The sequence below is a fragment of the Heloderma suspectum genome, chromosome 5 (assembly GCF_057233095.1).
Source record: "Heloderma suspectum isolate Gila_16-S chromosome 5, 16-S_ref, whole genome shotgun sequence".
Taxonomy (NCBI): Eukaryota; Metazoa; Chordata; class Lepidosauria; order Squamata; family Helodermatidae; genus Heloderma; species Heloderma suspectum.
In genome coordinates, this window is record NC_139462.1 from 51,034,133 (window position 1) to 51,144,456 (window position 110,324).

Here is a 110,324-nt window from a genome sequence, read left to right on the forward strand (position 1 = left end):
ATGGGTTCCCAGTCTTGCTAATGTAGGCTTTAGTGTAATGAATGACCTAGTCAATATGTTCTCAGTTCACTTTAGAATGGATCATATAGGAATATGAAATAATGTAGTTTCCATGGACATGTTAAGTAAATAGAATTCTTAAAACCTGGGTCAAAATAAAGTAGGTCCTAGATCTTCATATAAGGTTATTCTGTGCTTATGAAGAGTATCTTAATATGTATTTAAACATTTGTACTGATTATTAGAATGTCTGAGTGACATTTAATTACATAGTCATTTTATAATACTTTATTTGCTTTGAAAGCATACCTCTATACATTTTTTTTGTAAATTCTCATTAGGCATAGAAGATGTACCATTTATAATGTATCAGTGGAAAAATTGCTCCTAACAACCAGGTTGTAATCCTGCTTTTTGGAAGCAATTTCTGGAAGCTTCTCAGTCTAATTCACTTTTAATAGATAAGTCCTATTAATATCAGCCTCTTATAATGTGATCTGCATGACAAACTAGTAAAAGCACCTGAATGTGATGGGTGAAGCTTGGAGCTAGTGGGTGTGGGGCTCTGTATCCCCACCAGAAGAGTCTTCAAAAGGGTACTAGATTCCTAGAGCAGAGGTGGGCAGAAAGTAGATCTCTAGATGTTTTGAATTTCTACTCCCAGCATTCTTGACCATTGGCCATGCTGGCAGGGATTTCTGGGAGTTGAAGTCCAAAACATCTAGAGATCTACTTTCTGCCAACCCCTCTTCTAGAGTACCTAGATTTGATAGTGCTTCAGAGAGACCAAGGGCCCCTGGGCAGCAAAGGCAGTCACAGAAGCAAGCAGGATGCTTGCTTTTTGTACAGTAGAGGAGATATCCTATGGGTTGCTTCTCCCACTTGCACCAAGAGGCAGGAATCGCTTGTATACTCCAGTGTGGGGAAAGACCCTCCTAATTCTGGTCCTGTCTAGCTTCAAGAATTTTCAAGTGTTGCTGGATAAAGCTGGCAAGATTCTAGAATTTAGCAAGGGATGGTAGATATAGGGATGCTAGAGAAATTCGAGACAGACCAATTAAGAATCCGACCTGAGGAATTTGCTGCGGAGCGACCCCCTCAGGCCACGCAGAGTCTACTTTTGGATTTTTTTTGTTTTCCTGAAATTTATGCATATTTATTCATAGAAAAATACACATGCTGAGGAAAAGTTGAATGGAATGGGGGACAATATTATTTACTGCATGTTATTTACTACGATAAACTGTAAATTGCTACAAAACTTCTTACGTAATGATGTGCGTATTTTTCCGCATGATGAAAACATTTGCATCCGGCTGTGAGCAGATGATGCAACAAAAGGCGTCTGACAATCTGCGATACACAGATGGAGTGGATTTAACACAGTCCATACATCCCTAGTTAGAGAAGTGGGTGAACCAGAGGCTTTGAGGAAGTGGTGGAGGGAGAATGGAAGGGCCCTATGTCAGCTAAGCCTGTGACTGCTCTGATCAAAAGAATTTAGGCCCTGGGGTGATGAATTTCCAAGGAGATGACAGATGCCACTGGTTCATGCGCCTGTGTAGCAGCTTTGGAATCGGCTATGGCAGCATGAGATAGTGAGGACTCTTAAAAGCCTAGATGATAGAAAGAGCAGGCCAATTTTAAGAACATCTCATGAAACTTCAGCTCTTCCAATCATGGGCACCTCAGTTACATACATTTTTTCTAGATCATCCATCTTGAGGCTAAAAGATCAAGGAAATGTCCGAAGATGATAATCAGTTTGGGCAAGGGATTAATAAGTTGGCTATGGCTGTAGCCTTTATGGCAGACGCTAGTGTCAATACTATTTGACCAGGATTCCAGTGGTGGGCTTGGTAGTTGGTAGAAACCTCTGGCTGAACAACTGGAATGTAGACTTCAAGCCTAAAGTTAATTTGACATCAACTCCCTTCAAGGGAGGTAAGCTATTAGAGGAAACTTTAAATAAAATACTGGTGGAGCCAAGACAACAAAACGGCATTGCCCTTGGCTCTCAAGGAGGAAAGACGAAGCAGTTGCTTCAGGACTGCTTTGAATAGGCCAGGCCAGTTTTCTGGAGACAACACCTCAAATGCACAGAGAGGTGCTAGTAGGCAGCAGTCACTGGGAGTCCTTGAACCATCCCAGGGGAGTGGAGGCTGCAGCAATTTGTCTGGAGTTGGGCTGCCTCCAACACTGACCAGTGGGTCCTAGGTACAGTGGTGACTCTTTTCTGGACTGTACATGCTTTCCCATAATTTCATTATGTCCAGCAAGGAGGTGAAACACCAGCCGGAGATGCAAGCTATTGACCACTGGTTGGAGATGGGGCTTGCTTGATTGCTTTTATCATCTTAGCACTCCTGCAGCACCTACTCTATATCATTCATGGACTCCCCTACAAGCAGAGATTAGGGGCAGGTTTTCCAGCTCTCTAAGTTTGAGTTAGAATAGTTGAGTCCTTGGGATGTCTCTTTTCTGTCCTCTCATTTTTTTCTGTTTTCTGGCCGTATGTAGTTGCATTATTGAGCAACAATTCTTGAGCTTGTTTGTGATGAACTGGGTGTTTTCCAAGCCTGTTTTTTTTTTTTTTTTTTTACCATGTTACGTCCTGAAACTGGGAGAGGCTCTCTCCCATGCGGGATAGAATATACAGAGCTGTTTCGCATAGCCCTGCCTATTGGACTAAGTGGGAGGAGCAACCTATATGAAGATACCTTTCATCCACTGTAGAAAAGGAGTGTATCATGGTGAGTCCAACAATCAAATTAATTCATGTGATGGGATTAGAATATTAACATGTATAATCTTGAGCTTCAAGCCACAAATGAACTTTGTATAATATTGAATTGATTTTGCAGGGAATGAATGTTTATGAACATCTGTGCCTTTTTGACAACTGCTGAAACTTTACATGTGGCCATTTCATCTTTAATTTAGGGACACAATCCTCTTTTCAAATAAGATCAATTGAATGTAATATTTCTCTTAAATTTTGTTCCTATTCTCACTGGAGTTTGTATACCTACTTAGGAAACACTTGGTTTCTTTCTAGTTTGAAATTTGGGGGCTTGTATTTACCATCTTGTATTTACTAGTTTTTGTTAGGGCATCATCATCTTCAATGTTACTTTTTTCCTCTCTGCCACTTTGCTTTGTTTGCTATCTCACCCAATAAATAGTTCTGGAAAACATGGAAGCTTGTACAGTATTTTGTGACCCTTGAGTTGGCCTAATACAGTTATTACAGTGATATGGATTTTGGATGATTTCTTTCAGAAACTTCAAGATGGCTGCAACTTAGAAGAAACAAAAACTGATCTATGCACCAGAGTTGATAAATTTAAATGGCTTACTTAAATCCATTTTCCCCTTTTGTAATTCATGCTTTCCCTAAGGAATAAAATAAAATAATAATTGGCAGCTATAACAATTAAAATATTTTGGTTTGCAACTAAATGAAGCCTTTATGAACTTCCCTAATACAACCTAAAACTTTTGGTCATGTAGCATGACCTACATGCCTCTTGCATTACACAACTATTTTACTGGAGGGAAAGCATGTTACTGTGAAAATATTTTAACATTTTTACCTCACTCTTCAAAAAAGTATAAGTGGTAGAAAAAAACAATAATTAAACAAAACTAATGAAAAAAACATATACAGTCAGGGCCAGAAATATTGGAACAAGGATAACTGTTTTGGCAGTTGGCCTCTGTTACAACACCACATTGAAGTTGAAAGGAAACACACTCAGATGGGAGTGAAGTCAGGACTTCCAGCTGTAATTCAAGGGGTTTGACAAAAGTGGGGCACTGACCATTCAGGAAGTACAGCCAGTGGCATATACACACACACCCATCGTTGGCAGCTCATAAGTAATGGAACAAACCAACATCATTTCAAACTTAAGGATCGCCTCTAATACCTGGATGAAAATCCTTTGCAGTCAATGACTGCCTGAAGTCAGGAACCCATGGACATGACCAAATGCTGAGTTTCCTCCCTCAAGGTGCTTTGCCAGGCCTTTACTGCAGCCGCCCTCATCTGCTGCTTGTTTGTGGGTCTTTCTGCCTTCAGTCTTGTCTTCAGTATGTGAAAAGCATGCTCTATTGGGTTGAGATCAGGTGACTGACTTGGCCATTGAAGAACTTCCCACTTCTTTGCCTTCAGAAACTCTTGGGTAGCTTTTGCTGTATGTTTTGGGTCATTATCCATCTGCAATATAAAGAGGCATCCTATCAGTTTGGTAGCATTCAGCTGAATCTGAGCAGAAAGTACAGCCCTATACACTTCAGAATTCATCCTGCTGCTTTTATCAGCAGTCAGGTCATCAATAAACACCAGTGACCTGGCTCCACTGGCAGCCATACATGCCCATGCCATCACACTGCCTCCACCATGTTTGACAGATGATGTGGTATGCTTTGGATCATGAGCTGTTCCTTTCCTTCTCCATACTTTTCTCTTCCCATCATTCTGGTACAAGTTAATCTTGGTTTCATCAGTCCAAAGAATCTTATTTGAGGACTGGGCAGGCTTTTTTAGGTGTTTGCTGGCAAAGGCTAGTCTGGCCTGTCTGTTCTTGAGCATTACCAGTGGTTTGCACCTTGTAGTGAAGCCTCTGTATTTACATTCATAAAGCCATCTCTTGACTGTAGATGTTGACAATGACATGCCTACCTCCTCAAGAGCATTCTTGACCTGGCTAGATGTTGTGAAAGGGTTTCTCTTCACCATGAGCAGAATTCTGCGGTCATCCACTTTAGTTGTCTTCTGTGGTCTTCCAGGCCTTTTGCTGTTGCTGAGCTTGCCAGTTAATTCCTTCTTTTTCAGGATGTTCCAAACTGTTGTGTTGGCCACTCCCACTGTTTTTGCTATCTCTCTGATGAGTTTATTTTGTTTCCTCAGCCTAATGATGGCCTCCTTCACTCGCATGGACACCTCTTTGGACCTCATGTGGGGAGTTCCAGTGAACAGCTACCAAATGCAAATGTAACACTCAGAACCACCTCCAGGCCTTTTCTCTGTTTGACTGGTCATGGGGTACCCAGGAAACAGGCCACACCTGGCCATGCAGCTGCTTGTCAGCCATTCGTTCCATTACTTACGAGCCAACAACGATGGGGGAGGGTATGCCACTGGCTGTCCTTCCTGAATGGTTAGTGCCCCACTTTTGTCAACCCCCTTGAATTACAGCTGGAAGTCCTGCCTTCGCTCCCATCTGGGTGTGTTTCCTTTCAACTTCAATGTGGTGGTGTACAGAGGCCAACTGCCAAAACAGTTATCCTTGTTCCAATATTTCTGGCCCTGACTGTAAAAGAGCAACACAACAGAACTGATTGTGATTTGCTAAAACATGATCTGGTGTCATTTATAATGCTTTTATTTATAGCATTTTTATCACGCTCGTCAGCCAAAATGACTCCCAAAGCAGCTTATAAAGACAAGAAATAAGAAAGTCCCTACTACAGTCTAAAAGACATGACACAAAGGAAGAGAATTGGGAGGAGGAAAAAGGCAAATTCAGGCCTAGATTCTTAGCTGCAAAGTTCAGCAGGTCACTGGATCCAAACACAGTGTAAGGGTTGCCGCTTCCTCTTCCTCTGAAAGAACCTCAGTAGTGGCAGTTGAGAGCAGGAGGGAGGGGGGCTCTACGCTGGAGCTGTATCCAAGCTCAATAAAGTGGTGCCTGACTGCTGCTTCCTCTCCCTCGGATCGCCTCAGCAGTCATATAATATATAAGAAGTCAAATGCTTAGCTTCGAAAGCCATAATATAAAAATGGACAGTCATTCAGTCTCTCTCTCTCTGTCTCTAGCACACAGCCATGAGTTAATTCACTTTTAAGAGATAAATATAGAATTTGACATATTTGCATTTGCTTTAGGTTTTCTTTAATTTCATACCAGACCTACTTAATGTAACAAAAAAAGTCTAAAAATCCAAATTAAGTCTGCTTTTAAATCACCCTGCTAGGAACCCAATGACATCTCTGAGAACTTATACTTGCGTATGAAGTGGACCTCTTTTGAGAAGGGGTGTGTTTGAGTGTTATGAAGTAATTAATTTACTTTCAGTTTTGAACAAAGCCTGTGCTTAAGCCTGAAAGCATTCTCAATGGAAAGAATGTGACTGAATTCAGAATGTCTATGTAAACATGCTCGGGATTATGCCACATGGAAAACCAGATATCCTGAATAAAACAGGATCCCTGCCATGGGATTATATACCTGGTATTTCACCTCAGCCAGGGGACTTGGGGTTACAAAAAATCTTTTATTCTCTCTTTGTCATCATGGGGGAGCATTTTGGGGTTTTGCCTTGGATATCAAAATATTGGAGGGAGCAATCATATCAAGATCAACAGTTGCCTGCAACCCCAGAGGCGGCTGCCTATCCAGTGCAGAATGGGAGGAGTGGTGAGGAGTGGATCTCCTCTTCGCTCCCCCTGCCCAGCTTTCAAGGCTAGACAGCTGATTTCGTCCGTCTAGCCGCAGGACCTCAGAGTGTGGGAAGCAGTGGCCAGACAACACATAGGATGTATTGTACTGGATTTCCGACTTTCCCACCCTGCCCCCGGGAACGCCCCATTTCACCATTCTGCACTGCTGTTACGAGCGCGGGGCCAATCCACGCTGCCTGCGAGGTGGCGCAGGAGGGGGTAGGGGTCGGTTCTCTGCTCTCCGAGGTAAGTTCCTGGGGTCCCACCTATCCTGTGGCTGTCTAGCCACTGACTAGCGGCATAGGATTGCGCCCTCAGGCTACTTCTGACAGCAAGCCGTAACAAAGTAGCTTTTTTTACACTTGTAGGAAGAAGGTTGGGAGTAATGATTAAGCATACGGCATGGAAGAGAGGCTACAACATGCCAATACTGACAAGTGGAACTGCATAGAAGAAATATTAACTTAACATTATCACAATGACTACATTATAACAATTAAGGAGCATTTGTTCATTGTCTGACTACCTGCTGAAAAGGGAATTGTTTGAAGATTGTAATGTATTGCAGAGAAAGATCTTGTATTCTATTCTTTTGAGGCCCACTAGAATTGTGATTGTGACGTCCATCTCCTCATCTCATTGTTCTCCAATTTAAAGAGAATATTGCCAGGGATGGGTGCCTCTATCATAGTGGTCATGAATAGGGAAAGATATAGCTTTGGGTGCAGGGAAAGATATAGCTTTGGGAGCCTGAAAAGCCAGGTACAGCAGGGAAATGTGATTAGATATCTTACAATCATTCCCTTTTGGTTTCTCCCTCAGCCAGATGGCCCCTAATTGCCTTACCAGGTTTGTCCAAAATAAAACCTCCTTCATCTACAATTTGATTGTTGTTGAGGGAGCTGATTTGGCCTTTATTATTGAGACATGGGATGGGTGAGCTGTGGAAAGTTAGTCTCCCCCAGCTGTGCTTTTGTGGATATTTGGATCAGCACTAGCATAGACTTGTGGTTTGTGGAAGGTGGGTTGGCAGAAGTCTAGAGGAACTCCCTCTCCAAGCTTCCTGTGCAGTGAGTGCCAGTCTTGAGTGTTGTGTTGGGCACTTGAGACAGATTCTGGTGGTGTATTATCCATCCTGCTACCAAGTACTCTCCTTGTCTGATCTGATGGAGGAGGTCTCAGATTTGGTGCTGAGGATTCCCAGGATGATTGTCCTGGGGGACTTCAACATCCATGTTGGGGCCACCTTATCCAGGGCAGCTCAGGACTTCATGGCTGCTATGACAACCATGGGGCTGTCAAAACATGTCACCATCCAAAAACATGTATCAGGACACACTCTAGACCTAGTTTTCTCAAATGGGCAAGAGGAAGTAGGTATAAAAGTAGGGGATTTTATATCCATTCCCTTGTCAGGGTTGGTTCACGTCTTGGTGAGGTTTAGGCTCACAGTAGCTTTGCTCCTTTTCAGTGGTGGGGGATCTCTTAGAATGGACCATCTTGGAAGACTAATGAAATCTGAAGGATTCCTGAGAGCCCTGGGTGATTTTCTGGCTCTAGCATGGTCAGGGGTTCTGTTGAAGCCCTATTTGCTAGTGCTGTGCTGAAAATTTCTCCCACATGTTTCTGACCCTTCTCATTCAATTTGATAGAAGAGAAATTGCTTTTTGAAAAGAAATTCAATACTAAAGAAATTTCGGAGATATTCTCATGGGTTGGGTCTGGGTTTCTTAGTCTTACCTTACTAGGAGGTGGCCAAGGAGTGAGCACAAAGTGTCCTGTTTTTCATTGCACAATCATCTCTCTGGCTCCCTGTAGCCTCCTCAACTTCCTACCCTTCAATTAAAGCCCAGTTTAAGACCCCATGAGGTAATTCCTCCCATAGGGCTTTTGCAGATCAGGACATGCAGGCAGCCTGGGAGGCTAGCTGTGACTAGGTAAGCTCAAAAACATCACACAAATACATTATAAAACATCCTGAATGAGGCAGAACAGTGGAAGCCTCTTTCATTGGCGGGGGGGGGGGAGGGGAGAAAACTTTCAGGAAATTAGAGGACAGATTTTGGCACAGCACTAACTCCACCTCATCCCTGGAGCTAGAACCAACACTGCCCCCACCTGCATTGTGGTGGATGCAAACTGTGGGCCAGCCTGTCAAGACAGTTGATGCTGTTGCAGCATGAAAACTTCCAAAACCCTTAGCAAAAAAGAATGAAGCTGTGCTACAAGCCCTGCCAATGGGGAGCCCTACCTGGGAGAAACTGTTGAGAATGTCTCATCCCACCGGAAATTGTCTTCCAGATTTCTCTGCCCACAAGAAAGGTGGAAAAATTCAAGGGGCCATTTGTGCACAACTTTACAATTTGCTCTATGGAATGCAGAGATGACATGAGTTGACATAGTCACTTCCAAGTTCCCTCTCCCACTGAGCAGAGCCTGTTCTGCTCCTTGATATACACCTGACCTAAGGGTGATGGAACAGGTTGTGAGATGGCTAGAATGCAAGTGGAAAAAGATTGACTGAACATAGAGAAGAGCTTACTCTAAAGTCTATTCTGTGGTGGTGACTGTGGCAGAAGCACCCCCCCTTTACATCTGCATAGTGCTATCCAGGGGTGTTTTTCTGGGTAGTTTGGAGTAGGGAGGTGAGTGTCAGGGTGGACCCTGAGCCCATAGAATCCCAGAGTAGTTCTGATTCTGAGGAAGAGCAGTCGCTCCTGGGAGAGGAACGCGCTCCTCTTTCCCAGGGCCAACAGCTGACGGAGATTCCTCCCACCAGCATTCCTAGCTTAGATAGCAGTCCAGGGAGTGACAGAGCATGGGTAGCAGACTTGGTGGATGCGCGACGCCGACACATAGAGCGGCACCAAATGGAGGGCGCAGAAAGGAGGCGTAGTGCCCGGTTGGCGCACAAACAACGGCTGTGCCCAGAGGATCCAAGGGAAAAGGGGAGGGACTCTCCCTAGTCCTTAAGTTCAGGGGTCTGCCAGTAATTCCCTTTCAAACGGGGACCAACTGTTCCAACTTAGGGTATAGGTACTGTGCTGCTCAGATCTAGTTGCTAATGGTAGAGTTGTTAAGTTGTAAAAGAAGAATAAAGCTTTGAAAGGAATCTCTTTGTGTTTGGACTTGGCTACTGGATTAGACTGAGAGAGGCCTCCAAGGAGCCCTTGACAGTGAGGGTAGAAAAGAGACAGTTCTTTTCCACCAGCATTGCATCTTCTCAGTGTCGTCCAGCAGAGATTTTCCGAGTGGTTCGTGGCCTGTTACATTCTGGGCCAGGGAGAGAGACAGTGGAACCCTCGGTAGCATGCTGTGACAAGTTTGCACGGCACTTTGAAGATAAAGTCACTCAGATTCGTCATGAATTGGACACCACCATTAATGCAGTTCCATTGGTAGAGGCGTTCAGAGAATCATCTGGTCCAGTTTTATTGGATGAGTTTCAGTTAATGAGGCCTGAGGATGCGGACAAGGTGCTTGGCCAAGTCCAATCGACCACTTGTGTGCTTGACCCTTGCCCTTCATGGCTTATTAAATCAATCAAGGAGGGGATGTCTGGCTGGGTCCAGGAGGTTGTAAATTCCTCCTTGAGAGAGGGAGTGGTGTCTGCCGCTTTAAAAGAGGCAGTAATTAGACCACTCCTGAAAAAGCCTAACCTGGACCCAGAGGATGTTAACAATTATAGGCCAGTGACCAACATCCCCTTCTTGGGCAAGGTGCTTGAGCGGGTGGTTGTAGGACAGCTCCAGGCACTGTTGAATGAAACGGATTATCTAGATCCATTTCAATCGGGCTTCAGGCCTGGTTTTGGAATGGAAACTGCCTTGGTCACCCTGTGGGATGACCTCTGCCGGGAGAGGGACAGGGGGAGTGCGACCCCGTTGATTCTCCTGGACCTCTCAGCGGCTTTCGATACCATCGACCATGGTATCCTTCTGGATAGGTTGTCTGGGTTGGGAGTTGGAGGCACTGCACTACAGTGGTTCCGCTCCTACTTGGATGGCCGATTCCAGAAGGTGGTGCTGGGGGATTATTGCTCTGTGCCATGGCAATTGTGCCATGGGGTTCCACAGGGCTCTATTTTATCCCCCATGCTGTTTAACATCTACATGAAACCGCTGGGGGAGGTTATCCGGAGGTGTGGGCTGAGGTGCCATCAATATGCGGATGACACCCAGCTCTACCTCTCTTTCTCATCAAACCCAGGTGAGGCAGTGGCTGTTCTGAATCAGTGCCTGGACACAGTAATGGACTGGATGAGGGCCAATAAACTGAAACCCAATCCAGACAAGACTGTTAGTGGGTGGTTCGTCTGCCCAGCTAGGTGATATTCAACCTGTTCTGGAGGGGGTTGCACTCCCCCTAAAGGATCAGGTTTGTAGTTTGGGGGTGCTCTTGGATCCAGAGCTGTCACTTGAGGTGAACTCAGTGGCACGGAGCACTTTTTATCAGCTTAGGCTGGTATACCAACTACGCCCTAATCTGGACAGAGATAGCCTAGCTACAGTTATCCATGCTCTGATAACTTCTCGTCTAGATTACTGCAGTGCGTTATACGTGGGGCTGCCTTTAAAAAACGGTCCGGAAACTTCAGCTGGTCCAAAATAGGGCAGCAAGATTGTTAACAGGGACTGGCCTGCGAGCTCATATTATGCCAGTACTTTTCCAGCTGCACTGGCTGCCAGTCCATTTCCAGGCCCAATTCAAAGTGCTGGTGTTAACATTCAAACCCCTTAACGGCTTGGGGCCAGGTTACCTGAAGGATCGCCTCCTCCCATATGTGCCTGCCCGGACCTTAAGATCATCCTCAGCAGCCCTTCTCCGTGAGTCCCTGCCAAAGGAAGTGAGGCGGGTGGCTACTAGGAGGAGGGCTTTTTCTGCTATGGCACCCCGGCTCTGGAATGAGCTCCCTAGTGAGGTTCGCCTGGCGCCTACATTGTATTCCTTTCGGCGCCAGGTGAAGACCTTTTTATTTTCCCTAGCATTTTAGCTTTCTAAATTTTTAGCTTTGCTGTTTTAAATCTGTATTTTAAACTCCTGCACTGCTGCTAGGTTTTATTGTGGTTGTATTGTTATATTGTGGTTTTAATGTTCTATATATTTTAAATTGTTTTATTGTGTGCTGTTTGGTTTTAATTTTTGTGAACCACCCAGAGAGCTTTGGCTATTGGGTGGTATAGAAATGAAATGAAATAAATAAATAAATAGCAATGTACGGATTGTGTAAAATTGTTCCATCTGTGCTTTATGGATTGTCAGGCACCTTTTGTTCCATAATTCATCCAGCAATGGAATCGGATTTATTTCCAAATTTGCACAAATTCGCATTTGTGCAAATGTGCAGTTGCACAAATTCACACATGCGAAAACACAAATTCCCCCCAAATGCGCATTTTCCCACTTTAGTCTATGGGGGGGAAATGCGCATTTTTGGCTGGGTTTTTATTTGGCATATTTTTCTACCACAAAATTCATGCACAATTCTGGAAAGTTAGAAAACCGGTGCACAAGTCCATGGAATCTACCTGACAGGGGAAAAGCCTGTCCCCTACAGAATCCACATATTGCTCCCTGCAATCTGGCTCATTAAGAGACAAGAAGAAACTCTCAGTAGCACACTGAAACATGTTTTCTAGACACTTTAAAGAAAAAACTGTTTGCATCCACCACAATCTGGACTCCATGGTTAATACAGATCAGAAACGGCGGCATCCAGGACACCATCTGATCCAATTTTGTTGAATGATTTTCAGTTACTAAGGTCTGAAGATGTGGACAAGATGTGTGGCCAACCACTTGAATGCTCAACACTTGCCTTATTACATGTGGCAGGGAGGTGGTAAATGCCTCATTGAGAGAGGGGGTGATCCCAGCTGTCTTAAAGGGGGCTGTTCTGTGATTGCCCCTGAAGAAACCTGCTTTAGACCCAGAACATTTGTACAACTATTGGGTGGTGGCTAACATACCCATTCTGGGGAACAGCTTTCCCCAACCTGGTACCCTCTAGAGCTTTGGGACTGCAAATCCCATTAGCCCCAGCCAGCATGGCCAGTGGTCAGGAATTCTGGGAGTTGTAGTCCAAAATATTTGGAGGGCACTAGGTTGGAAAAGGCTGCTGGGGAAGGTGTTTGAGCAGGTGACTGCTAGCCAATTCCAAACACTCTTGGGTGAAACTGATTTTCTGGATCCACTGCAATTGGGGTTCAGGCTTGGTTTGTCACCCTACGGGATAACCTTTCCTAGGAAAGAGAGGGAGTGTGATTCTTTTGATTCTCTTGGGCCTCTCAGCAGCTTTCAATAGCATCAACCATCGTATCCTTCTGGAGAGGTTATCCGGGTTTTGGGTACTGCCCTTCAGCAGTTCTGGGTAGCTGATTCCAGAAGGTGATGCTGGAGGATTTCAACTGGACTCCTTGGCATTTGTACTTTGGAGTCCTGCAAAGTTCTTTTTGTCCCATATGCTTTTTAAACATCTACATGATAGTAATGAATGAGCTCATCCAGAGATTTGGAATGAAGTGTCTTTAATATGTGGATGATGTCCAGTTCTATTTCTTCTGTTCATTTAATGCAGATGAAGTAAGGGGAGTGCTAACTCATTGGAAGGGGTAATGAACTGGATGAGGGCCAATAAATTAAAGCTCAGTCAAGACAAGATAGAGGTTCTATTAGTGGTTTCTCCTCCAGGTGTTTCACTTATTCCAGAGGGGGCTGCACTTCTCCTAAAGCAAGGGTGGGCAACTTGTGGCCTTTCAGATGTGGGACTGCAACTCCCATCATGCCTCACCATTGACTATGCTGGCTAGGGCTGATGGGAGTTGCAGTCCAACAATATCTGGAGGCCCACAAGTTGTCCATCCCTACCCTTATTTATTTGATTTGTACCCCACCTTTCTACCAAGAAAATGGCACTTGAGGCAGCCATTGAGGCAAACCTGATCCTAAGGGATCATGTTTGTAGCCTGATGATGCTCCCTAATTTATCTTTGTTACTGAAGGCACAGGTAGCCTTTGTGGCCTACAGTGCCTTTTGACTGCTTAGGCTGGTATACCAGCTATGACTCTACCTTGCTTCAGTACTTTGCTTGCCCTGGTAACCTCTCATTTGGAGTACTGCAATGCATTGTATGTGGGGCTGCTGTTGATAACAATCCAGAAACTTCAGTTAATTCAGAATATGGTTGTGAGACAGATAACCGGGAATGGGCAATATGAGCACATCACACCAGGGCCTTGCCATTTTCACCTGCTCCCAGTCCATTTCTGCACAAAATTCAAGGTTTTGACCTTTAAGGCCTGGAGATCGGGGTACCTGAGGAACAATCTCTCTGTACATGTACCTTCCTGGACCTTAAGATGTTCACAGATCCTTTTCTGAAAGCTACTGCCAAGTGAGGTGTGCCAGGTGTCTATGGGGAGAGTGGTGGCACCCCAGCTGTGAAACACATTCCCCAGAGAGGTTTGCATAGCGCCTACTTTGGTGTCATTTTGGAGAGAGGCAAATGCCGTTATATTTTCCAAGGCCTTTTAATCTGTAGTGTGAACACTATTTTACACATTTTTCCATAGGGGCAAAAGGTCAGTTTTGGGAGCATAGCTAAGCTCCCCCTTGTCTGATCAGCCCCAAATTTTGCATGTAGATAGCTACATCCAGCAGATTACCTGGGTTTGGTGTGTAACAAAGCTTATCATGGGACGTTATTGGGAAAAAGGATTCACGCCTCATGTAGGGGCCTCATGGATGGAAGTTAGCATTGCCCTTTTAGATATAGGTCAGTTCTTCCAGTGCACAGGCTATGGTAGAAAAACATTCTGAGTGTGAAAATTCAAGGATAAAGAGTGAAAAGGCATGAACCACCACCTGTTTCGTGACATGCGGATGTAAAGCTGCCAGATTTGCCAGGCTGGGAGAGAATGGGTTAACTAGCAGTGAGGTCAAAATCCAGCAAGTTCTGTCATGGATTGGGGGAGACATGAGCTTCCATCCCCAAATCCCATTTCTCTGTACTGAGGGAAGTCCTTTGGAGCCTTTGTGCTGAGCTGTAGCATCAGCTGGGGTGGGTGGGTGAGATTTAAAGGGCCCCTCTGGAGCCTATGGCAGAGCAGCTTGGTCCAGGTCAATCAATCAAGGCAGGAAGAAGGACTTTCAGGGGCTGTGCCCTGTCCTTGCAGAAGGATGGCTGATTTGCATTTTTTCCCCATGAGGTCGTGACTGAATAAATAGGGGTAAGGGGAATGCATTTAAATCTGTGCTGCCACATTGTGTAACAAGGTATTTGGGTTTGGTGTGTACGAGTGGGGGGGAGGGATTTGCAAACTGATAAATTCTTGTGCGTGCGTGCGTGTGTATATAGTGCTTTGTGTATATAGTGCTTTGTGTGGGTGGATTCTATCCTTAATATAAATCCTTTTCAATTTGTGGTGCTGCAACTTAAGATGACACATTATTATTATTATTATTATTATTATTATTATTATTATTATTATTGTGATAGAATACACATTGGCATTATTTGCTTGTGTGTGCCAAGTGCTTTTAAATGATGGTGTGTGTGTGTGTATACACACACACACACACACACACACAGCAATCCTATGTAGGTCTACTCAGAAGTACATCTCACAAAGTTCAATGGTACTTACTCCCATGGAAGCATGTGTATGTGTGTATGAAACTGTGCATCCCAATGAGGTCCTGCCCTTTGTCACTTGCCACACATGGTCCCTTTGCTCAAGGCATATTGTGGTTTGAAAGGGACCTGGCGTTATGGTTGGAAAAATGATTTCCCAGCTTTTGTGTGTTCAGTTCAACCATAACTCACAAACCAGGGTTGGGTTTGTCACTGCTGAACTCTTACACTCTATGACTTGTTTTTATGCTGCATTATACTTTTATTGTTTTTGTTCTTGGATTCTAAATTTCTGTCTGCTTAGGAGTGCGTATTTGCCTCTACTATGCTCTCCTAATATTGCCAATTAAAGGAAATATTACACAAGCTGCCAGTGCTTTCTCATCCAGAGGAACCCCCCGCCGCCCCCCAGCATTGCCTTGGAACTTTTCACAGCTTAGGGTGCAATCCTATGGGGATAGTGGCCGTCTCTGAACTCGGAGGCGACCACCTATCCAATGCAGCGCAGGAGAAGCATGAAGAGGATCATTCCTCCGAGCTTCTCCTGCCCTGCATTTGCAGCTAGACAGCTGATTCGGCTGTCTAGCTGCGGGAAGGTGGAGCAAGGAAGGAGGCTGCCGGACGACACATAGGATGTGTTGTACCAGCATTTCCGCCTTCCCCGTCCTGGAACACCCCCCAGAACATCCAGTTTTGGCCACTCTGCGCTCCTCTTCCGAGGGCAGAGTGCGGGGCTGTTGGAAGGGGGGAAAGGTCATTTCCCGGAAAACCACATATCCTATGGCCATTTAGCCGCTGACTAGCAGCCATAGGATTGCTCCATCCGAGAAGTAGGGACCATGTAACAGTACCATAACCCTTGCATAAGTTGCACTTGTTTGGTTCACACAAAATGACAACCCACGAGCAGGGGTTGCATATTTAATTTGGCGCCTGTGGGTGCTGCAGCTCATCGTGGGTTAAATAACTCATGAGAAGCTGCGGCATGTTGTCTGAACCTGGTTGTTGTTACCCCTCTCTACTTTGGCTAGTATTGTCCCATTGAGGAAAGCTATTGAGCTTTGTTTTGGTTATTCTGAATGGTTGTCTGCATGAAGAATAATGGCATCACCCAGAAAACTTGCAACATGTTTGTTTTTAAAGCCTCTCAATCCCATCATATTGGGCATCATATTGTGCCTAATATATTATTCCTGATGAAGGTGGCAAAGTGGGCATTGCCATTCCAGACAGGGTTCAGGATGAAAATTGCTGGAGTCCCACAGAGTTCTTCCACCTTGTTTGCTATGGTTTTTAATATTTACATGAAACAACTAGGTGAGATTATTTGTAGGTTTGGAACACAGTGCCATCAATATCTTGATTACATCCCCCTTTACTTCTTTCGTTCAGCATCAGGTGTAGTGAGATTCTCTGAATGACTGCCTGAGGTTAGTTATGGGCTGGGTGATGGTTAATAAACTCAACGATGGCCTTGTAGGCCCCTTCCAACCCTACTATTCTATGATTCTATGATTCAATCCACTGATCTGGAAATAAGGGATTTGCCTGTTATCAGTGGGAATAAATTCCTTCTTATGGAGCAGGCTCTAATTTTGGAAGCACTCCTGGACCTCCAAATGTCTCCCATTACTAGGAGTGGATTCCTTCAGCTTCTACAGATCCACCAACTGTACCCCTTTCTGAAGGCAAAGGCTCTGGCTGGAAGTCAAATACTTTGGTCCTACCTGGCTACTGTTTTGCGTGCTCTGGTAACTTCTTGACACTGCAGTGCTTTGTATGTGGGGTGGCCCTTAAAGATAGTTTAGAAACATCAACTGAACAGAATAATCCCCAGGAAACATATTATACTAGTTCTTTATTATCTATACTGGCTGACAATTCATTTCTGGGCTAAATTCAAAGCACTATTCTTGATCTATAAAAACCTAAACAGCTTGAGAACAGGTAAGAATACCTTTCTGCCCAGTTCTTTCCCCATTGGGAAGGCACCATGTGGGCAAACCGTCCCTGGTTAAGCCAGCAGCTGGAGTGCTTCTCCAGCTGCCGACTCAGTTGGGGTGGATCAAATTGAACAGAAGTCTACGACATCATAATCACACAAATAAAGGAATGTTTTGCATTCACTGGTCACCTATCAGGTGTAACACTGATAGAGAGGAATTTGTTTCTGGCACACAATGAGCAGGTACTGAATGAAGCTGTAGAGGCTTACCCAGTACTGGAGAAGGTTTGACTCAAGACAGAGCTTTCCATCCTGTATAAGAGGACAGAGTTCAACAGCTGCAAGGACACTTCTCTACTCCTATACCTGCTGTTGGAGAACAATCTGGGGCTGACTCTGGAGCAGACTGTGACACTGCTGAGAATCCTTAGCACTGCTCCTATGACAACAGCAGAAGCCGCTCTGAAGAGGATACTTTCCTGAGGAACATGATGTTGGAGGACAGACTGAAGACGTTGTCAATGCTGTCCATCAAGAATGGGATGATTTAAGGAAATCCCAGACTTTGACCACCAGACAATCAAACTGCAAGGCAGAAAGCATGCAGGATGTTATCTACAGATTAAAAGCAGTGGCACTGCTCAAAACACTTTTCAGGGGCCAGGAGAAGCCTCCAGCACCTCTCAAAGCCACAGCATAAGCAATCAACCTACATTCTTCTATAAATGGTGTGCCTAACTGGAGGATACTGGAGCTGTAATAGGAGGTGGAGGCCTTTTCTCCCAGCACACAAGAAGTGTACTGCTCCAGACACCTTTTTCTCCTTTCCTCCTTTGTTTCAAATACCTTTTTGAAGGCTGCATTTTGCAGGTAAGCTTTGTTTCAAAGACTGGACAAGCTACGTTTCAAAGCTCTGGGGCCAACCTTCTCATTCTGTGAGTGGGGTGCCTAAGTAGAGAATTGGGGTGGCTGTAATGGCAGGTGGAGGCCACACACCTTTTCTCCCAGCACAGATCCAAGTGTGACAGCATGCACTCCTTCTGAACCAAGGTAGGAGACTATTCTTCAGTTTAGTTACATGCTAAATGCTTGTAAATATTTGAAATGCAAAGCTTAAGTGCCTGTATGGTCTTTGCAAGAGAGGTGGATGGATGGCAAACTAGATGTACTTGGCTCTGTCTCTGGTGACCCACTCAACCAACAACAGTGGGCACCAGCCCCTATGGGCTATGGCAAACATGAACCATGGTGAGGAATATATCAGAAGGTGATTCACGGGCTGTTTGACAGCTGCTATGGGGTGGAAAGGAGAGGTTTTTCCTTCTACTTTGCTTCAGGTAGGTTTCTGAACATATTTGATCTTCTGTACCTATAACTAGCAGCCCATTGCAGTTTTCTGTCCCTAAGCATTGCATTAGTGTGTCTGCAGATGACTCTTTCCCACTTTGCCTGAAATGAAGAAATGCTGCAAGTGCTGAATGTGCTTAGCACGTAATGGCCATTCTTTAACCATATTTTTGGTAGATGTGGGCTGCGTTCTGACGTTCTTTCAAGCCCCACATTCCTGTCCGCTATCGCGCCGCATTGGGCATTTCTGCGCCCGCCTGGTGCGGGGGCTCTCGACGCTACCCAATACCGGCGGTACCCTGCGCCCGCCGCCCGAGCGCCCGCCGCCCCGACGACCACGGCCACCCGGCTCGTCCCGAGCGGGAGCAGGCCGGGCGGAAGGCAGAGAAGGAAACGAAGAAGAGAAGCACGCGGCCTCGCTCCGCGCCGTTGTGATGTCATAACGCATCGAAGAGCTCGGCGGCTCCGCCTCATTGCAGCGACCGCCTTGGGCCGCCCTCTTCTCCCCACCCTCCTTTGACTCCCCCCCGGGCGCTGTCCCGCCCGCCCGCCCGCCTCACTCTCTCTCCCCGCCCTCCCCCGGCGCGAGGTAGCGCGCACGCCACAGCGGTGACGGGGTCTTGCCGGACGTCTTCACCAGGCCCACGAAAGCTGTTCCCCGGCTGGCGCAGCCCGCCTCAGCCGGAGCCCTCGACTCTTCCCGGCGCGCGACACGGACTCTCGCCTCTGCTCCCCGCCACGGGGCGGCGGTTGAACTACTCGCTGAGGCGAATGAGCGACGCCGCCCCCGGAGGCCGCTGTTCGGGCGGGGGGGCCGCTTCCCCGCCAGGCGCAGCCCCCGTGGGGCGGGCCAGGCCCCCCGCGCGGAGCTCCGCGTAGCGACGCGCCGCTGCCCCTCCCCGCTGCTCTCGCTCTCTCCCCGGCAGCGCCCCAGCGTCGGAGGGGGAGGGGCGCGCAGGACCGCGGCGCGGCCCCCTCTCGGCATGTCCGCGGCCGCCTCGCAGCCACCGCTTCGGGCTGCGGAGAAAGGTAGTGGCGGGGCCCGGTTGCCCGAAGAGAACCACCAGGAGCAGCTCCCGCTTCCTTCCGGCCGAGTAACCGAAGCCCTCCGGGAAAGCGGCTCTGGTGAGGGGCTACAACAGCAAGAGGACGACGACGAAGACAGCGACGACAAGCGGGGGCGGCAGCAGCAGCAGCAGCCGCCGCCTCGCGGGGTCGAGGCCCCCCCGCCCAAGGAGAACCCCTGGACCCGCTGGAAGCCTCTCCCCGAGGCCTCTGGCAGTAGCTTATCCCCCTCCAGCGCTTCCGCCGGCAGCGAGTTCGCTCCGCAGGACCCGGGTGAGGAAGGGGGGATGGCAGAGGAGGTTGTCAAGCCCGGGGGCAGTGCTTTGGTCTGCTGGGGGGGAAGAAAAGAGCCCGGCGCGCTGCTGCTGGTGGCGCGGCGGCGGCTTGGCCTCGCGTTTCTTTACAGCGCTCCCCTCTCTCCTTTCCTGGTCGCAGCGGCGACCCCAAGTGACACGGGCGTTGGAGAAAGGCGTGTGCTTGCTTGTCCAGCTAGCTGGTGCCAGGGAGTTCTTTGAATCCTGCTTGCACTTTCTCATATGTCGCATACATGGTCAGATTAGGAAATGAGCGTGAAGGGGTGTGGCCTGTCTTGGAGTTGTTTTATGAGAAGGAAGGTGAGAGCGGAACGGCTGAGAAGAGCTAGATCTCAGTTGATGGTGGCGTCGTCTGGAAGTGAAAGCGGGCAATTTTATGTTTGGGGTGGGTGGGAAGGCGATTTAATCGTGGGAATGTTAAATACCTGATAGATCATCTAGATCGATCCTAAGGGGAGCGAGGGAAAGACTCCTGCAGAGAGGGGGAAACACCCTCACTATGGCTATCGTAGAAATCAACTTAGGTTCTCTTTGTTGTTTTGTTCTTGTATGATGCTGGTTAGTTGGCTCGTCTGATATCTGAATCCTGTACTGGTACCATCTGTGTAGGAAATAGTATCCTTGCTTGCATATAAAATTGCTGTTTCGGTGTCTATTGTGCATGTGTGTACACTGCAGTTGTAAGCACATTTAGGATCATTACATATGCTCTATACATAATGGTATTAAGTACATTTTACTTTCCAAAGCAATAGGCCAATTTGGTAATTCATGAAATAGCCTTTATTGTTTGTTTGGCTGCTATGCATGTTTTGTCAACACTACAGTGTCTGCAGTATCTACAATATTTCAATAAACTTGAAAAACATACCTTTAAGAAATCGTGAAATACTACATAGGTGTCCTCAGTTTTCTGTCAGTGGAGTTAATTGAGTTAATTTTATTTTTATTGAATCAAGAGTTTCTCTTCATAATTGATTAGGGTGCATGAGAGAGTATGCTGATAGAAGCAAATTCACTAAGCAATTGGCTGGAAGGACGGCTGAACCAATACAATCCGAAGCTCTGAAATCATTTCAGTTCAGTGGTTTAAAACATTGTTGGCTTTTGTATCCATAATTTCAGTAAAAGCCTGACAGTGTTTTGATTTCTTTAAAACAGATATTTGTGCTAATATGTTTCTATTATGGCTTTTAAGCTGCAATACTATACTCACTTACCTGGGAGCAATCCCCATTGAACTCAGTGGGACTTACTTCTGAGTAGACATGTATAAGATTGCATTGTCAGATGACGATCAACCATTGTAGTAATTCTCATGTGTTTCTCTGTAGCCTATGCTTTGTGGTCTTGTAAGAAACTTTAATGTGTTTCTTACATTAAATAGATTTTGTCTATCACAAATCACAGTCTGCCACTTTATAACAGGAATGATTATGATATGTGATTCAAGGAGCAGCAATAGTCATGCTATGGGAAATCATAGAGTTTATTATGTTAGTGCCCTGGGATTTGGCTATATTAAATTGGCATACTAACAGCACAATCAGGAGCAGGGCTGCTTAGAGGATTTATGTATCCTGGGACAGGTGTGATCTTGAGGACCCTGCCACTGTCCCCTACAAGGACCTGTCTGTGTATGTGGTTCTGGTGAGCAATGTGCAGGGTTATGGCCAGTGGTATGCACAGGAGCTGAGGCAGGTGGAAACCTTACTTGTGGGGGCCCAGGGCAAATTGCCCCAGTTGCCTCCCCCAGGACAGCCCTGATCAGGAATAAATTTATTTGAATTTTTATAGACTTACTCCTTGGTAAATGTGTTTAGCTTTGTAGCCTAACTTTTGCCCCAGATAGCTTTTGTATTAAAATGAGTTTTAAGGTAGTAAAACAGTTAAGAGAAAATGAAAGGATAGTTAACATAAATTAGGCCTTTTTGTTAAATAGGTAATTTGGTCTGCAAAGTTAATTAATAGATGCTGTTCAGCCAGATCCTATATATGTTCAGCATAGATGCCCCACTGAGTTCACTTACTTCATTCATACCCCCAGGGCTAGTTCTTTCATATTTCCTCTCTGAAGCATATTGTTGCTCATATATGTATTCCAACCTTCCTCCAAGATGTTTGGAGCAGCGTATATGACATTTCCCAGTGATCTCCAGTTTGGATCAGACTTGCTTAGCATCAGAAATAGAACTGCATCAGTCATCTTCTGACTATTTTCTGGGCATGGTTTGAAAAAATAGGACTGTAAGGGAGCAATCCTATGGCCGCTAGACAGTGGCTAGATGGTCATAGGATACCTTATTTTCCGGGAACCGACTTTGGAGCCTGCGCTCCGAAGTCAGTTCCCAGAGAACCAACCTCCCCCTCCTTCTGCACTGCCTTGGAGGCAGCGTGGAACAGCCGCGTCCTCCGCGCTCACAAGAGGAGTGCGGAGCGGCTGAAAAGGGGCATATCTGGGGGAGTTCTGGGGTGGGGTGGGGAGGGCAGACATGCCTGTACGACACATCCAGTGTGTCATGCAACACATCCAATGTGTCATACAGCAGCTTCCTCCCTCGCTCAACCCTCCCGTGGCTAGACAGCTGAAATTGACTGTCTAGCTGAAAATGCAGGGCAGAAGTGCGGAGGAAATTATCCCCTCCATGCTTCTCCTGCCCTACATTGGATAAGTGGTTGCCTCCAAGTTCAGAGACAGCCTCCTATCTGGATAGGATTGCACCCTAAGGGAGTAATCATATCGAGGGTGACTGCCTATCCAGTGCAGGGTGGGAGGAGTGGTGAGGAGTGGATGTCCTCCGCGCTCCCGCCCTGTTTTGGCTGTCTAACCACAGGACCTCGGAGTGTGGGAAGGGGCTGCTGGACGACACACAGGAAGTGTCAAACTGGCACTTCTGATCTCCCCGCCCCCGGGAACGCCCCATTTTCCCTGCTCCACACTGCTCTTCTGAGCACGGAGTGCAGGGTCAATCACGGTGCCTACGAGGTGGCGCGGGAGGGAGTGGAGGTTGGTTTTCCAGAACCGACCTTAGAGCGCGGGCTCCTAGATCGGTTCCTGAGAACTGACCGATCCTATGGCTGTCTGGCTGTTGACTACCGGCCATAGGATTGCACCCTAAAAGACTTGAATTTTTTTATTTCGGTCAGAGAAAGATTCTCCCATTGGGGATGGGCTGTAGCTCAGTAGTAGAATGTATGCTTTGCATGCAAAAGCTCCCAGCTTCAATCCCTTTTTTCTCCAGATAGGGAAGACATCTGTCTGAAGCCCTGGAGAGCTGCTGTCAGTGAAGACACTACTGAGCTACAAGGACCAATTGTCTGACTAGGTATAAGGCAGCTTCTGATGTTCCTAAACTATGGGTAGATTTACTTCTTAGCCATGGTGAAAGAGGCATTTACAACTATTTAATCCTGTTGTGTGCCAGTAAATAAATAATTTGAATTTGACTGCCACACAAGAATATTGCAATAAAATTGCCCACATCGCGTAGTAAAACAAAAATCATGAACAAATCATGAAAATTTGAGAGCTTTGGTAGATGACAAGACCTAGCTATATATTCAGATATTTATAGAAGTGCTGTATGGTTTGCTTCTCTTTCTATTAGGCAACCAAGATCTCAATTTTTAGGGGCTATTTCTAGCTCTTTAGGGTTCTTATGGTTCCCTCTTTTGTATATGAATCAAATCTCTTTTGTACATGAATATTACTATTAAAGACTCTAATAACCTGATCCTAATCATGTTTGCCCCAAAGCAAGGCTGTGATTGTAAGCGTAGTCTCTGGGAAGTGAGTTCAGCTGATCAATAAATGATCAGAATAATTGCACTGTAATTAGCGGGTTGGATCCAGATTTAGTTTAAAGTAAACTCATTTAAATCAATGGGTCAAGTTATGACTGACTAAGTTCCATTGTTTATGACTAAACCTAGATCCAATCAGATCTTCTTGCACCATCAAAGCACAAAATGATCTACATGAAGTGTGATCTTTTGCTGTTAGTAAGTTGTACATGGAATATATTTGGTCTAAGGATGTTTATTAAATACTAAAAAAACATTGTTCACAAACATACAAATTCAGTGAATGCTTGTGACATGCTGGATTTATGGTCAAACCGTAACTCAAGTCTTTTGATAAATTATTTCAACATGTCTCCTCCCTTGCTATTTTTAGCAAAAGAGCTAAGTCCTTAAATAAACATGTCATGACCAGCTGTGTTTAAGAAGGGCCATATAATTTGCATAAAATCAAAATGCTAGTTGGCAATGTTAATGTTTGGAGGTGAGTACTGGTTCTTCTTTAATTCCCATGTAACCTAATGTTCTGGTTGGTGAGACTTGATAAAATTTGCCTAATTAGTTTGTTGAAAAATAGCCATATTGATTGTGGATTAGTTAACCCTCAAATTTACCATAATGAAAGAAGAGGCCTAGTGTGGTATGGTAGATTGTGTTGGACTTGGATCAGAGAGACCCCAGTTCAAATTCCTGTTCAACCATGAAACTCATTGGGTGACTTTTGGACAATTACTATCTCTTGATCTAACTTGCCCCATGGGGTTTTGTGAGGATAAAATGGGGTGTGGAAAAAGAACCAGGCATGCCGTTCGACAGGGTGGATTGATTTAAATACAGGTAATTTACATTATTATTTAAATCAATAAGAGAAACCCCTGATTTAAATGAAGTTTGTTGCTGATAGTTCTTCACATATTTCTTGAATGATGGTGTAAATGTTCCACCTCAGTTACAACTCAGCACAGCATTTTAGATCATCAAGGAGTATATATTCCTAGATAGTGTTTCTCTTATGCCCAGAAGCCATGAGTTTTTTCTGTGGCAGAAGTGTGGGAGAATATAGGAATTGGAAGCTGTGTCTTCCAATAAGATCTTACCTTTTTCTTTCCAGTTCACTCTACTGTTCCTTTCCACTCTGCCTCCAATTGTCCTTTCTTATATTGTCTCTCAGTCCTAAACAATTCCTCTGCCTCACTTGGCCCAGCTCTTTATGTAAGCATATAACAATAACAGTCCTATTCAGCTTGTGCCTTTGCACATGTGACTTCAGTTAGAGAAACATAGTAAGCTGCTATACCCTGAGTCAGACTAGTGGTCCATCCAACCCAGTATTGCTGACACTGACTGGCAGCAGCTCTCCAGGATTCCAGGCAGGATTCTTTCCTAGCCTTACCTAGAGATGCCAGGGATTAACCTGGAAACTTCTGGATGCAAAAGATGTGCTCTACCATTGAGCTTTGGCAAAGTCCAGAACATTCAAAATAGCAAAAACTGGTTGTTAGACTGCACAGAGCCATTTTTATGAGAGGAAAAACTGAAATGAATGCCCATGTTTGACTGGTAGGTAATTCAATGTGTGTGGTTGTGACAGAGCCATTAATTCATTTTTATGGGACTGTCATGGTATTGTGTTGGTCTAGCATGTTTGTGATTACATTTAATTGTAACTGTTATTTTTTAAAAGATAAATGTATTGTTTTTTATTTATTTATTTTAAAATTTAAAACTATTACATTTTTAAAATCTGTTTTTTTTAAAATAGTGATTTTTATCCATCCTGCAACTTGAGCTCCCTTGGGAAGAGTGAGATCAATTATAAAAGAAATAAAACACTTCTGTGATGAGTAGCTGTAACATACACCTCCAGCCCAAGCAAAAGAAGATGATGAATACTAGTGTTCGTTGTGTTGATATAACAATCAGTATAACAATTAAGTTATTATTTAGTGAATTTATAGATCACCCTTCTGTACAAGGCTCCCAGGACATTGTACAGTTTAAATAATAATACAAATACATAAAATTCATCAGAAGAACAATTCAGAATTACAGAAGCAGATACAAGGATTTAAGGATTTATTGAGATTGATTTCACTGGATAAAATGTATTACCATGTCTTGTCTTGGAGCCAATCTTAGGTGTGCAGAAAATAAACTTCACGGATTGTTTCAGGCTTAGTTTGCAGAATTGACCCTCAAAATGGAAACTTCTTCTAGAAGATGGGACTGAAATTCAAATGTACACTTCAGTATTTATTTGGTTATTGTTTTTATATGCTGCTCTATAACCAACTTTCCAAAGTGGCTTATGGCAAGAAGAAAACAAATTAAAATTGCATACAATCAAAGATCGATATTATTACTATGTACTACTTGTGTGTACGCTGATAACTAGGGTACCACACTTTAATAGAAACAGGAGCATGCTTTGCACTGCATATGTTTGAAACACTAAATGACAACTTACATGTTATAAACAGTTCCTGGATATGGAAATAATGAGTTAGATGCAGCAAAGTTTAGGTTGAAGGGAGATGGCAGAATGTGACTTTCCCACCCCTCCTCCTTCTGGCAGCCCCCCACACCCTGAAAAACATCTTCTGGGGATCAGGGTCCCTGCTGGAGGAGGGAGCTGGCTTTGCTTGATTTTCAGGATTGCCCCTCAACCCGCCCCCCGGTACCACAGATTACCCTATTCAGCAGGGTCCCCCAAATCTTAGAAGGTTCTTTTCAAAGGATTGAAGTCACATTCCACCACCCTTGATTCCATGCATGTTTTTCTGGATGCAACTTGTTTTTTTTACCTATGCTGTTTCCAAAAAAATCACCATTTAAAGCTGCCATGAATTGAGATTACTAGTCATCTATAGTTTTGTAATGTGTTTATTAGCTACATTTATAAAAACACTTCATAAAATACATTCTCTAGGTGACATTCTCTGTGGGGTGTCAGTTATCCTATTTTACTACAACCCTATGTATGTCTACTCAGAAGTAAGCGCTACTGAAATCAGTTACACTTAAACCTAGGTAAGTATGTATAGGGTTACATTCTTAAGCTTCTAATTTAGTAAAGTGTATGTTGATGTTTGTAAAGACTTTGGCATCTTACCTGGTTATTAGCAGTATTTATGAACACACTTCGCAATATACTTTAGATTTGCTAAGAAAATGTGGATTTTTAAGCATGTTATTAAACCAGTTTATTTAAAAATCAGTTGCACTATGTGGGGACTAATTTGCTGTTCCTTGTGCTTGAACACGTTTGAGAACGCATACTGAAGTAGAGTTTATAATGCTTTAAATTCAGGGATGGGGAACCTTTTCCAGCCTAAAGACTGGATTGCCCCCAGAAAGTGCCAGCAATGGATGTGGATAGACCTGGAAGTGGGTGTAGCCACCCCACTCTCACCATTCACACGCTCCATTCACACCATTCATTCTCTCTCTCACCCCCCCTCCATTTACACCTTTTGCAGTCCCATCTCTTCAGCTGATCCATGAAGATCAGCTGAGTGGGGTATGTCCCCTGCCTAGTGCTGAGAAAGGGGATCATGATAAGACATTTTGCCTAGGGAGGGTGTAGGGCCTAGCAGAGGGGGCAGAGTCTGAGTAAGAATTTGGTGGGCAGGATGGGGAACCCCATTGAGCCTTATCTGGCCCACAAGCCAGGGAAGGTTTCTCATGCCTGATTTAAGTTCTGCAAAAAACCTTCGTTTACTCCAATAATTTATCTCTATTTTTCTTTTTAGAATTTCAGAGTTCTGCTAAAGTCATAAAGGCTGGGAAATCGAAGATAAAGAAATCCAGTAAGGTGTGTATTGGGAGGCAGGCAAAAACAGTTTTACGTTCTTTTAATTGGGATTCCAGTTATTTAACTTATTAATGTACATGAAACCCTGTATTTGTATGTTTACTAAGTGTGACGTGCTTTATCCAGAACAACACCTTTTTTACTTCAAATAGCTCATATATGTGCAGAGCTGACTTTTTTAATATATAAAAGACTAAAAAGCATGAACCATATTGGGATTACCCTAATTATTTTAGGGTGCAACCCTATGTGGACTCCCAGCAGCCTCCAAACTCAGAAGCTGCCGAGTATCCAGTGCAGGGCAGGAGAACAGTGGAGGTGATCTTCGCCTCCGAGGTCCAGCTGTCCTGCATTTCTGCTAGATGGGAGATTTTGCCTGTCTAGCGGCAGCACCTCGGAGGGGGAGGGAAGGAGGCTGGGGCAACCATAGGATACGTCGTATCTCAGCTTTCCTAATCCCCTCCCCACCCCAGGAACACCCCCTTTTCCCCGTCTCCGGCGCTCTTTTTTCTGAGCGTGGAGAGGTAGCTAGCGTGGTTCTCTCAACACTGGTTACGAGGGAGAGGGGAGCTTGGTCCAGGAAATGGAGCTATCCTATGCCCCCCCCCCGACGCTGTCTGCAGGCATAGGGACACTCCCTTAATTGCTTAGTTAAAGCAAAGCATATAAGACATCTTCTTACTCAAATTTAGGAAGATGGCTAGTGTCTGGCTTATATAAAATATTTTTTTCATATCTAAATGTAGGTTTTTACCATTTATTGGTTGTGCTTTGTAGAAAGGGAATGTACCTACTGATTCGTCTGTTGAAAGCTGCTTTCGGTCTGGCTGTTGAACTGAACAAGCCATTCACTAATATAGGTGTTACCTTGAGAAGCAGAACAATTGAATTGACTGAATGTAATTTTTCATTGGGATAGAAAGGTTTTCCTTACCAAGAGCTGTACTGGAAATATATGACAAGCAGGAAAATTACATTTATTTAACATTTATATTGTATGTAATTCAGATCTGCATATGATTTTATGAACTTGGCTGCTTTGTTATAGTTACTATGTGAGTAGCAGTATACTATTACTGTCAAACTTGAAAAAGCTGACCCTATCCAGGCCAAAAAAAGGTGTGTGGATTAGAAACAATGAGAATCAAAACAAATCTAAACTGTGCTTCTTTTTACATGCTGTTTCCATTTGTCCAACACTAATCTTTTCAGTCATATAATGACCTGGTTCACACAGCATGACAAGTCAGAGTACAGGTTCAGCGTGGGTTGTTGGTGAATTGTGGGTTGTTGTGTTGTGCGAACTCAGCCACTCTAACAAACCATGCTTTGTTAACCAGAACAACTCACAGCTCAGCAACAAACCATGGGTTGTCTTCATGGGTTGTCTTCGTGGGTTGTTCATGGTTAACCCATACGGCTGGATTCACACAACAGAGCAACCTACAATTCAGCAACAACCCACAGCTCAGTGTGACAACCCGTACCCAACCCACGCCCATCCCACACTCTGACTTGTCATGTTGTGTGAACCCAGCCAAGCTATGCAAGCTCAAACCTGCGGGGGTGCGTGTGTGTGTGTGTGTGTGTGTGTGTCTCGGATTCTTAGGTTACCAAACAGCCTGTGGACCAAAGAAGTGCTGAGAGAGGTGGTAGTTCTGGCTATGCACTGGGGGTGGGGGGGTGCGCGTGCTGGGATTAGGAATTGTGGAGCAGCTTGCTGTGTTTGCTTTTGTTCCCTTGCTGTTTTGTTAATCAGGTTTTGTGAGAACTCAAGAAAATTTGTCAGTGGATTGTATTGTGTATCTAGCGGCTTATAAAACTATAGCACAATCCCATTGTCAAATGTGGACACTTGACTGTTTGCTCTTAAACTAATGAATCTGGACAATAAATTGCTTTCGTTATCATTGCAGGCAAATTACTTCAGTGATGCAACAAATTGGCCAACACCAAGTGAAATTGCAAACTCTGAAGTAAGTACACTTCTAACATTTATTTACAGCAGTGGTGCAGTTCACCACTTCCCTGTGGCAGGCGTCACTTGGCCCTAAGCTAGCAGAGAAAGAACATATTGTACTTGGCTCTTCTCACCATTTTGCCAGTGTGTCTCATTTCCTCCTGCCTTTGCACTGCCACCATAGTGTTCTTTCCCCAGTTGACAACAGCACCATGGTTTCTTCCATCTTAAAGGGCTGGGGCAAGCAATAAGTTTAGGCTCATGGTGGTAGCAGCTGGGAGCTAACAGGAGATGCGGTGAGCAACAGCTGAATAAGTGTCAGTTCATAACTGCGTGCAAGCCTACTTTATGATGAAGAAAAGCTTATTTCCTTGAAGCTTAAAACTGCAATGACAAAATTTAATTATTTGTAGATGGCTTTCTTTTTTTCTGCACCATATAAAATAATTTCATATTGTGACCTTTGCAAAACACAGTATAAATGAAATGGAATAGAAATAATTGGTGCATATAATGTTTTGTTTACTTTGAAAGCATACTTGGTTTGTACAAGACAGATCTATTTACTGACAGCAGCCTTCACTCTGTATGCAAATGTCCAAGATCACTTTTTAAAGTATCAAGAAGGGCAACCAGTAATTAATTAATTAATTTTATTTTAAAACTGCCGTGTAAGTGAAATCTTCTGGGTTATTATTGTTTTGTATTTTATAATAAAATACCATTTTTATAATAAAATATAATAATAAAACAATGACAAAACAAGTTAGAGAAAAACAGGATACAAATACTAGCGGCACGTAATAAAACCAAATGTAAATCCAGCAGCAGGAATAATTATCTGAAAGCACTAAAAATGGTTCCTATAATGACTGGGACAATGCGACCTTAATGTAGGAGCTAGGTGAGCCTGTCTGGGAGAGACATTTTACAGATGGAGTGCCACCACTGAAAAGATCCTCTTGTAGCCATCTGCCTTGCCTCATTTGGTGGGGGCATATGGAGATTGGCCTCCAATGATGACCTGAGGATCCAAATAGATAAATATGGGCTCCTTTGGGTAACCTGGCCCTAAACCATTCACAGTTTTAAAGGTTAAAACCATCACTTTGTATTGGGACTGGAAATAGTCTGGCAGCCAATGCAGATAGCAGAACCCAGTACTATAAGTACCACAGGGAGAACAGCACTTCCTTCTGGAAGTGGCCATCCATGTAGGAGTGGAACCACTGCAGTATAGTTCCTTCTCATTCCAATTCAGACAGCCTATCCAGAAGGATACCATGGTCAATGGTATCGAAAGCCACTGAGAGATCCGAGAATTAATAGGGTCTCACTCCCCCTGTTGCTCTCTTGGCATAGATCATCCCACAGGACACCAAGGCAATTTCTGTTCCAAAACTAGCCTCGGGCTGGACTGAAATGGATCCAGAAAGTCAGTTTCTTCCAGGAGTGCCTAGAGTTCATCAGTGCTCACTCACTTGAGCACCCTGGGGCCATTGGCAACTGGCCTATAGTTGTTTTCATCTTCAGGGTCCAGGAGTGGCCTAATCACTGCTTCTTTAAAAGAGGCTGGTACTGCCCCCTGTCTCAAACAGGATTTTGCAACCTTTTGGATGCAGCTGGACATCCCCTTACAATTAGATATGATAAGCCAAGAAGGGCAAGGCTTTCAGAAAAATAATTTGGGGCAATTTGATCCCGTTTCCTCCCCTCCCCCAGTGCAGTACAGCCTATAAACTTTAAAGAGATAATTATCACTACTCAGGGACGTGTAAAAAGCAGATACTGTTTTAGGCTGGGCTGTGTCCCCAGAATTTGTTGGAGAGGGGAAGATACATGGACCACCCATCACTGCTGCAGCAAACCTACTCCACCCATGGAGTTCCTTGTCAGAGTGGCTTGCAATAATAACAACTGATCTGTGTGTCTGCAGCTTACCTACATAAAAGTGGCTTACAGTGGGAGCTGCCACTGTTTAGCTGGAAGGGGTCCTGTAAGGTTTGCGGAAATACCAGCTAAGTCTTTCTGTGAGTTGCCTCCAAAGAAAGATATTACAGAGGTGAAAGAATGTGAAGAAGGGAGTAGGGAAGGATAAAGCATTATCATATTTTTCCAGTTATTTTAATACTATGTTTATATACTGCAATAAAAGTGTGACATTTCAAGAGTCCAAGGCCCGCAAAAAGACAGGAAAATTAAGCATATTTAGAATGTACTAGATACAACGGTGTTAACATTGGGCAGTGTAATAGGTTTGTCTCTATATATAAACTCAAAGTACATATTTGTCTGAAGATCACCAAACCTTACAGGTTCCTTATTTTATGAAGGACTACCCACAAAGTCTTTGCTTGTTATCCAAGTTTTGAGAGGTTGAAGAGATTGAGCCATTTGCAGGAGACTCTGTAGGTGTATTTTCTCCTTTGCCTGTTCTGGATGGGATTGCACCAATGAGCCTATCTCCCAGACCTGGGAACCATGCATACGCAGGGCTTCTGTCTTTCCAGGATTCAATTTCAATTTATTGGCCCTCATCCAACCCATTACTGCATTTAGGTACTAATCCAGGACTTGCACATACAATGAATTTGTATGGTGGGGAAGTGGGATTGTGGCAGGAAGTCTCACCCCAACTGTACCATAAACATGCATAAGTTGGGACCAAGGCTTGCCACTGTGATCCTGCTACTTCCCATGTGCATAAATCGTCTGGTCAGTCCTTTGGTAGTGGGGGAGGAATGTTGGACCAAAACATCTATTTTGTATCATGCTCAAATTTGAAAAAATAGCCTAAATATTTGAAGAAGCTGAGAATTCAGCTTTAACATTTTTACTCTTGTGTTATAGTGTAAAAATACAACTAATCAAAATAAGAAAACTCCGATCAAGAAGGAGAAAGAAGAGAAGAATGAAAGGAAGAGTAATAACAAAATCAAGGACAACTTGGAAATAAATCCAGATATTCCTGGAGAAAATGTTAGTGAAGATGAGGCTCAGATTAACAATCAGAGGAAAAAAGGTTGGTCTGGATATTAATGTTATTTGTATCTTTAGGTATGTGAGCTGTGTTTGAAGAATGGAGCAGTGTTCTATATTTGTACTCTCTATTTCTGACACTTTTAGAGTGCAATCCTATGTATATTTAGACAGAAAAAGGTCCTACAACTTCCAGCATTCCCTGGCTGGGGCATGCTGAGAGCTGTAAATATGCATAGGATTGCGCCCTTATTAACATTCTCCCCTACACTTCTAGTATAGATTCACAGTACAGGCCTTTCATGTAATCTGAAAGAGCATGGGATAACAATCATTCACCTGCAGTACGAATCCCATTGCCACAGGGAAGTTAGAGCTTATATTGTAGCAGAAAGGGGGATAAGTTCCTTTTTCTTAATTGCCAAATACCTGAAATGCAAGTTACTCTGTTGTGATTGGATTGTTGAACAGTTGTTCATATGTACAAATGATGGCTTTTTTAATGCAAGAGATTGTGTTTGTAGACATTGTAAAAAGCTTTTGAACTGAAAATAATTCATATGTTCTGTTTCACGTGGGATGTTGTAGCAGACATTGATAGAGACTGGTAGTTCATTCTAACTAGAATTTGATAATCCAAGAAGTCTTTATAAATATCCTTGGTAATGAAATCCAGGTGACATGGAAAATCATCTTCTAAAGTGTTGTCCAAAATGCCAAAGTGTTCTCTCAAGAGTCTGTGACTGGGATTTTCACTGTGGACAGGATGGGAAGCAATTTCTGGCATGTGGAGGACTTATTTTTTTGGGTAGAAAGGCAGTCTGTGATATTTGCTGCTATTTTTTAAATTGATAAATACATGAATTTAAGTCATTGCAACTAATATTTAAGAAATAATTGTATTATATTTTATATAGTCAATGGGTATTCTTAACAGCATTATAGTTCTATATTTTACTCTTGAAGGTAACAAGCACAAATGGGTGCCACTTCATTTAGATGATATGAAACCAGATAACCAAGATAGACCAGGATCTCGGAACAGTTCAAGATCTCAACCAGAAACTAACAAACTTGGGCCTCACAACAACAGACGCAATGAGACAAGAACTAGTATGTCACTTAAAATTCAACTGATTTGTGTCTTACATGTTGACATCTGCATTTTAAAACTTCAGTTGTGTAACTGCAGGAATGTACACTTCTTCTGTTTCCAAAAGGCTGGCGACGGGATAGGGAAAAACGAGATGATCATGATGAAGTCTCTAGTGTGAGAAGTGAAGGTGGCAGCGTTCGAGGATTTTACAGAGGAAGAGGGAGAGGCAGGGGAAGAGGACGTGGAAGAGGAAACCCTCGAAGTATGAAAATAGAAAATTATTAAGAAAAAATGGTATTGAACATAAACATATTAGACTGTAAAGCTGTCTTCTATAATGTGAGTTGGATACGATGTAATGCCAAGCCATGGTTTGCTAATGTGAATAAGCCGTATGCTTGTACTTACTCTTCCCCTTCCGTTCTCTCTGCTTGCTCTTATTTTCCCACCTCTCCCTTATCATTTAGTGACAAACAACAGTTTGAAATAAGTTTAGCATCTTAGTTTTTGGGTAAACTGGTGTGCCTGGTTCAGATGTAACAGAAAACTATAGTTTGCAGAAAACTATTGTTTGATGGGAAGGGAAATCATAACATATAATTGTGGTGAAAGGTAGCTTAAGCTAAGAGCCTCTCATCTTAAGATTCCATTTTACCTGTCAAAATGGCTGAGTTGTGCCATTTCACACTTGCCCTCACTCTGCATACAGACCACCCCACTTGCCACCTCAGCCAGCAAACTCTTTTTAATCATTCTGTCTAGCAGGGAGAGAGGAGAAATAGCCTCTATTTTGCACCAACAAGCTTGCCTCCTACTCACCATTGAGCTATCCCAAACCCTTTATGTGATCTACTCATCAAAACCGGGTAGCCAGGCTCTGTCCCAAAAGATGTCCCAGTCCACCTGATCATGGCAAAAAGCCCCTCTGTTAGGTAGGGGCTAGAGGCCCCTTCCCACCTTCTTACTCTGGCTTGGTGGGACTCAATCTCCCCCGCCCTCCGCTTTTCCTGAATCGACACACTTCATAAGACCAATATTGTACTATGAAAATTTATCATCGTCTAAACATGAACACTAACCTTGCGTTCCTGATATGAGTATCTCAATCACGGGTGAACAACTTGTGGGCTGCATTTGGCCCCAGGATGCCTGTTGTACAGCCCCCATACTCCCACCACCATTCTCCCCCCTGCCCCATTGATCGTGGTCTCTGGGAGTGGGGGGGAGGGAAGCTAAACCTCTCCCCCCCAGTGAACTTCAAAGCAGCCAGCATTGCTGTTGTTGTACTGCTGATGTTGGTGTGGGAGCAGCAATGTTGCTGGGGTTTTGCTCAAAGCAAAGTATTGCTCAAAGCAATAGCTTGGCATTATGTCCGAATCAACCCTATGTATTTCACTGTTCTTATAAACAGTAGCATTTGGGTTTAGTTGAAGAAAGATACTTGTTGCAATTTAAAATAACCATGCAGCTTAAGAACAGAATTGCCTTGCTGAGTCAAGCCAAAGGTTCATTTTGTTCAACACTTTTATTTCCAAGGGTAGCCAGTATAGATGCTGGCTCACAAACAAATCATAATAGAGTTATCCTCTGTTTGCCCCTGGGATACTGTCTTTGAACATGACATTTCTATTTTAGCCATCATGGTTAACAGTCGTTGATAGAACAATCCTCCGTGAATTTATCTAACCCTACTCTTAAAGCTAACTTAAGCTAGTGGCTAACGCCTCCCTAAATTAATTATCTCTTGTGTGAAGAAATCCATCTTTTTGGTCCAAAATGGAAGCCAACCAATTTCACTGGATGTACTAGAATTCCAAGGTTTGAGAGAGAACCGTTCTTCACATTATTTGCACTTTTTAAAAATGACGACTTCTCCAGTCTAAAAAGTCCCAATTTCTTGAACCTTCCTTTGTTGTGTAATGCTCCAACACACTCAACTGCTTTCTTCCTCTGCACCTTCTCCAACTCTTTGTAAACTTGGTTGAGGTGGAGCAACAAGAACTATGCACAGTATTTTAAATGTGACCACACCATACATTTATATATGATATTTGTGCTATTTTTAGTGGTTTTCTTTATAATTCCTTACATGGAGTTCTCCTTTTTCACTATTTTAGCACACTGACGCAATTTCAGTGACCTTTCTCCTGTGATTTTAATTTCTCTCTGGGATAGTTAAAACACAGTTAGACCCGATTACTGTATATATGAAGTTTAGATTTTTATTTTTGTTCTTTTGCCCCGGTGTAAATCACCTTAAAACTGAATCTTATATGCCAATCTGTTGTCCTTTTCCTTAGTTTGGAGTGGTTCCTTTTGGAGCTCTTCACAGAAATTTTATAATCCTGAACAATATGTCGTCACCTACAGTTGTCTTCTTTTTCAGTTTTGTGCAGTAGTCTTTGTCAATCTTGACAACTTTGCTGCTCATATTTTACAATGTGCCTCTTTTTAAAAATAGAATTGACTGTAGAATCTTTCTGTTAACCAAACTGCAATGGTTGGGTTGGGGGGTCGGGGGCTATATATGGCTGTTATGTCCTTGTCACATTATTGTCACAAATTTTTGTTTAGGTGATAATGTGATCATGATATTGAGATGGCTCAGACATAATACCAAATCATGGTTTAGCATTACATTAATGAGCAGCGAGGAATCTCAGGAATGTGTGCTGTCTCCTACTTCACACACCTGTTTCCTTGTCAGATCCAAGCTTCATCCAAACCAGCAAACTCTGGTTGCCCTTGTCCTGCAGACCAAGTTTGCCTCAAACCAGGACTGGGGAAGGAATCATGGTGTTCAGAAGAAGAAGGGAATGCACAATCCTAAGGTGGTTCTTCGTGATCTCTGTGCATCACACATATGGGCTGTGCACCTGCATGGTGCTTTGATTCGGGAAGCTTCTAAAGCTGAGGAGTTTTGGCGGGAACCCTTCCCCCACCATCCCAGTGCATATGTCCCTAGTGGGTTCCCACTTAGTCCCCCAGTTGTCTTTCGACCACCATCGTGGTAGCCTCATGAAGGAACTTCTCCATGTTCAGCTTGGCTGAAAATGTCTTTATTGTATTGAGGTTTTATTCTTTTTTATCTTGTCTGTTGTTTCTATCTGTCTCTTCTGGCATTATATTGTTTTCTTTTGTTTCGAATCTAGCAATCGCCTGACAGATATATGGCCCTCAGAACACCATTTTGTAAGTTTGTCTGTTGCAGGAGCAAGTTACTGCCTATGGCCAGACATTCACTTTGCCTTTTTTGCTTGGGAGAGGAGCACGTTGTAGAATCTTGGCTGCACTGCCAACCATTTACCGAAGAGGCTTGGCGAAAGCTGTCTGATCGCCTATGAGCCATCTTGCAGCAGAAGGCGCTGGAGGCTGTAGAGGAGCCTAAGAAAATGATTGCTCAGCTTTCTCGTAGTCCTACTGAGGACATTTCTGTTGTGCTTGTACAAGTGCCGGGGCTGGAATCCCCTCAGCATCTTGCTCAAATTTCAAGGCATGAGTCTGAGCAGACAGGATCCACCCACGCTCGGGCGGTTGTTGGCACTTTCGTTGGGTAACAAGCTTACAAAAATGGTCAAAGCCTCAAAACCTGCTGCTGTCCCATCTTCTGAACCTAAAAAGAAGACGACTTCAAAAAAGTCAGCTGAGCTAGCACGGGTTTGATGGTGATCATCAGTTTCGATTGTGCCACCCATTCCACCAATGCCACAGGATCACCCACGATCACCTCTCCTGATTGCAGCTCCTGCTCCTAAACCAATGCTACTTTCTCCAGTACCAATGGCTGCCTCAGTTCTGACATAGGATCTGGTTCTGATTGCATCGATGTCGGAGGGTGAGATCCGGGATGAGACTGGAGGACAGCCTGCAGAGGAAGAATTACAGGGGAACTTGCATGAGAGTGAGCAAGAGGCTGAAGGTCAGTCAAGCAGAGGAGATGAAACCCAGACCTACAACAATAAGAAGAGAAGAGTAGTAGTAGTAGTGGTGGGAGACTTCTTGCTGTGTAGGATCGAGACTCAAGTATGTCGCGACGTGACTGAAAGGTTGCTTGCACTCATAAAGCCCACTGACAGGTATCCCTTTCTCTCATCCATGTGGGAACAAACGATACTGCCAAGCAGAGCTACAAAGAAATCACATCAGACTTTGAAGCTTTGGGAAGGAAACTCAAGAACTTTGGGGCCCAGATAATTTTCTCATCCATCCTTCCATTAGTTAGAAGAGGGATAGAAAGGGAAAGGGAAATACTCCGGGTGAATGACTGGCTACGAAGGTGGTGCCGGTGCAAGAGATTTGGATTCTGGGGCCACAGCTTTACTTCCTGGAAGATGCGCTGTTGGCAAGGGATGAGGTGCACCTCACAAAGGCTGGGAAGCATGTGTTTGGCCACAGCATGAAGAACTTCATCAGGAGGGCTTTAAACTGAATCCTACGGGGAAGGGAGATGTAAAGTTGGGGATAACAGTGGACGAAGGCTCATGCACCACAATGGAGAGAACAGCTGTAATAGCACCCAATAATAGTCTTCAGACACATGTAGGAAGAAAGCCAGACTATGAAGCACATGGTCTTCGATGTCTATATACTAATGCCCAGAGTATGGGAAACAAACAGAACGAACTTGAACTCTTAATACAAGAGGGAAATTATGACTTGATAGGTATAACTGAGACTTGGTGGGATGACTCTCATGACTGGAATACAGCAATTGAAGGATATAACTTGTTCAAAAAGAACAGGAGAAACAGAAAAGGGGGTGGGGTTGCACTGTATGTGAAAAATACATAGCTCTGCGCAGAAATACAGGAGGATGAGCTTGGTAGCCCCATCGAGAGCATCTGGACCAAAATAAATGGAGCAAAGAATAAAAGAAACCTGATGGTCGGAGTCTACTACCAGCCACCCAGTCAAGGAGAAGACGAGGATGAAACTTTTGAAAAGCAAATAGCCAATGTTTTAAGGAAGCATGATATAGTAGTAATGGGGGACTTTAATTTCCCTGATACTTGTTGGGAGACAATCTGCAAAACATGGCCCCTCCAGGAAATTCCTGACTCGTCTGTCGGATAACTTCCTCTGACAGAAAGTAGAGAAAGGAATTAGAGGATTGGCTATCCTCGACTTGATCCTAACCAACAGAGATGACTTAGTGGATAAAGTAGCAGTTACAGGAACTCTGGGGGAAAGTGACCATCTTATACTTGAGTTCTTGGTTCTAAAGGAAGCAAAAGCCGAGTGTAGTCAAACGCGTACCCTGGATTTTAGGAAAGCTGATTTTAATAAACTCAGAACAATGATCAGTAAGGTCCCATGGCAAACAATGCTAGCGAGAAAAGGAGTCCAAGATGGGTGGGAGCTTTTAAAAAAGGAAATTCTCAAGGCACAATTACAAACAATTCCAACAAGGAGAAAAGGTGGAAGACAACAGAAGAAGCTAATGTGGCTTCACAAAAAGCTTAGAGATGACCTGAAAACAAAAAAGCACACATATAGGAAGTGGAAGGAAGGCCAAGCAACAAAGGATGAGTACAAGCAGGTAGCACAGAACTGCAGGGATAGCATCAAGAAGGCTAAAGCTGAGAACGAGCTGAGGTTAAAAGCAACAAAAAGGCTTTCTTCAGCTACGTGCATAGTAAAAGACAGAGGAAAGAAATGGTGGTTCAGCTATTAAATAAGGATGGCAAAATGATAACAGATGACAAACAGAGTGCCTGCTGCTGCTGGGCCTGCTGCTGCCACCACCACCGCCACCACCAACACCAGGCCTTCCTTGTGGACTTCTGCCTGGCAGACCGCCAGTCCCTGCAGGACCAGGCCCCCAGGTACTGAGCCAGCTGTGCTGCTTCCACCTGCCCCTTCCTGGAGGGGCTGCATAAGCTGGCTGGCTGAGGTGGCCTGGGAGAGCCAGGGTCTGCAGGAGAAGCTGCCACCATTGGGGAAGAGGCGTGCCTGCTGCTGCTGGGCCTGCTGCCGCCACCACCACTATCACTACTGTGGACTCCTGCCTGACATTATTTTTAAGGGGATTTTTAATTGTTTTTTGTTTTGTTAATTTCTGGGGGATTTTGTTCTGTTTTTAGGGGTGGGTAGCCTGCCTGATAGGCGGGAGCGAGGGGGCATGTGTCCACCTGATGGAGGCAGTGGGGGGAGTGTTGGGGGCCAGAACATACTGAGGCTGTGCGGCAGGCACTGGTGGAGGGCTAGGGGCAGGCCATGCCAGGTAAGGGGAACAAGGGAGAGATGTGTAGTATCTGTCCCCTGCTCTAGGTCTGTCCAGAGCCAAAGGATGGCTGGGGGAGGCATGACTCCATCTTCTGGCCTTTGTTTGCTGCTCTGCAATGCCAGGTCTGTTACCCAGAAAACCTCCCTCATCCATGACATGATCCTGGATGAGGGTGCAGACCTGGCATGTGTTACGGAGACCTGGCTGGCCGAGGCTGCTGCTCCAACCCTTGCGGCCATGTGTCCAGCCGGATTTTCGTATGCACAGCAGCCGAGGGCTGGGGATCGGGGAGGGGGAGTGGCTGTTATCTACCAGGAGTCCTTGGTCTTCACCAGACCCTGTCTCTGGGAGACCAAGGTTGCTGAGTGCATGTACTGGAGGTTGGGCCTGAAGGGCAGTCTGGGGATTCTGCTTGTGTACCATCCACCCTGCTGCACGACTGACTCCCTGGCTGAAGTGCTTGAGGTGGTCTCTGATGTGCATGTACAGTCCCCTAACTTATTGGTGTTGGGGGACTTCAATGTACATTCAGAGGCCATCCTCACAGGAGCACCTCGGGACTTCATGGAGACCATGGCTTCCTGGGAGCTGCACCATATTCTAACTGGGCCCACCCATGTAGCCGGTCATGCACTAGACCTTGTGTTTGTTTCTGGAGAAGTGGGGAGTGATCTGGAAGTCGGGGGTATATCCACCACCCCCTTGTCATGGTCAGGTCACTATCTGGTGACGTTGGACTTCTCGGTTCCACAACCCCTCCGCAGGGGTGGAGGACCCATTAAAATGGTCCGCCCCAGGCGTCTTATGGATCTGAATGGATTCCTGAACGCACTTGGGGATTCTCTGGGGCACACCAACGGCCATTCGGTCGAGACCCTGGTGGGTGGCTGGAATGCCGCAATCACTGGGGCATTAGGTCTGGTGGCTCCGAAACGCCCTCTCCCCCTGAACAGGGCTCGGACTGCACCATGGTTCAATCCGTGGTTACGAGCTCTGAAACAGGAGGCGAGACGGCTAGAGCTCCGGTGGCGGAAGTCTCGCTCCAAAGATGATCAGACATGGGCTAGAGCTGTATCTTCAGCCTATCACGTGGCGGTGAAGGCAGCAAAAAAGGAATATTATGCTGCCTTTATTGCGTCTGCAGAGTGCTGTCCCAGGAGGCTGTTCCAAGTGGTCTGGAGCCTGGTTGGTCCTGTGGCTCCGGAACCACTGGAGCATTCTAAGGCCTCCTGTGAGTCCTTGGCAAGGCACTTTGCAGATAAAGTTTATCAGATTAGGAGTGTTATTCCGCACGCTGTGGATACAGTTAGTGAGCAAGAGGCGGCCTGTGGCAAACCGGTTTTGTGGGATCGGTTCCAGCTTCTTCCTCCTGATGAAGTGGACAAGGTGCTTTCATCTATAAGGCCGGCCACCTGCTTACTTGATCCTTGCCCATCTTGGCTCATTATGGGCTGCAGAGAGAGACTGGGTGAGGGGATCAGGGCGGTAGTGAACGCCTCCCTTGAGGAGGGAGTGATGCCATCAGCCCTCAAGGAGGCAGTGATAAGACCGCTCTTAAAGAAGCCCTCCTTGGATCCTCAAGTTCTGAACAACTTTCGCCCAGTCTCAAATCTGCCATTTTTGGGCAAGGTGATTGAGCGGGTGGTGGCGGTGCAGTTGAAGGCACACTTGGAAGAAACTGATTATCTAGACCCATTTCAGTCAGGCTTTAGGCTTGGGCATGGGACAGAAACGGCCTTGGTCGCCTTGGTGGATGATATGAGGAGGGCTCTGGATAGGGGTGAATGCTCCTTCCTTGTTCTCCTCGACCTCTCAGCGGCTTTTGATACCGCTGACCACAGTATCCTCCTGGACCGCCTGGAGGGGTTGGGCATTGGAGACACTGTATTGTGGTGGTTCCGGTCCTTCCTCTCTGGCAGGTACCAGAGGGTAGCACTGGGAGAGGAGGTTTCAGACCCGTGGCCACTCACTTGTGGGGTGCCACAGGGTTCCATCCTCTCCCCGATGCTATTTAACATCTATGTGAAGCCGCTGGGGGCTATTATCAGGAGGTTTGGGGTGCGGTGTCATCAATATGCGGATGACACGCAGCTCTACCTCTCGTTCAAATCTTCACCAAGGTTGGCCGTAGAATCCCTGTCCAAATGTCTGGAGACGGTGAGTGGCTGGATGGGGAGGAATAAGCTGAAGCTGAACCCTGACAAGACTGAGGTACTTTTGGTGGGAGACAAGAGGAGGCTGGGGGATGTTGACCTGGTGTTGAATGGGGTACGGCTACCCTTGAAAGACCAGGTCCGCAGCCTGGGGGTCATTTTGGACTCCCAGCTGTCCATGGAGACTCAGGTGTCAGCTGTGAGCCAGACAGCGCTGTATCAACTCCATCTGATATGGCGGCTGCACCCCTTCCTTCCCGACCATCTGCTCCCATCGGCAGTACATGCCCTGGTCTCCTCTCATTTACACTACTGTAATGCACTACGTGGGGTTACCCTTGAAGACGGTTCGGAAATTGCAGCTGGTACAGAACGTGGCGGCTCGCCTGATTAAAGGCAGCTGCCGGCGAGATCACATCACTCTAGTGCGAAGGAGTTGCACTGGTTACCAGTTGTTTTCCGGGCCAAATTCAAGGTGTTGGGTTTGACCTTTAAAACCCTATATGGTTCCGACCCAGCCTGTCTTAAGAAGCGCCTCTGGCAACACCAGACAGGCCGCTTAACAAGATCAGCCTCGGATGGCCTTCTCTCTGTCCCATCAGCCAGGACAGCTAGACTGGTGGGGACGAGGGAGAGGGCCTTTCCTTGGTGGCCCCCACTCTGTGGAACTCCCTCCCTAGGGAACTCCACCATGCCCCCTCTTTAATGAGCTTCTGCTGTGCATTAAAAATGTGGTTGTTCAGGCAGGCATTTGGGGTGGGTTAGGATATTTTAGAAACGTTTTTATTGTAGAATTTTATTGTTTTAAACTGTTTTATTATAAGTTGTACATCGCCCAGAGTGGCTGGGTGACCAGCCAGATGGGCGATTAATAAATTTAATAATAATAATAAAGAAAAGGCAGAAGTGCTCAATTCCTACTTTGGCGCAGTCTTCTCCCAAAAGAGGGTCTGTGACCCCCCTGGCAAAGGTGGCTGAAGGAGCACGATTGCAGCTTGAGATCGATAGGCATATGGTCAAGGAACATCTAATTACTTTGAATGAGTTCAAATCTCCAGGGCCAGATGAACTGCATCCTAGAGTAATAAAGGAACTGGCAGAAGAACTCTCAGAACCACTGTCTATTCTCTTTGAGAAATCATGGAGGACGGGTGAAGTGCCAGATGACTGGAGGAGGGCTAATGTGGTCCCTATCTTCAAAAAGGGTAAAAAGGAGGAACCTGGGAACTACAGACCAGTCAGTCTGACATCAATCCCTGGGAAAATTCTGGAGCAGATGATGAAGGAATCCATCTGTAAGCACCTTGAAAACAATGCAGTGATTACTCAAAGCCAAAATGAATTTGTCAAGAACAAATCCTGCCAGACGAATCTGATCTCATTTTTTGATCAAGTCACCTCCCTTGTGGGCTGTGGGAATGCTGTAGACATCATATACCTCGACTTCAGCAAAGCTTTCGACAAAGTGCCCCATGATACCCTGATGAGCAAACTAGCTCAAAGTGGGCTAGATGAAACAACGATCCGGTGGATCCACAGTTGGCTACAGAATCAGACTCAAAGAGTGCTTATCAATGAGATCTTCTCAAACTGGGGAGAGGTAACGAGTGGGGTACCGCAGGGCTCAGTTCCGGGCCCAGTGCTCTTCAACATTTTGATTAATGACTTGGAGGAGGAGGTGCAGGGAATGCTGATCAGATTTGCAGCTGACACAAAATTGGGCGGGATAGCTCATACTTTGGAAGACAGAAACAAAATTCAAAGTGATCTTGATAGACTGGAGCGCTGGGCAGAAAACAACAGAATTACATTTAATAGGGATAAATGCCAAGTTCTGTACCTAGGAAAAAGAAACCAAATGCACAGTTACAAGATGGGGGATACGTGGCTCAACAACACTACAAGCAAGTAGGGTCTTGGAATTGTGGTCGATCACAAGCTGAATATGAGCCAACCATGTGATCTGGCTGCAAAAAAGGCAAATGCTCTTTTGGGCTGCATTAATAGAAGCATAGCTTCCAAATCCCGGGAAGTACTAGTTCCCCTCTACTCAGCACTGGTTAGGCCTCATCTGGAGTACTGTGTCCAGTTCTGGGCACCACATTTTAAGAAGGATGCAGACAAACCGGAGAGGGTTAAGAGGAGGGCAACAAAGATGATCAGGGGACTGGAAACAAATCCCTCTGAAGAGAGGCTGAAAGAACTGGGCATGTTTAGCCTTGAGAAGAGAAGACTGAGGGGAGATATGATAGTGCTCTTCAAGTACTTGAAAGGTCACAGAGAGGAAGGTCAGGATCTCTTCTCAGTCATCCCAGAGTGCAGGACACAGAACCATGGGCTCAAGTTACAGGAAGCCAGATTCCGGCTGAACATCAGGAAAAACCTCCTGACTGTTAGATCAATATGACAATGGAACCAATTACCTAGGGAGGTAGTGGGCTCTCCCACACTGGAGGCGTTCAATATGAGGCTGGACAGCCATCTGTCAGGGATGCTCTGATTTGGATTCCTGCATTGAATAGGGGGTTGGACTCGATGGCCTTGTAGGCCCCTTCCAACCCTACTGTTCTATGATTCCCCGATTGAACCACCCAAGACAGATGTCATGATTCACCAGACTCTGTCTTCTTGGTGGCTTCAGTTTGGAGGGGTCTAGACCATACAAGCAGCCTTGGTGCCAGTCTAGATCGCCTTTCTCCATTTGGGGAATAGACGCTTGGACTGGAACATGCTGTGCAGGAGAGTTTGAAACTGGGAAGAAGACTGTACCGATTCATGCAGTCCTCAATACTGTTACCATTCACAGACTCCTACGATTGGGAGGCTCATTGATACCGACAACAGCTTTTGGCTACAGTGTCCACACCACTGGATGATGAGGGCATGTTCCTTGCTTCTCCTCTGATTGACTCCTAAGTCCAGTATCTACCTGGGGCAACCCAGATGCTGCCGCTTTCTTTGACTCAAATGCCTGCATGTTTAACTTCCCATCCAGTTCTCCCATCCTATCCAATTATAACCTTCCATCCATCTCCAGTGACAACAACATCTCTGCTACAGCCAGTCTCATCTGAACAGCAGCTGGTTTCACGGCCTCCACCGTGAACTGGACACAGTACTCCAGATGAGGCCTAACCAGTGCTGAGTAGAGTACTTCCCAGGATTTGGAAACTATGTTTCTATTAAGGCATTAAGTTCACCAAATGACTGAAGCCCCGTCTGCTTAAGTGGGCTCTTTCCACCTGGTGGGGGAAAAGGGCCAATGCGATTGTCCATCAGTTCTTCCAGGAGCATCCCCACTCTCCAGCTCTATCTATCTATCTATCTATCTATCTATCTATCTATCTATCTATCTATCTATCTATCTCATTTCTGTACCGCCCAATAGCCAAAGCTCTCTGGGCGATTTGCAAAAATTAAAACCAAATGGCACACAATAAAACAATTTAAAATATATAGAACATTAAAACCACAATATAACAATACAACCACAAGAAAACCTAGCAGCAGTGCAGTAATTTAAAATACAGATTTAAAACAGCCAAGCTAAAAGTCTAGAAAGCTAAAATGCCTGGGAAAATAAACAGGTCTTCACCTGGCTCCGAAAGGAATACAATGTAGGTGCCAGGCGAACCTCACTAGGGAGCTCATTCCACAGCCAGGGTGCCACAGCAGAAAAAGCCCTCCTAGTAGCCACCTGCCTCACTTCCTTTGGCAGGGGCTCACGGAGAAGGGCCGCTGAGGATAAGGTACACATCCACATGTATCTTAACCTAAAGGTATGCATCCACATCCAAGAGTTGTGTCTTTGTTCACAACTCTTGATGTTCTTCTCTACCTTATTTGTAACCACATGACTATTTCTGCTACAACTTTGGGTCACAAAATAGCACTGAGGAGGAGGCTACAGGGGGAGAGGATAGCAGAAAAATCTAAGTCACATGGCTTTTGGCTTCAGAGCAGGAGGAAGGGGTATAACCCACACTGGGATGCCTCCATACACCAAACAATAAAGAAGCTTCAAGGTGAGTACAAAATGATGTTCAATACTACCCCATGATTTCTAACCTACATGCTAATTCAACAAATTCCACACATTTAGTGAGACAAGGCTTCCTTTTTTCATATACTTAGACACATAACGTATTTTTATTCAATTTTTCTTCCCTACCAATTCTGAAGTGAACCATGAATATTCATATGGCTACCGAGAACAATATAGCGAAAGGAATGATCAGCCATTTCAGCCAGATCTTAACACTAGTATGATGTATTATTACGATGATGGAACAGGAGTGCAGATGTATTCTGTGGATGAAACACTACTTAAAGAATACATTAAACGCCAAATGTAAGTAGACTCCTTAATGTGTGTTGCAGGTGGGCAAGGAAGGGATTTTTAGATGAACTTTGTCTTCATGCAAGACAACTTTCATTTGAAACCTTTGGCTTATTTTATGTATCAGTGGCATAGGAAATCAGTGTTAACCGCTTTGTTCATATTACAAACATTTTCATTGTGAACTTTTAATAAGGATGGATCTTGAGAGTCTTAGTGCTATAAGCCAATTGCAAACTGTGTATCCATCTTTACTATTCATTCGTAGTACTGTGCATTAGCTTGCATGTTACAGTGCAGCAAGTCGGTATGCATATGACACCTGTGTAATTGTGTAATGATGGTGACTTGAGGTAATTTTGCAGTTTTTAATTGCACTTTTTGGAGAGCTTCTTGGTGGTTTGTTACAGTATTTGAACTGAAGAAAGCAAATTACTTCTAGCCATGTACAGAAATACAACCCTAACATTTAGAAGGGTAGGTGAAAATACATGTAGAACGCTGATGATTTCATAGAGCCATATTAGAGAAAATCCTAAGATGGATTTAATGAAGAGGCAGTTTATGCACTGGCAGATTTCTTTTTCATTGATGCTATTTCCCTGTTTTGCTTTAGTTTGGTGGTGGCTTTTATTGCCTTTCTATTCTATGCAGCTTGTTGTATTCTTGCTTTCTTTGTTACAGTTGACCTAAAAAAATGAAGGAAAAACATTGTTAAGGGAAGAGAGTACTAGCATGGGGCTATCCATTTCAAATTTTATTGCATTTTCTCCAATTCTTACTGCCAGGCCTTGTGAGACCTGACAGTGGACATGCAGTTCCAATGTCAGGATAATCTTCACTACCCTGAGACAAGTGAGGAACACAGACACTCCTTCATTGTGGTCAGATTTCTGAGCTTGCAGTGTAGAATTCAGACCTCTTAAGGTAGGGCATGATGATGGCCCCCTCTGATGCTCAGCAAAATACCAAACGTAATATTGGTCACATCTTCAACTTTTCATTTAATTTATTTAAAATGCTTTAAACCCGCCTTTCAGGGTGCACTGCCCTCACAATCCAGTTTACAATATTAGGAAAATATTAAACTTGTTAATGTCAGTGATTTAATTAGTACAGTTTTGTCAAGTATCCGAAACCTTAATAGAGGTTGAATCCTTAATTGGATTGGAGGATTCCAGGCCTTATAATAGAATATGCTTTTGCTTTTTGGAACATTTTAGCAGTTTATAAGATTTTCTCTTTAAAATTATCTGGAAGGTCCTATGATTTTCTCATTGGGTGCGAATTACAGTCCTAGCTTTATATTGTTACATTTTTTCATATTTTATCAAAGCTGGAGAACCAGAATTTCTGAAGTATGTACTTCACAGAATCTGCAGCCCTACAGAAAGACGCTCCAAGATAAGATAGGGTATTCACAATGTGAATTCTTGTATTGCTGATCATAGTTTTAATTATACGGTTTGCTTTGGAAGCATTCCGCCCCACCCCCCACCCCCAAAGAGTTCTGTTCGTTTCATTTTTTTAAAATTAGAATAACCTTATAGGAAAGAAGATTAATATGTATATATACTTTAAATCTGTAATGAGCATTTATTATCATAAAGCTTGTATTGGGACCATCTCATTAAAAGCACTTCCTTATAGTCGTTACATTCTGCATTGAAGGGGAATCCTGTAAGGATCCTTTTGGAAAAAATTACCATACGTATATTTCCAGTGGTTCACCTATGAGCTTACCTTGCTGCAGCAGCAGCTGTGGAAGGTTTTGCGTGTGTGTGTGTAGAGTTAATAAATAAATAAACTCTCTCTCTCTCTCTCTCTCTGAATGATATATTGTCTTACAAAAGAAAAATCAGCCAGGGTTCTGAATATGGTGTGGAGTTCAGCACTCAACTGTAGGTCCTATTTTGTTATTGTTGCCATCCTGATTGATCTCTGAACTTCAGTGTTGAAGAAAAAAAGACCCTAAGCTACAGAACCTTGAAGGCATCTTTTCTTCCACCTTGTAGTGTGAAAACTTTCACTATTTCTGGCACCAAAGTAGTTGCTTAAACCAGTATACACCTATTGGTTACCTATGTAATCTCATAACTTATCTGTATGGTTTTGCCTTCAGTGGGAAAAAGAATTAATGCTGCCCATCATCAATACCATCATCTTATTAGCATCTGTCTCAGACTAATTAACTTAAAGGCCCCAGATATAAATTTGGGCACATTTAAAATCGTGCCAACCACTTTCTGGCATCTAGAGCTTCTCAATAGTTTACTTTGTTAGCTCTCAGTTGTGGGAAAGTATGTTTCTCTTTTCTTGCTGACCTATATGTTGTGCATCTCATTGCATATTTTACCAGTTGAAGAATCACGCGTCCCTTGAATGTTTTACAAGTTCATGGTTATACACTTTTGAGAACAGTTTCTTGGTGACCATGGTGAATGTGAGGTGACATTCCTTATTTCTTCCTAGGGAGTCTTTTAAGTTGTCACTACCGTGCAATAATTTTTTTGCTTTCTCTTCTGTTTTAAAGCTGAGAATCTGTTAATACCTTGGAATCACTAATCACCTGCTATCCACAGGCAAAACTGCTTAATTCGTCTTGCCAGCTCATTGAGGTGTCTACTTAGTCTCTTTGATGCAGAGCTCTTAAATTTTTTTTATACAAGTTTTCTTTGAAAATGTGTTTCTTGTCATATCAGATCTGTGTTGCATTCTTTTCATTCTACTTTCCCGTTTCCTGCCATGATATGATCATTTTTTAAATCAGATCAGGAACATTAGAATTTAAAAAAACATGTACTTACCTTTTGATTGATGTGTTTTGAGGAAGTTTATGAACTTTCTTGAATGCATGGCTTCAGCAGCAACTACTTCCATCCAGATGAATACTGAAATCACAAGTCCTTGTTGCAAGCTACAGAGAAGATTAAACAGTTTGTGTTTTTTTCTTTTTTCAGTTGGACACATTCACTTCTGCTCTGTACATGAAAGCAGTAATGAGGCCAGTGTCAGGAGTGCTCTGGCGGCCTCTTTCAGTCTACTCCAATAGCTAACTCAAGACACAGACAAAAGGATTCTTTTCAAGGCTTTAATCCTTTTACAACTTAATGACTCTTTCAGATGCTAATCACCAGCGACTAAGCAAGGAACAGCAGAGTAGCTTATGCTCCAGGTTAGGCAGTTGGTCCCCGTTTGAAGGAGAATTACGGGAAGACCCGGAACTTATGGGCTAGGGAGAGTTCCTACCTCTTTCCCTTGGGTCCTTGGGATGCGACCGTTGCTTGCGCGCCAAACGAGTGCTACACCTCCTTTCCACGCCCTCCAGCTGTCGTCACTGTTGGCGTCGAGCATCCAGCAAGCTCCCCTCCAGCGCGCTCTCACTGCCAGGGTCACTATCTATCTCAGGAATGCTGGCAGGAGGAATCTCTGCCAGCTGCTGTGCCTGTGAGAGATGAGCGTGCTCCTCTCCCATGGATTGCTGTTCCTCCTCAGAATCAGAACTGCTCTGGGGTTCTATCAGCTCAGTTTCCACCCTGACAGCCAGTGTGTTGTATACGTTTACCCAATGGTGCAGTTCATTAGCCATAGATAATAGGCATAATCATTTTGCTCTAAATCCTTTGACTGTTTCCCTATAAGATTCAATATTATCTGAATATACTCAAATTGTATATTATACTGTTGCTCAGTATCTTTATGTAATTTGTTGTAATGGTTGTTCTCTTGATAAGTGGCTATTGTTTACTGTCCTATACCAGTGCAAATCATTTTTTAAGTTAATAAAGTGATAAACATCAGTATTTACTAGGAAGGAGACAAGAAAGTCAGTTTCGATGAAGGGTGATGATACGTTAGGAAAACATAGTCTGCTAACCTAAATATTTTTCTGTCTTCAGCGAGTATTATTTTAGCGTAGAAAACTTGGAAAGAGATTTCTTCTTGAGGAGAAAGATGGACCAGCAAGGATTCTTGCCTATTTCTTTAATTGCCAGCTTCCATCGTGTGCAGGCTCTCACTACAAATGTTAATCTAATATTAGAGGTAAACCAAATTTCATTTTCTTCTGGATTCTATGATAAATTATATTTATGCCACATTTCTTTTAAAGAAAAAGCACCAACTTAAATCTCTGGAAGAGAGTACAGAGCACTTCAGCAAAACATGTTTAATTTTTTGTCTAACCTTTTAGAATATCAATTTAAATTTGAAACAGATATATTGATGACACAGTGACTGGGTTTGCATGACATGATAACCCATTGTATGTGACAAGCCATAGTGGGTTGTTGTGTTGTCTGAACCCAGACTGATTCCTGCAGGGTGGATTGTGCATGGGCAACAAGCCACCCCAACAACCCATGGCTTACCCATGATAGGTTGGTGTGTCATCTGAACCTGGACATGTCAACCCATTGTGGGTTGCGGGCACCAGGCGGAGTGGCAGAGACCCCCTGCTGCTCTTCCTGAGCATGGCCGCGATCGCTCTTCGCGAGCATGGCCAAGCTGCTTCCAGTGCCCCCTGCCAGTGACAACCCCTCCAAGTGTGCTCAAACGGCACTTTGAAGGGGCTGCCCTGGCTCCCACCAAGCCCCCCATCCCTGCTCCAATCGCGATCCTGGTCAGATCCTTTTAATTTTATTTTATTTGCACAAAACGGGGCCCAATTTTTGTTTGCATTTTTCTGGCCCCAGGGAATGTGCACATATGGCGCCCCCCTTTGGGGGGGATTTTTTTATTGGGTTTTCAGAATTGCACAAGTGCGCAACTCTAAGTGGCAAAAATATACAGGCTTGCTTGGAGCACTTGACAGGTAGGGGAAAGTGCTCAACATTATCCACTTAGCAAGTAGATCCCCAGGATTTAAAGGGTTCCCCCAATCCTTGGGGTTGCCCTCCTCACAGTCCACCCCTCTCTGAGTCGGCAGCAACTGTTTTTCATAGGAAAGAGTACGCCACCCCCTTTTGTGCTCCCACTTGCAGTAAATGCATCTAGTTTGATAGCTGTCAAACTAGTTGCAGTTACTGCGATTGGCAACGAAACAGGGGGTGCAGATTACTATGAAAAACAGCTGCTGGGGATTTGGGCAAATGGGGATTCAAAGCAGGGCACCCCCAACATTCAGGACAACTCTTTGAAATCTGGAGATAACCTTGCTTAGGAGGTGATCTACACCCTGTTTCCCCACCTGTCAGAGGCTGTCAAACCAGCCTTTATACAGTCTAGTCTTGCCTGATACGTTGTATATTTGATAGCTCAAACATAGAAGGCTCCAAGCAAGGCAAGTCTGTATATTTTTGACAGTTGGAGTTGATGCTAGCGCAACTCTGAAAACCTGATTTGATGATGATTATTATTATGATAATATTCTTATTATAATGGCCATTTATGCACATTCCCTGGGGCTGGAAAAGTGCAAAAATATTATTTCAGCCCTGTTTTGCACAAATAAAAGAAAAAAAATATTTTTTAAAGGTTCCGATGGGGGATGGGAGACTTTGCAGACAAGATAGGTTCTGCTGCCAAGTCCCCTTGGATACTAAGCGAAGCTGGCTGGAGGACCGAGGGGGAAGGAGGGAGGAAACAACCCACAGTGAGGCCGAGCATCTGTCGGGCTCACCGTGGGTTGTTTGGACGACAACCCACACTGCATAGCTTATTTCACGGGGTGTATTATTTTGTCATGCGAACTCAGCCAGTGATTAATTGAATTGCTGACTTTAGCAGTCTGTTTAGTGCTTCGGAATCCAGATGTTTGGGAAATACAGTGTTTGAAGTCAGAAATGCCAAAGCAACACCTGCCCGATACGCAGGCTAGCTGATATAAAAATGAATGTTAGCGTATTTTGGGTACTTCACTTGCTGGTGGGAGTTGGTGTGAATGGGTGGCTTTTTTAAAGCAAAGATGGGAATTTTAAATTCTTCTGGGGAAGGGTAGAAAATCTCTGCTTTTTAAAAAAAGAAACATATTTTGCTTTATTATTATTGACTCCTTAGAAGGAGGAAGAGATGGAATTGTCCTCCGTGGCTTTTATCCTACAAAGTCAGGGATAACTGAAACAGTTTCAAATTTCATTTAAAAAGAAATTAGACAAAACATACACTCAGCTACTATAAAATATAATCTAAAGTGTGAGTGGTTATAGTTCAGGATTTTAAAATTGAAATGTGTGTTTCCTTAGACCCCTGCAGGGTTTAGAGAACCAGGGCACTTTGCGAAGTGAAAAGTACATCATGAGAAGGGCAGTCTTGGCTTCATGGAATATCCGACTGGTCAAGCGTATAGGAGTTCAGTTGACTAGTATCCCAACCCTATTTTCTGTGTAAAACAAGTGTAACTGTATGGAACAGCCCTTTACAACCAGATAAAGGTTCTAATCTTAAGCAACATAGGAATTTACTTGTGTGCATACTTATTAATATATATTTACTTGTGTCATCTAGGCCTTAAAGGACAGTACAGAAGTAGAAATAGTAGATCAGAAGATGAGGAAAAGGGTAGAACCAGAAAAATGGCCAATTCCAGGACCCTCTCCACGCCGTCTTCCACAAACGGATTTTTCTCAACTTATTAACTGTCCAGAATTCATACCAGGCAAAGCTTTTGGTTCATATACTGGTAAGGTGCTTTTCTTTCCCTTTTCTGCCAAACTGTGATATTAAGCATGTGCACTTGCGTAGGCTGACATATACATAACTCCCTTTCATGTACAAGAGGCCACACACATTCTCGTTTCACTGTACTGCTTGAATTTTGAACTTTCTCCTATCAATTGTCCCTCCCCCGACTGCCATGCTAGAAAGAATGAGGTAAGTCTCAACTTGTACGCCTGCCCTTTCCCTCAACAAAGAGGAAGCACTGTCTTCTGGATTGATCATGTTAGCAGTTTAGAAAGGTTGAGAATCTCTAGGCTTCCAGCTTTCTGAGAGTCTTCCTCTTCCCCATGCTGCTCGGCCTGGTTTTAAAAGAAAAGTGAAGTTATTTCCCAGTGGCACATTTTCTCAGCAGAGCATTGAGTGGTGAAGCTTGGGGCCTCTTTCAGCAATGTGGTGCACACTGTTTCAGGTAGAGACAGGCAAGTCATGTGTGACTACTTCTTGTGTAGAGGTAGGGCAGCAGGCTGGAAAGCAAGCATTTGTGCCTTCTGCATCTCAGAATGCCAAACAAATTTATATCCCCAAATGAAGCAGAGGTCCCTCCCACTTCTTGGCTTTCTTCTGATTAAAGGAGCTGTTAAGTTTGGGCTCCAAGGCTTTGGCTGGGAACCTTTACCAATAAGAGGAGCAGAGAGGTGCTCTTTCCATACTGCACGCAGTGGGTTCCACATGACATACTCTTCTCACCCATTCCCCAGCCCACTTTTTGTTGGGTGAAAGTTTTACTACCAGCAAGAGCCCCAGTGAGAGAGATTAAATCAAAGTGTGAGAAAACAGGGCTTCCCAGGGATGGGCTCATCCTGTCTCCCATCTTTGTGGTCTTGGGAGAAGCATCTATGAGTACAAGCATCAATCATCTCCTCAACATAAAGCCAGCAAGGAAAAGCCACTGCCAGAAATGTTAGATACCTACTTCATGTTCTTCACCATGCCAAAGAAGAATGGGGATTAGAGAGCTATCTAGGACCTTCTAAGCTCTCAACAGGTGAGAGAAAATTCTGGATTCAGATCCTTAAATCATTTCATATCAGTCCAGGAAGGGCAACACCTCTCTCTCTCTCATAGATCTGACAGAGGTATATCTTATATTCTGATTCTTCCAGATCACTGCAGATTTCTGCAGGTTTGCATATGAGAAGAGACATCCCCAGTATCTGGGAGATACTTTCCCTTTGGTTTTCATAACTTGAGTCTTCACCAAGATTCTGGTGCCATTGATAGTATATGTCCAGTCCCAGAAAGTCCATCTGTTCTCCTGTGTGCGCGGGTCATGTGGCAAAGGCACATCAAAGCCTCCTTGATCCATTGACTCCATCAGAGATAGCTAGGAATGTGCTTTAACTAAAATTTTAATAAGAAATACTGTTGTAGTTACAGCACTGGTAGCCTCTGAAACAGAACATAAACAATTGGGGAATAGCTAATTCGTTACAGGAAAATTCTCTCTACCTTAACTCACAGCATGGATTGATGCCGGTCAGGTTAAAAATCCACTCACCGTTTGTCTCTGCCAAATGCACAAGAAGGAACAATGCCCACAGCTGCTAAGTCCTTCTCTGGTATTTCTCCCCGGTATTTTTCCTTAAGAAAACGCCAACGCCTCCAGCTAACTCTGTTGAAGTCCTTTTGGAGCTTGCTCTAAAAAGAGCAACATAGGAAGAGGGGTAGGCCTTTCCTCCCCCCAGTAAGTTATGTGGCTCTGGGCAAGAGGATAGAGGAACTGAGGTTGGCGTCTCCCATGTAAGTAGCCATTCTGCCTTCCTGTCTTGTATCTCTCTCTCTCTCTCTCTCTCTCTCTCTCTCTCTCTCTCCTTTTGTCTGTGTGTCTGTCCGTCTCCCTGTCTCTTCTCCACCTTTCCCCCACCTATCTCCTCTTTTTCCCTTTTATCCTGTGCCTACTTGCTTTTCCTCCCATCTTCCTCCTCCACCCCCATCCTGATCTAGATGGACCCAATTGTGGCTATCAACACAAGTAGTGAGCATGCGTTGGTCTGAGCTGTCATTCGTTTGTGCCGCTGCCACTCGCAACTGCCCCAGCACAGCCAGTCCCAATGATTCCTGTGGCTGGGAGGGTGCAAGATGCCCTGCCGACACAATAAGGAATTTGACAAGAGCTGAGTAAGAGGTGGCAAGCCTCACACACTACTTGGATGATCTTCTGATCCAATTTTCATCCAAGAACTTGGATATCAGAGATTCCAGTACACTATTTATTATCTGAAATCTCTTGGGTTTTTGTCAGCATGGCAAAGAGTGTTCTAACTCTCAGCACCCCCATGTGATCCTGGATACTCCAAGCCAGGATCTTCTTTTTGCTTTGGGTGGGTGCAAGAAGACGAGCTCAGGAAGATGGCCCAGAGTATTCAGATAAAGTCCTCAGAGGACTTGATGCAATGTTTCCCTCTGCAGAGGTCCAGTATTGCCTGACTGGCCTCTGTCTCTTGGACACAACACTTAGGTCTCTTCAATGGATCATTCTCTGTAACCAGCATCACAATCTTACTTATCAAGGGATGCACTCTAGAGGTTTTGTTGGCCTTTGTGCTGATGGTCTGACCCAAGTAATCTCAAGAAATGGGACCCTTTGAGTTCATGAGGGTATGAGTCACAGCCACTGCAAGCCTGACTGGTTGTGGGCTCATTGCCAGAATATTGTAGCACAGGGCTGATGATCTCCCTGGGAAGCAGCATAGCTCATCAACTGGCTGGACTTTGCAACAGTTCACTGGGACTTTTAGGTATTCTCCCACAGATTTCAGGACATACGTGCTTATCCACATGGACAACGTTACTACCAAGGTGCACAAGTTGCCTAGGGGAAACCAGGCAGAGAGCTCTTCAGTCAGATACATCTCTACTGTCCTGCGCAGTGAACAACCTGGCTGCTATCTCAGCTGAGCACTTTTTGAGGATACCTGAATGTACAAGTGTGCTGGTTAAGTTGGCAACTGGTCCAGAGCAAGTAGACCCTCCATGAGAATATATTCCCTTGCATTACCAGCTCCTGGGATATCCCAGTGCTGTACCTCTTGGCCTCCAAAGATAAATACCAAAACAAAGATTCTTTCTCAGCTTTTCCTAGAAGAAGAAGCAACCAGTGCAGTCTCAGGTTCCTGGACACCAGGGCTTCTAAATTCTATCTTTAGTAGATAATCATTTCTCCACACATAGATGTGATTCTGGTCATGCCATACTTGCCATATAGAGGAACTTGCTGTCAGATTGCTTGACTCTTCAACTGCCATCTCGCAGAAACTAGTAGTGTCAGTGTCCCATTCATCCAGATCTAGATTGGCTGTGATTGTTTGCCAGGATGTTCTGCTCAGATCCTCACATCTGAATGGTACCCATGACTGGAAGGCCATCCTGGATTTGAAGTACTTTAACAAGTTTGTGACGTACTGCAAATTTCAGATGGAAACCCTCCATGTGAAGCTCTGCATTCAGGGGAGTTTCTAGTTTCCATTGACATAATGAAAGCATACCTCTATGTTACTATAGTCCCATTTCAAGAGGTACCTGAGGTTTACCTTCAACCAAGCACACTTTCAGGACAAGCCCCTGCCCTTTGGCCTAGCCTCAACCCCCAAAATCTTTTCCAAGTGGATGATTTTCTTGGTGGGCTACCTGCACCTTCAAGGCATCCATATTTGGATGACTTGCTCTGCACAGCGCCCTCCTTAGAAAAAGCCAGAGCCTGTCTCACCAACATTCTGTCAAGCCTAGCCAACCATAGCTTTCTGGTCAATACCAAAAAGAAGCACCTATGCCTATTGAAGGAAATTATTCCTCTAGGTGCAAGCATAGATACCAGAAAAAGCCTCATCTGTCTCTCAGATTCAAAGATTATAACAGACACAACAGGAAGTCAGGCCCCTTTGGTCTCGAAAGTCAGCAAATCATTAGCCCACAGCCTGGGGATCATGACTTAGTGGCCATGTTTGGGTGATCATCAGGGGAGACAGCACAGTATGGGCTGTTTCTCCCATGTGTGCTGGTTGCGTGGCTACTGTTTCCCTAATTACCTGCACTGTATCACAGGTTGCCATGTCGTCCAAACCCAGCTGATGGCGGAGGTGGCTTCTCCCCCCCGCCCCAACCCCACTGCAAGCCATGGGTTATAGGATGAGTAAGAAGTCACCCTGCCACTCTGCGCCCCAGATTTGGATGACATGGCAACCCGTGGTGCAGCGTGGATAATTAGGGAAAGGGCGGTTGTGGGGGAAACAACCCTACTGCGCTGTTTCCCCTGCAGACAAGTCCTTCTGTGGGCACAACTGCATTTCCGATCTCTACAGTGGCTGCTACTGCCATTCCAAAAATGGCATTGCTTTCAAATGTCACGATCAAGTCTTTCTCACCACAATGGCAAAAATGTCCCTACTGTGGTGGGGAATGCTCTCCCATCTCCAGGGGATCTGGCTTCTCTAGGACCAACTCCAAGACTGAAAGTCACTACAGACGTAAGCCAACTAGACTGAGGAGCATATGGCCAGCACTATGTCATCCAGAAGACGTGGTCCAGTTGGGAAGCCTACCACGGCATAAACTAGAACTCTGAGTGGCCCGCTTCACCCTTCAACACTTAAATCCACTCATTCACAACTTAGTCAGAATAAATCACACGTCTGTAATCCTGCATGCTGATCCTTTATCCTCAAAGTTAATACCCTATTTTACAGATCCTAGGAAATCCTGCCTTCATTCTGTACATGGAATTTACATGCTACGTAAGGATGTTTGTTTCCTTGTTTGTTTCCTTCCGTTCCACTTCCTTTGAGGAAAAAGGCACAAAACTCAACCACAGCCAGGTGGCTAAAAACTTGAATCTCTACAGCCTCAGAAACTCAACATCTCCCACATCCATTATATCTCACAGCACATTCTGTATGGGTGGCGGCCATGTCAGCAGCCTTCTCCACCAGTGCCCCCCACAGAGATCTGCAGAGTGGCCACTTGGTCCATTCCAAGTATATTTACACATCATTAGTCAGGTTTGTTTCCACTGAAGCGGCCTTTGGGAGATGAGTACTACAACAAAGTCTCTTTTCCACCAAACATCAACCACCACGGGCGCATCCCATTCTTGGATGCCTCACACCAAATGGCATTGGAACACTAGTCACTTACTGTGAAGGCTTTTTCTGGTTTGGTGTGATGGAAGCATCCAACCCCACCCTGTTGCAGGTGGCTGAGGCATCGACTCCCTATTGGTATATGCCCTGCTACACTCCAGGTTGTGGCTGTGCTTTATTGGAGTGGAGAAACCGCTTGCCTTGCTTTTTTCTCCTGTACCCTTTATACACCACCTCACCACAACAGGTATTCTGCCTCAAACTTAGCCATAGACAGAACTTGGGGTGGAGCCAGAAAGTAAAGAGTACACATTCAAGATCACTCATTGCATGTTCCCTACCTGTCCTGGGCAGTGAAGGGAAATTGACTGGTTCTTGGGTGCCTCGCTCACATCAAACCAGAAGGAACCTTCATGATAAGTGGCCAGTGTTTCTTTCTGCACTTTGCAAATATGTCTTAAACTTTGAAGTATTATGTGATCTGATTTACCTTAACGCAAACACCAATGAAGAAATAAATTTAACATACATGAAAAAATAGAAGTGTGAACTCGATGGAAGAAAAATAGTAAGCCAAATAAATAACCTGATCTGTTCTAAATACAGATACTATTCTCAATTTTAGAATCTGCACCAAGCTCTCCGAGAATGGGAAGTCTAAGTGCTAAGAAAAATACTGAAACAAGTAACCTTCAAACAATGTCTAAAGGGTTATCTACAAGCTTGCCAGATCTGGACTCTGAACCTTGGATAGAAGTAAAAAAAAGACACCGTCCATCCCCAGCTAAGCCAAAGGTATTGTAGGATAGCCTGTAACTTTCAGATACAATCCTGAAAGTATTTTGGGATAGCTCTGTTCTTGGAATCTAGGAGAGAGATATCACCTTTGGGTGACTATTTTGACACGGTGACAGAATGAGGTTACTGTGCATTGATTTTTCTAATGTGGTGGCTAATTTTAAGTGCATTACCATGTGTCAAAGTAGTTAACGCTATTGTCTCCAAAAATAGCTCACGTCATTTTAAAAAATGAGACCTTGCACTTAAAAACAAAAAAGAGAAGATGCATAACGGAAGAGGAAATGGAGGGAAAAGGTAGAGAATGGAGATCTGTTTGACAGTGCCAGAATGAAATGGTGAGCTGTATACAGACATTTATATCCATTTGGGTCCAAGTTGATCTTCCGTTGCCAATGTTCTTCCTTGGATAGAAAAGGGAGTTCTTCCTGGCAGTGAGGAGGCAAGCTCTGTGCAGCTGTTTCTTTTCTGCCAACTGCTGGTCTTTCCCTTGCCATGATGATGATCTTGGGAGAGAGGGCTTAAAAGTATATGCATCTATTATTGGTACGTGTGTTTGCAGTGTCTTCAGCATCAGTGGACAGCAGCTGCAGGTCACATCTCACTGACTTAGTTTTGGGAAACAAGAAGAATATTATGTAAAATATGCTGGCCACAATCAACACCGAGTTAGACATACTTACACTCGTTGAGATCAGTGGGCTCGAGCATACTTCACTCTCTGAATTATGGCCGCTGGAAGAATTATGCTGTATATTAGCACAATTGTTTGAATTGAGTTGTAAGCCTGAATGCATGGATATGATATTAAGAAACATAAATGATCATTTGTGGATCTTTTTGTTCCATCTGGTATGGTGGATGGTAAAGCTGCTATTCCTCATATTAATCACTCTGTTCATCTTCTTTCCATTTAAATATTTTCTCTTATTCTTTCAAGAATAATAAACTAGGTTGTGTCTTTGATTCACTCAAAGTCTGAAAAACACTTTTTCCCTTTTCAGGAATCTGTGCCTACACTTGAAGAAACGTTGGGGCAGCAGCAGCCACTGCCTGCAGAGGAGCAAGAACAGGAAGAGCTTGATTTTTTGTTTGATGAAGAGATGGTACAAATAGAGGGCCGCAAAAATACATTCACAGAGTGGTCAGACAGTGATTCAGATTATGAAATTGATGATCAGGATTTAAATAAGATCTTGATTGTAACACAGACACCACCATATATGAGAAAACATCCTGGAGGAGATCGCACTGGCAACCATGTGTCACGGGCAAAAATTACATCAGAACTTGCCAAAGTTATTAATGATGGCTTATACTACTATGAACAGGATTTGTGGATGGAGCAGACTGAAAATGACTGTGTTGCTATGAAGGTAATTATGTGTTTGAGCTGTTGAACAGAATATGATTTAATGAATGGGTTTGTTGCCAGTACTCTTGTTAGCAAAGATCTACTACAATGGATGAAAATAAATTGGAAGGACAATTTTGCCATGTGTAGACATGCTGGAGTTATTAGGCATAATCCTTTTGTTCATAAAGAGTGCTGAATTGAATAGACAAATTGTGTTTGTCTTGGTTTCTCATTTATCAGAAGTCGTTAATTAAGAGTAGAAGTCCATGAGTAAGAATAATAAAGCAGTTTCAGCACTGAGTAATAGATAAAATGCATGCTTGGTTGTTGTTGTTGTTGTTCAGTCGTTCAGTCGTGTCCGACTCTTCGTGACCCCATGGACCATAGCACGCCAGGCCTTCCTGTCCTGCGCTCTCTCCCGGAGCGTGCTCAAGTTCATATTCATTGCATCCGTGATGCTATCTAGCCATCTCATCCTCTGCCGTCCCCTTCTCCTTTTGCCTTCAGTCTTTCCCAGCATCAGGGTCTTTTCCAGGGAGTTTTCTCTTCGCATTAGGTGGCCAAAATATTGGAGCTTCAGCTTCATTATCTGTCCTTCCAATGAGCAGTCAGGGTTGATTTCCATTAGGATGGACTGATTTGACCTCCTTGCAGTCCAGGGGACTCGTAAGAGTCTTCTCCAGCACCACAGTTCGAAAGCATCAATTCTTCGGCGCTCAGCCTTCCTTATAGTCCAGCTCTCACAGCCATACATTACTACTGGGAAAACCATAGCTTTGATTATGTGGACCTTTGTCGGCAAGGTGATGTCTCTGCTTCTTACTATGCTGTCTAGGTGTGCCATAGCTTTCCTCCCAAGGAGCAAGCGTCTTTTAATTTCATGGCTACAGTCACCGTCTGCAGTGATCTTGGAGCCCAAGAAAGTAAAATCTGTCACTGCTTCCATTTCTTCCCCTTCTATATGCCAGGAAGTGATAGGGCCAGATGCCATGATCTTCGTTTTTTTAATGTTGAGTTTCAAACCAGCTTTTGCACCCTCCTCTTTCACCCTCAACAAGAGGCTCTTGAGATCCTCTTCGCTTTCTGCCATTAGGGTGGTATCGTCTGCATATCGGAGGTTGTTGATAATTCTCCCGGCAATCTTAATTCCGACCTCTGATTCATCCAACCCGGCATTTCTCATGATGTACTCTGCATATAAGTTAAATAAGCAGGGAGACAATATGCAGCCTTGTCGTACTCCTTTCCCAATTTTGAACCACTCGGTTGTTCCATGTCTGGTTCTTACTGTTGCTTCTTGACCCTCGTACAGGTTTCTCAGGAGACAGGTAAGGTGGTCTGGTACTCCCATCACTTTAAGAATTTGCCACAGTTTGTTGTGATCCACACAATCAAAGGCTTTAGCGTAGTCAATGAAGCAGAAATAGACGTTTTTCTGGAATTCTCTTGCTTTCTCCATGATGCAGCGAATGTTGGCGATTTGATCTTTAGTTCCTCTGCCTCTTCGAAACCCAGCTTGTACTTCCGGTAGTTCTCGGTTTGCATACTGCTGAAGCCTAGCTTGTAGGATTTTGAGCATCACCTTGCTGGCATGTGAAATGAGCGCAATTGTGCGGTAGTTTGAACACTCTTTGGCGTTGCCCTTCTTTGGAATTGGAATGTAAACTGACCTTTTCCAGTCTTGTGACCACTGTTGAGTGTTCCAGATTTGTTGGCATATTGAATGCAGCACTTTAACAGCATCATCTTTTAGGATTTTAAATAGCTCGGCTGGAATACTGTCATCTCCGCTAGCTTTGTTGTTACTAATGCTTCCTAAGGCCCACTTGACTTCACTCTCTAGGATGTCCGGCTCAAGTTCAGTGACCGCACTATCATGGCTATCAGGGACATTCAGATCTTTCCTGTATAGTTCTTCTGTGTATTCTTGCCACCTCTTCTTAATCTCATCTGCTTCTGTTAGGTCCCTGTCTTCTTTGTCCTTTATCATGCCCGTCTTTGCACAAAACGTTCCCTTGAGATCTCCAATTTTCTTGAAGAGATCTCTAGTCTTTCCCATTCTGTTGTTTTCCTCGATTTCTTTGCATTGTTCATTTAAGAAGGCCTTCTTGTCTCTCCTTGCTATTCTCTGGAACTCTGCATTCAGTTGGGTATATCTTCCCCTTTCTCCCTTGCTTTTCACTTCCCTTCTTTCGTGAGCTACTTGTAAAGCCTCATCAGACAGCCACTTGGCTTTCTTGCATTTCTTTTTCTTTGGGACGGATTTCGTTGCTGCCTCCTGAACAACGTTACGGACCTCCGTCCATAGTTCCTCAGGCACTCTGTCTATCAGGTCTAATCCCTGAAATCTATTCCTCACCTCCACTGTATATTCATCAGGGATATGATTTAGGTCATACCTGAATGGTTTAGTGGTTTTCCCGACGTTCTTCAATTTAAGCCGAAATTTTGCAAGAAGCAGCTCATGATCTGAGCCACAGTCAGCTCCAGGTCTTGTTTTGACTGACTGTATGGAGCTTCTCCATCTTTGGCTGCAAAGGACATAATCCATCTGATTTCGATATTGACCATCTGGTGACGTCCATGTGTAGAGTCGCCTCTTGTGCTGTTGGAAAAGAGTGTTTGCTATGATCAGCATGTTCTCTTGGCAAAACTCTATTAGCTTTTGTCCTGCTTCATTTTGTACACCAAGGCCATGCCTGCCTGTTATCCCGGTGATTTCTTGACTTCCTACTTTAGCATTCCAATCCCCTATGATGAAGAGGACATCTTTTTTTGGTGTTAGTTCTAGAAGGTGTTGTAGGTCTTCATAGAACCGATCAACCTCAGCTTCTTCGGCATCAGTGGTTGGGTCATAGACTTGAATTACTGTGATGTTGAATGGTTTGCCTTGGATTTGTACTGAGATCATTCTATCATTTTTAAGATTGTACCCCAGTACTGCTTTTCCCACCCTTTTGTTGTCTATGAGTGCTACTCCATTTCTTCTAAGGGATTCTTGCCCACAATAGTAGATATGATGGTCACCTGAATTAAATTCGCTCATGCCTGTCCATTTTAGTTCGCTGATTCCCAAGATGTCGATGTTCAGTCTTGCCATCTCATGTTTGACCACCTCCAGCTTACCTTGATTCATTGATCTGACATTCCAGGTTCCTAAACAATATTGTTCTTTACAGCATCGGATTTTCTTTTCACCGCCAGACACATCCACAGCTGAGTGTCCTTTCGGGTTTGGCCCAGCCGCTTCACTCTTTCTGGCGCTACTTGGAAATACCCTCTGCTCTTCCCCAGTAGCATATTGGACACCTTCCGACCTGAGGGGCTCATCTTCCGGCGTCATATCTTTTAGCCTTGTGATACGTTCCATGGGGTTTTCTTGGCAAGAATCCTGGAGTGGGTTGCCATTTCCTTCTCCAGTGGACCACATTTTGTCAGAACTCGCTGCCATGACCTGTCCGTCTTGGGTGGCCCTGCACGGCATAGCTTATGGCTTCACTGAGTTACGCAAGCCCCTTCGCCACAACAAGGCAGTGATCCATGAAGGGGTACTCAAATGTTAATTATGCTTGGTACTCAAATGTTAATTATTTATAATGCAATTTTGTGACGTTGCACAGGTGTAGTAGTTTGTCCCTTTTGTACTTGTGTAGCTAGTCTTGGGATTTGGCTGTCAATGAATGAAGAAACTGTCTGTCGATATTTGAGCCTACATTATTTTCAGAAATGAAAGGGGATCATTTAAAGAGTAAGAAAGTGAAAATGAGGAACAAAAAGGTATAGCAGCTATGAGTCTGGTCTTTGTGAAGTTTTTGCTTTTTACCATCTTTATAACGTTACTGTACGCATTTTCAGAAATACTTAAAATCACAGAATTTTCAGATCAAGATAGTAGTATGTTCCCTGTTGATATGGGCTGGGGGGCTATCCAGATAGGGCTTTATTCTGCCATTCAGGCTCAAGTGTCAAGGATCATGTGACTGAACTTTTGTGACTTTGCCTCCCAAAGGAAGCCTCTCCCTAGTTCTTTCCCTATCTCATTTGAGAGCCAGGTGCGTTTTTCTCTCTCTAGAAGATTTTTGCGTGTTTATTCCTTCTAATTACCTTTTTATTGTTCTTAATGGTGTCATATGCCCCTGGTTCTGGAGTTCCAGATTACGGCAAGGAAGATTTGGATTCAGAACTTGGTTGCCCCACTTCAGGGGGAACCCTCGGCTTCCCCTTCTATGCCTTCCCAGGCTGAGGATGTAGCTCTCCCATTTATGTCTGATTCTGAGGATGAGTTCCCTGCACCTTCTCCTGTCCCTCAGCCATGCAGGAGCATGAGACCATAGAAATAAGCACTGGCCCTTTAAGAGCTACGGTTGGCATCCAGCAAGCACGGAGCCACTGAAAAACCAAACTCTGCTAGCCTTCCTAAGGCCTTGGTTGACTGTAGTCTGTAGTCCTTTGGTAGGACAACAGCTCTTATAGGAGAATACTCCAGCCAGCACCTCCTGGGGTGTACTATACAAAGTTCTGACATGGCTCCTGTCTTGTCTGACATGACCCAGAGCAGACAGTGAGCACCATGTTGTAATCTGCTTCTCCTGGACCTCACACATGATCAGGACAAACTCCATTGTCAAGGGCAGATCACTACCTGATAGGGTTTTGAATTCCTGGGACACCTACAATCTGCAAGTGGTGGGGGTGGGGGTAGCTAATAAAATGGTCCACCCTCAGAGACTGCTGGATCCAAGATCTCTGAATGCTCTGAGGGATTTTCCAGCTGATAGCACTGACAATCCTGTTGAAGCTCTGGCTGATCTGTAGAACTGGAAGATGACCTGGGAGGGTGACACTACTTTGCATATGCACCCTCTTGTTGGGTTACAGCTTGCGCTTCTTGGTTTTCTGAGGAGCTTGGGGCAATGAAATGCTTGGACTACAGCAACAGTGGAGGAAGACTTGGGACAAATCTGACCAAAAACAGGCTACATTTTAGGGCCTATTCTGTGGCTGAGATGGCAGCAAAGAAATCATACTTTTATTCTAAACCCTAAAGTAATGAATATGAGCCCTCAGCAACCCGCTGTGATCAGTATGTGTGTCACTTTGCTGATAAAATAGCTTTCATTCACTCGGACTTGGACTCCACAATAAGAGCAGGATCTGTGGTTCTGACTTGGGCACCTGCTTGAGTTTCATCTTGTTCTGCCTGAGGATTTTGAAAAGGAGGAGTGAGGTCAACCATGTGGTTGCTAAACCCATGCCTGTCCTAGCTGATAAAAGCTGCCAGAGGGGACTGACATGGGCGTGGAGGCCTGTGTTCCTCTTTTATTAAAAGAAGCAGTTGTAAGACCCCATGATTCTAGATAATTTCAAGGCAGTCTCCAGTATTATTCTTTTGTGTAAGGAAGAGGTGGGCAGCATGCAGCTCACCTGCCACCCCCCAAACTTGTGTTAAAAAAGAAAAAGGTGGTGTCCAGAGCAGCTATTTTGACCTTTTTTTTTTTTTTTACCCCTTTAGTGCTCCATAGCTACTATGGAGCACCAAAAGGGCCAAAATTAGCTTGCAGACAAGCTAATTGTTATTCTTTTGGCACTATGTTGTCACTCTGGAAGCCATTTTTTTGGTGCCTTTTTTTAAGGTCTTCGAGAGAGTGGTGACAATCCAACTCCATGCTTTCTTGAAGGAAACTGAATATTTGCATCCTTTCCTATCTTGGTTCAGGTCTGGTCTGGGGACTGAAATAGCTTTGGTTGCCTTCATAGATGCCTTATATTTGGAGCTAGGCAAGGGAGAGTGTGTCCCTGTTAGTTCTGTTGGACCTTTCAGTAGTATTTGATACCACCAGTTATGGTATCCTTCTGGGACATTTGGCAGGTATGGGAAAGGGTTCACCATATCACAGTGTTTCTGGCCCTGTTTGGCCGAATGTTCCCAGAAGGTGGTGTTGGGAGATAATTGCTCACCTTTTGGCCTGCGGGGCACCTCAGGCTCTTGTTTTGTCCCCATGTTTTTTAACATCTAATTAAGCTATTGGGAAAATCATCTAAAGTTCTGGATTTGGGTACCATCAATATGCTGATGACACCCAATTCTATCTTTCCTTTTCAACGAAACCCAAGAAAGTTGTGGAAGCTCTGAACCATTACCTGGACACAGCGATGGACTAGATATGGGCTAAAAAGTTGAGGCTTAGTCCAGACAAGACAGGTAATGAAGGTCAGTAGACAATTTGATCTGGGATTAGTAGTACAGCCTGTTCAGGATGGGATTGCACACTCTGTAAAGTAGGGGTGATGAACCTGGGGCCCTCCAGATGATGTTGGGATTCCCAGCTCCCACAAACCCCAGCCAGCATGACCAGGAGTCAGGGATGCTGGGAGTTGTAGTCCAATATCATCTGGAGGGCAACAGGTTCCCTGCCTCTGCTCTAAGGGATCAGGTTCATGGTCTGGGAGGGCTCCTGGATCCAGCATTGCTCCTGGATGCTCAGGTTGCTAATATGGTCGTGAGTGCTATTGCTCAGCTTTAGCAAATGTGCTCCTTCCTAGAGAAGACTGATCTTGCCACCGTGATACATGCCTTGATCGCTATCAGATTAGATTACTGTGGCACAGTCTACATGAGGCTGGCCTTGAAGAGTGTGCAGAAACTGCAGCTGATGCAAAATGCAGCAGCCAGGAATCTGCCTGATATGCATTTTCTAGACCATATTATGCTAATGAATTCCACTGGCTTCTGATTTGTTTCCAGGCCCAATTCAAGGTGCTGGTCTTTACCTAAAAAGTCCTAAATGGCTTAGAGCAAGGATGTCTGAAATACCATCACTTTCCATGTGAACCTGCCCATAGGTTATGGTAATCTTCAGAGACCCTGCTTTATATCCCACCACCTAAAGAGGTTTGCTGTGTGGGAACATGAGACAGGACCTATTACATCTGGCCTTTAGTGATGCTTAATTCTAATATTGAAGTTTTAACTCTTCATCTTCTCCGTTTTTTAAAAAATCTGTCTTAAATCTATTTAATATTGTTTTAGTGATTTACTGTTTGTAATTGTATTGCAAACTTCCTTGAGGTCCTTTGTAAGGGCTGAAAGGTAGTCTATACATGTTTTTATAAGCATAAAAATAAGCAATAGAACCTGTTCCATCCACAAAAGATTCTTAGGAATCTACTCGATCTTCTTCATCGTTCCCCTAAAGGGAGGAAAGTGGAGGGCAGTGTTGGGTTTAAGGTGGTATGTCTCAAAGATTCCTAATTAGTCCTTCAACAGTCTGCACATTCCCTTCTTGAAAACTCCACACAATATTGGAAGCTCTTCCAAAACCTTCATTTGAATCACTAAAATCAGCAATGTTAAAGACTGTGCTCATTCAAAGTAGTTGTGGTAACATCTGCAAACAGCGTGTCAAAGATCAGAATACTCTTGATCAAGTACCAGTTATGTATTTTCCCCAAAGAGTGATTTTTGGACTATATCCTCCTTACATTCAAAAGATGTTACAAAAAGTGGCATGGGGTGGGAGACTCACTGCAGATCACAGAAAACACATTCCTTCAGTCCCAATTATTACCATCCTACTGAGCACCTATTGGACACCTACAGAGTTCTCAAAATGTACATACAACACACATCCACTTTTTCACAAACTCCCTGATCTCTGAATGCCAGGCTCCCAGTCAGTCCTTGGTGAACACACTCATAAGACACTACAAACTAGACACTCGTACATCCTCAGAGACAGCCTTCAGGAGGAGCACTGTGTAGAATGTACTTCCTCTAAGAAAATAGCCATTTATTCCACCCAGGTGATCATACTGCTATTTCATATTACAATCCTCTCACACTGGGAAAGGAACGTTGGTACTTAACAGTGAAAATTACTTCTTGTTGGTGTGTGGAGGATATCCAGGAGCTATCCCTTTTTGTATGCAGTGGCTGTTTTTTCTGTTAGCCAGTGTTTTTTATGAGCTTCAATTCTTTCTACACCACAGTCCACAGATACAAAATTCTTCCAAGGGAGACTCCTCTCTCTGTTCTTCCATTACTTTCAGAATGTATAGTAGTCTTGTTAGTTTTTTCTACTATAAGCTTGGCGACAGCATAGAGCTGGGGAGAAGTTTTCTCTGGGAGCCAAAGTAGCAAAAGCTCAGTTACATGATCCTTGTCTCTTGAGCCTGATGGGAGGAGTAAAGCCCAACCTAGATTCCTTCCGTACACCAATGAAGAAATCTTCATTAAGTACCAATGTTCCTTTCTCAGATTGCCATGTGAAAGGTTTGGGATACTAGGGTGTGGAAAACGTCAGTTTTAGGTGGTAATAGCCATTTGGTGCAGTGAGAAATCACTTGTGTCATTTGTTTTTCTCCTGGGCAATAAGGAAGATGAGGCCTTTGCATGGACAATACTTCTAATTAGTCTTGCTATCATAATCTTACTATTTAGGCAGACTTCTTGAGACCTAAGAAATGAACCTGGAAAACCTGAGTGTATAACTCTTGTAATACTTTACTGTCTTTATGAACATGTCACAATTTTGTTGCATTACATTTGCCAGTTGGAATAATTATTCTTTCTAATTTTTTCTATCTAAAATAAGTTAGTCAAATAAGTGATTGGTTCATGTTGACTTGTCTTTCCTCTGTGAGCTATTATCCCTGCAATTCTATAACTTATGATAGGTTGTTACAGATATTCCTATCCCCATTTCAGCCAGAAGTCGAAAACTTTAAAAAGTTAAATCTCATCAGTAAAGAGGAATTTGACAATCTCACACCTGAGCATATCATCGATACAAATCAGGAAATCCCTCCTGGTCCTTCACGATCTGAAGAAGGTATATATTCAGACTATTACATTAAAAAAAAACGATGAAGCTATTTAAGATGACATTTGTTATGGCACAACCTGATTGAGACCTCCATAATTATCCCAGTATTCACATGGTGTTGGAGGTATTCATAGCCTTTACTATTCAATTCAATTACAAGGGCCTTTCTGTATGTCTACTGGAGGATATACACATGAAATGTTTCCTGACATAAAAAAGGGAGAAGCTCTGACACAAGTTAAACTACAGTCAGGGCCAGAAATATTGGAACAAGGATAACTGTTTTGGCAGTTGGCCTGTGTACACCACCACATTGAAGTTGAAAGGAAACACACCCAGATGGGAGCGAAGTCAGGACTTTCAGGTGTAATTCAAGGGGTTTGACAAAAGTGGGGCACTAACCATTCAGGAAGGACAGCCAGTGGCATACCCCCCCCCCCATCGTTGTTGGCTCATAAGTAATGGAACGAATGGCTGACAAGCAGCTGCATGGCCAGGTGTGGCCTGTTTCCTGGGTACCCCATGACCAATCAAGCAGGTAAAAGGCCTGGAGGTGGTTACATTTGCATTTGGTAGCTGTTCACTGGAACTCCCCACATGAGGTCCAAAGAGGTGTCCATGCGAGTGAAGGAGGCCATCATTAAGCTGAGGAAACAAAATAAACTCATCAGAGAGATAGCAAAAACAGTGGAAGTAGCCAGAACAACAGTTTGGAACATCCTGAAAAAGAAGGAATTAACTGGCAAGCTCAGCAACAGCAAAAGGCCTGGAAGACCACGGAAGACAACTAAAGTGGATGACCGCAGAATTCTGCCCATGGCGAAGAGGAACCCTTTCACAACATCTTGCTAGGTCAGGAACGCTCTTGCAGAGGTAGGCATGTCATTGTCAACATCTACAGTCAAGAGATAGCTTTATGAATGTAAATACAGAGGCTTCACAACAAGGTGCAAACCACTGGTAATGCTCAAGAACAGACAGGCCAGATTAGCCTTTGCCAGCAAACACCTAAAAAAGCCTGCCCAGTCCTCAAATAAGATTCTTTGGACTGATGAAACCAAGATTAACCTGTACCAGAATGATGGGAAGAGAAAAGTATGGAGAAGGAAAGGAACAGCTCGTGATCCAAAGCATACCACATCATCTGTCAAACATGGTGGAGGCAGTGTGATGGCATGGGCATGTATGGCTGCCAATGGAACCAGGTCACTGGTGTTTATTGATGACCTGACTGCTGATTAAAGCAGCAGGATGAATTCTGAAGTGTATAGGGCTATACTTTCTGCTCAGATTCAGCCGAATGCTGCCAAACTGATAGGATGCCGCTTCATATTGCAGATGGATCATGACCCAAAACATACAGCAAAAGCTACCCAAGAGTTTCTGAAGGCAAAGAAGTGGGATGTTCTTCAATGGCCAAGTCAGTCACCTGATCTCAACCCAATAGACCATGCTTGTCACTTACTGAAGACAAGACTGAAGGCAGAAAGAGCCACAAACAAGCAGCAGCTGAAGGCAGCTGCAGTGAAGGCCTGGCAAAGCATCTCGAGGGAGGAAACTCAGCATTTGGTCATGTCCATGGGTTCCAGAAGGGCCGCAGTGGCTTAGTGGTTAAGACGCTGAACTGCAGACTGGAAGGTCAGCAGGACAGCAGTTCGAGACCTGAGTGCCGCGTGATGGAGTGAACTCCCGTCTTCAGTCCCAGCTCCTGCCAACCTAGCAGCCTAGTTCGAAAGCAAGAAATTGCAAGTAGATAAATAGGTACCGCTTCGGCGGGAAAGGTAACAGCATTCCGTGCACCTCAGTGTACAGTCATGCCGGCCACATGACCACGGAAGCGTCTTTGGACAGCACTGGCTGTTCGGCTTAGAAATGGAGATGAGCACCACACCCTAGAGTCGGACACGACTGGTTGGGGACACCTTTACCTTTTTTTATGGGTTCCAGACTTCAGGCAGTCATTGACTGCAAAGGATTTTCATCCAGGTATTAAAGGCGATCCTTAAGTTTGAAATGATGTTGGTTTGTTCCATTACTTATGAGCCACCAATGATGGGGGTGAGTGTATGCCACTGGCTGTCCTTCCTGAATGGTTAGTGCCCCACTTTTGTCAAACCCCTTGAATTACAGCTGAAAGTCCTGACTTCGCTCCCATCTGGGTGTGTTTCCTTTCAACTTCAGTGTGGTGGTGTACACAGGCCAACTGCCAAAACAGTTATCCTTGTTCCAATATTTCTGGCCCTGAGCGTATAACGTGTAGAGTGAATCTCTGAATCAGAGCTATAGTAGATTAAATATATGATTATATGACTAGGAAGTGTGTGTGTATGTTTAGTCATGTTTCATATAGATAATTATATTGCCTTCTGAAATGTTAATCACTTATTAAGCACCAGAGAGTGAGAAGGGATACTTGTTCAGACACCTTTATGCAATTCTATGGTAAAATGAGATTTTGGGAAGTTGGAGAAAGGAGTATAAATTAAGCAAATGTTGCAGTTTTGCATACTTCTCTGTTCACTGCAGGATTTGGTTCCATTGTGGTGGTGGTTACAGAATCAAGTGTCCTGAGAATCAATCTTCACATTTAAAAAGCAGTTTTCTAGGCCTTATGGTTGTGAAGATAACAGTAGAAAGTGTGTTCAAAATGCTTGTTGACATCTTGGAAGCCATCGAGGTGGCTGAACAATGTGCCTAAATAAAGCACAAGCAAAATCTGGTCTTATTGGTTGTGCAATAATCTCCCTGCTCACTATTTCTTTTGCTCAGCCTTCCCCAGTGTGGTGCTTTCTAGTTGTTTTGGAATCATCTCTGACCATTGGCCATGTTAGCTGGGATTGATGGGATTTGTGATCTAAAACATCTGGTAGGCACTACTTTGTGGAAGGCTGTTTCTGGCGGTTTTATTGTTGTATTGGGAGAGCAATGTTGTTATCCTTTTTGAGAATTTTGTATTAAATGGTAGATTATAAGTTATCTAAATAATTAATAAACAAGATTTCAAGTAGTTGGTTGGGTCACTGCATATCAACAAATAAAAGAAGACTTTACAGGGAAGCTTAAAATCTCTATTTTTACATAGGGCAGTATGCAGCAGTGTCATTCCGCAAACTCATATAGCTCTAGCAGAGCTCCACCGAACCTTTTAGTTTCATAACCAATTTCATGAGCACAATGCACAGCTGGTTGAACAACAAGTCATGCAAGCAGAATGGGCACCCAGTTGCGCAAGCAGAATGCACAACTGTGCTTCCGCAAATGTAACTGTAGTTAGATTTCCCTCTTAAACATAATTTGGAACCTAGTTTCTGCTAGTGCAACGTCATTTACACTAGTGGAATGACACAGTTGGATACTGCCCAATGTATGTAAACAGTTACTTTTGATATTGTGAATCAATGGGTAGGATCCAACAGGATCCTACTGGTGACGGCGAGCGCCACTGATTTCCAGTGCATGTACAGCCAGCAATGGCAGCAATGTAGTGCTTCTGGGGGCAAGCCCCCAAGTGATCAGAAACGCATGTTTCTGGAAGGCATGACCTGCCCCCGGAAGCACTACATTGCTACCGCTGGTGGTAGGGGCCATATGCATACTGACACTGCCAGGGCCAGTTGTGCGCACACCAGGAACTGGTGGTGCTTGCCGCCAGCCGTAGGGTCCCATTAGATCTTATCAGGTATGCCATCCTTCATTAGAATCCTCCATGTCTCTCTCCCTTGTGTTTGTTCATGCATGTGCACGCACACACATACCTCCAGATCGCCTTTGCTTTATTCATTTTAATCCGTACTCCACATTCAGCAACCAAAGTGACTTAGAAATAAATATATATATATTATACACACACACATTCAGCAACCAAAGTGACTTAGAAATAAATAAATACACACACACACTCATAGATAGACAGGCAGACAGACAGACAGACTGACTAACCTTAAGACTGACTGCATCCATGGTGGATCCAGAGCCTCCTTGTTGCTTTGCTGTTGTGACGCTTTACCCCCCCCCCCGCATATATGTTATACTAAAGTGTTAAACACAATACACAACATTAAAGAAGAGCACATTAAAAACAGATCCAGTAAAACAAAGTAGTGGCCAGCAAAGGCCAATTAAGGAGCCCCAGAAGGCAGCTGAAAGCAAGGTCAATCAATCCTCTGGTCTTTCTGTTTAGACTTAACTGAAGAGCTGGCTTGTAAATTGTTTGGAATCCAAGAAATACCTCCAAGAACAATGGCTTGCTCGCTGCCAACGGCTGTTCCTGAATCTCCTAGAGTCCACCCTGCCAGAACACCCAAAACACCTCGTACTCCAAGACTGCAGGATCCTAACAAAACACCAAGATTCTACCCCGTTGTTAAAGAAGCAAGATCCATTGATGTTAAGGTAACTAAAAACATTCTACATATGTTTCCAGATCTTCATAACGTACTATCTCTTATCACCAGAGAACACAACATTGAATTTTTTTTAAAAAAAAACACCCTCCTGCTTCTCAATCTTCCTTTGAGTGTAGGAAATAATTTTGGATTTGGTCAAAACTGTTAAATCCATAATGAAATATTCACACTGTTAACTTCTTGTTGAGGCTAGGCATTTGGGTAATCATGCTCAACTTTATGACCTCATAATGCATATGATGTGCAATGTGAACTTTTATGAAACTTGACTTTAATTAGGCTGTGATTCTTCAGAAAAGTGGCTCCAGTCACATCAGGAAAATATAATGCTTTATTTTATTTTAGACACGAAGGAAAAGAAAAACACGGCATAGTACAAACCCTCCATTAGAAAGTCATGTTGGCTGGGTAATGGATTCCAAGGATCACAGGCCAAGAACATCTTCTATAAGGTAGTAATATTTTTTAATGTGGTAACTTAGTCTAATTTTTTACTCAGTAGAATCAGTGGAAATATTATGGATTAATTCCATCATCTTGCAAAATAGAGAAGGAAGTAATAAGGGGAAGTTGCTATGTCATTCATTCGTTTATTATATTTCTATACTGCCCCATAGCTGAAGCTCTCCGGGTGGTTCACAAAGTACTCATTCTGTACTTGGGACTTGTAGCGCCAGTTATAAAGGAAATTTGCCATTATCAGTGGTGCTGCCTTCAAGAAAACATACATGAGCAGTAACTGTGAAGAAAAAATTGTGCATCTGCTTACATATATTCTGTTGGGAAAAGCCATGATTTATATCTGCTGGTGTTCTTCATAACTGACTACATATACATACACACATATTATTATGAAAGTTGTCCATATAGGCCAGGGGTGGAGAAACTGTGGTCCTCCAGATGTTGTTGGACTGCAGTTTCTATTATCCCTGATCATTGACCATGCTGGCTGGGGCTGATGAGTGTTGAAATCCAACAATATCTGGAGGGTTACTTATTAAATGCATGTTACATTCAGGTATTGCCTATTTATCAGCCACAGCTCCTGACAATATATGTCTTCAGGTTTGCTTGGGAATGGATTCTATGTACATAAATGGAATGGGAATCTCTTCCAAAATAGAATGGGTTGGGTTCAGACTTCGTCATACTTAAAGAAGACATTAAAATTAATGGGACTTATCATTACTAACTTAAATTCCATTGATTTCAAGGGGTCTACTCCGGTATGACTAAGTCTGGATCCAACCCATTGTGTACTATGCAAAGCAGCTCCAACAGAAGAACTGTAAAAACAAAATTTTCAAAACTGCATATGGATGGTAGTAAACTATTTGCTGGTACACTTCATGTTGTTGGTTTACATTTGTGGAGCATCTAGTATTGATACTTGTGAAATAATTTCATCTGGTTAGTGGTAAGCATTGTCTCGGTAGATTATCTTAATCAAAGCAGGAAATAGTCAAGCTGTCCCAAGAAAACCTGAAGGATATATTTTCAGGGATATGATAGGTAATAATCTGAGCACAACAGATTAACTTGAAAGCTTTGAAACTTTACTTGGGGATATAGTAGGTGATGCTGTATCTGTCATGCATACTTGTTTTTTGTAGTGGCAGCTACAGTGATGAGAAAAAGTTTGTGAACCCAATTGATAATTACAGAAATTTCATAATTGTACCATGATAGCCTTCGTGAATCAAATATCCAGTTTATATTAACTGATTGCATATCTTGTGAAATAAAATGATGTACAGTGCCTTGCATAAGCATTCACCCCCCTTTGACTTTTCCACATCTTGTTGTGTTACAATCTGGAATTAAAATGGATTTAATTGGCATTTTTACCGGTTGATGTACACAACATACTTAACACTTTGAAGGTGCAAAATATTTTTATTGTGACACAGAAGTTAATTAAACAAAAACAAACTGGCATTTGTTGGTTGCATAAGTATTCACTTCCCCCTCCCCTGAGTCAATACTTGGTAGAAAGCACCTTTGGCAGCAGTTACGGCTGTGAGTCTTTTGTGTAAGTCTCTGCCAGCTTTGCACATCTGGACCCTGCAGTTTTTGCCCATTCTTCCTGACAAAGTTGCTCAAGCTTTGTCAGGTTGGATGGGTACCATTGGTGAACAGCAATTTTCAAGTCTTGCCACAGATTCTCAATCGCATTGAGGTCTGGGCTTTGACTGGGCCATTCAAAGACATTCAGGTTCTTGTTTATAAACCGCTCCAGTGTAACTTTGGCTGTGTGTTTAGGGTCATTCTCCTGCTGGAAGGTGAACCTCTGTCCCAGTTCCAGGTCCCTTGTAGACTGAAACGGATTTTCCTCTAGAATTGCCCTATATTTGGCTCCATCCATCTTGCCCTCAATCCTGACCAGCTTCCCAGTCCCTGCGGATGAAAAGCATCCTCACAACATGATGCTGCCACCACCATGCTTCACCGTGGGGATGGTGTTCTCAGGACGATGAACAATGTTGGCTTTGTGCCACACATAGGGTTTTGCGGTAAGGTCAAAGTTCAATTTTGGTCTCATCAGACCAGAAAACATTTTCCCACATATTTGCTGTATCTCCTAACAGGATTTGATACAGTTTTTTTCAGCAATGGCTTTCTTCTCGCCACTCTTCCATAAAACCCAGCTTTGTGGAGCATCTGGGTGATAGTTGTCCCATGGACAGTTTCTCCCATCTCAGCTGTGGATCTCTCCAGTTCCTTCAGAGTTACCAGTGGCCTCTTGGTTGCTTCTCTGACTAATGCCCTCCTTACCCAGTTACTGAGTTTTGGTGGATGGCCTTCTCTAGGCAGAGTCACGGTTGTGCCATATTCTTTCCATTTTGTAATCATGGATTTAACGGTGCTCTGGGGGATATTCATAGTTTGGGATATTTTTTTCCTAACTCAACCCTGATTGGTGCTTCTCCAGAACTTTATCCCAGACTTGTTTTGATAGTTCCTCAGTCTTCATGATGCTGTTTGTTTAGATATGCTCTCCAACAAACTGCAGCCTTCCAGAAACAGGGGTATTTAATCTGAGATCATGTGACCCTTGAATTTCACACAGGTGGACTCCATTCAACTAATTATGTGACTTTGACAGCAGTTGTTTGCACCAGGGCTTATTTAGGGGTGTCTCAGCAAAGGGAGTGAATACTTATGTGATCCAGAGTTTTCAGTTTTTATATGTAAATCATTTTGTTAAATATGTAGATTTTTCCAGGACTATTTTGTGCAGATTAGTGACAAGAAATCCTAACTAAATCCATTTTAATTCCAGGTTGTAACACAACAAAATGTGGAAAAGTCAAAGGGGGGTGAATACTTATGGAAGGCACTGTGTAAATTAGGCAAACAATGAGTACTTAAGAGTCAGGGTATGTGCAAAAGTAAGTGAACCCCTGGTTGCATTAGCTCAATTAAAGGGAATAATTAGAATCAGGTGTTTAAGTAATTAGGTAGATCTTCAGGGGTGAGTTTGGGAAGCCCCATCCTATAAAAGGATCAGAAACTTCGTGAGTTTGGTCTTCACCATACCGTTGTGTGGAAACACATCATACCATAAACAAAAGATGTCTCTGAAGAACTCAGAAAGGCAGTAATTGGTGCTCATCAGTCTAGAAAGGGTTACAAAACCATTTCTAAGGATTTGGGAATCTTCCAATCCATTGTCAGTCTACAAATAAAGAAGGTTCAAGACCACAGGCACTCTACCCAGGAGCCGTCCTACCAAATTCTTTCCAAGAGCAAATCGGTGCGTCATCCAGTAAGTCCAAAAGAATCCCAGAGTACCATCCAAGGATCTGCAAGCCACTCTCGCCTTGGCCACTGTGAGTATTTATGATTCATCGATCAGAAAAAGACTGAACAAGAATGGTGTTCATGGGAGGATAGCCAGGAGGAAATTACTGCTCTCTAAAAAGAACATTGCTGCCTGTCTGAAGTTCGCTAACGATCGCATAGCTGATCCCCAAGACGTCTGGAACAGTGTTCTCTGGACAGACGAGTCAAAGGCAGAACTTTTGGGCCTCAATGAGAAACTTTCTGTTTGGTGAAAAACAAACACTGAGTTCAAACAGAAGAACCTCATCCCAACCATCAAGCATGGTGGTGGGAATGTGATGGTTTGGCCTGCTTTGGTGCCTCAGGACCTGGACCGCTTGCCATCATTGACACAAACATGAAAATGTCTCTACGTGGGGGTAGTGGTTCTCATTGAATTGTCTTCTCGATATACAATAGCTTTCTGTTTTCTAGCCATTCTTGACACAGTTAACCATTTGCATATGCCATCTTGTCTTCTGCATTTTGAAAGTAGTAAATTCTCTGGAGGGATGCACCACATGTTTGTTCTGCATGTTTGAGGATGGCCTAATGGTGTCAGTGTTGGAAATGGAAGTTGCTTCTCCATTGTCTGCTAAAATGAAATGCAACTCCCAATACTACCTCCAAAAAAACTTCTCCCTTGTTTGTTTTTATTTTCTGTAGCAGTTCAAATGCATCACCTCTGGAAGGTGCTCCGCTATCAGGAAGTTATGGGTGTACCCCTCATTCACTTCCCAAGTTTCAGCATCCTTCTCATGAACTTCTGAAGGAAAATGGTTTTACACAGCAAGTGTACCACAAGTATCGCCGTAGATGCCTAAATGGTAAAACTAATGTTTTCTATAACTTTTACTGAAAATAAGACCTGTAACCTGTTCATTACATTCTCTGTATTTGTAGAAAACAAAATGTGATACAGATAGATGTGATATCAAAATAAATGCTTTGTAACTGAATTCACTTAAATGAAAAAAGAAACATTAACTTGTACCTATGTCTTTGATTCCTTGAGTATGTATAGATAATCACAGATGTTGCTCATTCTGTCTGTTCAAGCTTTGAGCAGTATGAAAAATAGATTTCTAACTTTTGAAATGGTGAACTGATCACATGATGAAATAGAATGTAGCAAGTTGAATGAGCATGTAAAAGTGTTCTGCCAATGTCTGAAGTTCGTTGATTTTCTGTATAGAAAAGCAAGTTTTGAAGTCTTGACTTCCTTGAAGGAAGAGAGCAATATAAATATAACAATGAAGGTGGCATATGACTTTCACAGGAACTCTTTTCAAACTGTTGCCCAAGTTGTATGCTATTTTTACTTTTATGGCATAGTTTAATATAAAGCATCCGTTGAGAAGATAGTGGAATCATAATTCCCAACAGATTGTCTCCTCTAGCACTATTTTTTCTTTTCTTTCCAGAAAGAAAACGGTTGGGAATTGGCCAGTCTCAAGAAATGAACACACTCTTCCGTTTCTGGTCCTTTTTCCTCAGAGACCACTTTAACAAGAAAATGTATGAAGAATTCCGGCAACTTGCTCTAGATGATGCAAAAGAACACTACAGGTAATCTTAGGTATTTTGTTAGACTTGTAAAGTTAAATATGGTACAGTAATGAAGTGCCAACTTCTATAGATCTATTAGGAGCATTTATTTGGTGCTTCTGAAACATTGGCATATCCAAATAAAGTAGTCCCAGTAAAAATAAATAATAGGATTGTTTTTCCATCATGACACATAACTAATGTTTACTATTGTATATGGAGCTCAAAAGGGGACATTAAAATGATCAGATGGATACTTCAGAGAGACTGCATGTGGTAGATCCCAGTCTGTTCAGTCTTCCTCATTGGCTAGCATTTTAAAAGAATCAGATAGGCGTTTCTCAAAAGCACATGCAGGACTAATGTGTCTAAGAACTTCATGACAGCGTCTTGTACAGATTACAATCTGTCTAGCATCACATATTGCTGTCAGATGAGCTTGGGATGCCCTAAACAAGGGGAAGCTGAGGAAGTGCGTGTAAATTGCATTTCCTCTTCTATTTTTCTTTCAGTCTCTGAAGATGTCAGTACAGCTTTAGTTCAAAGCAAATGTCAGAAGAAATGCAGCTTGCATGTGTTTGCTCTGTGTTTTCTATCTCCCTCCTCAAATTGTGTTAACCAACACTAGAGCCCTGACCAGCTAGTTGAACATCCTTTTTTCAGCAGTGGCCAGCCAGCTACTTCTGGGTAGAGATGTACGAAAGTCACTTACCTTTCCGTGGATTATGTTTATGGGGGGGGAGGCGGACCGTCCCTCCCCCCGGAATCCTTGATGGGGGGGAAGGCAATCCGTTCCTCCCCCCCAGAATCCTCGACAGCCGGCTGTGCTCCGCGGCGGCTCCGCGGAGCAGCCGGCCAGGCCCAGCCCAGGCCAGAGCCGTCCGCAGCTGGATTTCCGGCCGCGGAGGGCTCTGGGTAAAAAAAAAACAAAAACAAACCGCATACCCAAATGGCAGCGGTATGGCCACCGCAATTTGCGTTCCTTATTTTTCGCTGTCTTAGTCTACGTAAATATTTACATAGACTATTACGGCGAAAATAAAGGGGAACGCAAATAGCATAGCGGGCGCTATTTGTGTCCCTTTTTGATTCGCCGTTTTAGCCTACGTAAATCTTTACGTAGGCTAAAACGGTGAATCAAAAAGGAACGCAAATAGTGCCCGCTATGCTATTTGCGTTCCCCTTTGTTTTCGCCGTAATAGTCTAAGTAAATATTTACGTAGACTAAGACGGCGAAAAATAAGGAATGCCAATGGCGGCGGCCATAGCCGCCGCCATTTGCGTACACGTTTTGTTTTTTTTTAACCCAGCCATGATAGGCTACGTAAATCTTTACGTAGCCTATCATGTCCCTGTAAAAAAAAAACCACACACACCTCCAGACTGCAAATGGCAGCGGTGGCAGCTGGTTGGAAGACCAGCAGCCACCGCCGCAGCCACCGCCACCCAGAACATCCACCCCAGGTAAGTCTCGTCCCGGGGGGGATCCGCGAGGGGGCAGGGGGATGGCAGGCCGTTCCGCCACGGAGTTCAGGGGGCCGAATGCACTGGCATTCGGCCTCACCGAGATCCGTGGCGGAATTCTCTGACATCCCTACTTCTGGGAAACCCATAAGCATGGGAAATGAAGGAGATAGTGCTCCCATTTTCTACATTCTGTCAGTTGGAATCCAGAGGCACACTGCCTCTTAACTTAGAAGTTCTGTTTAGCTATCATGGCAGATAGCTTTGATAGACCTATTCTCCATGAATTTGTGCAATCGCCTTTGAAGGCCATCTAAATCACTAGCCATCACCACATCTATGATAGCGCATTCCAGATGTTAATTATGTACTGTATGGAAAAAATGCTTTATCTTTCCCTGAAATCTACTGCTAGTCAATTTCATTAGGTGAGCCCAAGTTATATGTTATATGAGAGAGAATTTTCATTCTCCATTTTCTCTATACCATATAATTTTATGAGCTTCTCTCATGCTTTCCAATTGAGTTGTCTTTACTTTAAATTAAAAAGGCCCAAGCATTTTCCTCTCAGGGAAAGGTGTCCTACCCTGTGATCATTTTGATGGTTCTTTTCTCTGGGTTTTCCAGCTCTATGATAGCCTTTTTGAATTATTGACCAGAACTGTACACAGTATTCCAAATATTTCTGCACCGTAGATTTATATAAAGGCATTACAATGCTGGCAGATTTTTTAACTCCCTTCCCTAATATAATCCCTAATGTGCCACATGTTTGTTTTTTTGCTGCTGCTGCTGCACACTGAATTGATGTTTGCATTGAACCATCTGCTACTACCCAAGATCTCATTCATGGGTTTGGATCCCTGCCTCTTTATAAACCATGTGTATATTTGAAGTTGGGATTCTTTTGCCTAATGTGCATTGTATCACTTCACACTTACACTGAATCTCATCTGCCATTTTGCTGCCCATTCAGTTTCTAAAGATCTTCTTTGTAGCTATAATCTACAAACTTGGCCACTGAGCAATCTGCTCACCCTAACTCCAGATCATAAATAAATTAAATAGTACTAGTCCCCAAACAGATCCTGAGGATCCCACTGCTTGCTTCACTCAGTTGTGAAACCTGCGCATTTATTTCTACTCTCTGCTTTTACATTGTTTAACTAGTTACCAATCCATGAGAGAATCCGCTGTAGAAAAGTTATATCCCTTTTAAAGTACCCCCTTGTTTAGCTACTCCATTTTAACTACTAGCTTGCCTTGTCAATCACTCATCTAATGCTTTGACATGTGGAAAGAATCCCACATGTGCCAAGAAATCACCTGCCAGGAAGAAAGATGAACACCCTTCCACCTTTACTTCTCCCCTTCTTTGAATATGGGAGGGCTCTCCATATCCAATGAGTCAAAGGTTTTCATGCAGAACATATCAAACCTCGGGTTTAAAACTGCCCCACAAGGCATGCCCCATATTACCAGTTCATGGGACTTTCCTCTCCTATTGGCAAGGCACCTGCACCCAGTCTCCTCACTCCTTTTTGGTGGGCCTTCTCACACACCCCTTTCCCTGAGCTCTCAAAATTAAAAAATGCACTAGTTTCCCCATGGAAACAGTTTGCTTCTGGACATCTTTGACCCTTGCATTCCTGATGAGAGTATGGCTACTGAAGTCTAGGTGTTGCTTACAATGTCAGGTGATACACTAGCCTATCTTTTACCTCTTTAATTTGTGGTGCTGCTTGTCTTATTTCCACTTACTACCCATTTACCCCAGCTTTGCTCTCTCTCTCTGATCTTAAATAAAGCTTCCTTAATTTGGATGAACATTTGACACAGAGACTTTCTACGCTCAGAGAATCCTTTCCCATGAGTCAAATGGCTCTTTCATACTGTGAGAGACAAGGGGCAAGGAATGAGAGGACAGGCTACCAGTTTGCTTTGTGACAAGGGAATTCAGCCAGCTGTTAATTTCACCCTGGTCTGAAGTTGGCGTGAACACTCATTGCACTGCCTGCCTAGAGAAAAGAATTCAGCAAGGGGATAGTGGCAGATCTACCTAATGGGACTGGGAACCAGCTGCGGTTCATCAGTCTTGATCGGTCCCTGACTGATCATATTTTATGACTGCTACATTTACTCAGACTCCTTTGGTGAGGGACTTTATCAAAACCTTTGTGCAAGTCCCACATATATAGTACACCAGATCATCCCTATCTACAGGTTAGAATGCCCCTTCGAAGAATGCTAAAAGGTTGGTGTGGCAAGATGCCCCTTTGAAGAAGCCATGCTGATTCTTCCTCAGGGTGGCTTGTTTTTCTTTGTTTAATAATTGTACTAATGCTTTCTATCAGTTTACCCAAGACAGATATTAGGCTAACTGGCCTATGATTTCCCAACTCCCCCTTGAATCCGTTTATACAAAATTGATTAGTTGGTCTCCTCCAGTAAAGAGACTGATTTTAATGACAAATTGCATAGTTTTATTAGTTCCTCTCAATTTCACATGTGAGCTTTAAAAACTCTCAGGTATGTGTATCAGAGCTGGTGACTTGTTAATTTTTTAATTTGTCAATTAGCTCTAGAACCTCATCATATCACCTCTGTTTGACTTGTTTCCTCTTTTGAAGATAAAGGTGACTGTTTGGGACTTCCTGCCAGTTTTTCATTTACATATGTTGAATTTGATAGCAATGTAATCACTGTCCTTGTACCATTCAGCAGAACTTTACATCTCACACTAGGCCCTGGGCACCATTAGTGAACACCTCCATGGAGTTTAGTCACCTACAATTAATTGTGGTAGGGCACAGAGAGTGAGTGAAGAAGGGCAGATTATGAAAGTTGGGGTGGCTGACTATGCTCCTCTAATTCCCAGGACTTCCCATTATTGTAATGGTTCCATCTTGTAAGAATTGGTGGAGGTTGAAAGGCATTTCTATGTTTTTCTGTGCTCTTATTCCTTTTTCACCTTTCTACAGATATGGTCTGGAATGTTTGTTCCGATTTTACAGCTATGGGCTGGAAAAAAAATTCAGGCAAGAGATCTTTAAAGACTTCCAAGAAGAAACAAAGAGAGACTATGAATCTGGTATGTATGTATGCATTTATTTTATTACATTTCTATACTGCCCAATAGCCAAAGCTGTAGAATCACAGAATCATAGAATAGTAGGGTTGGAAGGGGGCCTACAAGGCCATCGAGTCCAATCCCCTGCTCAATGCAGGAATCTTAGAGCATCCCTAACAGATGGCTGTCCAGCCTCATATTGAACGCCTCCAGTGTGGGAGAGCCCACTACCTCCCTAGGTAATTGGTTCCATTGTCATATTGCTCTTAACAGTCAGGACGTTTTTCCTGATGTTCAGCCAGAATCTGGCTTCCTGTAACTTGAGCCCATGATTCCGTGTCTTGCACTCTGGGATGAGTGAGAAGAGATCCTGGCCTTCCTCTCTGTGACAACCTTTCAAGTACTTGAAGAGCACTATCATATCTCCCCTCAGTCTTCTCTTCTCAAGGCTAAACATGCCCAGTTCCTTCAGTCTCTCTTCATAGGGCTTTGTTTCCAGTCCCCTGATCATCTTTGTTGCCCTCCTCTTAACCCCCTCCAGTTTGTCTGCATCCTTCTTAAAGTGTAGTGCCCAGAATTGGACATAGTACTTGAGATGAGGCCTAACCAGTGCTGAGTAGAGGGGGACCAGTACTTCCCAGGATTTGGAAGCAATGCTTCTATTAATGCAGCCCAAAAGAGCATTGGCCTTTTTTGTAGCCACATCACATTGTTGGCTCATATTCAGCTTGTGATCGACAACAACTCCAAGATCCTACTTGCTTGTAGTGTTGTTGAGCCACGTATCCCCCATCTTGTAACTGTGCATTTGGTTTCTTTTTCCTAGGTGCAGAACTTGGCATTTATCCCTATTAAATGTCATTCTGTTGTTTTCTGCCCAGCGCTCCAGTCTATCAAGATCACTTTGAATTTTGTTTCTGTCTTCCAAAGTATGAGCTATCCTGCCCAATTTTGTCTCAGCTGCAAATCTGATCAGCATTCCCTGCACCTCCTCCTCCAAGTCATTAATCAAAATATTGAAGAGCACTGGGCCCAGGACTGAGCCCTGCGGTACCCCACTCGTTACCCCTCCCCAGTTTGAGAAGGTCCCATTGATAAGCACTCTTTGAGTCCGATTCTGTAGCCAACTGTGGATCCACCAGATGGTTGTTTCATCTAGCCCACTTTGAGCTAGTTTGCTCATCAGGAGATCATGGAGCACTTTGTCGAAAGCTTTGCTGAAGTCGAGGTGTATGATGTCTACAGCATTCCCACAGTCCACAAGGGAGGTGACTTGATCAAAAAACGAGATCAGATTCATCTGGCAGGATTTGTTCTTGACAAATCCATGTTGGCTTCAAGTAATCACTGCATTGTTTTCAAGGTGCTTACAGATGGATTGCTTGATCATCTGCTCCAGAATTTTCCCAGGGATGATGTCAGGCTGACTGGTCTGTAGTTCCCAGGTTCCTCCTTTTTACCCTTTTTGAAGATAGGGACCACATTAGCCCTCCTCCAGTCATCTGGCACTTCACCCGTCCTCCATGATTTCTCAAAGAGAATAGACAGCGGTTCTGAGAGTTCTTCTGCCAGTTCCTTTATTACTCTAGGATGCAGTTCATCTGGCCCTGGAGATTTGAACTCATTCAAAGTAAATAGGTGTTCCTTGACCATATGCCTATCGATCTCAAGCTGCAATCCTGCCCCTTCAGCCTGTACTTTGCCTTTGCCAGGGGGGTCATAGACCCTCTTTTGGGAGAAGGCTGAGCCAAAGTAGGATTTGAGCACCTCTGCCTTTTCTTTGTCATCTGTTATCGTTTTGCCATCCTTATGTAATAGCTGAACCACCATTTCTTTCCTCTGCCTTTTACTATGCACGTAGCTGAAGAAAGCCTTTTTGTTGTTTTTAGCATCCCTCACTAACCTCAGCTCGTTCTCAGCTTTAGCCTTCCTGACACCATCCCTGCAATTCTGTGCTACCTGCCTGTACTCTTCCTTTGTTACTTGGCCTTCTTTCCACTTCCTACATGTGTCCTTTTTTGTTTTCAAGTCCTCTCTAAGGTTTTTGTGACACCACATTAGCTTCTTCTGTTGTCTTCCACCCTTTCTTCTTGTTGGAATTGTTTGTAATTGTGCCTTGAGAATATCCTTTTTTAAAAGCTCCCACCCATCTTGGACTCCTTTTCTCATTAGCGTAACTTGCCATGGGACCTTACTTATCATTGTTCTGAGTTTATTAAAATCAGCTTTCCTAAAATCCAGGGTATGTGTTTGACTACACTTGGCTTTTGCTTCCCTTCGAACCAAGAACTCAAATACAACATGGTCGCTTTTGTGTATGGGCAGTTCCCCACTGTATGGGCAGTTCACAAAAATTAAAATGACCAAGTACAACATAAAACAATATAAAATATAAAAGTATAACCAGAATAAGACCTTGCAGCAATGCAGAGGTTTTTAAAATACAGATTTAAAACAGTCGAGCTAAAAGACTAGAATGCTAAAATGCTGGGAAAATTAAAAGGCCTTTACCTGGCGCTGAAAGGAGTATAGCATAGGTGCCAGGTGAACTTCTCTAGGGAGCTCATTCCACAACCAGGGTGCCACAGCAGAGAAGGCCCTCTTCCTACACCACTGTTAACAGGAGGTAGTCACTGCGTTTCAACAAAAAAAAATTAAGAATCTTGGTTAGAGGGGTGCTCCAGAGAGCCGTTGACACCATAGGAAGCGGGGGGAAACCATGTTCAGTGTCACATGTGAAACTCCTCTAGATGCATCCATTGGTAATGGCTTGTTCTTAATGATATTGTGATATTGCTTGGCTTCATCCTTACTTTTAAAGACATCTTTTTCTTTTACTTAGGTCAGCTTTATGGACTAGAAAAATTTTGGGCTTACCTAAAGTATTCACAGTCTAAAACTCCACCTATTGATCCCAAACTTCAGGAATACCTCTGTAACTTTAAAAGATTGGAAGACTTCAGAGTTGATGTAAGTGTTCAAGTTCTTTTGAGCAAACTAACGTAGTATATTTACATAACTGACTGATTTAAACTACCCATAAATTCATGTAAACTAGTCAAATGCCTGTTCTCATGATTAAATTCATGTTAACTAGAGATCAAATCGACAACATTCGCTGGATCACGGAGAAAGCAAGAGAATTCCAGAAAAACGTCTATTTCTGCTTCATTGACTACGCTAAAGCCTTTGATTGTGTGGATCACAACAAACTCTGGCAAATTCTTAAAGAGATGGGAGTACCAGACCACCTGACCTGTCTCCTGAGAAACCTGTACGAGGGTCAAGAAGAAACAGTAAGAACTGGACATGGAACAACCGATTGGTTCAAAATTGGGAAAGGAGTACGACAAGGCTGTATATTGTCGCCCTGCTTATTTAACTTATATGCAGAGTACATCATGAGAAACGCTGGGTTGGATGAATCACAGGTCAGAATTAAGATTGCCGGGACAATTATCAGCAACCTCAGATACGCAGACGATACCACCCTAATGGCAGAAAGAGAAGAGGATCTAAAGGGCCTCTTGTTGAGGGTGAAAGTGGAGAGTGCAAAAGCTGGTTTGAAACTCAACATTAAGAAAACTAAGATCATGGCATCTGGCCCCATCACTTCCTGGCATATAGAAGGAGAAGAAATAGAAGCAGTGACAGATTTTATTTTCTTGGGCTCCAAGATCACCACAGACAGTGACTGTAGCCATGAAATTAAAAGACACTTGCTCCTTGGGAGGAAAGCTACGACAAACCTAGACAGCATAGTAAGAAGCAGAGACATCACCTTGCTGACAAAGGTCCGTATAATCAAAGCTATGGTTTTCCCAGTAGAAATATATGGCTGTGAGAGCGAGACTATAAGGAAGGCTGAGTGCTGAAGAATTGATGCTTTCGAACTGTGGTGCTGGAGAAGACTCTTACGAGTCCCCTGGACTGCAAGGAGGTCAAACCAGTCCATCCTAAAGGAAATCAACCCTGAGTGCTCATTGGAAGGACAGATACTGGAGCTGAAGCTCAAAATTTTTTGGCCACCTAATGTGAAGAGAAAAGTCACTGGAAAAGACCCTGATGCTGGGAAAGATTGAAGGCAAAAGGAGAAGGGGACGGCAGAGGATGAGATGGCTGGATAGCATCACCGATGCAATGAATATGGACTTGAGCACACTCTGGGACAAAGCGCAGGACAGGAAGGCCTGGCATGCTATGGTCCATGGGGTCACGAAGAGTCGGGCACGACTTAACGACTGAACAACAACAAACTAGTCAAATGCCTGTTCTCATGCCCCTACAAACATGGATAGACAATTTATTCTCCATCAAATAATATTTGAGAAATGGGATAGATGGGCAGGCTGCCGCTAATCTACAGATTGAGCTCAAAATTTGTATAATCCCACCCATGTGATAGATGCCAGATTTGCTTGTGGTCATGCTGTAGTTTTTCTGAGCTGCTTTTTGAATTGTGAAATTGTGTGGTGCTTCATTTTCCAAACACAGATTTTGGCATCTTGAGACATGTAACAGCTTCCTATACCTAGGTAGCTGCTCACTTATTTATGGTTTGTGTGTTCATTAATTAAACCTATATGCTGTCTTTCCACCAAAAATGGCATGATTTTGATTAAAACATAGAAACAAATAAGTTAAAAATAGATCAGTAAAAGAATTAGGCAGCACCCCAACAAGTTAAAACCCCCTTCAGCAACAAACCAGATTACATGCCTGCCCAAATAAAAACATCTTTGCCTCTAGCAGAAGAACATGAAAGAGGGAGTCATCCTAGCTTTTTGGTGGTTGACCAAGAACTTGGAATTGTTTGTATAAGGATTGGGCAACCTGTTCAGTATGTGATGGGGGTATGTTGATGGAACGAGTGGGAGAAAAAATAAGTCACCACTAACACACCCATCAGTGACAGATGGGCAACGTATGGCTGTGAGAGCTGGACTATAAGGAAGGCTGAGCATCGAAGAATCAATGCTTTTGAACTGTGGTGCTGGAGAAGACTCTTACGAGTCCCCTGGACTGCAAGGAGGTCAAACCAGTCCATCCTAAAGGAAATCAACCCTGACTGCTCATTGGAAGGACAGATACTGGAGCTGAAGCTCAAAATTTTTTGGCCACCTAATGTGAAGAGAAAAGTCACTGGAAAAGACCCTGATGCTGGGAAAGATTGAAGGCAAAAGGAGAAGGGGACGGCAGAGGATGAGATGGCTAGATAGCATCACCGATGCAATGAATATGAACTTGAGCACACTCGGGGAGAGAGCGCAGGACAGGAAGGCCTGGCGTGCTGTGGTCCATGGGGTTATGAAGAGTTGGACATGACTGAACAACAACAACACACCCATAATGTACCCAAAACAAATGTGCACATCATTGTATGTCTTAGATGCCAGACAGTAACAACTGGAGCAAAGCAGTCCTTGGAGATTAAGAGAAAATTATATCGATGTATTGTATTTGATACCTTTGTCAACAATTCCTCGTATTTTGGCACAGCAGCGCTGGCTTGACATTTCAGTCATTTCAAACTAATTGATAAATGTTCAGACTCTTGAGAAAGTTAAAAATGAGATCATAATTGGTTCTTAATAGATAATTTTGCTAGATTATAATAATGCAGCTATTCTCTTTTTTAGCCTCCCATTAATGAAGAATCTGGGAGAAAAAGGCATTCAACAGGTGAGGAAAGTGATCGTCGTAAACATCAGTCCAATTCTTCTTCCAAGATCCTTGCCGGTAATTCCACAGCTGCCTCTCAGGTGTGGGTTCCAATAAACTTTCCCACTACAAATACTGTACAGGAGTTGAGTAACAGCATACACCAGAACAGTACTGCCACAAAATCAAGAAGCGATAAACCTGAGCAGTAGACTTTCATTAAGCTTGAACCTTGAGATCAACTCCTAATGCCAGTATTTTAGTTCAAGGATCTTCAGGGAGAGCTATTTTAAGCTTGATTAAAAACAAATGTATAGGAAAACAAAGGATCGCATTTGCTTTCTCACAAGATAAAGTTCCAAATACTTCCCCTTTGATTAATCGTACTGGGTTCAGGGATCATCAGAGAGATCCTAGGAAAATATCTTTTAGTCCTGATGTTGCTGTCCCTGCCTTACTGTTTACAGGAACTGCATTCCACTACAATATGCAAAAAATACTTTGGGATGCCTTATAGGCCAGCTCATACTTCTTAAAGAAGTTATGGTGTACTTATGGTAACGTAGAATTTTTTATCATTCAAATTTTCCATCATTATTTCTACTTATAAAAAGCCAAAAAGACAGGATGTATTTTTTTAATGGAGAGAAATAATTTCAGTTGATAAATGCAATATATTACTATCAACATCAACTTTTTTTCTTTGTAACAATACATGCATACTCCAAGCTGTATAGGACTGTGTACATTTCTTGGGTGCTGAAATCTCTTTTGCTTTCTAGTTCTTTTGTTTCAGGATCTTTGTGATTTTGGGTTGAGTGTGGAGTTTTGAGTTAGGCATCAATCTAATTTGGTTTTAAGGGTGTTTTATTTTATGCTGGTTCTTATTTGTACTTAAGCAAATGTAGATTGCAGAGGGGAAGGGGTATGACTGTATTGTCATAAACTTAGCAAACTTTATCTCTACAGTATAAGCAGAAGGATAAAATGGCGGCTCTCTAATTACCCTCCAGTTAGAAGTGTTTTCTGTTTAATTTCTCTTCTAATATAAGTGATTTGCACTTCAAGGAGAGATTATTTGTAAACATTTAATTGTATTTTAATATTTGACACTGTTTTAATTTAACAGGGAAGTAGAAACAAATATAGTGCTCATTCTAAAAAATGTTGATGTCAAAATGGGTTTGAATAAAGTTTAAATTCCATGCTCCGTTAAGACCAACTGAACTTAAATTGGTCAAGACATCACTTTTCCTTAAATGTAAATGATTCATTCAAATAGTCATAACTTAAGTTGGGAGGTGGAAGTTAACAGGATACATCACCTGTAATTTCTGACTAGTTTCAATTATTGTGATTTCAAATGCTTAGAATAAGGAAATGGAAGGCCTCCTTCCTTATTGTGGAAGGGGTGGTAGGAATAGGTGCATTTTTATTATATACAGCAAAACAGTGAAATATTTGGCAGTTGTCACATAATTTTCTACAAATAAAGCTTAACACTGTTCGATGCCTTTTTACTGGGAGATATCCTGAGTGATCCAACATTAGTTTAAATGGATTTCTGTGCTGGATATGGTTGAAATCTATTCCATTTTTCTTCATACTGCCTTGTGAATCTGAATAGAACAATTATGAATAAGTGTGCATATGAATATGTGGATTTCCCAGTAATTGATTTCTACATACAAACTAGCCTTTTAGAAATGCTCTATTTTACAAAGAAACTAGGAATTGATGATACATATTTTATATAGCATCTTTTCAGTGTACTGAAGATATACATCTCAAACCTGTGTTCAATCTATGCCACCTCCTCCATGAAAATGATGCAAGTGTACATTTGGATTTAAACTGTATATAAAAGAAATATATTTACTTTAATTTCTTTGAATGGAATGTGTGCATATAAGCTTTTAGTATGCATAATTTGTGGTATCTTTACAGATTTTATAAAAATACAAAAAAGTCATGGTGTAATGTGTGGTTCTTAAGCAAGTTTCTATCATCTTTTATGGTAACATTTTTATTACAATTAATCTGAAGTATCTGGAGTTTGTTGCAGCAATGAATTACACTACTCAGGACCAGGGACTTTAATTGTGAAGCTAAAATTGTTTAAGTTATAAAAATGCATTGACTTACATCGTTAATTGAAGTTGCATTGCATTGCAGAACTTCATATATTTAGCAGGCACTCATGGTGATGAAGTAAATATTGTTGCTAATAAAGGAAAATTCAGAGTGTTGACTAAACATGGGGACAAATGTAGTAGTTATTCAAACTTGGTGGAACTTGCTGTTCTGTAGTTGTAAAGACTGCCTGAATATTTTAAAAGCTTTACCTGGACGTGGTGAGTCTATTTTACAAGTTCCTGATCTCCACTCTGGTGGCAGTTCTTGGATATTAATATCTGAGATTCTTTCCATTTCATAGGCCATAGGAAGTTCCAATTCATAGGGAGAAGGACAGGGGAGTATAACCCTGTTAATTCTTCTTGATCTGTCATTGGCTTTTGATACCATCGATCATGGTATCCTTCTGGATCAACTCCATGGACTGGGCATCGGAAGCACTGTGTTACAATGGTTCTGGTCTTACCTACAGGGTCTGTTTCAGAGAGTAACGTTGGGTGACCATTCCTTGGCCTCTTGGCAATTAAGCTATGAGATTCCACAGGGTACCATCTTGTCCCCAATGTTGTTCAACATCTATATGAAACTGCTGGGAATGGTCACCAGGGGATTTGGAGCCAAGTGCCAGCAGTATGGTGATGACACACTCCCTGTGACATCTGAATCAGGAGAGTCTGTGCAAGCCTAGGATCAGTGCCTAGACTCAGTGATGGGCTGGATGAGGACGAGTAAACTGAAGCAGAATCTTTGCAAGACAGAAGCCCCGTGGGTGAGTGGCTTCAAAGTCCAAGAGATAGGTTCGTTGCCTGTTTTGGATGGGGTTGTACTCCCTCTGAAAGGTCAGGTTTGTAGTCTGGGGGTACTCCTAGATCCATCACTGTCGCTGGAGGCCCAAATGGCCATGGCAGCTCAGAGTGCCTTTTACCAGCTTCGACTGGTTTGCCAGCTACAGCCTCTCCTGGACAGGGATAGCTTGGCCACAGTGATACAGGCACTAGTAACCTCAAGACTGGATTACTGCAATGCACTCTTATGTGGGACTGCTCTTAAGGCTGGTCTGGAAGCTGGAGCTAGTGCAGAATGCATCAGCTTGGCTGTTGTCAGGAGCTGCTCCTTTTCAGCTTGCAACTCCTTTGCTGAGAGAACTGCACTGGCTGCCTATTCACTACTGGGCCAGGTTTCAGGTTTTGGTAGTAGCGTATAAAGCACTAAACAACTTGGGACCAGGATACCTGAGAGAGCACCTTCTCCCTTATCAACCTGCCCAGTCACTGAGATCATCAGAGAGCATGATCCTGGTGGTTCCACCTGGACCTATGGCCCAATTCAAGTCTACCTGGAGAAGAGCCTTCAGTGTGGTGGCCCCCTTTCTATGGAAGTCCCTGCCCGTGGAGGTCAGGCAGGCACCAACATGGTATTGTTTTTGACCCCTCCTGAAAACATCTTTATTTCAAGAAGCCTTCCTTGATTGAGCAGCCATGGTTTTTATTGGTACTCCATTCTTTAAAATTATCCTTTTAAACATTTTTAAAACAGATATATCCTTTAAAAAAGTGGTATATAAACATTGTAAATGAATAACAGACAAAAATTTCAGTTAATGAAAAAAAGCCTATCTTTCCTTTTACTCTAAGCACTTGCACAGCTTGTAGGCACCAGTCAGCCAACTAAAGGATTGCTGGTTCTTCTATTCTTCCCTATTTGAAACCATCAGGAGTTTGTCAGTACATGGCAGGAGACTACATTTGACTAGATGGATCACATGGTGTGCGGGCCAGCTATATCATTTGTTGGCAGGGCTGCTTATCCACTATGCTCCAAAATTCCAAATTACCTCTGTCTCTCCCAGCATAGGACATCCATCAGGGCAACCAAGGCAGTTTCAATGCCAAAACAAGGAAAATAGCATTTTTGCCATACAGCTCCAAAACTCTTATGAGATGGAGTTTCTGGATTCATTTCAATCAGGATGGGAAAATGCAGTTTTGTCATAGGCCTTTTGATGCTATGCTTTCCATATGGAATTTTTATACAGAAGTAACTTTTGCTCTGACTGCCGTGTTCCATGTTCATCCGGCAAATTACGGACAAGGTAGGCCTACGTGATGGGGGTTTCCACCCCTCTCCCTGGCAATCAGTATTCACCATGGGCAGGTTCTTGGTAATTCACATCAGAAAAGAGTAGCATGTACAGCTGCCCAGTCTCTGTTCAAAACAACTTTTCCCAAGTGATAACAGTAACAATTTCACCTTGGTACTGTAAGTTTGGAGATAAAAATTTTAAAAATTATTTGATTGCATGGAAATACAACTTCGTGGTCCACCATTTTATCTTTCATAAATATTCTTTCTTGGGGCTATTATAAACAGTGGCCTTTGCACATACAAAGCAGTACAGGAAGTTTTTGAGGAAGTGGTCTACTGGGATGCTTACTTTGGGGAGTGGGTTCCTCACAGCTACAGCCTGGTCAATAAGACCACAAAATTGCTAGCCTGCTGTGGGCTGCCAGAGGAGAGATGGAGAGCTCTGTTCCTCCTACAACTACCCACTGTATTTTCATGCTAGGTGGAGAGGAAAAGGCTTCTTTCCTTAAAGACCACTTGGTTTCTATGCTAGGCATAGAGCAGGGGTAAGCAACCTTTTTGGACTTGTGGGCACAATTGGCAATTTGAGTAACTGTTCTGAGCACCACCACACACTGGGCATGCCGCAGATGAAGCACTGACCTGCAGCTACCTGCCATCTTCATTTCCTTACAATGTCTCTGGGTAGTAGCCTATAGGAGCTCACGTGCATGCAGCCAGCCCTGGTATGGACACACACAGTCCTACCAGCCCAGGTCCATGGGTGGCCACAATATCATTCTTCAGGGGCCAAGAGTGCGTTTCTGGAAGGGGTGTGACCTGCCCCTTCCAGTAATGCACATTTTTTGCACATGTTGGGGCTTGCCCTCAGAAGTGTGACATCGCAGACGATGGGCTGTGTGCATGTGGACCAGGGGCCTGTCACATGTGTATGGCCCCTATAGGATTCTGCCCTCTGAGACCTACATGTGGCCTAGAGGTATTCATGGGAAACTGGGAACAGCTCGAGCAGCACTCACTTTGCTTTGACACAATCCCAGCTGCCAGTAAGGAGCTTTATTAAAAAAAAAAAAAAAAAAGTGGGAGGGGTAGGGCACCTTGGTGGGTGCTCCATTGCCTACCCCCGGCATAGAGGAAGAATGGAGCTATCTATCCTGCTGTCAGCCTGCTCACAGGCCTGCATGCAGTTCTCATTAACGAGGTGGCTCCTTAGATACAAGTCTGCTCTAAGAGAAAGGTAACTGCATTGAAAGCAACCCACTGAACACCATGATTCCTAAAACCCTGAGGATGGTAGAGGAGCAAGGCCGAATGAAAGAAGCAACTTCCCTACTGGTCTGTGTTTGAGAAAAAGCACTTAACAGCTCATTCATGTTTACAGGACTATGCCAAAGCTGCTTTCCTTTGCCTTTTGCTAGCAGAGATGTGCATGTTTAAAAGAGGAGCATATTTTTGCACAGCAGCACTGGGCAGTGGGAGGTAAAATCGGCAGCTAGTTGCATAGGAAGTTGTTCACGTACATATCAAAGCCAGATTTAGAAAGTGTTTCTTGTGGAATTAATTGGCCTCTGCTGAAGACCTTGTTTTTATAGGCATGCACCATTTTGTTATGTTGATCCTATAGTATCATTAGAATAGCCAGATTGATAGAATCATTTGAGTCTATAGCGGAAAGAATTGATCTGGAACAGATTATAGAAATAAAAAAATGAAAACTTCACCCCCCTCCACAAGATACTATTGAATGGCACAATGTTCATGTACTATTTGGTTGAATGGAGAACACACATGCAACAGTGGCCATCAGGATACTTAGCTACGTTGGGAGTCATTTAAATTAATATGAAAACAGTTAAGAGCTTTTATACCAAACGTTTTTCCTGATTTATTTATTTATTAAAAATGCTTCTGTACAACTGAAACCTTTTATTTACTGCACATGAATTAGGTATTATTTTTTCTCTCAATTTCTTTGTGAAGGGCCTTATCAGCTCTTGTAATGTTACCTTCTTGCATGACTAGACTGCTTGTATATTGCAGCAAATTCAGCATCACTTTCATAAAAATTGGTTAGGATCCAATTTCATTAGGACTGTGTGTAATTTACCAGCTATGCATAGGCATGTTTCAGCTTCTGGACTGTCCCAATCAGGGAAAAGCAGTAGTTGTCTTGTGCATATAAACCATTCTAGATCCTGTCCATCTTCCTCAGGCCACTGTTTGGGGGAAGGGGTAGTGGGCCTATGAACACAGCAAATAAAGCTATCTCTGTAAACTTGCTGTCAAAAGACCGTGAAAGCATGATTTTAAAAAACCTTGCAGCAGCTTGTTCTATGTGCATAGATACCCCAAGGTGCCAAGAGTTACAGCTTTCAGTAGGAAGAGCAGTGTGACGCAAGAGTGGTTTCAAAACAGAACCCAAATAAAACCATCTGACCATACACCAAACCCCAATTCTCTGCTATCCTTCAGCACATCCATCTGTGAAGCTAAGGTTTTTGTTACCATCTAAACAGGAAGGGCTGCTCCTTCTGTCTTTGCTTTCAATCAGAAAACCAAAATTCCCTTCCAACACTGCTTCCCTGCAAGGAAGTTAAAATGACAAATACAGCACACTAACAATGTATCTACAGAACACTTTATTAAAAAAAATTAAGAACACAAATTGTTCATTTCTCGAAACAGACTGCATAATTTCAATTATGGAATAAAATTTTGGAGTGGAAGAGTTGTAACTGTGGCTCATCAATGGAGGCTTAGACACTTTCAGATGACTAAATGACAACAGTATGTTCACACACAAAAATGGGACAGAAGATACAGAAAACCTTTTTGTGCATACCATATGGAAAGTCTCAACTCTCAAGCCAACCTGAGCATGAGCCAGAATGGTTTGGTCTTTTTGGACAAGAGGATGATGCTTTTTGTTAGAGATACTACTATATCAGATGGATTGAAGATCACAGCTAGCTATTTTTTTTTAATGCTAGACACACTGCTGCCTTACCGGTTTTCTTAATGTTGGTTGCCAATAGTGGCTTAATGATGTTCTATTGACTAGTTTATAGAAGAAGCATTCAAGGAAGTTATTTTGTTTTGGATTTTACATGGGATATTGACAAAGACTGAAGAAGCTGTGCAGTTAATATGCTGAGAAAAAGGAATGAAAACTGATAACCAAAGCATTTCCACAGAGATAATGCTCCAGTGTTATATGCTGTGCTGCTCTCATAATGTATTCATCCAAGGTGTAACTAAATAAGTTACATTTCTGTTGTGAATTATATGTGATAACTAAATAAAAAAATTAGCTGGGTAAAGCTTTATTCAATTGCAGTGCAAAAATATTTAATATCTCCAAGATTTCTTCTCTTTTTCTCATACACACAGTTCTGCCCACCAATACTAGCTTAACAGCATCTACATAAAGTCTGACAGCACTTTTGGTATTTTACATGCTTTATTAAAATGGTATTCGTATTTACAGTATCTGCAGGAACTATCCTCCCATTTCTTGCACTCGAGCACCCACACCCATGCACACCCTTGACTTCAAAAAGATAAGAAGCTAGGCTCCTCAAATGCAGAGAGCTCCCCAGGGATGGATAAGGGAAGAGGTGGGCTTATTTAACAAGCAAAGGGGAATGCATTTGGCCATTACACTGCTAATTAAGTCTGTGTATATTAACATATATATATATATATGGCAGTAACACTGAGTTTTCCTTTACATTCTATATACAGAATGACATCAATGTTTTCCAGTCAACCGAATGGTTTAACCAGTCCTCAATGCTGCTTTTAGTGACTTATGTCACATTTGGGTTTTTCCCTTAAAACAATTCAAGTCTCTAAGTGAAATAAGGCACAATTATTCCGATTTGACTGAGGGGAAGGAAAAGCATAGAAGACAGGTTTCAGATGATAGCTTCTGCAGAGAGATTTTCCTCTATCCTTCAGGACTATCTGAAACCCTGAAAGCTATGGAAACCAATGGCTCACAAACTAGTTTGAGTTTTCCCATTTATTAATGTTTCAGTAGCCAAATTTAGTTGGGATCCTTTAAAACAACTAGGTTTTCCATTTAGCGCCAAAGGAGTAAAAAATGACATATGAAACACTTAAGCTTGTAAATAACAATCTGTTCAAATGCTTTAACATGCTAAAAGGAATAGCTTTCTTTGCATTTTAAATCCTTGGCCCCATTTCATTAATGAAGCCTTTCCAGACATTACAGTTGAACTGCAACAACAACAAAATGTTTGGCAGCACAAATAATGCCTAGTTAATCAAATCTTCATTGAGGATGATCTTGTACAAAACCCATCGAGTTGTTTTCTACAGCAGAAGAATTATACCCAAAGACATAGGACATTCTGTGAAGGAGAATAAGAGATTGCAATTCCAAAGGCCCCTGACTTTGGTGATTTACAAAGTTCAATCCTGTTTAGTGTGATCCTTGGTATCTTCCTCATCTGTGTATTCTGATGGTTCCTCTCCTGGCTTTAGGAGTCTACCTACATAGTCGTATTTTTCTGGAAAAGGCATGTATGTATTACAAATCAATAGTACTTAAAATATTACATTAAACATGTTCATAAACACCTGTCTATGTCCCACTGGTTTAACAGAATTTAACAGAATTTTAAAAATCTGACTTTATACCCATCATAAAAGGTGGTATCACAACTATCTAAGCGAATATCCTGGCTGAATTGTTTTGGTGCAATAAATCATCCTTTAAGGGAAAGCGTTCCTGGGATACACACTTGACTGTCACTACAGGTGAAAACACTACTTACCCACCTTCATTAACCCTACAGCAAACCATGTTGGTGCTTAAGGTGAGTTTGCAGAGCAGAGACAACTGCCTCCATGCCCAGCTGGCTCAAAAGGCTACAGTGGCTTCCTCCTGAGGTTCAAGAATAGAGTTGTGGCTGCACAGGCCTCTATGCAAGAATGACTTGACCATAAGGATGAAAATAAGCTTAGGGAATTAGCTTAGCCTCTGAAAGGTCCTCAAGACATCAGAGATAGTCATTTTTGAATTCTGGAGGTGCCTCAGTTGTCCACGATAAGTTCCAGAGCTCCACTCCTTCCAAGGATATCTGCTAATCCAAGCCTCAACACAGGTATTACCTAGCCTATAAAAATGAGGAAAAGGAGCTGCCATTCCAAGAAAAACAAGCAGAGGCTCCTGTCTTAATTGCAGTAGCACTAGCATCACTGACAGGAAGCTGGAGAGACTGCTATACTCAGGCTTATAAGCAATTGCCCCCACATCCTTCTAGTTCCCCATTTGAGCCAATGTTTTCACTGAGGAATGGAGGAGCCTTGTGCCATGGAAGCCTAGTAAACGCCTCGCTTCATACTTACAGGCATTAAGCTAGTGTTTACATAAACTGAACTATAGTGACATTTTAAAACAAGTCACTAGCAGAGTAGCAAGATGTGAGTTTCCATACACTAACTGAGAAATCACCTTTTAAAAAGCATGCCCAGCCATCTCTAACTCCTTTTCCAGCTGATCGAAAGGAATCTTCCAGTTAAAATAGTACCTTTAAATTGCATTTCCCATTCTCTAACACTTTCCATTTGTACAGCATTTAAGTCTGATAGGTCATCGTATTCATCTCTGAGTGCATCTTTTTCTAGACAGAAAGTTGCTAGTCCCCTTGAGGCATCTCTGCCAGCAAATATTCCATAAGGACCCTCTGAAAATAGAAAAAAGATACATTCAATCATTTCATTATATACTATTCATTCTCATCCATTCAGAATAATATGGATACTTGCTCTAAAGCAATGGAGTTCCCCTCCCCACCTACCCCTATTAATTGCTGGTAAAGATCAGATATACCTGAACACACAATTTTAATAAACTTGCATATGAACAAACAAGCTTATTCAGTATCAAATGGCCTTCCTTCCTTTCAGCCAAGAAGATCTGAATATTTTCTAAAAATATATGATACACCTGAATTATCTTTAAAGTGTGGGATTCTGTCAGTTAAACTCTATATTCAGGAATGCTAAATATAAAATCATATGCTTCTTCCTGTGCAGAATATTACCTAACCTAGAATCTGGCCAAACTAACCACAAACATGAACTTTACCCTACAAAGCAGTGTTCAGATTAAATAAAGTCTCCAAGCTAGCAAAGCACATCACTAACTCATAGGTTATACAGACCACATGATAAAAGGATGATACAACAGAATTGTGTTAAAGAAAAAGGATATATTTATATAAAGGCTTCTGGCATTTTCTGTTTAGTTTTAGGTACAATCCTCAAAAGATTGTGGACATGAAGTTGTATATTTCTTGGTATCAAGGGACTTTGGCAGTCTTTAAAGACTGCTGTAATAGCACTTGGCAACACAACCAACATTTATCAACATAACCTTTGGAAATAGCTTAACTGGAAACCTAAGATTACATAACAGATAGACAATCACTACTTGACTATTAGAAACATACATACACTACAGGTTGTGGAAATGAGTTTTGTGTTCTTATTCAAGCAAATTGACCTTTTAATTATGCACTTCTACTGAAAGAAGTTCAAAGAGGGTATTAGGATAATCACAGAATGACAGTAATTCAATATTATATTATTCACTGGGACATTCGTTTGTCTACAGAGTATATGACCAATTTGTGCTAAAATGTGAAACACTCACTCTTCCAGAAAGTGCTATCTTTGTAGAATAGAGATTTGTCTAATGTTGTATTAACTTCCTTTGAAGAGACCCTTCTTCAAAGTCAACACTAAATACATACTAAGCAAGCACAGAACAACTAAATCTTGTAATCATGTTTGAATAGGAGATGTAGCTTTATTTCGCTGTATTAGCTATCGGCCAAGACAAAATAAACCATACATTTGCACAAATATAAAATTAAGATACAGACCCCAGTTGTAGGATGTTCAATATTCCACATACAGATCATAACACTTTTCAGTGGATTTTCTCAGTTCATAGGGCAAATAATAGCTCTCTTGCAATCCCCAATGATTTCTACACAAGCACAAGGACTCAGATAATCTTATCAAGCAATTGCTTCAGGAATTATAAGATCACCTCCTATATAGATGGAAGAACCATATCCGGACCTGTAAATATATATGTGCAATTCATAACCAAGTTTTGAAAATGACTCTCAAAAACATTTGTCCATATTAAAATGCTATGATACCAGGCAAACACACATCTCAAACACTAGTATAATTGAGAAACTTTTTCACAATCATGCAGCTCCTTCAAGTTTTTTTAGATACAGACAGAATATTAGGTTAGATCCAAAACTGTACTAGTGGGAGTCCACTAGCATGGCAGGACTTTCTCCCTCTCTTCTCCACACTGGAGCAGGTTTTGAGGGCACATGGGGAGCTTGAGGGGAGGGATTATCACCCCTCTCCCAGTTCTGCTATCAGAACTGCTTCCATCAGCAAAAAGTCAGCACTGAATCCAACCCATTATATTTTGTACTACAGCCATATCCTCTTGTGCTCCACAATATTAACTTTAAAAACTTTGTCCTCACTTTTGCTGCTCTTATGGCAAACAAAACCACCCTATAATTAACTATAAATTTTTAGTCAGTGATGAAATCCAAGTTTCTGTAAAACAGACCAACATTCTACTTAGGATAAAATCCTCTCCTCACCTCTAATAAATCTGCCAAAAGAACTCGAACATCTTCTGTCAATTACTCTCAGAAGAGGCAAAAGTCAATTCTGTCTATACAGCCCTTCTAGCACTGAGATTGCCACTGTCTGACTAAAAGCTGTGAAACTCTTCTTCAAATTGCTACAAACTGACTCATCAAATAGGTTTATAACCTAGGTATTAGAAGGGTAAGAGGATTGATCAGCAACTGAAATTCAGAGACACCTTTTGAAAAATAGCTTTATATGTTTACAGTGCCACAGAAATTAGGTGCTAGCCATTCTGCCATCCTCTGAAGCTATTGTAGTTTCCAAGCATTGGTAGGCAGTCTAGAGGAAACATGCCACACAGAAAGTATTACAGTAGTCAGATTTAGAAATTACCAGAGAATACAAGACCAACCTCTATTGGGCAATTAGAAAAGATGGACCCATCTCCTATCTCTTTAAATTTCTGTAAGAAAAGGTCACAAGAGACTCGATTCAAAACAGTACTGCAGTACCAGGGGGTCTTAAGGAGACTGGCCAACTAATCACAAAAGATCCCTATTGTCTAACTTGGTCCTTAGTCTCCAGAAAAGGGCACAGCTGATATACCAGACAATGGTACTTGAACATCTAGCATCTGCCCAGGCAGGAACACTAGTGTTTTCACAGAAGGGGTGAGTGATGTACTTACCGGTACAATGAGCATGATGCAGCAGATCTCAAGACCCCCTTGAGTTCCTAGGAAGAGTTTTAAGCCTATGCTTTACCTTCTTATGTTTGGAAAAATGTTTTACTATTCTAGTACTGGGGTTATATAGACCCCAATTAAGCCATAGTTTAGAATAGTGAGATGGGGCCCCAGAGCATCTCTGAAGCTCAGCATGTCACAAATAGGAACCCTTTCCTGGGTAGATAGCCTTTCTGGACCCCTGAACATTTGGGATAATGTAGGGTCTCAGATACTCAAGGGCAGAACTACGTGTTATTCTAGCAAAGACAAGTTCCCCACCTCTTCACTTTAATTGTGGTCCAACTAATCCCAATATAATCCTCAATAATATAATATAATCCTCAAACTAAACACATACACAATTTAAGACTAGGGTCTGAAACATCACAAGGGATTTTTATTGTAAGAGAATTCATGTAGTTTGAAGTGGCAGAGATTAGGGGGAAAGTTTTAAATTCTGTCTACCCCTCTGGGGTTAACCTAATGTTTAGGATTATCTCTCTCACACTGATATCAATGGGAATGAGAAGAGCCTAACTTTGGCTGAATCATAGTCAAATGTTTAACGTTTCTTATGTATGCCACTAATTGAATTCTTCTGAGCCATAAAGAGATGAATCTATACTGGTCTAATGTGAATGGATAAATCAATCCCATTTCTACAGGTAAATGACCTTCTTACCATTAACAGGATAAAGTCAGTTTTTGATAGGAGGCCCTAAACTGAACTTAGCATGATTTCAAAAAGGAAAATCAACTGCCTTAAATCAGTCTTAAACTGCAATCCTAAACACACTTACTACTAGGAAGTCCCATTTTGAATACAGTTGGGCTTACTTTGAAGTAAACATGCATATGATTTCAATGTTGGCCAAGCTTCCACATGTTGATTCACCATTGATAGCACAGCTCCTGTGCTCTGGTGACTGTCCCTCACCCTTTCCCACATGCCCAGCACAAATATCCCCTCTCCCACTTATTTGTGAATTGTTAAAAAAAAAAAAGTGGTTTCTCCCCTTCCCACTGAATGTTTGCAGAACAGCAACACATGGCCATCTAAAAATGTCCACCCATAATGCCTTTCTTTTAAAGTATACTGGGTACTATCCAATGGTATCATTCTGCAAATTCAGATAGTGCCAGCGGAGCTCTGCTGAATATTTCTGTTGCACAAGCAATTGTACATTATGCTTGTGTAACAGGCTGCATTATGCTTGTGTAGCAGGTTGCAGAAGCATAATGCACAACCTATTGTGCAACAGGTTGTGCAAGCACATTTGCACAAACGTAACTTTAGTTAAAATTCTTCTCTTGCACATAGTTTCTGCTACCGTAACATCATTTGTGCTAGTGGAATGACACAGTTGGATGCTGCCCCACGGTTATTAACTTAAAAGAGAAAATAAAAAACTCTGTAAACCTAAACGGGGGAACAATAATGAAGAGAAAAACAAGGGCACAGTCCAGGAGGTAAAGAAAGTTAGGATTATACGGGAGCACCAGTGAGATTGTAGGAGACTAAAACGTCAGATCAGAACAACTCACAAGGTTTAGCAATATGTCAACAGGTTGTTTGTTGGCATAAGTTATTCATGGATACCAGTTTTCAATAAAAGTCTCAGTATGCATTTGCCCAGTAAAGATGTGAATTTACTTTTTGAGCTTGCCTATGAAAGCTGAATTTTCAGAGCCATGGATACCATCAATTAACACCTGGCATATAATGACTCTTCCAATACAAAGGTATTTCCAACTTTGCAGGTAGCATTGCAAAGCTTAAAAGGTTCCTGTAGGGCAGCCTTCTCCAACTTGGTGCCTTCCAAATGTTTTGGACTTCGACTTTCATCAGCCCTAGCCAGCATGGCCAATGGTAAGGAATGCTGGGAGCAAAACATGTGGAGGGCACCAGGTTGGGGAAGGCTGCGGGAAAGAATGCAATCCAGGTTGTCCTCAAAATTTTAAGTCAAGGTAGTTTGGGATTAGATAAGGCAGTTTTGTTTAAGATGGTGCTAAACTCTTTGAAAAACTAGTTTCTAGGAGGTTTCAACTGGCTTCCAAATCCACCACAGCAGCATGCTGATCTCATCTTCATCTCTCCAGCACTTTTGGCAATACTCCTGTGTACGTTTACAGGGTACAAATGCTATCAATGAAACTCCTTTAACCCATTCTCATATACACAGGCTGAAGTAGATTTGAATGGTACTTTTCCCATATTCCCTTCCAACTTTCCTCAGAAATTTGACATTTTAGATTGTTCTCCCATATTGTTCGGAGACCTTTCAAGTTATCATTTAGGATTAACATCATATTATACCTCAATACTCTGTTCTGAGTTCTCTGTTTGCAGAAAATGTAGGATGGGGGTTTTCACCAACTTCCTGCTCCCCCCCTCTTTTTTCCCTTTCTTTCTTTTCTTTCTTTCTTTTACAAATGGCAGAGAAAACACTCCTCCCTTTCCCAAGAGTTTTCTGCATATGCCACAGGACTGAGCAAAACCAAGGAGTCAATGGCAACAACTATAATGGCTGGTGATGGAGGGAGCAATCCTATGTCCCCTAGAAGCGAACTTGGAACCAGGAAACTGCACTCCCCTCCCTCTCCCCCTCATAGCCAGCGTGGAGAGAACCATGCTGGCTGCCCTTCCACACTCAGGAAATGGAGCGTGGAATCGGGGGAAAGGAGGCATTCCTGGAGGCAGGGAGGAGACCAGAACGGCTGGCTTATGCTTTTTCCTATCTGACGCTCTAGCTCCTTTCCTTCCCCTTCCTTGAAGCCTTGCTAGACAGGCAAAATCACCCGTCTAGCTAAAATGCAGTTCTGGAGGTGCCTCCCTCTCTGCATACGGTACTTGTAAGCCTCCGAGTTTGGGGGCTTATGAGTACCCAGGGCACAACCCATAGGACAGTACCCTAAGTCAATCAAAAATTTGTAGCTTCCATCATTATGAGTTTTAAAGGTAACAAAATAGAAGACACTGGCCCCACATCTTCGACCAACAATATGGGTCTGTTCACACGTAATAGTGGCAAATTGTAGGTTAATAAACCCATGACTTGCTGCACCACATACTGGGTGCATTCTGCAGCCATTTTGAATATTTCAAAGAGAAACGGGTTCTCAGGATGCAAGACAGAATTTATTACAAGAAGCCCAACAAGTTTCTGTAATTTTGGAGGTATACTTGCAGTAGCCGCAATGCCCACATGGTGTCCATATGGGTGATGCAAGTACACCTCCAAAATTACAGAATTTATAAATCCCTCCAACAGGCATACAATTTGAAGCATTTCACTACCTGCAGTACTGCCTTTATACTTTATGCAGTCCAGTGCAAATGCCCTATGCTTTATATGGGAAAAACAGTAAGACCTTTAAAAAGACGGATAGGGGAACACCTGAGTAACATTAAGAACAGCAGACCAGGTGCCCCACTTGCAAGCCACTATGCAGAACAGCATTCTCCCACAGATCTAAAATGTTGGACACTGGATAAGCTTGACATCGAGGAGGAGAAATATCTGCTGAGGAGAGAAGCTGAGTGGATTTTGGGACTGAACCCTCTCCGTGTGGTCTAAATGAAGATCTTGAATTCTTACCACTCTTATGACCTGTGGGTGATTTACATACACCCCCTAGCTATTACAGCACAATGCAGCTTTCAGACCTTGGCCAGATTACATCAACGTGGAAACACCTGACAGAGTAGGAAAAAAATGGACTAAAAGCGTTTAAGATAAGATTTGAGAAATATTGTTTTTCAGTCGCCAGTAGAACTGACACAGGAGACAATCTTTTGCTGAAAAATTATGCAGGCTTTTTTCTTTAGCAAGTATGTGTTTATATGTTATTTTAAAAATAATGTTATACATGTATTAGCACCTGTGGCAATGTGTATTGCTGTAATGTTTTAACTATGCGTTCTCCCATTTGTAAATATTATAATTTATATTATAGCCCCCTGAAGGCCTAAAGTAAGAAAAAAGGCCGAAACATGTTGGGCTTCTCATAATAAATTCTATCTTGCATCCTGAGAACCCATTTCTCTTTGTGATCTACTTTCGATGCTCACCTCCTTCTGTTTTCTTCATTTTGAATATTCAACCACCTATCAGGCCAATGATGACATACAAACCCACATACTGTAGGTTAATTGTGAGTTAGACAGGTTCACTGTGGGTTGTTTAACCCATGACTAACCGATTGTGTTCAGGTTTGGATGTCACATAGCAACTCGCAATTGGGGGTTGAGTATTCAAAATGATCTTGGAATGCACTGTGGCAAATTGTGAGTTAATTAACCCGTGATTTGCCGTCATTACATGCAAACTGGGTCAACATGTTTGATGTTCAGAGGATCACTTTAAAGAAATCATTCTAGACTGAGAAGAAAGCACCCTAATCTAATAGTGATGTTTTGCGCATACTAGCCATCTGTGCATACAACAGAGTGCAAACCAGCATTGTATCGCACTATATAGGGAAGAGAGTGCATCCAGCAATCCACCACCACATATGCAAGTGGATAGCACTTTTGGAGAAAAGTCAACTAACCTGAAAAGGTTGAGAACACAAAATAGAAAGCTATGTGCATCTCCACTTCAATCAAAAACACTCCAATCCCAGGCAATCTGGCATAAAACAGGTAAGTGGATAGAAAGGTGCACTTCTGATGCATCCATTATCTGTGCCACAACACACTGTTTTCCAATGTGGCAGTAAATATACTTAACATATTTTGCATGTGTGTTTCCTTTAAACAGGGCCCACTCCTTTAAGGAAAAAAAAAATCCAAATGCTTTATTAGGCAATAGGTTTAGATTACAGAGGAAATTGATACTGGACAAAGACACTTGGATTCCTGACTTGGATTCCTGCATTGAGCAGGGGAGTTGGACTCGATGGTCTTCTAGGCCCCTTCCAACCCTACTATTCTATGATTCTACACCTGAAATGTTAGACTTCAGATGTAATTTTGTCTTCCTTCTAATATACAACATTTTTCACTGGGGCAGCTGATGTATTTGCAGACCAAGCCCACCCCCAAAACCAAATTCTGATGTGTCAAAGTAGTTATAAAAAGGAACCCCTCTCATAGCTGGAAAGCACAGAATATCAGATATTATAATTTCCCCTGTGCAGTGCGTTTTGCTGTATTATTAAAGCTTTACCAAAATTGAATTTGTTTAAATTGTTTTAAAATTTGCATATTAAAATTTTATGCTGTATTTTATGATCTTGTATATGAAGTTTGAGATTTTGTGAACTGTTGTGAACTGCTCAGAGAGCTTTGGCTATTGGGCAGTATAGAGATGAAATAAACAAATATCTCAGTTTCACAATCCAGCCAAAGCTAAGCATTTTTCAATCCCACGGATTTCAATGGCAGACTAAAGCATAAGTATGAATGTCACCCAAATCACCAAGGCTGAAAAATGCTTAAGTTTGGTTGTTTGTGCCCTTGGATTCTCTCAACATGGGGTAAAGTGACACCTTGCTTACCAGTCCATATTTTCCCTTGAATTTGGAGTCTTTGCATTCACATTTCTAATCATTAGGTTTACAAGCCACCGCTTTTTTCAGTGTCAGATTCACAAACCAACTCTTAAACAGAAGCCATTTAAGCAAACAGCACAGAATATGTACTCATTACCTTTTCAGGTGATACACTTTTCCTTGAAGCCCAAGCTAACAGGACGTCTCATTTATTCAGATTCATTTAGCTGCCCATTAGTGTTAGAAGGCTGAAGATCTCACATGGGTGCCCTCTGAGTTATTTTCCTCACTACAGTTTACACAATTGTTCAGAAGTCTTCCCTCAAGGAAGCATTTGAAAAATTAAATTAATTTCTCCAGCTCTGTGGCCCATGTGATTTGGCCTGCTGAATCACGTAGTTCTTGAAAGCAGTAAGGTGCATACTAGAAAATGTCCATGCTGCTGTTGCTGAGCAATACAATCTCTACTATGTACACACTATATTATGGCCACCAGCGTTCATTTTATAGCGGGGAATAGTTTACATTGTATCTTGTAGAATGTTACTTTACTAAAGCCTTCATGAATGTGTTGCCTTCCAGATGTTTTGGACTTCAACTACCATTAGCTCCAGCCAGTATGGCCAATGGTCAGGAATGCTATGAGTTGTAACCCAAAACATCTGGAGGGCACTATGTTTGGGAAGACTGCTCTACTGTATGCCAAGCTTTGAAATTAGTAATTTGTATTATTCCAGCACTCAGTGTCCTGACTGATCAGGAATTAACCCAGGTGAGCAAGGTCCAATGGCCCAAAAAGAACATTAGCTATGTGTACCCACACTATCACTGGTTCACCCCACTAGTACACATGCACATCTGCAGCAAGGCTGCAGTCAATAAAATGTTTAAAATAAACAGGGCTGCAACACTGAAAAAATCACTTGGAATAATTGTTTAAAAATACCTTCAGCTGACTAAAAAGGTCAGTGGCCAGATTTTCTAAAGTGTTATTTTCAATATAAGTTCCCATAAAAAAATGCAGATGGCAATCAATGTCAAGAGGCATTCAGTATTCTCTCACACAGGAATAATGCCTCTTCTAAGATGATGGCCACTACGACCCATATATGCATTGTCTAAAATCAAGAAAATATTGTTTTGTCCATATGCAAACTGGCTTGAAATTCATAACTGATTAAAAATCCTTAAGTAGGCTATAACCCTAAAAATAAAGTTTGTTACCATAAAGATGTGCTGTTTTAACTATTAACGTTGTGTGTGTGACAAAAAAAACTAGCTTTCAGTTTGATTCTTGCTCTACAGACTATGCATTTCACTAAAGATCTTTGCGAGCCTATTACAATTTAGCATAATCTATTTTTTAATCCATAATATGAGGTTTTAATTATCAAGCCCATGGAACCCACTGTACTTGATAGGTCTTGCTTCCAAGTAAACAGAGGCCAGAACTGGCCTATAAATGACCAACACTACAATCCCACACCTACTTAAATATAGACTGAAGCTTGTCTAGTTTGATTAGATTTTATTCCATGTACTGATAACTTTGTGCAGGTAAAGTCTGAGGACTGGAATAAGGTCAAAGGTACAGCTCCACGCCTACATACATTACTAGAACTATGTGCAGGACTGCATCGCAGAGGTAGCTGCAAGTGTTGAGAAGCTCTGCACAATGAGAAGTCAACTAGGCCTTAATGAAATGACAGGCTGACAAATTAACATCTCGAGTTAGGACAGTCTTGAGTGTATTTCAGAGAATTAAATGTGTATGTACGGAAACAAGCCAGACTCGGGAAGCCTGAAAATCTAGGAAGCAGAGACAAAAATATGCCTAGAATAGCTCGTTCACACTGGGCAACCCCTGCCAGTGTACAGCGCAAATACAGGCATGAGAAGGTCTAGAAATTTGAAACTAAGGGGAGTTTGAAGAGCATTAGGACTTAGAGCCATTAGGGCTCTGCATAAAGCAAGTAGCCCAGCCTGATGCCTTCCAGATGTTTTGCACCACGGCCCCGATAATTCCTTATCATTGGCCATGCTGGCTGGGCCTAATAAGAGCACGAGTCCAAAACATCTGGAGGGCTCCAGGTTGGGGAAGGGCATCCTCTGACGCCAGCTACCCACGTGGGCGGGAAAAGCAGGCCAGGTATCCTTTCCTATCTCTTTCCCTTCTTCCTGCTTCTGCGTCTCCTTTCCCTACAAGGCCAAGCGGCATTCCCACCTCTGCCACGGTCCGAATCAGGCAGGCAGGCAGGCAGGCAGGCGGGCGCACCCCGCCCCGCTTCCCCCCCCCCCCCCCTCACCGGGCCCGTAGAACTTGCTGCCTTTGGTCACGTCGAAGACTTTGCCGTTGACGGCCAGGAGGATGCGGGGCGTGCGCGCGCCGTCGTAGCCGCGCAGCTGCTCCAGCGTGAAGTCCCGCCGCTTCATACGGGGCAGGGCATCGGCCTGGCTCTGCTGCGCCGCGCCCCCCGCTCCGCTCCTTTTGCCCCAGCGCTTGTAGAGCTGATAGGCCAAAAACGCCGCGATCACCAGCGCCGTCGATCGCAAGAGCACGTCGAGATAGCTGCCCCCGAGCCAGCTCGCCGCCGCGGCCGCAGCCTCCTCCGGGATACCGCTGTTGCTGCTGCCGCCGCGCTCAGTCCTTAGCTTCCCATCCCCATCGTCCGCCATCACTGCCCAGCCAGCGCCTGCCTGAGAGGAACCGCTCCGCCCCGCAAGGGGAGGCGGAGGCGGGACGCAGTCCGCTTCTTGCCTTGCCCGGCCCCGATTGGTCACGGGCAAGGGACACGTCACCCACGCTCGCTCGCGCCCAGTAGAACGAATGAGAAAGGGGCGCACGCGGCTGCCCAACGGCTGCTTTCCACCTTAGGGAATTCTTCGTCTGGGAGGGCGGGAGGCAGAGACGGAATGCGAGAGGGCGCGCGCGCGCGCGCCCGCCCTTCCCTTCGCAAATGCTTCGCGCGCTCGTATTGGCCAGACGGCCGGGAATGCGGCGCGCGCGGGGGCCGCCGAAATCTAGACGCGCTCGAACCGAGCGTCGCTGTGGCGCTCTTGGACTCGGATATGTTGAGGGCTGTGGGTTCTTCCTCCTCCTCGCCATAAATAAGCTTCGGCGCCCCGCCTACTGATTATAGGGAGAGCGACTATTCGTCATCTTTAAGGAGGTTCCCCCTCAACAAAAACAACAAAAATGCGAGGCGTCTTTCAGCAGACCGTTCCCTTCATAGTGGAGAACATGCATGACCGTGGGCCTCGGCCTGTAATTACCACGCCTAGGGTGCGATCCTATGCAGGTTTCGACGGGGGGAAATACAACTCCAGTTGTACGACTTTTCTGTCTAAACCTGCATAGGACTGCGCCCCTAAAGTCACTAGGTGTTGTAGGGTGGGGGTGGGATAGGAA

At 43.2% G+C, this 110,324-nt stretch overlaps 2 protein-coding genes across 7 annotated transcripts; one reads left to right on the forward strand and one right to left on the reverse strand.

The window, feature by feature from the left end:
- Positions 1-18,944: 18,944 nt before the first annotated feature.
- LARP1B (La ribonucleoprotein 1B) lies at positions 18,945-90,778 on the forward strand. 3 transcript variants are annotated; one of them, XM_084856016.1, is made up of 19 exons: positions 18,945-19,711; positions 27,306-27,367; positions 29,284-29,343; positions 32,178-32,349; positions 33,252-33,419; positions 33,527-33,664; positions 45,964-46,132; positions 50,020-50,164; positions 52,565-52,739; positions 58,478-58,647; positions 59,655-60,026; positions 68,715-68,838; positions 73,013-73,224; positions 73,584-73,690; positions 77,730-77,890; positions 78,488-78,632; positions 83,057-83,166; positions 85,988-86,115; positions 86,243-90,778. In XM_084856016.1, the coding sequence occupies exons 1-19, from the start codon at positions 19,357-19,359 to the stop codon at positions 86,318-86,320; spliced, it is 3,051 nt and encodes a 1,016-aa protein (XP_084712142.1). In that variant the 5' UTR covers positions 18,945-19,356; the 3' UTR covers positions 86,321-90,778. The 3 variants fall into 3 exon arrangements, with proteins under 3 accessions (XP_084712142.1, XP_084712140.1, XP_084712141.1); XM_084856014.1 differs by having other exon boundaries at positions 88,785-90,778; XM_084856015.1 differs by having other exon boundaries at positions 33,273-33,419; positions 88,785-90,778.
- PGRMC2 (progesterone receptor membrane component 2) lies at positions 46,482-109,614 on the reverse strand. 4 transcript variants are annotated; one of them, XR_014792062.1, is made up of 6 exons: positions 109,222-109,614; positions 98,586-98,741; positions 85,657-85,778; positions 69,394-69,477; positions 48,928-49,037; positions 46,482-46,809 (listed from the first exon to the last, which is right to left on the reverse strand). XR_014792062.1 is itself a non-coding variant. In XM_084856017.1 (3 exons), the coding sequence occupies exons 1-3, from the start codon at positions 109,589-109,591 to the stop codon at positions 97,465-97,467; spliced, it is 624 nt and encodes a 207-aa protein (XP_084712143.1). In that variant the 5' UTR covers positions 109,592-109,614; the 3' UTR covers positions 95,871-97,464. The 4 variants fall into 4 exon arrangements, 3 of the variants coding, with proteins under 3 accessions (XP_084712143.1, XP_084712145.1, XP_084712144.1); XM_084856017.1 differs by lacking the exons at positions 46,482-46,809; positions 48,928-49,037; positions 69,394-69,477; positions 85,657-85,778 and adding an exon at positions 95,871-97,562; XM_084856019.1 differs by lacking the exons at positions 46,482-46,809; positions 48,928-49,037; positions 69,394-69,477; positions 85,657-85,778 and adding an exon at positions 95,871-98,171.
- Positions 109,615-110,324: the final 710 nt, after the last annotated feature.

Coding starts and splice junctions, on each gene's coding strand:
- LARP1B (XM_084856014.1), top strand. CDS start 19,357: ATGTCCGCGGCCGCCTCGCAGCCACCGCTTCGGGCTGCGGAGAAAGGT. Junction 19,712..27,305: donor GTTCGCTCCGCAGGACCCGG/GTGAGGAAGGGG, acceptor TTTTCTTTTTAG/AATTTCAGAGTTCTGCTAAA. Junction 73,691..77,729: donor CCAAGAACATCTTCTATAAG/GTAGTAATATTT, acceptor TATTTTCTGTAG/CAGTTCAAATGCATCACCTC.
- PGRMC2 (XM_084856017.1), bottom strand. CDS start 109,591: ATGGCGGACGATGGGGATGGGAAGCTAAGGACTGAGCGCGGCGGCAGC. Junction 98,742..109,221: donor CAGCAAGTTCTACGGGCCCG/GTGAGGGGGGGG, acceptor TTCTATTTTCAG/AGGGTCCTTATGGAATATTT. Junction 97,563..98,585: donor ATGGGAAATGCAATTTAAAG/GTACTATTTTAA, acceptor TGCCTTTTCCAG/AAAAATACGACTATGTAGGT.